This window comes from Molothrus ater, chromosome 8, assembly GCF_012460135.2.
Source record: "Molothrus ater isolate BHLD 08-10-18 breed brown headed cowbird chromosome 8, BPBGC_Mater_1.1, whole genome shotgun sequence".
Taxonomy (NCBI): Eukaryota; Metazoa; Chordata; class Aves; order Passeriformes; family Icteridae; genus Molothrus; species Molothrus ater.
The window spans coordinates 18,816,089-18,957,461 of record NC_050485.2 but is presented as its reverse complement, the minus strand read 5'-3'; the positions used below and the strand labels follow the sequence as shown (position 1 = coordinate 18,957,461).

Genomic DNA, 141,373 nt, shown 5'->3' with positions numbered 1-141,373 from the left:
TATATTCCTTTGGAAAGCTTTCATGGCTGCAAATTGAGCTGACTGAACTCAGCTCAAGTGCAAAGGAAAATTGGTACGCTTTCCCTGAGGTTATAGACTACCTTAGCTTCTGTCTTGAAACCAGCTTGAAAAAAATGTGATTACATATTAACAATTTCATATGTAGTGATGAAGGCATGAACTTACATGGTACATGGAATGCAAGTGTCACATCCTGCAGGACTGCAGAAATAGTTCTTTGCACAGGCACACTGCGTGTCCTCTTCTGGGGTACAGTTCTTCACAACCTCCAACCCTAAAAACAGATCTCTTAAGTGTATTAGTCTGAAAAAGCAGGCTTCTGCCCACAGTCTTGTCCTCAGACTTGCTGCTAGCTCCACCTCTGCTAGAACTGGCGAGGCTTAGCTTTATAATACACACACACACACACACGGAGCTTTTCTAAGGAGCTGGGCTGGCGGAGCTGCCAGAGAGACCTCTGCTGGACAGGAGTGCAGAAAACTCATCACGCAGTGCAGCTCCAAAACTCATCACACAGTGCAATTCTCGCCAGAAGAGGACTCATTCAGCACAGCCAAATCCCAACTTCTTTTCCCCATTTAGTATTGTAAACTTCTGAGTTTCCAGAAGGAAACTCAGAAGATCACACAGCCAATCTCCCTACTTGATAATGGAGATAGGTTCTTTGCACTCCCTGACAGACAAAAAGTTTTACCTTTTCTTGAAGACCTCCAATGATGGGGAATTCCACTGTCTCTTTTTTGCCTAACATATCCATGGTAAGTATTCCTCTTAAGAATCAAAACAAATTATTAATTTTCTCCTATCCTCAGTTTATATGATAATGCTATCTCCATCCATGAAAATATACCTCTGCATTAAAAATTACTGTATCTACCTACTATGAAAGCTATTTTCATAGGCATATAAAAACAGAACTAATTTTTGAGTTACTACATTCAGTGCCCTGCTGTAATTTGAAAATACTTGATATTTCAAAATTTGATGAAGCTCTACTGTGAAATCAGTGCTGAAGTAACTCATGAAATTAGTGGAAATGAATGATCATAAGAATGGTCCACATGGAACTTCAGTGGTAATTTTCCTCTTGCCTATTGTCAGTCTACTGACTTCTCTTGAACTACATTGCTGTCCACAGAATATTGTGATTAGCCATCCCATTACCCTTTTTCCTCCCTTCAGTTTTAATAATTGAACATGTTTCACTCTGAATTGTTTCACTCTTACCAATTTCATCACCCACACAAAAATGCTTACTATAGCAGAAAATGAGAGGAAAGTTTTCTATCCATATTGAGGTCCTAAAGGAAGGAGAGGGCACTAAAGATTGATATTCCAACAGGTGATCTGAGTACAACCATATTGGAGTTGAGAACTGTCTGTCCATTCACTAAACTTGATTTTGGGTACGAGGAATGAAGAACTGTCATTCCCTAAATCCAAGCAGAGCAGATCTACAGGACACCTGGTGGAACTGGTAGGAGATGAGTTTAATGGAATTTTTAAAAGAAAATCTGTGATGGGTATTTATGCAACGGGTAGTGAATTTCTGCTGTAACCCAGCAGGTTCATGAAAAAAGGGCTCATAAATAGACACTGAAATGACTAGGTAGGGACAGATCTTCCAATGTCCTTTCCCTCAGCTGTGGATGCTGATAGCCTGCAGGGCCCAGACCACAGAAAGCAGACAGGTTGGTTTGTGTTATCTCTAACCAGCCCCTCCTGCCTCCACTGCTGAATGCAGAGCCCTGGATGGGTGGGCCCCTGCTCTGCCCCAGGAGGGCTGGCCTTACAGCCTGACACACTGTCCCAAACTGCATCCTGAGTGTCTTGCAAAAGACAACAATCAGCTTTAAATAACATTATCCATTATGTGAAAGGCTATTAAAAAATCATTACTTTTTACACCCCTCCTTTAAACAGAGGGTGAAGAAGAGGGAGAACTTGACTCCCTTCCTTGACTCTAACCAGTTTGTACAGTGTCAGCTTAGCAAGGACTTTGGCAGATATTTGGAGAAATAATGGACCAACTATTTGTCTTCCTGCTTTGTGCTTGATGAAAGGGAGCTGCAGGATAAACTTACTACTTTCTCACAAATTCATTCATGTCCTACCACTAAAAGTTTTGACTCTGAGTGCTAACCACGACTAGGTATTGTGGAGACTTCTCAGTGAAATCCTGTGTAAAAGAGGAGTCATTGCTACAGTTGCTATTTCTATAGACATACCAAAGTTGCTGTCACACAATTTGCATCTAAAACACTTGTCTAAGTCATTGGGGTGATTCATGAATTCCTTTCCTTTCTGACATGGAGCACAGTGTTTGGTAACATCTGTCGGGCAGGAGACATTTTTAACAAAACCTGTAGAGACAGAAAACCAACAATTTAGAGGGCAACCATCAGCTCTAAGCCTAACATCAGAATTTCATTTTTAATCCCTAATACTTTTGATTCCAAATATGGAATGTATATTCTTTGTGCATGTGTAGATGCACTCCAGGAATGTAGTATACATAACTTTTGATTATCCCCACTCTTCCTCCAATTTAATACTGAAGGAGAACACACTAAACAAAACTGTACATGAAAAATTGGAAAACCCACAAATGTATGGAATCTTCTAGACAAAAGCATGTGTTTTCACTTTTTCAACCTTTTTCAAATATGCATATGTTAATTCTTGGCTCTTTTGTAACAAGCAAACTATGAGAGAACTGGGCTCTGTAGTGAGAAGTTATTGGTGCATTGAGCTCAAGAACTATCTTTGAAGTGGCTAATGTCCTGTAGCAAAACAAAGATACAGCTGGAACGAAGCACTGCATCCAGGAAACCACCTCATGCCACTTCAGTATCCCAGCACAAAGCAATGTGCATGCTGTGGTGTCCCCTGTTAATGACTTCTCAACACATATCATACTCACCACTTCTACATTTCTTGCAACACTGAGAATCTGAACTGTATTCATCCTCCTTGCAGTTAACTTCCCTCCTGGAAATGATCCTCCTATTGGATGTTATTAGAGCTTCAGTATCATTTTTGCAATGTGTTTCAATAACTAGGAGAGCCACCTAGGAGAGAACAGAAAATTAGACCAAAAAAATGTTTAGGACTGTGCAATAAAACTGTGTGTTTTAGTACTAGAAGAGTCACATTAATAGTGTTACTCTATAACTAAACATATTAAAATTCACTCCTTTATTAAAACTGTTCATTACTTTAGATTTAATAGAGAATGAGGGTCCATATTAAAGCCATGAACCCTACCACTACGCTCTCCTTTCAAATTAATTTACAACAGATCCATTTCTTTGAATTTTTTGCACTGTCAATTTGCACTGTAAATTGCATAGTGCTGGGAGCTTTTTGTTTGCTTGTTTTTATTTCTGTCATTAGGCAGTAGAGGTTTATAGTGGCCCCTGCCCTGCCTCTTCTCATGATAATAATAAAAGACTGTGGCCCAGAGGCCAAACCATGGTTTTTATATTATTTTGGAAGAATGATAAGGATAAATCTGGTATAGTTTGCCTTCTTCTCAGCAACATTTTCTGGGGAATTCTATATTTACTGTGCATACACTAAATATGAGATGTCTATATAATGGAGCTATGGATGCTGACCACAATTTCAGTTAGATGCTGAAAACTCTTTATGTTAAATTACCAAAAAAACATTTTGGATATCAAACTGGCCTGTCAAGTGAAGGAAGTGTTATCTGTTGCTAACTAATGATGTAACCAATAAGACCATTGCCTTCTACAGGTAGCCATTTCTTGTCATCCTCTAGTCTATTCACAAGTGAGAAGGTGAAAAGAATTTTATTTCCTTAGCACCTGTCTATTTATAATATATATAATATTAGTTACTGGACATAATTAAGAAGGCCTTTCTTTGCATCTGGAGGTACAAAGCTCCAGCAGCTGAAACAGCATAATTAGCACTGGAGAAACTCTGAGTAGGGATGCTCAGCCCATCACTTCCCCTGTTTGGTGCTCTCTCTTCCTTTGCTGCCAAAGCTTTCAGGGTGCTCTCCTCTGAATCCTAGTGTAACGATGTTAAAAAATTAGTCTCCACAGAAGCTTTCAAGGGGATGTGTCAAATTAGTGTGATTTGCTTTCCTTTTTTCTAGGAGAGCTACCTCACTAAACACTGGATTAGAAAGTCCAATTAAAAAATAATCACTGAAATATAGTCAGAGATGTATGACCGGTCTGGTTTGGTTTTTCCTAAAGCAGTATGAAGGAAATGTTGAGAGAGTCATGCAGAAAATAGAATATAATCAAAGAAGGAAACATATTTCTAAATTACTAATACCAGTAAAACCTTGCTTATTTTACCAAATGCCTGCAAACATGATGTGTGCAGAGATGTGTTCCCTCACACCAACAAAGCTCTCTGCCTCTTGTTTATGCTTTTGTACCAATGGGCTATGCTGGTATGAGGAGCTACAGAAGCAGAACATTTTCTGCTGGATGCCCTCTGCTCCTGCTCACGGAGATGAACTTCCTGGTACACTTACAAGAAGTGGGGGTGACTTCTCAGAATTTGACACTTAAGCAGCACCAAGCACCTACATTGGCTCTACTTGCAGGGATGTCTTACAACATCTTCCTGTGGAAGGAATAATGATAAAGCTGTGAAGACTTTTTTTCAAAGCAACGCCCTAATTTTTTCAAACATTTTTCCTCCTGGATTTGCACCCTCATAAAAGCAATCCATTTGCTATTTACAAATTTTGGGGTGTCTCATAGGAAAAAAAAAAAAAAAACAGAAAAGAATCAATAGTCATTTAGCTTCCTGTGCACACCTTAGTTGCTTTTTCTGTAGTCACTGAGCAGTAAACACTAATATCAGAAAGGAAGCAGTGTAGGGGCTTTTAGACAGGCAGGGATGATAGGTGCTTTTTTATGACATGTACACTCAAGCAGGGGTTGTATGTTTTCAGCCCAGAATGAGTCACAGAGACTCTCTTTTAACTTTCTCAACCTAAAAAAAAGTAGTTTTGGTATCTAAACTGAAGACTTAGATTGCACTAAGCAGTCAAAGGGAATAAGATCAATCAGCTGGGGACATCTACCCTTAGCAGAACCCATAAAAATATGAGCCCAGATTTTCTGGTTTTGCTGCATTTGCATTGCCCAGAAAACTAAAAGAGTTTTCTACCTGCTCCCTCTCCTTCATTCCAACAGAGCCCTCCAAAATGCTTTCAGGTATTTGCTAAGGACACTTTTATGAAACCTGTTTTCATCTGCGTTTGTAGGGCACAGTGACAAGAACTTTCATTTCTTTGAATACTTGTGTCAGTTTGGGATTCTCAGGCCTCCAGTTCTTCCTCTGTCAAAGTATTCTTCATGATATCTCAATCTATTTCAACAGAAAAACTTCTGCAAGACACAGTTTATAGGTATGTAATCTCAGCTTTGAAAGTGTGTGAACTTGTAATTTGCATACAGGACTTTTTAAAACTTTACAATGTCAACGCTGAGAAAAAAAAATCTCTGTTTTCTCCTGTTATCTTTATAATACATTTTATTTTTAGCAAGCCCCTTCTTCCATTTCTCATCTATAAATGCTGATGGATGAGTAGACAGATGGTTACAGTATGTGGCCTTTTTTTCCACTCCACATTTGTTACATGGACCAAGGTGCATGAGCTCATCAGGGGCTTTCTAAGTGTTAAAAAAGGAGGAGGAGCAGGGATTTTTCTTGCTTTTTTTTGCCTCGTGGAAGTTAAGTTGCCAGAACTAACTTTATTTTAATATGCTTTTCTCTGTAATTAATCTCCCTTGTATTAACTCTGTCAGGCTGGCCTTTTCAAAGAGTAATTTCACTCAAAGAGTAATCTTAAGAGGATACTCCACTCTATTTTTTTCACTATGACGAGAAATTTCTTCTTCCAAAACCTCGAGTATCATTTTTCCTCCAAGTCTTTTTTTTCTCCCACCTAGGCTGAATCTCAGATAGTACCAAAATAACCTCTAAAAATAGTATTTCACAATCTAAAATCTTTTATGAAAAGAACAAAAATAATCCAGTTCCATTTTTTAAAGCCCAACAATGGGAGTTGCTATTTCCCCACATCTAGAAGCACCCTGAGCTTCTTAAATTCCAAGGGAAATGCATGTGTTTAGTGCCTGTGAGAGCAAACAGCCTCAGACTGTTCAGCACCTTAAAACACTCACTGTTCAAATTCAATCCACTACCTTTTCACATCTCAGCTGACTCACATGCAAACTGAAACATACTGGGGCTGGGGGTTGTATGATTGGTTATTTTGTTGGGTTTTGCTTTTCAGAAGTACTGTACTACTAAGCACCTACTAGTAAATACTACAGTAGTAAGTGTAGTAACTGCTACACTATTTGGAGAGTTGGGAGAGATATTGACAGCTCTCACCTCACTTTGTTGAAGCTAAGCATGAATTAGAGTTGTTAGATAGAAATCTAGCAACTCTCACCCTTTTCCTTTTCTAACACAAAATGGTTTTCTTACGATTTTCTCTTTGTTCAGTGAGTTACTGCAGAGATGAAGGTGGTTCCTGTGGAAACATGCACAGACATGTTTCCAGAACTGGGGCCCTTACACTTTTCACTTGAGTCTTGGGTCATCCCACCATTTTATGGCTGTTTATGCATGTACATGTAAATGTGTGTATTAGTTTTCCATGATATGAGGAAGAAAGGCCAATGCAGTAATGCAGGAACCTTGTTTTCAAAGGTACATCTTCTGAGCTTCTAGAAAAGTGCCTGCTCTGTAGTCATAGCATAATTACAAAATATTTACATAACAGTTCACTCTCTGGCCTATTCCTGTGGAGGGCTGTCTTGAGGTGATTTTATGGTGGTCCTTCATTCCTGCATGGCCAGGAGAGGTTGAAGATGAAGCAGGAGGCTGGGCTGGGGCCTGGGAAGGCCGGGTGCGGGCTCGGTTCAGCTCTCTCTCTCTGGTGTGCCTTGGGCTGTGACTCGGACTGTCAGCTCACTGCCTTTGCTCCATCTGTATCCCTGCTTGCTCAGGAAAGAAGCTCTTTTTTGTCTTTCCCCACCTTTTCCCCTGGACTTCAGCAGAAATCATTCAGTGGTTTCTTTTTGGTTTTTTTTTCTTTCCACGTGATCTGTTTCGGCTTGCAGTCCAGGGAGCCTACGGGGGTGGTGGGAAAGACCCAGGCCAGCAAATAAAGGACACTAAAACCCACCAGTTTCACCTGCTGTGAGGAGCAGACCAACACCAGGTGCTCTACAGGTTCCTATCTACTTTTTGCCTGAGCTGCTGCGTGGATTTTTTTTTCTTCCCTTTCTTGAGACAAAGGGAGCAGCCACCATCCTTGCCCCCCCTGGCCATGGGGCTGGGTTGGGAGTATAAGGTTCAATTTCTTTTTTCTGTCTTGTGGGTATCTTGCTTTGTTAATAAACAGGGTTTATTTTCACTTGCACCCACTAGTATTCATTTCTCTCATTGGCAAAAAGGGATTATTGGAGCCCTTCTCTTTAGAGGAAACATTAATTCCAGAGCATTTTTTCCTAAAATCTGTCTCTGAACTGATACAAATGTGTCTCTCAGTCATATGTAATTCTGTAGCTTTTTCTACATGGAGAATTCAGATGTTTTCTAACTTCATAGACCATGGCTATTTTTGCATGACTACCCTAAATCTTCTTTTACTTGAGTGCAGCATGGGTTCCTTGCAAAATTGAGGTCTCATTCAACAATGTTTTCATGTTCTGGTTTAACCAAATAACATGCTAAACTCTGACCATGTTTATTATTTTAGAAGTAGTGAAACAACACGCTAATTAAAACAAAAACCTTTTTAAAAATAGAGATTATGTAGGAATGCTACAGTCTTTCTAAGGTATACTGAAATTTGGAAACAACTGGAAAACAAGAGAAAATATATATATATTCTCTGGAGCAGTGTTATAAATGAAAATATTTTTAATCTTAAGATATATATTCTGAATTGTTCTAACATACTGAGCTACCCTGACATTTCTGCCACGAACTGCCTGCTCCTGTACAGGAAAAGGTAATACACACTTCTGTCAGCAGATGAGAATCCTCCTTTGTATTTAATTATGCTTTGATGATTTGTGCAGGGGTATGGATAGAACTCTCTGAAATAATTTAAGTATTTTACTGCCTGTTATGCAGTTGGTCAGATCACAATTTGATTTGTTTATACATTAAGACTAGATTTTAACCTGACAAATCACAAAACAAGCTGTGTTTGTTACCAATAAAACCACATTGCGAAGATACTTCGGTCAGCTGCAGTGAGATGTCTCTGGAACAGGAGAATTGGGCTGGGGAAGCAATGTGTCTGCAGGCACACTTGCAGGTGGCTGTGCTGTCCAGCAGGGCTCACTGCCACCCGCCTCATCCCCCTGGCATCCCTGGGCTTGGGGCTGCCTCGGGGCCGCCCTGCCAGGGCAGCCACTCACCCTGCACCTGCCCAGGTGTGCGGCCCTGGAGCTCCCTGCCGCGGCAGCAACGCACCCGGAGCAGCGGAGACCCTGCGCTGGCACTGACACACACTGCCACACTTCCTTCCTTTCCTGCTGCCGGCGGCCGTTCGGAATGGATCTTTGTCAAGGTAGCTTTAGTGATGAGAGTGAGACAGAAGCTCTCAGAAGCCGCCGGGACTCACTGTGTGCACAGGCATGGCGAAAGGGAAGGCCCCGCCCTACTGTTCCCGGTAAATGCTGACGCCAGGCTTGGACCATTCCTCTGGCTTCTCCTGGGCCACTATCATAGAGGTTCAAACTCCTCCTCCACAGGTATTTGCTTTTATGTTGCTTTCCCTGCTCGCTGGTAGGGATCGGCTGAGGTGCAGCGCAGGTCGGCTCCCGCCGAGCCCGGTTTTAGCCCGGGCACGTCCCGCACCTCCCCGTGCTGGCGGAGCGGGGACTCTGCCCCTGCCTGGCCCGCGGCTCCAGCCACTATGGGTGCCTGTGACCAGCGCCAGCTGTGCCTGGGTGCCCCTACCTACAGCCACCTGCATCCATCTCCCCTTCTCTTCCGTCCGCTGGACACAACACGCACTTCACTGAGCACCCTTCAGAAGTGCCTGAACTTGAAAGTGAGTTTTTTCCACTTAAAACATCGCCTAACGAACTGACTGAAATGTCGGTAACAAGTTTGCCACGGCCGGTGGCGAGCAGCAGCCGGGCAGCGCTCCCCGCCCGGCGGCGCCGCGCTCCTCGTCCCCAGCCGGCCCCGCCGCCCCGGCCGGCGCTGTCCCGCCGCCCGCCCGCTGCCGCCCCGCTCGGGCGGACACTTACGAGGAGCAGGGCGAGGAGCCTCTGGGCCACGCCGCCGCCGTCCCGCATCGTCCCCATGCCGCCGCTGCCCGGCGCCCTCCAACGGGAAGTGGCCCGTCCCTGCGGGACAGCCCGCGCCCTGCCCGCCGCTCCTCCCATGTTGGCAAGCACGGCACGGCACGGCCCGCCCCCGGCCCGGCACGGCTCGGCACGGAGCGGGGGGCCGGGCTGGGCCGGCCGTGGGGCAGGGCAGCCCGGCCGCGGTGCTCCGGCCCCGGGCAGCGGCTCCGGCCGCCGGGCGAGCCGCGGACACCGGCGGGACAGCCCCGAGGAGAGAGGGCTCGGAGCTCCCGCTCGGGTGTCCCGGGCACCGCGGGGACCGCGGGTGCTTGGCCGGGGACACCCACTCGGCAGCTCGGGGGTGCCAGGCACGGCCCCGAGGTCACCGAGCCAACAGCCTTAGTGCTGGGAATGAGACATTCGATTTCTGTGCTACAGGTGCTGGGCGGAGCTATTGCCTCCCTACCAGGGCAGAAACACTGCTTTTCAATACTGCCAAGGACGGGCGGTCCCGTATGGGTAGAATGGAGCAGATGCTCAGGCTAAACTCACTGCAGCAGGCAGTACTGCCCTTTGCTGTCTTATTGAAAGGGTTGCTCAAGCCTGTGACTTCTATTTTCTACCTATTTCCAGTCAGTTCTTGTGTTTTTCCTGCAAGCTTTCAGAGGTTTGAAATGCTGGTAGTCTGGCCTCCTTTGTAGAGTTAGAAATGACGTGATGGAGTCAGTTATCGATATGTGTTTTCATCTTTCAGGTTTTGACATGATTCGATTGCCTTGGGAGGACCATGGTTGCAATCGAGCTGGCATTTTCATTTTAAACACCATTTTTCAGTGGTTTATGACTCAGATTTTCAAAAACTCTTCAGCTTTTCTGCTGATATGGCTCTTAGCTGCAATACATAACATGGACAAAAAAATAGCTACTGTTTTAAATACTTCAGGCTTTTAAACCACTTCCGGATAAACCAAAAGTACTGCTGACACACTTTTAGAGATGCCTTTGGAGTACCCTTGAACAATCTACTTTTTGCCTTCCCAGTGGCAGTATGGAATGTAAGGAAGGAGAGGCATGTCTCTTGGGTGCAGTGCCTGGGTTACACGTCTCTGGTTCCTACTGGGCAAACCCAAAGCAGCGTGTCTGTGAGGCTGCTAATTTTAGTGGAAATTTGCGTGCGGGTAGGGGTGGAGTAGGGACTGCAAGCAATGTTGCCCAGATCCGGATGGTTGCTGCAGCAGAAAGCTTGGTAGAATTGTTTCCAGATCCATCGCTCGAGGGGATTGTGTTTTGTCCTAAAATCAAAACCTTATGTGGCCGGGCCCTCAGCAGGCATTGCTCAGGGTTCAGTGGCACCTCGGTGTGCCTCTTGCACTATTTGCCCGATACCTTCCTCTGATGTCACTCTAGTCTGTGGGGTGCATGTGGTTTGCACTCCTCCCTGCCCCCAGGGTGTGATGACTGTGAGCATGTAGCTTTGCGGTGAGCTGTTTTTCTCTTAGGTAGGGAGCTTTGAGAGATGTTTGAGAAGCCACCAGATTCATGTCAAAAAAACAGTGCCTGCGTGTGATGTGAAGTCGTACCTTATGTAGTTAATAACTGTAATTGTGGAGAGTTTTTATATATATAATAAAGAAAGAGAAATGTGTTTGGAGGACTTTTTTGTTGTTTGATGAGAGGACAAAGGACTCTGCACGATTTAATGTGAATCAAGCAAAAGCTGTTTATTGTGCTTCTAAACATTGTTTATATTTACTTCTTACCTTAGCCTACCCGCATTATTTAATTGGTAGCTCTGCTTTGTCCATGCATCTCTTGATTGGTAGCTCTGCTTTGTCCATGAGGCAAGCGCACATCTTTTCCTTAATCTAATTGGTAGATGCTGTGTCATTTTACTCGAGTTGACACCCCTGTGTTTGTTCAACAACTTTTCTGCTTCTTCTTTCTTCTTGCAACATCCACAAAGATGATGTTGTTCTTTAGTTCCAGAAGGTTAGGCTGGTTCATTTAGTATATGTCCATTGTCCTGCAAATATGACCCTACAGTTTGACTATTCTGACTGTGAGAATAGTCAAACAAATAGTTGGTATCAGTGAGGACTATAAGGCCCGTGTTTTCATCTTTGCTCTGTTCCTTGTGTTGTAGCAGCTTCTTTTCAGCTGGTGAAAGTGGAACTATTGACTCTTTTCTTTACTCATCTAGAGCTTAATTCTTGTGCCAGCAGCGGCCTGCCAAGCAGTACAGGCTCTGCAGTTTGCCAGCAGATGGCCTTGTGACTTGCCTAATGTGGGAACAGGGTCAGGCTGGGGCAGGATGCAACTTGAGGAACACACACTTTTTAGCTCCTTTGCAATTCCAGCTTTAAAAATGTAAGGTTCTGGAATAAAAGTGATTTTTTTTTTTTTTTTACTGTGATGATTTGATTTGTGTGTGGGTGTGCATTGTGTTTCTTTTTTCCCCTTGTACTTGTTGTCCTATGTCACATGTACACTGCTCATAGGAAATTCTGCTCTGAGCAAAACCACCCAGGGAATAATTTTGGACACACATGGTGACAGTATTCTTGCATTTGTTGTTTCTGAGTTGGAATCATTATTCACACCTTAACTGGCATCAGATCTTTTCTTCCCTCTCCAGAAAGCTGCTGCACCTAAAGAAGCAAGCTGATTCTGTTGATGTGTTATGATATTGTGGATTGCTAAGTTTTTGAGAAGGCTAACTTAGCTAGTTGCTCCAGGTGAAGAAAAATTTGTCAAGGTGCAATAAAACATAATTGAGGACCCCGAGCCCTGTGCATTATATTTTTCTCACCTCAGAATATTGAATCCATATTTATATTCCAGAGGGAAAATAATGGGGGAGGAAGAGTAAGATCTGACTTGCTTTCTACTACATTTTTCTCTGATAAATTATTAGAGATTTTTAATTTTAATTTTTTAAGAAAATATTTAGTTTAGATTTGTTTTGGCATATTTGTAATCTTTAGCAGTTCTTTTGTACTAAGATTGGGCAATTAGATTAACTGTGTAGTATAACTTAACCAAAGTAGTTCCATCAAACTTAAATTCTCCTTTGACCTAAAATACACATTAGAAGACCATTGTTGGTTTGTTTTTTAGTTTGTTTGTTTCAGTTTCTGTCTTTTGTTTTCTTTTGCTTTCCTGTTTTGCCTCTCTCCTCCCTCATGTATGTTCAAGAACAGCCAACCTTTGTTGGCTGTTCATGCCAACTTTTGGCTTTTTGTTCAAGTACTATAGTGAGTGATCCATTACTCATGCAGTTCGATGGTATCTCCTTCATCTTCGATTCAAACCTCTTCAGTGATGTGACTCATGTCACAAGCATCAGCTAACACTATTGGGAAATCATTAGACTGGTATCAGTCTTTAAGTAATTAGCTCTTGCCCAGTAGTTTTATGATGCTTGCATTGTTTTCCAGATCCTCTGTGAAACATTGGAACAGTGACCTTGCTGCACCCTTTGCCTTATGGCCTCAAAGACCAGAGAAGATCTGTAACCACTGTAAATATGGCTATTTGTTGCAGTGTGGTGTGGCCAGATTCTGACACCCTTTGTTCATAAACCACTCTGAACCACTACTTCCAAGGCCCTGGGTTTGTGGTGCAGTGAAAGGTTCTTTGTCAGGTGATGTGGTAGTGAAATGCTTTGTTGGCCCTCACACCCTGTTCTGTGTGTGGAGAAGCTGACATGACAGCACAGAAGAGGGAAAGCAGGGTGTGACCAGAGAGGTTTATGAAGACCCTGTGGGGTTTTTTCATAAGGGTGCTGCCTGGTGTTGCATCAAATCTCAGATCAGGGTGTTCTGGCATGCAGTGTACTTCTTTTAGAAGTAACAGTGATCTGATATACCTGCCTGTGGAGCCATAGATGCTACTGTTTATCTGAAAAAACCCCACACTAGCAAGAAAACAGAATGGAAACAAAACCCCAGCCTGGAACAAAACAGAGTGGAAACCGAAACTCACAGCAAGTGACTTGTGTCCTCTAGCAGTTCTCCTCTGGAGAAGGAGATAAAGGAGAACTGGCCATAAACCCTGTCATTCTTAAAGAAAATTGAAACAGATATGTGTCCTTTTTCTCATAATTTAACTTCCCGACACTACCCTGGGTCCATGCTTTTGTTCAACAGACCCAGTTTGATGACGTCAATGCATTCTTCACAGCAGGAAAAAAAAAAAAAAGCATTTTCAAACAAACTGAGCATTTCCTTAGACTGGAAAAGCAAATTGGCTGGATGCCTGGTGGCTCCTACAGCCAATCACCATAACCTTACCATAAATGTAGATGTGTTTCTGTCTTAGGGTTGATTATTGACTTTATTTTAGACATGGGACCATCCTGTCCCAGTCCTCTGTGTGTGCACTGTACGAGGGAATGCTGAGATTCTAAATGCTGCATTATTTACCAAATATTTTGCACATTACATGGACTGACATAAAATTTGACTTTGTGACTTGATAGATTGTAAATGCATCAGTTTTAATTGTTTTGCAGAGCTCTGTATCCATCCAGATCTTGCAGCAGGCAGCTTTGTTTCAGAGGCTGGTTGGGGATATTTTCTCTTTTTTTTTCAAGCAAATTTGTCTTAGTGGTTTTTAGAAGATGCTATTACTAAGATTAAGCTTTATACTTTCAAAGCTTGGTGTACAGCAAATGCTGTCAAATGCATAACAGATCAACTGTAAAGGTTTTGGAGATAATGTGCTAGGGATGTTAAATGTTCTTCACAGGTGAGTGAGGAAGTGTTCAAACCTTTTCCCTTCAGGTACTGCCTGGACAGAGCACTGCTGATTTAATGTGTGGGTTTCTTCCATTTGTGAGATAAACCCAGGGCTGAATCCTTGTTCTAAGGATGAAAGAGGAAAGAAATCTATAGAGAAATGTCTGGAGTTAAAAGGTAAATATGAATAAAAGGAGATCTTTAGTTCTGCTTTTGACCTTTAATCAGAAGATGGCCTTAACAGGTGCACCAGATGGCTTAATTTCCCATGTTGAGTAAGTGATGCTCAGAGACACCCTTCAAGGATGTTTTCCTTACAATTTTAAAGAAAACAAATTTTAGTAAATGTGGTAGTGAGGAGGAGAAGCTAAAGGAAACATTTTAAAGGATTGTAGCATGCTGTAGTTTCTGATATTGTAAGAAATATTACAAGTTTGGAATTCAATTCCACTGTTTTGCTTTGCTCTGTCATGCTTCTCTTTCTGGGGCACCATCTGACAAGTGAGACTAGCAGGCTTAGATAAAAGCAGTGTCTTGTGGCTGAGACTCCAAACGCTCTTGTTTTGGTTTCTTTTGATATCACTTAACCTTTGAAATTCTTTGGGGGTGGGGAAGACACCAGAGTGATGTGAAAAGCCTTATCCCTCCCACTAACCTCTGATGCAGCTTGGCATCCGCTGTGACATCAGAGCCAGAGCAGCATGCAGTGACCTTAGTCTGGGTGTTTGTCTCCTGGGCATGGCTGTGTGCTTCTCAGCAGGACTTGTGCTTCAGGTAAAGCTGCTGTGCAATAGCTAAATCCTGGTAGAGAGGGGCTGTTGTGGTAGGAAAAAAGCTGGAGGTCGGGGGGTTATCCCTGCCTCTACCAGCTCCCCCACTTGTACCACACATTTGCACAAACAGAAGAGAGCCTGGCTAGCTGCTGAAGCTACAGGAGTGAGTCATATTTTCTCTATTCAGCTGCACAGCCCACTGCATATTAAGGTTTTGTGAACTGTAGCAGATGGATTGAGTATGTAGTACAGGCTGATTTATATTTCTGTCAGAATGCAGTGGATTGTTTTCTGTTGGTGGTTCTCATCAGCAATTAAATGCTGTGCTTAAATAGCTGTGCATCTCTAAGGGTGGTCATAACCAGAAGGAATGCCATGGTGTTAGCTGTCTGAAGCAGTCTGTTCAATTCCCAGATAAGACATCAGTGCTGTTTTTCAGCTGAATAATTTCTCAAATACTTGGAGGCCAGTATTTTGAAAGAGGCATCCTTTCCACACTGCACAGTAGCTGTCTCTCCTGCTGTCAGCCAGCTCAGATGCAGGAATGGGGTGAGGGACTCTGCAGAGGGATGGGCAGCAGAACATGCATTTCTGGTTCCCTGGGATGGGCAGCAGAGCCTAGTGGCAGTGCAGGCCATGGCTCTTAAAGACACAGGATTCCCATAAGTCTCTCCCAGCTTGGGGATTCTCAGAAACCTTCCTGCCTGGAGGCAGCCAGCTGAGAGGAGAGCAGCTCCTCAGTTTCATGTGAGAAATGAAGAGGAATGCACATGCCTTTGCTATTAGTGTAGGGAAATGGTCTTATCTTCTGGAAGTAGAGGTTTTGGACAAAATTCTCATCTTTCATTTATTCACTTCAGAGAGTCATGATTTTTTAGTGGTTTTTTTTTTTTTTTGAGATCAATGGTAATTTTGATATTGCCTTGATTGAAGCTAAGATTTCACTACCTGTGCATAAAGCATATGTAAAGATCTGTTGTATCAATACCTGGGGATTTGCCTTTCATGGGGAGGCAGGGCTGGCCACCAGCCCCTTCCCCATCCACTCTCTGGAGGAGCAGCATGGTCTGTCCTGCACGGGCCACATGGCAGAGCCTGGAGTGCAGTGAAAGGCTGTTGGTACATGGAGTTTATTCCTTGTCCTCACAGCTTCTGCCCCACTGTTCCTGACTGACCTGGTACAAACCCCACCTGGTTTTCTCTTCAGGGGGCCCACCTGAAAAACAGGATCTGACAAAAAAAAGATACTAAAGTATAATAAGTTATTAAAATCAAGGTGATAGGGAAGGTTTAGCCCTCATGAAAACAGCTTGTATTGTATGCAGAGAAAAAGAACACAGATGTTAGCCCTTTTTCCCAAGTGTGGTTGTCCCCTGTTCCTTCCAGCCCCTTTTCCTGAGAAGGCCTCACACATTTGCAGTGCGAGTGGTGCTCAGTCTCTAATGCAATAAAATGCTATAGCAACCCTGTTTTATTTAAATGCAATTCAGAAAGGGGGATGTATTTGTGCTGAAGATCTGCTAATTGCATCATTTTCTCCTGGTATTAAACAATGTGTCCATGCTGTGTAGTGCAGAGTAATCAGCGTGCAGGGAAATGATTTATTTTATATTGAAGAGGTCTGAGCTTTTGACCTTGTAAATGAATTCCCAGAGACAGCTAAATACAATGCAGTGAGTAACAGGCTTTAATTAGGAAGCTGGAAGAGTTGTACATAGTTCTGGTATCCTGATGTGGAAACTATCCAGGCATTTTCAGGATGCTTGTACAGCAGTGTTTTGCAGCAGTGAAAGGAGTTACTATGCCTTCAACAAGTTGCTAGCAAGGAACTGAAAGAAGGGAAACTTGGGAAGTACTTACAGGACTGACAGCATGGTAGAAACTATAATTCCGAGACTTATCTTTTTTTTAGTGATGTTACTGGCTTGCAAGAAGAACAGAAATGGATCAAAAAGCAGTTGAGTTTGCAGAAATCTCCCACTGGCAGGCTAGACCTGAGTCCTGATAGTTTGCATTCCCCTTGAGACCAGTGGTACAATAATTGGCCCTGAAATGGGCTGGAATGAGGAAAAGCTTTAGAGAATTCTGAGTTTTTCCATGTTTCAGGAGGATGGTTATGTTTGTTTCAGAATTATGTATCTAAGTCTTAAAAGGAGAAAGGAACACAATTTTGTTCTTTGGCCTAAAAGGGAATTTGAGCAAGTAGTTAAACCTGGGCATGTAAAGCACATTTAGTGGAAGAGGAAAAGTAAACCCTAAGTTTGATTGGAAAATGTTTTTACACTTTCAGAAAACCAAATTATTGAACAAAAGTAGCACATTATCTGTACTTTTCCATAGTTCTTATGGTTGCCTGTAAGAAAGAGGAAGAAAGAGCAGCCTTTTGTAACTTAGATGCATCTGCACAGCAAGGACCAAAAGCCTGCCTGCTTCAGTTTTCTTGTGAGGCTTTAGCATCCTTTGGGGAGCAGTTTATTAATGGAATATTCTAGAGCATGAGACACAGCTGTGTGCTAAGTGACCAACCATCGCCAGCTGTCTGTCTCCTGGGGCACCACACTTTGTAACAGGAGGGTGTCCCAGGGCCAAGCAGCAGCCAGGATGAGTGCAGGAAGGTGTGACAGGGCAGGTTGGCACTGCACATGGGCCACAGGAGAGCACCAGTGAAGTCCTGTCCTTCCTGCAAGCTGCACTGGGTCAGGCACCACATTCCTGGGTGTGTTTTCATCAGCCAAAATGACATTCAGCAAAAGTGCCATGGGAGCATGGGGTGGGAATCCTTCTGCACAGGTCACAATGCAAAGAGCCTTCTCCTATTATAAATTCTCTACTTATTCTATAATATTCTCCTATTATAAATAATTCTCCTATTATAAACAGGATTCTGTTGGAGAGAACTCTGTTTTATCTTAGATCTGTAGTGTAGGTTGTACCAAGTTATCAAAATACATACATGCTCACACAGATTTTATCTGTGACTTTTTTCTGTAACCTATGTTATTGTTCAGATCACTGATAAAGGCATTAAAGTGTACAGCCAGTGCTGGGTCCCACAGAATTCCTCCCCCTCAGCAGTGTTTCCCTGCACTGTTGTCCTGTAAGGCTTCAGAGGCAGCTCTCATGCTATTCTGTATATGTTGGATCTGCAGTTGTTTTGTTTTTTTAATGTTTTAGGATGTAAAGGGGTTTAAAGGGCTTTTACAACTATGTTTATAATATTCCTCAAAAAAAACTTACAAGTCATTTTTATACAGCCTCATTCTCAATGTTTATTATATTTTCGCCTTTTATTTTTGTTGTTTGAATTCTGTATTGGCAGCTGTGATAGGTTGACTTTGAGTTGTGTGTTCATCTGGCATGTTTGTAATTAACTACTTCTTGTCATTACATGCCTGAAATTTTTGTTAAACTGCCTTTCTTCCTGGGGAAAACCCCACAAGCATTTTTAAGGGCTAATGAAAGTAAGTGTTGATTTTTCTGGAGGCACTTTGGCCTATTTGTAACACCTGTGTGGATGCAGGCTATTCCTGCCTGCTGCAAGGTCCATGCCCAACTTTATTGATGGCTCTTTTAACGTCCTCTTGCCGTGGAGTTGAAATCAAAAAAAGCCCCAAACAGTTTTTGCAAACTTTCAAATTGACTTCTGACTTCTTTTTTTCTGATACAGAAAATGCACATGTATTCAATATGACTGCATTTGCTACATTACTTTTTACTTTTTGCATATAACAGCACACACTTTCATATAATGGTATGCCAATTCCAAAAGTAAGTTTCTTTTTTATCCTTTTTATTAAAAATATGTGTTCACTTTAGTCACAAAGGTGATAGAATTCCCCTTGTATATTTTGTACATTCTTTGGTTTATTGCCACTTAACGCTCATTCCTTCACTGTTATTTAGTGGTTCCTGTGAAGTTAAAAAAAAAAAAAGTTCAGCTGTGCTCTCAGCTGTTTGTAGGTTGTGCTGAGTGACTCATACAGAAGACAAGGAAGTTGCAGTGTGGCCAACATCTCCTTGTCCTGCCCAGCACTGACACCTAAACTCCAAACGCTCTAAACTCAGTGCCAGGAGCAAGAGATGGAGACCAGGGCTGGGCCTTTGGGAGAGGCTGGTTCTGCCTTGGTGACATTTGTGGTGAGTGACTCCACAGTTTGCCATCATCTAGAGCCAAAAAGTGAAACTCTAGCACTACAGCAAATGATGAAATGTGCCAGTGAAAGCACTGGCCTTGTTGAGTCTGGGAAGTGTTGTGGAGCAAGGGCCCCCGTGCCCTCCCTGTCCCACGCACAGGCTGCGTAGGCCTGACTTCCCTGGAAGTACAGCGCTTGTTTGCCGCAGCGGCGGGGTGGGAAGATGTAACTTACGTTTTGACAAGTTTGGATAGCTTGTCGCTGCAGAGGTTCTAATCATCATGGGGAATGTGGCTTTGAGAGATGTTCCAATGTAACATTATTGTGAGGCCTTACCAGCAGTGTAATTTTGGGCAGTTGTGTCAGTTCGAGCTGTGACCCAGCTACTGAGGGGCTGCTGAGAGTTTGCACACCGTGGGTCACAGCTCTGCCCTGGCAGTGGCCTGAGGGCTGACCCAGCATCTCTGCTGGATTTGCAGCTCTTGGTAGACACTGTGTTCCTTTGACTATCTTTCTGATTTATTTGTTGCTTTCCTTGTAACATTAGGGATGTCTACACCAGTTGGATTGTGAGCTATGGGAGGTGCCTTGCAGACAAAATGCAGAGTTTATTTCTACCAAAAAAAAAAATCGTGAAGGGCATTCAAAACTATGTATTTAAACTAGTCAAATTTATGGAGGGAAAATTTGAAATATATCTGCATCTATTGATCTATTATGCATGAGGATATGGGTACATATGCCTGTCTCAAGAAATCCTTCTATATGCCCGTCTCAAGAAATCCTTCTGCTTTACATAAGGAAGGAGACAGGATATAGGAAGTGTAGGTGTCCCATTTCTTTCCAAGCATCTGGTATCAGGAAATCTCACACACAGGATACTGAGCTATATGGATATCAGCCTGACCCAGCAGGACTTGTGCTGGTGTGCTGTTTATTTATCTAAGAAGGATGATGGGGGAGACATTATCTCATTTTTACTCTGAACATCTTCCTTTGATTTTGAATGAAGGATAATTTTACCACATTACCAGAGGAAGATACCTTGTTAAGAAGATGAAGGAAGGTTGTGAATTAACATTCTTTATCAGCCTACTTAAGAGGCCCAGATGGCAAACACGATCTCCTTTAGCTCTTGAAGAGTACAAGCAAAACTATTTTCCATATTTTGAGGGTTGAAAACTGCCATACTTGAAAATGATTAGAACACTTTTGTCTTAGTTTTTAGAGAGGGACCAGTGCAGGAGCCAGAGAAAGCTAATCTATGGGTCTGACATTTTATGGTTAATCTGACACTTTACAGATGCTTACTGAGTGACAGCTGCAATGAATCAGGTTATTAGAGTGACTTTCTGCTCCCTAAAGCTTATTTATTCCTGTCTTTCTCAAAATAGGGGGTGGGGATGTGTAAAGCCTATCAATGAGATAGAGGAGAGGGCCTGAAGCCAGACAAACCAAAACATTTAGAGATTCTGCTAATGTTACGAAGATGAAAGGAATCCCCAAATAAAAGGGAGCCAGAGACATATTTAGCAGAGCCTCATTCCTAAACAGCCAATTGGATGGAGGCAGGAAGGTCTCCACACACATCTCAGAAGTTGTTTTCCCTTATAAAGTAAAGCAAAGAGATTACTTTATTCACATTCTTCTATAGACTGGGAGAAGCCTGCAGCTTCTGTCCTCCTTTACCAAAAAAGTATGGCATCTACCCACTGGTGCTGGGCCTCTGAGCTGGCACTCTTGGGGCCAGCTGGAGCCCATTTCCTAGGCATGGGTGGATCTACAGCCCCTGCTGCCATGGAGTGCCAGGCACACTTTGTGTCCAATCCACAGTTACTGAAAAGAAGGAGCTTAAGGAAGGTGTAGCTAAATTTCCACTGATACATGGAAGGATGCTGGAAGTCAATAGGAGAGTATCCAATGTGCACTGGAGCATTGCTGGGATCTCTATTAAGAGATCAGGGGAAAAGATACTGAAGAGAGGGGCAAAATTAATTTTTCCTCTTCTTTTTCTTTCTGTGATTGTACTCCAGACATACTCTTGTGATGCAGACTGCAAAAGGGTTTAGCATGGAAGACCTGAGAAGTTCTCAGGGGAGTTAAATAAAAACCATAGGTTTTGGCTATGGATATAAAGAAAGAAGAGGAACCTTGGGGTATGGACACAACAGGCAAATTTTGCTGTGCAGTTTCTGTGCAAATGAGTGGGATAAGGACTGAAAGGCAGAAGAAGCTGGTGTTGGAAGTGGCCTCCAGAGGGAAAGCTAAACTACTTTCAGGAATAGTGTTTTGTTCTTTTCCTTGAAAAACAAACAAAAAACCCAAATTCCATATATATAGCTATATTTCAGATGGGCTCTTATTTGCCCATAGCTGCAGAGGAGGGTTCAGAGGTTTGATCCCCAGCATCTAGGCTTGATTCTCAGACTTTTTCTATGCAATTCTTTTTAGGTTCTCATTCATGTCTCATGCCAAGTTCATTCTTCCCTCTCCCCTTGCCCCTCTGGCAATGACCTAAGTTACTGAGAAGAAAGGTGTAAGCTACTAATGCCATTTTTTTCACACGAGCTTTTATGTATAGAAATATTTTTGTGATCATAACTTCAGCATGGAGCCACCAAAAAGAAAAGAAATTCTTTTATTCTATAATGTCCCTGGAGCTGGACTGACCTAATTTCCTTGTATAGTTCACCTGTTTGCCTTCCTTCCTTCCTGCCCTGGCATTTTCCATAGTGTCCCACTGCAGAGACAAGCTGCCTGCTGAGCACTGCTCTTCATTGTGCTCTGGAGCTGTGGCTGGGCAGCACCTCTGCATTTTTCCTCTGCTGTTGCTGTGTATTCATCCCTACTGCTCAGTCAGCCTCTGGGCTTACTTTTCCTTGCAGCCTGCCTATGCCTGCCTCTAACAAATATCCTTCACAGGGCAGCTCCTTCCAAAGAACTGGTGTTCGCTCTGTATCCCCATATCAACACCTGCCTGCTCTGAGTGAGACTCTGTATCTTTCAGCTGTATCTCTTTCATGATCATCCTGAAATCCCCTGTGCCCAGGGCAGGGAAGGTGATGTGTGATCCCCACCCAAATAACCATTCCTGAAAGCAGCCAAGGGGCTGCTGCTGCCACTACTGCCATGAGCAGTAATTGTGGTGTGCACCAGGATAAGGTGACAGCAATCATGGTGAAGCTTAACAGAGGTCCAGTCTCTGGCATCAGCGTGGCCACTGTCTCCTTTATGTTCTCAAAGGTAGAAAACTGTTGCCTGTATTTCTAGCTGTGCCAAGGAGCAGTGTGGATGATGTACCAGCTCTGCTGAAGGGTTGTTTACTTGGCTCTGCAGTCTCACTTGTGCTGCACCTGCCTTAAGTTTTTTTGGGATTGTGAACTTCTGCTCAGTAAGGCAGAAATTTAGGATTCTTTTGAATCTTTGTCCTAGTCTAGGTATTCAAGGATGATGTTTCTGAAAACCTTGGAGTGTGCTTCTTCTGATCTAGAAGGTAATTGATGTTTGTGTTGAAATCAGACATGATACCGCATTGAAGGGTTCTGCTGTATGAAATTCCCCTTCCCCTTGAACAAGGTTCCCTGATCTGATACCATATGTTCTATATGAGGTATGCAAGTTTTCTCAGCTATGTTGTTGAGTGTTGTTTAAAAACTAAGAATTTGGTTTTGGCTGTCCTTTGGATGCCAGTTGGAGATATGCAAAAAAGGGCCTGTTTAGAGCCTCAGTTTTGAGTTGCTTACCTCAATGGGTATTTTAATTTTCTTTCTCTTTTTCTTTCCCTTTTTCTTTCCACTTTTCTTTCCCTTTTTCTTCTCCTTTTTCTTTTTATTCCCCTTTTTCTTTTTCTTCCTTTTTTTTTTTTAAGTATCTCTGTATTTTGCCCTGATTATGGAAGGGAAATAACAAATAGCTTTTGCATGGCTCACGTTCCAGCACTTGTTAGCTTCTGTTTCTGACTCTCCAAAGCAGTTACATTCCTTAGAAGTTCCTTTCCTTAAAAGTTAAATTCCTTTTGGTGTTCAATCCATAATTCTGCCTATTTACTATCTCTGCTAGTAGTTTATTCCTCACATTTTCACATCAGAAAAACTTTCACTGTGGTTTTCTGGGAGGTCTTCTTGCATGAAAGCTACTCAGGCAGCAAGCACTCCATAACAAAGGCACGGAGCCTCTCCCTGTTGTAACAAGACTTGCAAAGCAAGGATCTCACTTGGGTTATCACATCTCTCTTGGCTTGTGTGCCTGGAGATCTTTTGAATTTGCAAGGTTTAGTATTGGAATTAAGAGATGCTGTTTCCTGTCTGTTGTACAAACTTAATGACAAAATGTTGTCGGCTGTGAAAGGGCTGCTTCACCAGAATTAATCTGTCCACAGAACAGTTGGCTACAGCTGTAGAAATCCAGGCCTGTGCTGAAAATAACTTCTGCAGTGAGAACTGTTCCTTTGTTTGCTAAAAGTGAGTTCAGTGAAAAAGATAGCTGGGGTTATAAAATTCAACAACTTAATTATGAACAATTTGGGATGTGAGTTTCTCACAGTCCAGATTTGTGGGCATCAGTGGAGCAGCTCTAGGGCAAATTTGGCCTGAAGAGCCTAGAGCTGGAAAATAAGCTTTCAAAGAAACAGAATGGATTCTAACCTATCACAGACCAGAGAGGATCATAACAATCTTTTAACTGAACATTTTCACAACCTTCAAGGACTTCTCTGTGAAACTTGTACAACAGCTGATACTTTTTTAACTACCCTTAAGCCTGTGGGCAATATTCATTATACAAGCAAAATTATAAGCTTTTAAAGAGACTTTGTAGAAAAATTGAGCAGCTGTTTAGCTGGTCAAAAATATTTATTCATTGTTTTTATCAAAATCTTCAGTGACAGCAAGGTCCTTGTTTAAAAAGACTTTTCCTGTTATAAATGACTGCTCTTCTGATTTCTCATTCTGCTTCTTGGATGTTACTGTGGAATCCTGGACCTCTCTTTTTGAACACATGATCCTCCTGCCAGAGGATGTCTACTGTGGGCACACTCTCTCTGGATTTTAGCAACTCTCCTGAAGTTTAAAAGTGTTTATCTTACACAGCTGAAAGTCTCCTCCTGTTTCATGAGCTCTACACTGGAATGCAGTGGAAGAGACCCAGGGCCTGTGGCCACCCAGATTAGAGTTTTTTGTATTAAGGTCCCTATATGGTTTTGTTAGAGACTTCAGCTCTGTCTCTGTCTGTCTCTGCTCCTTGTTTGGGAGGCTAGTGGGAGGAGAAGAGCTGAAGGGGCTATAAAACCTCTGGGGTTTCAGATACAGAGTGTACCACCCTAGAGCAGCCATCCTCAGCCAAGCGCTGTCAGGGTAAGTGGCACAGAACCAATGGCGTGATTTACAGGTTGCTGGAGGATTTCAATTAAATAATGTCAAGTGGAAGCTGTTCAGGAGGATGTACTGCTGTGCTGTAATTTGCTTTAAAGACTTACTAGAATCAAGTTGATAAAATGCTTGCAGTATCTATACTGAGTTTTCTTTATTTTATATTCTGAAAGGAAAAGTTCTGCCCTAATAATTTTACTGCTTCTACCATCACTTCAGCAACTGTATAAAGAAATGGTTTGTGTAATGCCACTGCTGGAATTGCAGATATACTCTGCTTTAAATGAACCCGTGTGACATTGGGGTGTTAGGTTGGGACAGAGTTCCTGATGGGGTGTGTAGTTGTGTTTCTTAGCAGATTTGCTTCAGTGCTTTAAATCAAGTGTGAGGTGAAAGAGTGTTTCGTGGAATGTGACTGCAGGAAGAGCTGGAAGTATGCAAACCAGCAGTGTCTAATAGGATAAATTGAGGATGCATGTGTATTCATCCTTGTCTCTATGCATATGAAACTACTGTTCTGTAAAATGCCAAACATTCATTAACAAACAGGCTACACGCAGCACTTGTGGAGCTGGGGTTCTCTTTATAATTTATTGTGGAGTTTGGGGAGGTGATTGATTATATTTGCATGTAAAACGGGGAGAAGAAAGAGGCTAAAGACTGTTTACTTGGGAGAAAAATTTCCTTTCTTCCACAGCACTCAGTGACATTTGCTGCTCTAAGATCTTGCTACTGCCTGCCATGACAGTCCTGAGCTGTAACTCATTGGTTGGTAGCAGAGCCCTCTGTCTGATTTTTCAACTTTTTGTGCTTTATTACTAAATATGGTTTTCATTTAGAGTCCACTAAGCTCAGAAATGTAGCCTCTCCTGCCCCCTTCTTCCCCTCCCCCATGTGATTTTTGGCATTGCATGAGCTGCATTGGTTTGAGCAACCCCCCTGACCTCAAACGCTGTTCCAAAAACAGACGGCTGAAAAGCATATTTCCTAATTAGGAAATGGTTTGTCCAAACCAGGCTGTTCATTCATGTTAGATAACAGTTGTACTCCATTCAGTAATCTTTTAATATAAAGAGCCTAAGGAGTTTAATAAATGAAAAAATTGTGACTTACTTTCCTTCCACAGTTATAATGATAAAATATCTGGAATACAAAGTTAGGATTTCCCTGTCCTTGTCTTTTCCTGGGAGCTCTGCCCACACAGCTTGCAGGAGCAGGGCTGCAGCCATGTCTCGTGGCTGCCTGGCTGGGGAGAGACAGAGGATCTCAAATGAAGCATTTGGGAGAACTGCCTGTGCCTGTTCCATCCATTGTAGAGGCTAAACAGATTGTGGCCTCCCTTGCTCATTGGCCATGGCTCTTGCTGACCCCATTCTTATTTCTGCCTGCACTTCCAGTATTCCTGCAGCAGAAGGTTTTGGAGCCTGCATGTGGAGCCAGCTGGTCCGTGGATGACAGCTGTCTCCCTTAGCTGTTAACACACTGCAATTTGTTGAACTCTGTGTGGAAGCCCAGGCTTGGAGTGGGCCAAGTGATTCCCTACCACGCTATAAATTGTGAGCAAATAGTTCTTCTTGAGTCCTGGTATTCAGTGCTTGTTTCTGTAATTGACTTCAATACAAAGCCTTCAAAGCATTTTTATTACCCATATTATCTTCCTGTTGCCAGAGGAGGAAAACAGTTTCTTTTTACTGAGCCAAGGAGCCAACATAAATTGATCTGTCACTCTACAAATGTAGTTTATTAGCTGCTTTGAAATGATGATAGAGCAGACGTATGGCCTGTTTTTAAAACACATACTGTCTCTGACTTAATTTTAAAGGTGGGTTTATTTTTCTGACTGATTAGGGGAGAACTCAAAAAGACGTGCTCCTTTTTTTCTCTTTTTTATTTGGAAATTTTCTACCTTTTTAAAAGGTTAAATGTAAACTTAATTGGCCATCTTCACCAGCAGATTAATATCTGCATCAGGAAAACACCCCTGGTACATGCACAGCATTTAATATAGCTAGATTTTGGGAAGCCCAAGACTAGAATGGGAAGTTGAAGTGCTCTTACCTTTTAACAGCTATCCACATGTGTCAGGATTTTGTCAGGGTGATAGAAAAGCAGGAGAAGTTGTGTTGAATTCAATGCAAATGAATCTTTGTTTTTGCAGCTGTCAGTCCAGTGTTCTCTTTCATCTCCCTCCCCCAGCCGTGGATTTCTGAGACCAAATTTAGATAAACATTTGCTGCTCCCTGATCTCTCTGCCTGTGCTGCAGGGCTGGAAGTCTCCTCTGGAATTCCCTGGGTAATCTCTAGCGCACCCAGACATGGTTGATAGCTCTCATGCTTTCCAGAAGGAAGCCCATTCCCTCCCACAGCCCTGCAGTCCTTGTGATTCCCAGCCTGGGGCCATTCCCCTCCTTGCAGGTTCTGGTGGCCAGGGTGGCTCTGCTATCTGAGTGTGATTTGGGTATTGATTTAATTCTTCCCTGCTGTTTTCACAGGGTGGTTTTCTGTCTGGAAGGCCAGCAGGCACTGCTGTAGAAGATGTGTGAGGAAGAGGACAGCACTGCCCTTGTTTGTGACAATGGGTCAGGGCTCTGTAAAGCCGGCTTCGCTGGAGATGATGCTCCAAGAGCAGTTTTCCCGTCCATTGTGGGTCGTCCCAGGCACCAGGTGATGAACTACTTTGGTTGTTCCTTATTGGGCTTGTAGAAGGCTTTGCTGCCCTGTCCCCAGCTCTTCAGCCAGGACCATCTGTGTCTGGGGCTAGGCCAGCCTGGAGTCATCTGTGTAACACAGTATTTCCAGGCAAAAATGAGTCCGGCAGCGCACTCCCCTGAATCAAGGGAGGTCTCATGCCTTGTAAAGGAATCCTTTTAAAATTTTTCACTCCCTTCTATGCCATCTTTTCCCTGCCCCTTAATTTTGAATCACCCAGAGGACTTTGTGAATAAAACTCAGTTAAAGAAGCCCAACCCAAAATCCAAACAAGCCCAACACAGGAAGATCTGGAAATTCTGACTGCTCTTAAAGCTGATAATAGGTAATGTGTGGAAGACTAAAGGAGGAAGCAGAAGTTTTCAGTTAGCTTTCTCCTAACCTTTCTGACTTTATTCATTAGGCTGTACCAGAAATGGGTGCCTGTCTAGGATTTCCTTAGCTTCAAGGTTTACATTTGAGTATATGATGCACTCCACTATATTTTAATAGTTTGCAGAACATATTTATTATCTGAGCTGTTAATTATAGAGAGTTTATGAGACAGATCACCATAAGCATGAGTTAATGAGACAGATCACCATAAGCATGAGTTAGAGCAGCTTGTCTAGGTCACAACAAACTAATCCAAGTAATTAACAGATCCACCTAATTGCTTCTATGTCATCCAAGGCCCTGGTGGAAAGAGGCAAGCTCTTTGCAAGCTGAAGACTTTATATAACCAGCAAATTAATTTTAAATTCTCCAGGATTGGAGAAATACCTGCCTTTCAATACAGAAACTAGGACTGAAGGCCAAAGTGATGCCTCTGGGAATTACCATAATTTGAAAAGTGCATTCAAATGCCATCATCTGTAGCTAGTGTAAATGATAATAATTGCTCAAAACCAAGCCATATAGTTACAGTGGAAACAAATACAGATTTCTAGAACTTTCTTTCCTGATCATTTATGATGGGTCATCCCATTAAAAATTGCAAAGCTGTTAAAAACAGGATACCTGTTTTTAAGACATGGATTTAGGTTTGGATCCAAGGTTTGGATTCTCTAATGACTAAGTTCTGATAGGAGCATTAGGCACTTAAAGGATCCTAATATATTCTGTTTTTCTTTAATTATTTCTGATTTTAACATAGAGTCTAGTGTATATCCAGAGTAGTTTCCATCTTCTGGTCCTTTAATAATTTCTACAGGATCTATGAAAATATCTGTAAAGAAGTCCATACAGTAGATTTAAATTGTCCATCCCTAATTACAGTATTATGGCATTCAAATAGAGGATTAAAAAATGTTGAAACTGAAGTTTTGGGAAATGTAAATTGTGTATCACTCGATCTTGACCCTTAGATGGCACAATATCACTTTCTGCTTTTACTCCACTTTATTATCATTTAGCAGACTGTTCATCCCTAAATAATAACAAACATAAAACAACTCAGTTTTCCCACTTTATCTTGATGCATTTAATGTTGTACTTGTTCTGTTTACTCAACTGTAGTGGAAATATGAACTCCAGAGATTTAACAACGAAACATTTAATACTGGCAATTTAAGAGCAACACATAATACTCCATTTGTTAGTATTAGTAAGCTATGTTGTAACTAGTATAACTGGCAACTGGATTTGTTTCACAGCTAATGTTCTGTCTACTTTATGACACTTTTCTCTGAGAGACTGACACAATTTGTATTATTTTATAGGGTGTGATGGTTGGTATGGGTCAAAAAGACAGCTACGTGGGTGATGAGGCTCAAAGCAAGAGAGGAATCCTGACCCTGAAATACCCCATAGAGCACGGCATCATTACAAACTGGGACGACATGGAGAAGGTATTTCAGCTTTGAAAAGTCAATGTGTACTACTGGTAAACAGAACTATTCGAACCAAATATTTGCAGAATATCCACTAAATTTTAGATGAAAGTGTCATGCTACCCAGTATGGCTCAAGAGAAACTTGTTATTTGGAATGGTCTGGACATCCCAACACACTGTAAGTGTGTGGAGTCACCGAGAACCTAATGACTCTCAGTATTGAAGAAATTGCTTGAAAGCAAAATCTCTTAGATGCCAAACATATCAACCAGTACTTAATGACCACCAGCTTGAAAACAAGCTTAGGAAAGACTTTTTGGCCTTCAGATTGAAATCTCTGGTTGTTTTACTTCTTATCAGTGTATTAACCTCCTCACTGCCTCATTTGGCCTCAGATTTTTACAACTTGTAGGAACAAGTTGTGTGGAGGTGATAAACACAAGTCTACTTTCAACCTCACAAACCATTTATCTTCATTTCTTTTCTTGACTTTTTGGGCTGGCCTGTACAAACCAAAAGAGGAAACTGTCATGAGACCCATTATCCATTGAACTCTGTGTATGTTCTCTGAGTTGTTCTGGAACTGTTTCCCTTTCAGTCATTATTGAAATAGCATTGCTGGAACAAAGTGAGTTCTGTTCTGTCTTTTCTGTTGTAAGAGTACTGTATTCATTTTCCTTAGGTGTCCCCAAAGTAAGTCATATATTACTGGTAGCACTACCTGAGGATGGTGCTTTTCTTTCTACAGTTGTTCAGGTAGTCTCTGTGGAGGCAGTAAGAACAGCTGCATGAGAAACATCACCAGCCTATATCTACAGCTGTAAGCAGAGTGCTGGAGCTCAGTACCTGTCTGGAAGTGACGCTGAGCTGCTGACTGATGGTGTTTCTTTCCCTTGGCTTCTCTCACTATCCTCAGATCTGGCATCATTCTTTCTATAATGAGCTCCGGGTTGCACCTGAGGAGCACCCGACTCTGCTGACTGAAGCACCCCTGAATCCCAAAGCCAACCGTGAGAAAATGACACAGGTGAGCCACACTAAAGCTATGTCATAGTCCAATCTTTCTATTCAACAGGATGTGAATGCCATCCTTCCAGTTAGTCATGCTGTCCAGCAGTCTGTCTCTCTCGGTTATGGAAGATGGAAAGCACACAGTGACCACCTGTCATATTTACATATTATTACATATAATTTAGAAAATCACTGTATTCACGTTGAATGTGAGCACTCCAGTCTGTCCGAACTTTGTCATCTTAATCTGTTTTTATGTCCAGGCCTATTACAAAATTATCTTTAATATGTGCACGTGGCTATATTAATATGATAAAAATACAAGCCAAATACAGGGACATACCTTATAGGACAAATATTTTTGGATTTAGATTTTGTATTTTCCTTTCTTGCTTTTACCAAGCAAAGAGAAATATCAAAATCTTGCATTCTGCCTCTTTTTCAGTAAATTGCTTCAACTAAGCTAAACCCTCTAGTGTTACAACAATCATTTTAATTGCATTTCAGATTATGTTCGAGACATTCAACGTGCCAGCCATGTATGTAGCTATTCAAGCCGTTCTGTCCCTCTATGCCTCTGGACGTACCACAGGTAAGCCTCAGGGGAACGTGGCACAGGTGTTTGCAATGGTTCCGTGGGGATGATGGGGATGAACCGTGTGTGTTACCGTCCCAAAGGGATCGTGCTTGACTCTGGGGACGGCGTCACCCACAACGTGCCGATCTACGAGGGCTACGCGCTGCCACACGCCATCATGCGCCTGGACCTGGCTGGCCGCGACCTGACCGACTACCTCATGAAAATCCTGACGGAGCGCGGCTACTCCTTCGTCACCACTGGTAAGGGCACGCCAAAGCAGAGCCTCGTTCATGGGCCTCAGAAGCACTATCAGTGGTTCTGCAGTTGAATAGGCATGGGAGGGTCTCCAACATGAAAGCCCCTTGAAAGGCTAGCAGAGGATTTGTTCAAAATATGGGGAGGGTGTTGGAGGGTGAAAGGGAACAAGCAGTCAACATGTCTGGGTCCTTCCTGCATGCCATTTTAAAGATTGAATCCTCTTTACAGCGGAGCGTGAAATTGTCCGTGACATCAAGGAAAAGCTCTGTTACGTGGCCCTGGACTTTGAAAATGAGATGGCCACTGCTGCATCTTCCTCGTCTCTGGAAAAAAGCTACGAGCTTCCTGATGGCCAGGTGATCACCATTGGGAATGAACGCTTTCGGTGCCCAGAGACTCTCTTCCAGCCGTCTTTCATTGGTGGGTTCAGTGACTGTTCTGCCTTGGTAACCTGCACAGAAATACCAAGTCCCTATTTCCTTTTGCTTGTGCTCCATTACTAACTCACCCAGACCTATACATGTGTCCTGACACCTATTATAAAACAATCTTTCAGAACAGGTCTATTAATGTGGTGGGAAGAACTTCACGTTAAACAATTAGCCAAAATGCTTTCCCAAAATAAACCCACAATGTTTATTCCTGCCTTCGGGCATTGGGCCTGTGCCATTTTGCATCTTTGAATGTTCTTGCCAGGAGTGGGAAGAAGTGGGAGGGGCATGAAGGCAGCAAGACCTACTTTTATTTTTCCAAAAGACTGCTCCAAATCCTGAATCCATGGTTCATTGCCTTTTCAGAGCAAAGTCAAGATGATGCCATGCTAATCAACATCCATGAAGGCAGATTTGCAACTAGGTCACACAGAAATCCAGTGTCAGTTCTGCCAATAGGCAGGATTTCAACTCAGAGATAAAGCAGTTGCATGCCTAGAGGTATTAGGACATATTTTGACTGTTCTGTCTCTGAGTTGACTTAATTTGAAAAGAAAAAAAAAAGGGAAAAAAAAGAGAACAAATTATTCCAAGACCATATAAGGAATTCTTAGACAATTGAGATTGCCTGCAGAAGCCTAGTGGAAACTTTGCTATTCCACACCCCCAACTTTCTTTTTAAGGAGGACTTGTGTGTAAGGGGGAGAGGAGGGCTGTACATGAAGGAACTCTTAAGCAAATAATTTAGGCAACTGCAAAATGACTTTCCAGATTTCCAAAGCTCTGAGACTGATGTCTTCCAAAGAGTCACTAAACAGCACATCAGCTCTGCATTAACAATGTTAAGTCTCTGTATGGAGTTGCTTCCTCAGTGTTCTTCTGTACCTTCCCCAGGCATGGAGTCTGCTGGCATTCATGAAACCACTTACAACAGCATCATGAAATGTGACATAGACATCAGAAAGGATCTTTATGCCAACAATGTGCTGTCTGGAGGCACCACAATGTACCCGGGTATTGCAGACAGGATGCAGAAGGAAATAACTGCCCTGGCTCCTAGCACCATGAAGATCAAGGTATGTATGGTGCAATCATTTGTAGATTATATGAGATGGCATTTACAAAGTCCTCAAAGATCTAATGAAACATGCAACACCTTACAAAGTGAGTGCTTTTAACACATTCTGAATCACATCTGGATTACCTAGCAAGTAATCACCAACTGGTAACTTTGGTGCTAGAAAAAGAGAGCTTTCTCTCATTTCCTTGTTCATGTTGATTTCAGTCAAATGTCCTAATGTGGCCAAAGAACAGCATGAACCCAGGAATATAAATGTTCCTCTGGGGCTGTATGTGAGCTTCTTCAGCCCTTCTAGTCCGATGGATGTGGGAGAGACGAAATGCTGATTTTGTCTTTGGCTTACAAGTTTGAAAGAGACCCTGACAAACTAATCTTTGTTCTGCTGCTTCAAGTCTTCTGTTCTTTGCTTTACAAACATTTTATCAGCTATACCAAAAGGAATGCTCCATAGGTCATTGATTTTTTTCAAGCCCACCTAGACTGTCATTATGTTTCCAGAGCAATTCTCTCCCCTTTTCTCATATATACTCAGGAGTACATGAGTGCACCAGGGACAGGGGTCACTGAGGGTTGAGTCAGGCAGGGAATTTGAGGGTATAGATTTATATAAAAAATTCTAAACTTTCCTGCTTGCAGCAATGGATAGCACTAGCACATAGGTGCAGTGTTTTTTTCATATCACAGATCACTGCTTTAGTATTTTTGTATAAAAATGTATTTTATTCACAGTAGACAGTCATCCTTAATGTTTTATTTCTTAAACAGATCATTGCTCCTCCTGAACGCAAGTACTCGGTCTGGATTGGAGGCTCTATCCTTGCTTCCCTCTCTACTTTCCAGCAGATGTGGATCAGCAAACAGGAGTATGATGAAGCTGGCCCATCCATTGTTCACCGCAAATGCTTTTAAATTGCTTTTTCTTTATATGTCTCCTTAGTGTGAATGTATTCAGGGAAGTACATTCTTATAATTTCATTCCATAAATCCTTCATCGTAATTAATCTAATTAATTGGATACTGTGTATTTCTTAAAATAAATTTTAAATATACTATGAAATTGCTGCTCCTATTTAAAACAAAAACAAAAGCCATGCCATGAGTGTGTGGAGATGCCATTACAGCTGGCTTGAAGCTCCATCTTGTGACATGAATTTATTATTACACTCCACTGGGCTTAACAGAAATGGTGGTACCTTTAGCTCAATGATGCCAATGCCAGAAGATGCTCACCTGTCAGGCTGCATGTTCTCATAGTTTAGCCTCAGAAAACATTTTAATCTGCAGACAGAACCAGCCATGGTTCTTACAAAGTTCTAGGCAGTACCAAAGGAGCACGAATATCATGTTCATTATCATGGGCACACTGCTTTGCATCTGCTCTATCCAGAAATACTATCTATCCACATCACTTCTTACTACACAGCTGTCATGCTGGAAAAGCTAATTTCTTACAGTTCAGGGCCCAGGGGTGTATGATATGTACCACATAAGTACATATGTACCATATGTACCACAACAATCCTGTGTTTTTTCAAAGAAATAAAACCTGTTCCTTTGGGAGCATATCTAAACACTAATAGTAGGTCAAACATAGGACTTTTCTATTGTATGCCCTCAGGATGAGTGCAGCCTATTATTTTTATTTTGTGATTTCTAGCAAGATCTAAAGGGTAATTAAGCTGGCTTAATATACTTTCTTTTCAGAACTTTTTTTTAAAGGGGGGAGTAATGTGTTCAAAGCAGCTAAAATAATTTTGACAATTTTCTTTTTCTGTGATTTTTCTGATTCCATTTATAATCTTAAACACATCAGCTAGAAGTATATGCTTAGAAGCTGAAGCCTATATATATACTGTCTTAGAAGTATATATATATGAATAAAGAATTCACTGAGACAGACCTGGAAAAGGTCACTTCTAAGGAACTTGCTGCAATCTGTGTTCATTAGAGTTCAGGATAAAGGATGCTATTTGTTTTTGTTAACCTATTTTCCTCTCTCAACTCAATAGTTTACCTCACTTGCCTGTTACTTGTTACCTTTCAAACTGTAAGCTCTTTGCAACAGCACCTGTTATTTACCATGTCTTCATAACCCCAGGGTTTCAGATCTTGTCCAGCTTCTGACTGTTAGCACGTTGCAAACCTCTTTGTACTAACCTTATTATTTAAAGTATAGGTCATCTAGATTCTTGGAACAGTTACTAAATAAACTCTTGTAAAAGCAAATAACTTTGTATGGCTCTTTCTTCTAACTCTGTCTAGATCTTTTTATCTAACTCTAGATAGATTGAGGAAATCCTTTTCAGGATAAGACGTGTCTTTCAGTTTAAAGTCTCTACTGGCAGGTTGCTAGGGAAGACACATTTCTCCAGGAGACTCTGATGCATCCCTACTATCCCAAAATGGTGAGGATCAGCTCTCAGGTAAAGGATTTGGATATTTCTAAGTATCTTCTGCTTAATAGCTGAAACTTGGGCTATAGCAGTTGGACAGGAGAAAAAGATGAAAAAAAAATCACCTAAACTGATTGATTTGCCTCTACTACATATAAAAAGCCAACCACTACCTAATTCTCAGTAGTCAATTAATGCAAAAAAGTGACAAAAGAAACATTACTTATTTCAACACAGTTACTGTAGTTTGAAGTTCATTTTATTGTTTTGTTTTATGGGTGAGACTTGTTTACAGATTCAGGGTTAATGCCACTGAACTCCATCTTGACAGAGCAACAAAATAACTCCAAAACAGGCTAGAGCAATAAATATCAAACCATTCAATCTAAAATGTATAAATATAAAAGTAATTTCTGAAAATGTAGGAAAAAACAGGAATTCATTTTTCTCTTTTGGCCTTTTGTAGAGTGCATTGGTGTGGTTCATCCGTATCACCTCAGATCCAGCACGATTATCTTTATGTCTTTCCCAACCACATGGGTACATGGCTGCAGAGGAAGTCAACACATTACTCTCAGAAATCTCAGTAAAATACCTAGTAACTTCATCCATGAACTACATGTGTAAAAGACCACTGAAAAGAACCTACCTGGAACACAAAATCTTAACATTTTTCAGAGCTGGACTACCTTCTCATTATCCCTACACTTAATGATGAAAGAACAGAACAAAACAAAAATCTCTGACCTCTCCTTTTGAGGCCTAATGCTGACATTCAGAGAGCCTGACAACACAGTAATTTCCAATGTCTCTCAGCATGACTTCTCTGTATTGGGTAATTTTATTTTAATCTATAGGAGACGCTTCTGTATTTGAAGTGAACCTCATTGAAAAAAACCAAACACTTAATTATTCAAAGGTAAAGGCTCTTATCAGAAATGCCAGTGTTAGCTGGAAGACAGTTCTGGCTGACTGTACTGTTCAGCCACACACACACCATTATTCTACTGAAACATCAAAAGATACACCAGTTACAGAGAAATGCTCAGAGAAGCCAGGGCAAACTTTTAGCAATGAAGGAAATAGGACTTAACCTACTTACAGCTGCACTTTAAAGCAGCTGGGATGTTTTGCTGGGGCACCAAAATTGGAGAGATGAACTGATTCATTGCTTAAAAACCGAAGAGCTCAAGAGTAACTCCCGTTTGAAAATATGAGTTTTGCTCCTTCTGAAAGCAGGTAAAAGTGGTGACTGATAGTAACTAACCACCATCTGAATGGCAGCTTGTAACACTCACCTCATGGCTGCTTAAGTAGTCTCCTGATGTCTACCTTGGTCAGTGAACTAAGGGTAATGAATTAGTAAAACGGGGAAAATTATTAAGAAATCTAATCTCAAGTTTCTGTTTGCAGCAGAGCCATGGTCAAGAGTTTTGAATAGTAAAAACTGTGTTGAATTATATACTTACATTAAATAACCTAGGGTCCTTTGTATGTGGATGGAATCCCTTCTTTCTACAAGCAGAAACTTCTAGCATGCCAGCATTAGTCAGTCTGAAGATGCCAGTGCTGAAAAGCAGAACATGAAACTCCTGTTACACACTGCTCTCATAGTACACATCCAAGGTTTCACACACAAATTGCTTTGCTTAGAAGAAGGACAACAGGAAGGTGCTTGGTGACCTTCAATACACAGGAGCCCTGGCTGAGCTGGGTTTTTAAAGGTATTTTAAATCAAGGGGAGTTGTGCTCCTGTAAAGGAAGAGATGATGAGGGGAAGGGGACAAAAAGGATCCCAGTACTGGTGCTGTTCCTGTTAGGCAGGTTAGGCCACTGAGGGATAAGGCTGGTTCACACAGGAACAGATGCAAACCAGAAACTTGCATGTTCTGGATTGCACTTCACCCAGGGCAACTTAAAAGATGACAGCTGTGTAAATGTACTAGTAGGAGCACATCCTCCCCACTCTTTTAGGTAATCACACAAAGCATTAGAAAATGCACTGCTGCAAGTCCTTAAGTATTGAATAAAACGTTACAATGCCATCCTTCTGCAAAGAGAACCTATTACCCACAGGGCAGCACCTGACCATATAAATATTACAGGTTAGAGTTGGTTACAGGGTATCAGCATCAACTGTGAGAGAGACTTTAAGAGCAGAAATTTGGAAAGGTATGCAAGCATGCTCAGGGTTAGAAATGCTGGTGCTTGTGCCCTTGCTTCTCAGTCTGTATTCACAGCTATGCCACCTGAAGGGCCCATTTAGGAAGTCAGGCAACCAGGACAGGATTCACATCTACTGAGGCAGAAGGCCAGCAGGAAAGGCTGAAGAAATGCACACTACACACCAAAGGAGAATCACAAATTTGTTGAAGCTGGAAGGAACTTCTGAAGACTGTCTGGTCCAGTCCCCCTGCTCTGGCAGAATCACCTTGAGCAGGCTGCTAGGACCACGTCCAGTCATGTTTTGCATATCTCCAAGGATGCAGACTTCATGACATCTCTGGGAAACCTGTTCTATTACAAGCCTTCACATTAATATTTGCACTATTCTAGTTTGTTTCCAGATACATAGTTTGTAATTCATTAAATTCAAAAATAAATCCTTATTATCAAAAAAGGGAATTTTACCCTTCTGCTTTGTAAACTGCAATTTTCACATCATTCTAGAGAAATAAGCCTAACTTCCCTCCACACTCTTAAGTAGACAGAATGAAGACAGATCTGTGGTAGGGCATTGGCTATGAGTACTCCAGAAGAATAGCTCCTGTAATTATTACTTTGTTGAGCAGAATATATAAAAAATAAAATTTAAAACCTGCGTCTGTGGAGGGAAGAGGAGAGAAACAATGCTGTGCATAGAGACTGACTGAAATGCAAGTCTAGGCTACTTACAGTAAACAAAGTCACAGCAAAATGTTCATGCCCTTCATCTGAGTTGGCATGTACCCTTTGCATTTGATCAGATTTTATGACAAGAAGCACGGAAAAATACCAAAATATTACTTAAAAATCTGAACTTACTCATTATGCTTTGGTGAACAAACAATTGCAATGGCCTCTGGCAACATTAGCTGATAAGAACAATGAGTATGGAGATCAACACTGGATAAGAATGCAGTTTGTGTTGGATGTGTCTACAAAAAAGAAAGGGAAAACTCAACATCATGAAATATTTCTTACAGATCAAGGTCAACATACATTTAAGAAGGAAAAATAATTTGTTACAAGTGAAAGATCAGTAATTCCCCAGGCTGGTTTCTAAAGCTCTTTTTAGCCCAGGGTCTATATTGTTCTACAGTGTTCAACATGGAGAAAAGAAGGCTTTTCATGATGAGTTTCATGGAGGCATGTTCACAATCAGATATACAAGCAATTTTCTGATCATGGGGAGGAAAAGGTGGAATGAAGAAGCATAAGACAAACAGAAATGACTTAATTGTGTAAAATCCCTAAGAGAAAAGTTAATATTAAGTTTAAACAACACAGTACTCCCCTCCATGACTTTTGAATATGGCATTAGAAAGTAATAAAATACCCCTAAATCAACATTTTAAAAAAGTTGCACCAGCAAAAGTAGGCCCATTGTGTCAACAGGATGCCTCAATTGTATTAAGGAGTTCTCTGTGGAGAACATGAGTGCTTATTTACATCACTGCAATTTGTATTCAGTAAGCAAATTTGTATTACTCCAGTTGTTTCTTTTTTTTTTTTACATAGTATGTAGAGCCAATATAAGAAAACCAGAATCTATGAGTCATACATACATGGATCCAACCCAAAGTGAGGAGATCATACTGATCCTGAATACCAAATAATTCTTCCACATTCTCCATGTCACAGTAGTCTGGTCCTGCAGTTTGCTTTGGCACTATTACATGTGTAATAGTAAATTCATTATGAGTCTGCAAAACAAACATTGACTTAGGGTGGAACAGACTGCCTAAGGAATAAATGCTGAATCAAAATCTGAAAGATGTCAGCTAACAAAACAGTACAGCTCCACTGATTCCAGTGCAGCTCTACCAACACACTATACCTAAAAATATGCCTTAGCATTTTATCATAAAAGCATACAGGGTAGTATTAGTCACAAGACAAGGCTGTTGTATTGAACTGCTCTCAGTGATCAGTGTGAAAAGACTGTCCTTTAAAATAATTAAAAAGACATAAAAGAGCTTTGAGAAAACTATCATGATTTTCTGTGAAAAAAGACTAATACTGCTGTTCTTTCCCTTCATGCAGTTCAAATACACTTGGGGTCACCTAAAATTCTTCATGTCAGCATCAGCCATGCCATCTTTCCCTGCTCTCAAAGGACATTAAGTGTAATCTAGGTCAAAGCAAAAAAAAACAGCCTGAAAATCAAACGTTCTACAGCTTGATGATGGGATTTCTGTTTTGTTGTGCCATTATTCATTTGATGACTCCAGTGGATTCTGGCAGTCTTTATATTTCATTGTCCTGTAACTAAACCTCACTTACCTTAGATGAATGCCAGAGAAAGTACTCGAAAAAGGCTGTACTGTACAGCATGCTGAAAAACTTGCTAGGCTTTACAACAATAGCAGCATACTTTGAGCAGATGTTTCCCCAGTAAAGCAAGCCCACAGTGCTGAAATGACCATTCAGGTTACAATATGAAGTTCATTACATGGAAGGCTAGCCATTTATATCTGCTTTTGCTCTGAAATCAATACATCACAGGATATTACAGCACTATCAAGTATGTCTTCCCCATAAAAATATGAGGCTTAAACTGTACCAGTTTTCCACAGAGAATTCCACATGTCTCTATTCCTCTTACTGTATTTGCCTCTGCCAGCAGCAGAAATTTGTGACAGAGATCCCTGGGCAAAATGACACCTCTGAGTGCTTCGGCCAATTGAGCTAACCAAGAATTAAAAAAAAAAAAAAGAAAAAAAAAAAGAAAAAAAAGAGAGAGAGAGAAAGAAGAGAGAGATAAAAAGGCATTTACAGCTAGCAGCTAACACAATGAAGATCCCCAAAATAAAGAAATACACACAGTATATTATAGTATATTATAGTATATTACTACAAGTGGAAGAATTATACTTACCACATCATAGACTTCTAATGAGAACAAATCTACAGGACAAGTACTTCATCTAAATTGAAGGCACCAACCCACAAGATACACTCTCTAGCCTGTCCCTGAGGTGACAGTCAGCTGGGACCATCTCCCAGGCCAGGGCTTTCCAGTGGAAACCACTGCAGGTTCTGTTTCTGTTCCCTTGAAGCCCATGGAAAGATTCAGACTTCATTTCTCAGGAATATTAAATCTCAATCTCTGTATCCATCCATTGTTACTCAACTGGAAAACATGAAACTGTGCAACTCTCCCTCTTAAAATGAAGCAACTATAAGGAACTGCTGTGTTTGCACAAACCTGTTCACGGTTATTTCAGTATGGGCATCCTCACAGTGAAAAAAGACATATGTAGGTAGACAAAATAAAATAGGGAAAAAAGAAATGCCTGCACTTACTCTGAACAGCACCTAGAGTAGCTGCTGGCTTTAAGACCCGTTCCACGGGCGGCGAATGTCCAGCGCAGCCAGAGGTGCCGCGCCTCTCCTTTTTCTCCAGCAGCGCTGCAGATAAGGAGCTGTTCTCTGGTACAGAAACACAAGACAGCATACTTCCATCTATCTGCTCAGACATAACCACACTCTCTTTGATTTTCTGATCTCGAGCTAGCTCTTGCTTCTTAAGTTGATCCTCAAAGAACTGAAACTGTTCTGATTCGAGCTGCTGCTGCCGCATGTGTGCGACTCGTTTCTTCTCTGCCTCTATTAGCTTTTGGTGCTCCAGTTTCTTCAGAAATTCAGTTTTACATTTGTTCTGAAACATACACAACATAGTGACATTCTCAGAACACCAAAAATGCTAGGGAAAATGGAAGGAAAGGAGCAATCTAACAGTTCAATAAAACCATAAAATCCTGTCATTAAAAAGGAACTCTTTTGGAACCTGGTTACTGAACTGGAAAATACAACTATATCCCCAAAGGTAGGATGGAAAACAGAGCATTGATGGATGGAACAAAAAATATGCTTCTCGGATGCTTTTTCCAAGTCAAGGGTTTAAGATATAGATTCTGTTTTCAGTGGCTTCAATCTCAATTCAAAGTAGAGCACATTTGGAGCCAAGGAATCTTTTCCACTTACTGACATGAGTATCAATTTCATTCTCTTTATAAGGCAGAATCAGAGTATACCAAAAACCTAATTGGATCTTTGTAGACACTTATTAAGTAAATATAGCAGCACATGTACTTCCTAGCACACATTTGCATTACTTATTTTTAAATGACCAGCTGATTCTCAAGAAGAAATGAAATGTCATTCCTAAGCAGCTCAGGAAATTATTAGGTTTTTCTAAAACTGGCATTTTAGTGCTTAATTTTCAAGTTTTATATGAAAAATATTCATGTCAACATTTAATAATCATATAAAACTTACTTTGTGTTGCATGTATTCTTGATATTCTAAGTTATATTTTTTTAAAAGATCTCTTTTCAGTTCGTCTGTCCGTGGGAATGCAACCTCCTTCAATTTCTTTGAGGTGGGATGGGGAAAAAGATAAATAAGTTTACTTTTCACTTTTTAAAAGAGCCACCTGGAAAACAAACTCAGCTGTAACACAGATTTTTTTAAAAAATACAAACCAGAAAATAACCTGCTCTCCTCACAGGAAAAAAAAAAAAGGCAAAAGAGAAAATACACACTATATCATCAGTTTATGAAACTTCTATAGTACATTGTTTTCAATAAATCTATTGATTTATATTAGTGAAACATGTGACATGGCTGCTTCTTATCTCAAGGAAAGATTAGTCCTTTTAGTAGGAGTGTGTTATCTCTGTTTTGTTTAATAGGAGTGTGATGACTAATGTTTTTGTTGTAGGCATAATTCTTACAAAAATGCTAAGACCAGCTTAGAGAGTTTCAGGTAGGATCATTGCATTTTTCTCTGGAGCTTCCCAGTCAGAAATACATCTGAATATGCCCATTTCCAAGTGGGGAAAAAAAAGGTTTTTTTGAAGAGGTAGTTATACCTGTAGCTTTCTGTCACAGACCTGGCAAAACAACATCTCTTACAAAACAGAACCAATTCCCAATGCTTTCTACTTATTCGAAGGCTACTACAAAATAATTCAGAGGCAAGGGAGGAAAAGCGACCATGTACTTAATCCTGCTGAGTGCCACAGGAGAAAGCAATGTTAGATGCCCTTTCTCAGTAGGGATGTGCTCCTAGTGGACCACAGTCAGAACTTCGGCATGGATGGTTTTGGTTTTGAGTAAAACATTCAGTTTAACAGTAGAGAAAGCAAGCAAACATGGGGGCATAGAGCAAGAGACACTCATGGTCCTACTAGCAACTCTCACTGGGCAGTTCCAGCTGTTTTAAGTTCAGTATAAGGCTATACTTAAAATTTATTTAGGATTTATTTTCTAGAGGGGAAAAAAACAAAAATAAAACTATTTTGTATGGAAGTGGAGGGAAAAAAACTGGTAAAAATGAAGTAAATACATATATGGTAGTAAAGAAAAAAATATACTCTACTTATTTAGCAGAGTAAGCAAATACTGCACAGGCATCAGTAATGCCACACATTTCTCCTTCTGTTTGCAATAGTCAGTTTGGACCATTATCCATTCACATATTGGGACCAGAATCAAGCTAAGTACTGTTAACATATGCATTTTTAATATGCAAACTTTCAAAAATAGATGTACCTGGGCTCCCAACAACCTACCAACTTATTCAGACCATTCTCATTCACATTTTAGATCAATAATTTAATTTCCAAAATAAAAGATGTATGAGTAGTGGAGAAACGTATTAGAAATTGAAGCTGTGATGGCTGCTATGGGTGCTCTGGAGAAAAAGAAGCTATGGCCTATATGGGCTGGGAAAAATGAAGAGGCTCTGAGTAAAACATTTCATAAATACCAGGGAACCATAACCCTACCTTAATAATATCTTGTTTTTCTGGTACTGCACATTGGTGATAGTCTCGGTGACTGGGCAGCTTTTCTACAAACAACCTAGAAAATTAAACATGCATGTGTTTAGTCAGAAGAATATCCATAATAGCTTGCATGCTGGCAGAAAAATCAGTTTCACATAACTGTTAAACACTGAATTCCAGATGACTTGGACCAGGATTCTACACATGTGTTTATATTAACACATTATGGTATGGACCTGTATGGGACACACAGAATAAGGACAGGAGATTATTTTCCACATCTGATATATATCAGTTTCCATTAGTACTGGGTTAGGTTAAAAAAAAGGGCTAACTAGCAGCCAGCATCTAAAAATATCCCTCAAACCACCCTCCACTCTAGTCAGTGCTAGTAAATCTTATTTCTACTCTCTTTATCTGTTCTTAGCCAAAATGCTGACTCTCCAATGGAAGACAAGAATGAAACACTGTCACTAAAGCAGGTAATTTTTCCAGATCAAGCTGCACAGATAAATTATGGCAACACTCAGCTGCAAGGAGTTTGTAATGCACAGCTGCTATCATTCTTTTAGCAATTTGCACAATATTCACCTCCAGACCCTCTTTTTATAGAGACAGATGCATTTGAAAAGAAAACAGGTGGGCTAAGAGAGGTTTGGTCTAGTTTTCAGAGTATGAGGAAAATAAGGAGGGAGAAAGGATGTTTCCTTTACAACAATTTTAAAATATGCACATTAAAAAAGCCCCAAACCTTTCTGAAGTAATAAAACAAACCAATCAATTCTACAGCAAAACTAGCTAGGTTAAAAGTTTAAATCTGCCAGTGATATATTTTTCAGCTGTCTATTTTGAGAGTTGTAATGAAAGCTGGCTAGATTTGCTCTTTTGTGGTAAGGAGAATAATCATGCACATACACTGTAGATTTTGCATTTATTCCTATAAGAAACAATAAATTATATTTAATCCTTTTGGGGGAAAAAAGTAAAATGAAAGCAAGAAAACACTTTTCTCATGCTTTTTTAATTATTGTGCAATACTACCATCCTTAAGATCAGCAGATGCTCATAGGACATAACTACTAATGGCTTAGAAATCTTATTTAAACATTGCTTTTAAAGTCAAAAATTGTATTTAACCAATATCATGACATATAAAGAATAATCTGGGGGCAACAGTGCTCCTGGTATGGCCTGGCAGAGTAAACTCAAACCTCTGTCTGTTAGGTTAAATCATGCCTGCAGTTCACACATGGATAGGACAACCACATGAAGAGGTGGCAGGAAGTTTTAACAAAGCCCACGCTCAGTGCAAAATATCTCCAGAGAACAGAGCTGCTCTGCAAGAACACCCTAAACAAACTTCTCCTTGTCTAAAGGGTCTCCTAGTGGACCACAGTCAGAACTGTGGTGTAAAGGGGTTCTCAGGGCAGCTCTCCATTTCAGTTTGCTCAGAATTATCAGCTGTGATGGCTGATGATCTGCTTTCTTACGTGATGAACTTGTTGTAGAAGACGAAGGCGTTCTCCAGGTTGCCCTCCTCCATGTACACAGCGGCCATGCGCTCCATCTCCACCCCCGAGCGGAAGTAGCGCCGCGGGGTGATGTCCTCGTTGATGCTGATGTTGCTGCCCAGCTTGCTCAGGGCACGCACTCTCTCCTCGGGGCTCACTGAGATGTCTGTGTGGTCAGGAATAGCCACCAGCTTTCTCTGAAAATGAACAGTCTTGTTAGATAAGAGTATATTCCGTTCCACTTTCAGCAAGTGGTCTCAGTCAAGAAGCTCAAGGGAAATATTCAGCTAGTATTTTTCTGAAAATAGGCATTGGTTACTCCACCTCTAGCCACAGTTGAAACATTATAACATATTCTCAATCACAAGTAATTGTGATCAAAAAGAAAAGCGATTTTATTCCCTCCAAAAACAACAACAACAACAAAAAAGGGAAAAAATTAGGAAAATACCTGTGGAAAAAAAAAATTAAGTAAATTACTGTAGAAATTACCAAAGGCAGTATAAAGTGTGTCCTCTTTAAAAGCTCCCACACATGAATTCTACAAGGTTCTGTCTTAAGTTACTGAAATAATCTGATGGATGTCCTGAACACTCAGACTCCTATTACATGATGTATAGCATTTGACTGCTAGAAATAGTTCAGGAAACAAAGAGCAATAAGTTCCTCTGGTGAGTCAACAGTTCACTTCAAATCTTCATTTCCAGTTTTAAATGAGGCTGTTAAAGACTAAGAAGTTCAAACTAATTACTGAAGAAGAACCATAGCTGCCTATGTCATTACCTTCCTGGTAATTAATAAATAAACAAATGGCTACTGTAAGTTGTTTCCCTCTTTGATGAATTTTTTTACTCTTTCTATTTAAAATGCTCATTTCAACTTCTTAAAAATCTGGTTGCTGACACCCCATAAATCACACATACAGAAATATAATAAATTCCAACAAAACTTTCAGGCAGCATGCAGGAAAAGATCCATGGAGCTGAGAGCCACCACTGCTAAATTGCTCTCTTGAAATTTATTCTAATGGAAAGAAAAGTTGCTCAGCCACTGAAACATTTTTCTGTAATACATACCAAGGAGCTGACAGTGAATGATTGCTCCATGTTGTTGTCTGCCTGTAAACCAAGGAGATTGCTCTTTTCCTCCAAAGTCTCCATCTGACTGAAAGGCCAGTACCAATCCTGAGCTCAGTATTTGCCACCAGATGCCTCAGGGTTTAATAGACCAAGGGAAGCTGGAATATAGATATGCTGATTGTGGTTGTGTGCTGGAAAAAATAAGTCATTCAGATTAGAAATACATTCAAATGTCAAGTAACTTTGCATGCCAGCACCCACTCATTACTTTGGTGGCACAGTACTTATACATTTAATAATAATTTAAAACTTACCAGGTGTCTAGAATTTAAATTGGGAATGCATAAGGGCTTACAGTGCAGTTGTGAACTAGTTGACCTGTACTAAGGTTATTTCAGCAGATTTGAACACAATAAATAATTTTACAATTTTTATAGCAACTTAAAACACCTCTAACTTTCAAGTATTAAGTGAAAAACACAGAAGTTTGAGGACTTAGAATCTATGCTTCCTTGAGCATATGTTTACAAACATATTTATAAAAAGTATGAATCTGATATCTTAATTTTCTGCTAAGACTATGAGAAATAAAACTTTATACACAAATTTGTATCAGTATTATAAAGCAGAAAAATATTTCAAACACCATGTGTTCCACCTGCACAGCTTGCTGGTTTCAACACTCAAAATACAATCAACTCTGATGAGCCAACTAATAAAAATTCCTCCTTGCAAAGTTTTGAACAAGTAAAGAGATAAAATGTAGATGTTGTGGTCACCAAAAAAACAACCCAAAACGAAACTAAACCAAAACAAGGAAATCCAACTCTGAGAGAGGAATGAAATACTCAAATTACACAGGAAATGTGAAAATTAAGTTCCTAATGTGTTTTTTCACTTGTGTGCTCAGTCTAAACAGATTTGATCCTGCATGTCATAGGCTCTTCATAGATTGCAATAAACATGCTAATGCTTTTGTAAAAGCATAGAGTGGGTTCAGCAAAGATATTTTCTCAGCACACCTCTCTCTAGAGAGAGGCCAGAGGACTCTGCATTGAAGAAAACAGCCCAAATGTGTTTTTAGATAGCTGTATTTCTCAAGTATTGATTTTTGTGTTTGTCTCTTCCTCGTTTTTCTTCCAAAAAGCAATACTATCTATTAGATCAGTCCTTAATTTTAACCATTAGTGCCATTCATTTTCAAGAAGTTTTGCTAATTAAGGTATTCAAACTGCTTGCATAATTTGTAACCAAAAAAAAATAAGCAAGGCTTATACATCTGAGAAAACAATCTTTGTTGTGGTTGCAGTGCTAATTAAAATGGTTCTCTAAACCATTTAATTTTACGGAGATGGAGCTCTCGTGTAAATGATCACCTTGGCAGGAGAGCCTGTTCACAAACTGCAGAAAGGCCCCATGGGACAGTGATAAGGAAATATTTCTGCTTTAGCCTACTCCAAGAAACTTTCTGCTTTAGGGCTTGTTCCACCTGAAGCCCTTCTTCACTGAAGCCCTGTAGATGTGGAAGCTGTAAAAGGAGAGAGCGAAAAGCTTGGCCAGTGCACAGTTTGTGTCAGACTTCTGGCCCTGCAGCCCAGATTCTAAGCAGAAATAAAACCTTCAATGTAAGACTCTGCATGCAAATGCTTTGTGGAACTCAGGAACAAAAACCAAAAACCAAACCAACCAACCAAACAAAAAAGGACTTAAAAAGCATATATTTTACAGATATTTATCCATTCACTTATCCATCACTTGTGACTTTTAAATTTTATTTCCCCTAGAAGCATCTGGGACAGCTAAAATACCTGAATGGAGGAATGGATTTGGTCTAAAGCATGCATCCAAGTATAACAAACTGCAAAATGTCCTAGTCACTCATGTATATAAAAATCATTCAAAAGTAAAGGTGCAGAAATGTATTTCTTTCCAATTTCTTATTTCATTTAGCAGCTTCTGGCAAGAAAGCTTTTCTGTAGCAGTTTTTCATTCTGCTTCCAAGGCTTTCTCCCTTAACAGTCCTTCTGCAAAGCCTAGAGAGGAAATGGACATTAAGGACAATGCTCATGAGGTGCTTCCCACTGAAGACATGGAATATGGATCAAATGCTTCTTTCAGCTGTTACCACTCCTTGGAGACCTTTCAGTCCAGCTGGTAGGCAAGTGCAAAAAAGTTATTGCAAGTGGCAAACACAGGAGCCACTAATTAGGGGTTTGGGCGCTTTTTTGGTGCCAGTACTCCCAAAGAGGTCTTTATTAAAGAAGCTTATGGTATTCCACCACCAAAATCTCTCTGGAAATGCCACAGGAAGACATCATGAAACCCTTTACTTGCAAATATTTCTCAACTTAACTGGCTCTAAGAGTATTAAAATTATAAACATAATTCAATATTTTTTAAAGTGTAATACCAGGTATTTTAAACAAGAGACATCTGGCAATAGCAGAAAGTCACACTTCCTCAAAATTGTGTCAGAGCCTGGAAAGGATGAAGAAGCTCTGCAACAGACATAAGACATGTCACAGTGCAAGAGCCTAGCAGAAGAATGCCTGCAAATAAAAGAAGAAACTGACTTTTTAAATTTAGTTTCAGGAACACGCTAAAAACGAGACACTGTAAATAAAGAAGAAATACTAAGATGAATTTGTATCCCTTTTACAAAAATATTATATAAGATTCAAATACATTCACTATTAGTGGCAGTGTAACTTAAGAAAAAAGAACTCCTATAAAGATTGTGGACTGACTTAGATTGTGGACTGACTTATGAGTGCACTCCAGTAAATTATCATTAACATGTGGACGCACTGGCAGAATTATGAATGATTAAAAGCTGAGAGTTAAGCTTCACTGAAACCACCACCAGAGGCACGTGTGCCAGGTGCCTGGAATGCCTCTGTGCATAATGCTCCTCATGCACAGCTTCACAGTCACCTTCAGCTGCTCCAAGGGCACGGCACTGCCAGGGGCTCCCCTCACCCTCACCATCCTTCCTTCTGCTCTCACTTTGCTGCCTCCACCCATTTCAAGGCAAGCTGTAGCTGATCCAAATTAAAACTAAATGGACTTTTACTTCATTCTCCAAATCATGGTTCTGCCAGCAAAGGAGCAGGCAGAACCGTGAAGCCAGCAAAGCAGAGAGGTTTGTCACTTTCTGAGGCAGTGCTGTCCTAGATTGGTATGAGCTGGCTTTGGAAGGGCACCCTAAGAGTTTGTATAGTTCCTACAAAAATTGCCCAGGTCTGGCAAGTGACTCTGTTTTCCAGAAATATATTTCACTTTACAAGAGTAAAGATAAATTCAAATACCAAATCTCTCTGTATAGCTGTAACTAATTATACTCAAACATACAAAATGCTTATGCTAATACAGTGAACTACACTCCAACCTCAACCACAGGGGATAAATACCAATGCTAGCTTGGAGCTGTCTTAGTCTATTATACTCTAAAGTGCTCAAAACTCCAAGAGTGAAGATGCATTTTTCTACTTCACTATTTCAGGCATTCCAGTTAACTTAGATGGACTTAGGTAATGTTTGCTTGAGGAGAAATGCCAGGACATTTAGCATTCAAATTAAGGTTTTTTTCTAATTATGAGTTTTCTGATAGTCATTACCAGATAACAAGAATAATCTAACATCTATCCAATGGTTAAGAAATTTTTCTTGATTTCATTGGAAATAGCACTTTTCATCAAATCCCATTTCCTCCTCAAAAAGCATTTGTTTTCCCATATGTCCCATCTTATTATTGTATGCATTATTCCTTGACAAATTCAGGTTTATTAAATCAAAGCCATTCAGCTGCAAGAAAACAGAGCAAACTGAGAAAAACAGCATTTTAAATGGCATTGAAAGTGATTCCTTCTGTTCAGGCTAACAAGCATGGTACCAAGCAGCAGGGAAATGAAAAGCAGAAAGAGCAATTTTAAATGAAAGTACACGCCAAGAGTAGTACATGAAGACAGAATAAGCATAGCAAGTACCTCAGGAGCAGGCTCATGAGACAGAGGTGGTGTGAGAAGACCTGGGGAATGCATGCACAAACGAACCCTTCCGAGAGCTGCAATATCCCAGTTCACCACCAATTCCCCAAGCCCTCACAGTTTGCTGCATGCTGGCACATCAGGCAGCTGCCAGGCGGGCTGGAGCTGGCCAAGAGAGCCCGACAGGCCCGGGCCCTGCTGGCTTTCGCTGTGACACACGCGTGGGGTGGCGGTGAGAGGTGACACACGCGGCTGCACAGCTGCGCTGCTGCCGGAGCTGCACGGGTGGGGTTTGCAAGGCCTGCAGAGCAGCCAGGGCACAGCCTGGCACAAGGAGTGTGTCTCTGCCTTGCTGGGACAGACCCCGAAATGTCCTTCCCTGACAGAACCTGGCTCTGGGAGGTGACTGTCCCCACCAAGGCAGGGACGCCAAGCAGGACCATGCTCTGCCCAAGGATGCCCACAGGGACTGTGGCACCCCAGTGGGAGCTGTGCTGCTCCAGCTCTCCACAGAGGACACAAAGACAAGCTCAGGGCATCAGGAACTCCCAGAAACTGACTGTAGAGTCCTAGCATTGAATTTCAGCTCCTTGGTGTCATCTGGAGGCTGCTTTCCCCTCTTCAGTTCTTCAGAAGAGGTTGAACAGGCAATGTTGCTCGTTCTTGAGAGGTTACGAGAAATGCTGAATGTCCTTTTGGATTTTTAAACAAGTAACCGAGTAACTTCCATAAATATTATTAAAATATATATAATTTTCCTTTTGTAACATTAGCTACTTTCAAACATTTGAAACTTGAAAGTTTGAAAGAGTTTCCTCTTTGTAACACGTTTTTAAATTTCAAGGGAATTAATGATAACACGGACTGCACTGCTGCCAGCAACATTTATCAATATTCTGATTATTTGTCTTACAAAAAAAATTTCGTTAAAGAGATCACTGACAAAATGTTCCAAAGTACTTTCTTCAGTCAAAGATTACGTTAAAAACAATCTATGCAATAATATATTCTCTGAATATTTTTAAAGGTGGATTATTCCAGAAATACTCATCATTTTGTTTGATATTTTTGTGGAATGCAAAGCCTAGATGAGGTTCCCACCAAAATCATTCACTTCACTCCAGTGGGATCAGGATTCTTAAAGTATATCTGGAAATATTTGCTAATATAGAAGCTGAAATGTAGTATTGTTCTACTTTTTGAATCTACTCTTGAGAGAGCTGTTCTGCAGCCATCCCGTGGCAAGAAAAAGCTTACTTTAATATTGCCATGAGAAGTTAGCACAATCATACTTCATGTTACTATACTAGGAAGTGTGATGATTACAGAATCCTAGAATAAAGATGCATGTCAAACCATAAGGAGGTCAGTCCTCATTAAAATAGCCAAATTAGCAAGTGCAAATAACACCTTTCAATTACCCATAATGGAACGAAGTTGTCTCAGCAAACTTTAAACAGGTCACACCAGCAATTGCCAGATGAAAGTAAAGGACCATTTCATGCCAGTAAGTCACCCACGAAGTAGATACTTAAAATTCTGTACTTGGAAGTGGATACTCAAGTGAATTTGGTGAAAAACAGATTAGAAATACAGGCACCTATCTCATTCAGCTCATTTTGAAATTCCAGGCCATGTATTGGCACAGCACATGATTATTTATATACACACACTTAGGTTTGATATATAAATATGCTAAATACCAGCCTAAATAGCAAACTGCCTTCTGTTGGTTCTCTCCAAAAAGAAACAGCATATTCATCTGTCAACATGCTTTTTGTAACAAGCATTCATCATCACAGCAAGTGATTCAGCTGGTATAGTAAGCAGTCTCTTCTGGGAAAAAAACCCAACAAAGCACTGAATGTCACAGCAAGATGATTCTCTTGTGCAGAGGAAATACCCAATCCACAAAACTCAACAGAATGGCCTTTCATTAAAGGAGTCACTGCGAGGAGCCAGTTCCTGAAAACCCTGTGCCTTTCAATGGAGAAGTTGCTCTTTATAGCTACTACTAAGCTGAGCTCTAGAAAAGCCCATCTCAGTAACAGCTCATAGTTCGACAGTGCTCCTTAGCTCCACAGCTCCATTTAAACTCCAGTTCCCAGACCACCTCCCAAGCTCCATTAACTGCCAGGAGCAGCTGCTGAGCTATACAACCATCTCTCCTAGAAGCAGGTCAAGAACATTTCCTCTTTCTCACTGGAGAAGGACCATGCCTCCCATGTCCCAGCACACTGCCTAGAGCTCCTCTGTGTCAGTGGAGGATTGACAGTAGCACCTTCACCTGCTTGGGCACTGAGAGGGAGAAATCACGGGCAGGGAAGATCCTCCATGCACAGGTCTGCCAAACCCAAGCCTTATATGCTTAGGCCACTCAGTGCTGTACCTTGCATCACAAAACTGAGCTTTATTTTCATCTAAAAAAAGAATAGGTGACACAAGGATCTGTTTTCCCACTTCAAAATGAAGTTTGAGTTAATTCCCTGAAGACTGTTATAGTTGTTTTGCAAATATTTGGACTACTGCAATTAGTCAGTGTAGTTTCTTGAATATCATTGACTACCTGTTTTCTAAGGACAGCATTCCTCTTGGCACAGATACAAACATTACTGCATCAAGAAGCTATGGTAATAAAATTAGATTGGTAATGGTTCTGGTAAGACTCCGATAAACCACTACAATATGCAGATAATGTCCAACATGGCACGGGCAAGAACCTGACTTCTGCTCCCTACAGAGAAGCTACAGGCTTCTCTCTCCTATTGCTTCACAGCACAGAGGAGACCTCTGTCTAGAAACTATTTTCTCATTCATTTTTATGCAGGCTGTTTTGAAATCAACAATTAGTATGGTTGTGCTACTACAACATAACTCTATGCATTTGAGCTGCACGTATAGATGACAGCTTGCTTCCAGATTTATTAACAAGCTCTGTCTATAATGATACTAGTGACTTTTAGGAGAATGTCCTCAAAAATGGACTGGAAATATTAAACATTCAAACATGCATTCATGAAATGACAGTTCTTGCTCTTGTGGATTCTCGTGTTAAAACAAAACACAATCCCTCCTCCCCCCTCCTTTCTTTAGTGACATCATTCAGTTTTAGCAAAAAAACATTTTTAACATAATGGATAAATATCAACCATGATAGAATGTCTTGGATTACAAGCAAAATCTTTCTTAGGCAGTCAGTGAAATACTACTTATGCAACACAGAACAGCATCTTTCCAGTGACCCACTAAAAGGATGTTCTAGACATGATGTAGAAAAACAGTGCCATTTCCTTCCTTTGGGAAATCCACAACAATCCCCCAAGAAAATTGCACCAGGGCACAGTAACCTAGAAGAGGACAGAAGTACAAGAAAGAGCTGGGTTTATACAATTTGTTCTTTGATGATTCAACCGAAATACTGAAAAAAGGAGATACTTGCAACCCATTACATCAGTGATAAAACTAACTTCCACCATGAAGACAAGAAGCTGTGTTGCTAAGGGAAACAAATGAGAGGTTAAAATCAGCACAGAGGCCTGCAACTTCATAGACTTCTGAAAAACAAAGAAAGCAGGATTCCTTGCAAAGCCTTAGGTTTCACAGATTTTTTTCTATCTGTATCCCTATTTCTCTCAGGAACAGGGTCCCACTAGGCTAGAGGGGTTAAGAATCTTCTTGTTCTTCCTATGAAAAGCAATGATTTTTTCTGGCAAAATATATCCTACCTCAATTTAGAACACTTGAGACTCCAGCATCTAACAAGGACACTTGTTGATTGAGTGAGTAACTGGCTGCAACAATCAATTTCTGTTTCTATCAGATGACAAGTTCTTATGCTGTCTTACTTTCTATAGCTCAAAATATAGGGGACAAAATAAAAGTTAGCCAAATTTATTTGATATTTCTGACATACAAATTCACAGTTTATTTGAAGCCTATTAAAGTACCTATAAAGAATGAAGCTTGTTTTTTTGGCCTCATATCTAGAAAAAAATAATTGGAGGCATTAGTTCAAAGGATTCTGATTGTTTTGTACACAAATGGTTAAGTAAGGAAAAGCAAGAAGTGGATAGTGAGATTACCTACAGGATGAAGTGTGATCAATCAATATGAACAACTACCATTTTATCTGGCATGATTCTGTTGTACAATGTTTATATTAAAATAACATAGTTGATTTCATAAGGAAATCTTTGACCTTCTGCCCTATTCCACATGATTCAGGATGTAACATGCTATGAGCAAAAAACGACCCAGGAAAAACAAGAGGAATATCTGGTTCTATGAGAAGAATTCTGTGAGCGTTAGACTGCTTGTTCTACTTGGATAGTTACAGTATTTCATTTCTCTTACTCAAGTTTCTAAGATTGACAGTGTTAAGCACATGTTTTATAGCAGCACTGGCTGTAACACAGTCAGCTCACAGGACTGTTTGACAGTCAGCTGAATGATCCAGAATATCAAAGCTGAGCACGATGATTTCTGGTTAACATTTTGTACCCCTGCAGGCCAACAGCTTCATCCCAGTGCAGCTACCCACAGTCTACCTTTGAGCCTTTCAAATTATCTGCTTTTCCCCTCAGGATGAGCCCATTGATCTTTGCAGCCTATACAAGCTCCTTTTTCTACCAACATCAAGCTTTAGATGTCTCTGAAGGCTTTTTGACAGCAGTGCAGAGATGCTAACGGGTCAGAGATGCTAAAAGATGCTCCTACGCTGATTGTGTGGAGAGCCCACAGCTTCCATAACGCAATTCCGTGTGTTGTGAGCTGAATGTGACTCATCCAGAGCTGCCAGTAGGAAGTGGTAGGCAGAGGGTTGTGTCTGAGGAGCTGCCTGACTCACAGCACTTCTGAGAGGCATCAGCACCTGGGCAAGATTGACAAGGCTGGCTTTTTATAATAGGAATTTCTTTGCAACAACAGTACTAAGCCACTGCACAAGGATTGTTCAGGAACTGCACAAGCAAGATAATTTTCTTTCATGGATTGATACTTCTATTTATAATGGAAAGCATGACCAGAAAATGTTTCCTGGCATGACAATCTAAATGTTCTAATTTTATTAAAATTGTATAGACAACGACTTCCTTTACATGGCAGCAGACTAATTTTCAGAACAAAAATTGAAGTGTAACATTCGGTGCAGAAACAAAATTTCAGGAGTCTGATAAAACCAGAAAAAACATTATTCATACATGTCCAGCAAACAGAGACCAAAAACTTAGTTTTATATGGTATTTGTTCAGTGCCTTCATGCACAAGTCACCTTCCATTCCCTCAGCAGCTGAAGAATTTAAAACATCCCTCACCTTGAGCTATACTGTTCCTGATCCTAGTGATTAACTTCCAGGAAAAGCCTTAAGGCCTAACCTTCAGCAGGTTTAATGCACATAAAGAAAACCACACAAGAAATGCTTTCACAGTGTCTGCAGAGCAATATCAAGTAATACAAATGACTGCAGGATTGATCAAAACAATTTTTAAACATAATGCTACAAAATACCTCCCTGCACTTACAGCCATTTAAAATTCTGCACGCACACACCCACACAAGGACCCCCAACTATGGAATTGCTACCTACAGAATTATATAGAATTTGGGATGAATGCTTCCTGCATTCCTACAGTATCCTGTGATCTATAAAACTCCAGACTTGTAAACACTGGCCTTTGGTTTAGTTATCCAAACATTTAGCACTTAGACATGCAATATACCAGCTGCAATGCATTTAGTACATGAGAAAACTCATCTGTTTCAGAGTAAATTGCCTGACCAGCACCCACAACAACAAACCTGGGCTCCATTCTCCTGGGAATATTCAATGAAGTTCTGCATCTATATCCTATTCTCTAGGACTTGCTTGTCTAAGGCAATTCATCGATACATGCTAACTACAGTTTTGGATAGTAATCCACTTAAGCCTGCAATGAGGAGAAACCTCACTTCTGTGCAGATAGAACTTTCTCCAAACTGGTCTTCACCTGGGGAATGAATGTCCTGGGAAGTACAGCGTCTCCAAGATCTCATAATCTCACTACTTCCCATTGTCAGTAGAAGGTGGGGGGTTTCCTGCCCATGACTTCTCAGAGCATTCAGAACCACGTGCATATTAAACACAAATAATTCCAGATCAAGAGGAATTCCCCCAGAAGAGACTTTTTGGCATCTTCCTGAAACTGGCAGCATGTGCAAGAGCGAGATACATTCCTCAGTGCACTTCAGAAGGACACCTGAGATCCTACAGAGGTCACAAGGAAGCAGGTACAAAACCAAGTACATGAACAGAAAAAGCTCATCACAGAGTTACAGATGCTCGGCAACCACAATTTCTACTGGTTTAGATTCTTTCACTTTCTGTTCCAATGACCATCTTTCACATATATACGGAAATAATTTAAAGCCAGAACACTGTTATCGGTTTGATTTGCCTCTAGCACACGGCCACATTCCGGACTCCCCCCACACCGCCACCAGCCCGTTGCGAGACGCAGCGGAGTCAGCAGGATCGGCCGGCCGGGCTCGCTGCCCGCCGCCCCCCGCACAGCCCCGGCGCCCCGCGCTGCCCCCGCCGCTCCCGCTCCCGCCGGGGCCGCTCCCCGCTCCCGCCGGGGTTCCGCCCTGCCCTGGAGGGAGGAGGGCCGTCCCGAGAGGCCTCCGCGACTCCGCACCTGACACCGGGGCGGAGACGGGGCGCTGGCCGGGCCGAGGAGCGGATGGAGCGGGTACCGGCCCCGCTGCCGCGGCCCCGGAAGGGGTCCCGGCCCTTGTCGCTGTGCCCGCAGGGGCCGCTGGCGCAGGCAGCGGGATGGACGGAGGCGGAGGCAGCGCCTCGCCGCTCCGCTCCCGCAGCGGGCAGGGCGGTGCTGCTTACCGGCTCTCGCATCCGCGCTGGCGGCGGCTGCCGCGGACAAAGCGCGGGCCGGGGGGAGGCAGGAGCGCCGGGGCGGCCTGGGCCTCGTCCTGCTTCTCTCTCTCTTCTTCCTCCTCCGCCTCGCCTCGCCTCGCCGCGGGCGCCCTGCGCGGGAGCGGCCCCGGGCGGGCGGGCAGGTGGCGGCGGGGACCGAGCGCCCTGCGCCGCCGCAGCCGGGCCGTGGCACCGTGCGGGGCGAAGGGAGGAGCCTGCGCCGCGCCGGCCGAGCGAGCTGTGCCGCTCCGCGCTGCGGGGTCCGGCCGGCACAGCCCCGCCGCCGCTGCTGCTGCTGCTGCTGCTGCTGCCGCGGGGGCGAGGGCAGCGGGAGGGCCGCGCGTGGGCGGGGGCAGAGGGCGCTGGGGGCAGCACGGTCCGTGCGCACCTGGGGTGCGTCCCCTCCGCATTCCCCACGGTACCGGGGCCAGCCCGGCCGTCATTGAGTCAGTCTTTATCTGCTTGGGTACCGGAGGGTATGCACACCTCACCTGGGCACTCCTGAACTTTGGGAAGGGCTAACTCGGGGGAAACAGTGTTAGCAGCGTTGCGGAGGAAGCTGTGGGTAAGGAGGAAAAGGACGAAAGCTAACTGTAGGTGTGGTTGTCAGTGTGAGGCTGCTGTACCTGGGAAGAGGCAGCCTGGACAGGAGGCCCTTCCTCCTCTGAAGCACAGGAGGTAGGCTGGGTTTCTGAGGAGGCAGGGCAGAGCTGTGGGCTGGCCTAGATCTCTGCTGCTCTCTGAATGTTCAGCCAATGCAGCAGTTAGTCAAGCCGGGATAAGTTTGGATGACCTTTATGTTGTCTTTTTGCTGAACTTGCTCGGCAGGTATTGATCATATTGATGCCTTTCCTGGACCCCAAACCTGAACATGGAAGTCTAGACATGGTCTAAGATACTTGTATTTAGCTCATCCTGCACCCCCAAACACAGTAATGTATTTTTCCCTCCCTGCTTTCATTGTGTGTGAGGCTGTTCTGGTTGCTTGGCTTCCCAGCCTTGAGGTACCACTCTTGGTGCTGGTGGCTGTGGAGTGACACCACAGGTCTTGGTCCTGGCTTTAAGAACAGGAGGGACTGATTTGGCCAAGCAACAAAAATCCAGTGTGTTCAAACACCTACCTTGTTATCTTGGATTTGGCTGAGAGAGTTATGAAATAGAGGCTCCAGTTTGTGCCATGGAGGGTTTTCAGTGGACTGTTGAGTTAAAGGATCTTGTCTGGATAGCTAATGGTTTTCCAAGGGGAAGTGTAAAGAATGGCTATTCCTGTTGTCCAGACCCTGTGCATTCCAGGACTGCATTTCTGATGGATGGCAATAAGAAGATAAAGTTTGGTTGCAGGAAACTTTGGTAAATTGAGAGCCTATCAATGTGCTTGGAAATATTCTTCTGTTAGAAAAACTGGCAATCTTTTCTAAAACTCAGTTATGTCAGAGGTGAAATTAGGCTGAACATTAGCCTGATTTAGGTGTTCAGTATTCAAGACACTGCACATGGTGCTCTTTCCCAAGAACTGTTGGTCACTGACCTGAATGTTTCCCTGTAACCTCTTGCAGGGTGTGTCTTTGGCTGGTTCTTCTTCTACAGCATGGGAAGGTGCTCTAGAGAAGATTGAACTTGATGTCCTGCGGCAGCCCTTGGTGGCTGCTTCCAGGATGAGCAAACTTAATTTCAGACCAGTGTCCACACAACCAGGTTTTGAGGAACTGCTAGATCCACCTTCCTTCACCTCCCTGAAAGGGCAGTGTGTCCCCACTGCTTTCTTCAGCTGGGCAGAGCCATGTGCTCTGGTTCATGGAGAATCAGTTCTAGTTCATGGTTAGCCCTGACTCTGCAGCAGGGAGAAGGCACCACTGGTGAGGATGGAAGGAGTTCAGTGCTGTGATTCTGGTTTTTCCGTCCCTTCCATTGTACATTTTGTGCAGAGTCTCACTGTCAGGCTCATCCAGTGCACCGTGTCTGAATGCTGGGTGGTGCTGCAGAAGTGTGAATGAGAGCAGAGCTGAAGGGCTTTGCTGCCAGATCCTCCACAGAGGCCCTTTCCTCCTCTTTGCCTGAGCTGGAGTTGTGGATCCTGCTCCCCCTCCCTTCAGAGCTGAGCCCGTGTCTGTGCGGGGTGCAGTGTTTGCTGTGCCAGTGCTGGCTCTGCCCTGCTGCTTTATGGGGGTGGGCCAGGTGTGCTGTGAGTTCCCTGGGACAGCCAGGACACTGGGATTTATAAATGTTGTGGTGTGGGTGAGAGTAGCCACTGCAAATGTCCCCAGGAGTTGAGAACTCAGTTCCCAGTGGTACCACAGGTTGCTAGAGGAGGTGTGTCGTTTGCATATGTTTGCATGAAGGTGGCCTTTGCATGTGTTTTCTATATTATGAGAGACAAACATGTTTTGTTTATATTGCTCTCTATCTCCCAGATTATTATCAAATGGGTTTCACTTTCCACAAGTCTTGACTGAGGAATCTGGGCTTATGCCCCCACCCAGAAACACCCACAGTGCCTGAGCTCTCCTGGCTTGCCCTGTAATGATGAACCCTTTGATGTGATCTGTACCCCCTGGAATAGTCTCATAGGCAAGCACTGACATGGTGAGATGAGGACCTAGAAGAACTTCAACTTGTTTACTGATGGTGGCAGTAATATTTATTGGGATGGATGCAGTTGTCTTTTTTGTACGGTTTGCTGCTATTCCCAGGTTATGAGCATGAAGACAGTGTGCTCTTTGTAGTAAGAGGGGTAACAAACCATTAGTTAGTGTGAGGGTAAGAGGGTATCTGCATCTGTCCAACAGTCAGGTGCTTTTTCTCTGACATACATGTTATGGTGTTGGATTTCTTGTATTTGGGCCAGTATAGCCAACTCCTGTTTGCTTAGATGCTAGGGTAGTTTTACAAGTGAAAACCTTTTGGGTCTTCCTTGCTGCTGTTGGTATTGTGAGGAGAGGAAGACAGGTGAAACACTATCAGGATGACAGATGATTCAACTTCAGCAAAGTTCAGTAAACAGAGAAATTACCTCCCATTTTGGGTTTTCAGGGGAAATCACCTTTGTCTCAAGTGAAATATGTAGTGCAGATCAACAAGGAAACAGAAAATGACATCTTTGCAAAATCAGTCATAAAAAACCTGAAATCTTCCAAAGTAAGTGATCCCTGAAGTGTTCTATGTAATATATTTATAATTTCAGTGGTCATTCACATGTACCTCAGCTTCTTCTGCAATCACCAAAATAGTGTAATGCCAAAGGAATCAGTGTAAAAATATTGCAAACCAATTGTCAGTAGTTTGTAAACCTCTATATCTATCCCAATAATCAACTGCTAAATAGAAATATCTGGAGTTTCTACTGCATGAATTAAATCCTTCTGTAGCACTCTAAGCATATTTTTTTAATAATTCAATGATTTTCAGATACATTTTCTCAGCTGCATCAAGGCCCCAGAGGAAATCAAGATGTCCCCATGCAGGAAAATGCTCATGGTAAATGAGATTAGTGATCCGAGGAAGAAGCCTTGCCATGTCTGTTGGATCTGCCAATTTGTCCTGTCCACCACTCCAAACAGCAGTTGGTACCTTTATCTCCTCTATCTTGTACTCAGGAGGAGCAGTCTGTAAGACAGGGAGGAGACCTGAGTGAATGCTGCTGTATCAAAGTTGTGTTTAGAGAAAGGTTTCTGTGCAAGCACCTCTCTTTGTCTTTTGCTTCTGCACTGCCTACAGTAAAACCATAAGGATGAAGGTCACCCTCTTACTGCTCATTACCCTAACCCCATTCCCTGCCTTGCTTGTCATCACAGAAGTTAAAGAAACAGAAGATTAAAATGGAGATTGTCTGAGATCTGAACCAAAAGCCTTAGTGCAGGATGGTTATTTGTCAGTGAGGGACCATGCACAAGATGTTTTGAAACTTACTCTTATGGAAGGACAGTTCAGTTATCTTTCTTCTTGACTGCTTTTTGGGACATTTCCTAACCTTCCACAATACTGGGAGTAAAACATTGCCCATTTCAAAGTTTAAACATCAGGTATTTAAAGACTGTATGTGTGTATGCAAGGTGTCTGAGAAGGAAGGTGTCCTTGGGATCTTTATCCACTTGCAAAATAATGTGCCACCCATGAAATAACCTGCCCTGACTCACAAAGCACTCTACAAGTCAACTGATCTGATCAAACCTCAAAAAATAATCAGATGAGTTATAAATGTTGCAAGAGGAGCAGAGCATTTTCAGGTGTTGACTACACAGTAAATAAAGCTCCTACACACCAAATTTTGCCTGTTTCCTTTTTCCCATACAGGATACTTCTCCTCAGAAGTCTCCACTGTGCCATAATGAACCACCCCTTAAGTTTAATTTTTACAGCAAGTAGCCTCTGAAAACCAAGGTATGCATTTCCACTTCTTTTTTTTTTTTCCCTTTTCATCCCCATTTTTGTGTTTAACTGAAATGCAGACTTTGAGGATTTTTGGGGAAGAGCTCTGTACTTATCCAGTCTAGGACCTGGACTCCTGGCCTTTTGGGAATGGCAGGTAAAGTGATATGTTCTTGGACACATCCCTGCATCAGTAGGGGAGGCTGCAAGAATCTGTATGTGCCGTGTTTGTGAATAGACTCTGACAATTATGACTATTAGATTCAGATGAAGCTTTACCTAAGACCACCCTTCCCTTCTTTTTGTATCATTCAAGGTGCTAATATATGAATTTTTGTATTCTTAGTTATGCCAGGACCCAAGGATGAGTTCTCAGAAAAATGAATTGCCTTACCTGGTTGTATTTCTTCATGTTTTCCTTACAGCCATAGTCATAAGCTTGAAATTGGTCTGCATATTTTATCTGTTAATATTGTAACAAGGACAGATAAAATGAAAATGTTAAGAGACAGAGTGCAGGAGTTTTTTTCTTGCATATGATTGAACTCAAGTCTCAGGCAGTAGACAGGATTCCAGGGATACTGAGGAGGGATTGTGGGATAAGTGGTTTCACCACCTTTCCCCTTGCTAACATTTTCTCCTGATCTTCAGCCACCACCCCCTGTTATGTTTAGTTATTAGAGCCTTGCTGCCCTATTTAATTGGCTCTTTAGTTAGCTAATGTAGCTCTTTGTGATGCAGGACCGTGTCAGGGCTCTCACTAGCCTGGGATACCTCCTCAAAATCCTCAACTTTTTGTGCCTGCTTGGTCTGCTCTGGTCTGCTCACAGTAGTGGCAATGATATCAGAGGCTCTGAACTGCATGCAAGCATATTGGGAGCTGAGTGTGATTACTTTAGCACTAAACTCTTGTTTTCTGTGATTTGTCTAAAAGGAATATCAAAATAATAAAGGGTTAACCTGTCTTACTGATAATGTGTGTGCATTTTTTTAATCTAAACCTCTAAGTAACTGAGGATATGATAGAAATCTGCTAGCTCATCTCCATATTCTGGCTCTGGATGCTGGGTTTCTGTTCTGGATACCAGGAATTTTAGGCAGGGGATGTGCAGCAGCACATATGTATTTAAGGGCTGCTGTAAGTGGCACAGTTCCCTTAGGGTTCACCTAAGTTCACAGTTCCCATAGGGTGGTGTGTTTCTGAGCCAATGCCATCTTGCCCTGGTCTGATTTGGAGCCTAGGCAGAGCAATCTTAGGTCTGAAAGTGGCATGAGGTATCAGCAGAAGAGGCAGTTCCCCATTTTGCCATTGTGCCAGCAGAAGCATTTGTGCAGTAAACTGGCTTTTGGAGGTAATCAGGGCTGCAATTAACCCTCTGGGAGATGAGCTTTAACCTAAATCCCTTATTTGTCTGGTTCATCCCTGACTGTAAAGTTCTCACTTATCCCACCTGCCAAGTGCCTAGACTGTGCTTGTATTCACTTCTGCAGCTTTCTGCACACATGTCCATAAATAAGGATGAAGGCTGGAAGCCATTAGAGTCAAGAGAGGTGTGATGTGCCCTGGGGAAATCTCAGAGCCTGGTGTCAAAGGGGAAATTGGGGGAATGATCTGGCGAGCCATGGGGAACAGGGCTCCCTCTGTGACAGGTGAGAAGATGTGATGGGCAGATTTCCAGATCTGTCACCTCTGGATTGCCCTGTTGGCTGCCAGTTGCATAAAAAGCCATGCTAAGGTGTTTATGTGTCAGCACAGTTATACCTGGTGCCAGTGAATAACATTCTGTACCGATGTTCCAGCTGGGTAATGTCCCGAGTATGAATCTGTTCGACTCTGCAGACAAAGCAGAAGTGTTGTGAAGGCAGAGATCCAGTGCTGTGACAGAATAAAGCTGTGAAGACCCTGAGGCACAAACTGCTACATACCCCATTTTTATAGGATATTCTTCAGATATAAAAATGGAAGTTGAGGAAAGATTCACAAATACACTAGTTTACAGTAGGAATGAGTACATGGGATTTTATATCTTTGGGATAATCTTTTCAACATTCTCAACATAGAGAAAACATAATTTGAGAAGCGTGTATGGCCTTTGTTTTCCCAGTTTGTGTGATTTGTATAATGCTTTTAAATAGGGCTGTGCATAATCAGTAGAGAAAGATTCTCTACAGTTCTCTTGGCTATAATGAAGCTGTGTGTGTGAGAGCTTTTTATGGGTACACTTGTTAAATAGTCTGAGAGATGAAAGGTGACTGGAGAACAGACATGTGAAAGGTCTGTAAGAACAAGAGGTAGCAGCCAGAGTAAAGCAATGCAATCTTTCTGCTGGGAGAACTGTGGAGAAAGAGCTTTGAGTTTTGGCTGGAAATGTTTCAATGTGTAGCAAGCAAAAAGAAACCATCTCTTATGTTCAGAGGAGTCAGATGTCTTGTTGTTTAGGAGGGAAAATACATTAATTGTGCAAAAAGAGAAAAAGATCTTTGTCCAGTTGCCCTTCAAAGCTTCAGATTTATTTGTATGAAGCTTTTCTGGGAGGTGCTTACCGTGTTCATGTTTTGTATCATGCCCCCGACCAGGTAGCAGAAGATGTTGCCACAAACTTTCCCCAGACATGCACAGAACTGTGTTACAGGTCCTTTCATCAGCTCATTGTATTGAAGAGCTCCTTTGCAGCCAAGTAGTAACTGAGGGCAGGAAAAGGGCAAAACTTTACTTAGCTGTTGCAAGATTATCTCATGCAGTAAACTCCCTCTTCAAGTCGCTCTCTCTCCTTTAATGGCCTTGCCTCTTCACGAGAGGCAAGATTGCTGAAACTGCTTGCCATCCCACTATCCTTTACAGTGTTCTTCCCAAGGGCAGAGCACATGTTCCTCCTTCTCCTTGACACAAATGCTGGAGGTCACTATCCATCTGATTTTAGTGTCCTCATCTCAGTGAGAAAGGAAGTTGGCTGCACTGATGGCTGCAGAATATAGGAAGTCCCTTTTTGCCCTAATACCTTCTCCTGGCAGGTGCAAACTGTACTGTGAGTACCACTCCTAAGTAAAGAGGGATCAGACAAATGAGACAAATGGGAAGGGTGTAGAGCTGAATGCTCTATAGTCACATCATGGGTGTAGCATGGACAGAAATAGGATGTGCTTCTGTGGTTTCACATAAAGTATAGCACACATGATTTCCACATTCCCAGCAAATTCTATTAAGTTGACACCTTCTGGTGTTTAAGTTTAAATTATCACTTTAAAAGTAAATACTTTACAAGCATAAATGTTCTGCATGTCTGAAAAAATTAAGATGTGAAATATTTTACTTGTGGTTTTTATTAGTCCTTAAGGCTAGATTTAGTAGACTATATTAGATTTCTTTTGTTCTGGTTTTTGAAAGTTTTCTTCAGAAATATTTGACTTAAATAAACAATGGTGAAAGTTTGCCTGTTACCTTAAAGAAATTGCAAAAGCCACACCATGTGAAACCTTGCAGTTTAGCTCTTTGGAAAGTCTGAAGTCTGATACACTGAATTCAATTCTAACTGAGCACCACTTAAAAGTTTAGGTTGAGTGAGTCCAGTAGAGACAAAGCAGACAATTAAGTCTTTCTCTTTAGAAGGAGAAATTCCTTACCCTGATCAGTGGCTGGGGAAGCAGTGCAATTGTTACCAGAGGACTGGTAGAATGTGTGATGGTGGTCACTGGTGCCAAAGCAAAGAATGCTTTAATCTTCTGAGGCATATCAGGATAAGTAGAAAGTGCTATGAAGCCTGCAAGCTCAGAAAAAAAGTCAAATTGATGAAGAGATGTCCACAGACCAAATAAATAAAAAAGCAGTAGGCAGCAAAGGAATGAGACTAGGTTAGCGTCCCATTGGCTGTTTTCCATTTCTGTGCTGCAGACCTAAGGAGAATGTTTGATTCTTGCTTAAAACCTTTATTTGGAAGATAAAGTTCATTCTAAGGATACAAGCTCATTAGAGCATGTCCTCATATTGCTTTTGTCAGAACTGATAATTTTGTGTTAGGGCCAGTTTTGGTTGAAAAGTTATATTAATTAGATTTTTGAAATTCAAATTCTCTCTGAAGTTCCCTGAATTCAAAATAAAGAGTTTCTCAGTTTGCAGTCTCTAAAAGACTGTACATGTGTATGCTGCCATTCAGCAATACAAAATCTATCTGAAGATTAAGAATAAATCTTCTCCTTGTAATTAAGCACATACTTGCATGACAGTGAATTCACACATAAAGGAGGAGTATAAGGGAAGACACTAAAGCTAAAAAAGGTTTGTTCCATCCTGTTTTCTGAATGTGTTTAAATTTCCTCACTGATGGATTTGATTGGCTGACATAATTATCTCAAGACAAAGAAGGTGGTGATTTTGTCTGAACTATTAATTCTGTGAAAAGACTCTTAGAATGTGCATATGGGAAGAAAGGAAAATGATTTTCTAATAATGCCACTTCCCCCCATATTCTCCTCTGTTTCTGAGTTTGTTTTTGTAAAAGGACAATGGTACACTGTGACATAAACCCCAGAGTCTCACAGACCTTATCTATAAATCATAAACACCAACACTGACTGTTCTAACATTACCTGCAGCTGACCCTTCCGAGTGACCAATATAGTAAACATCCTTCTGTCCAGTTTTATTCATGATGAAGTTCAGCTCTGCTGGAATATCATATTTACCTATCTCATCGAAGCTGTGGGGAGAAACACAAAAATCTGGCAGACAATTTGACTATCACAGTGTTGTCAGTTTTGTTACTGACTGTGAGTTTTGTTCATTGCACCGAGCAGGAGCCACTGGAGGAGGAGGTTGCACACATCCTGTGTCTGCATCCTTGCCTGAGCTGGGGAAGTGGGCAGAGGGGTGCAGCTGTGCAGCCTGGCTGCCTGCTGCCCTGGGCTCTGTGTGCATGAGGTGCCAGCTTCACCTGACAGCTGCAGCCCGTGGGGAACTGAATTTAATCAGGGCTTTCACCTGCATGGGTTACGAGAAATATTTTTCTCTCAGATAACATCAGTTGTGGTAGATCAGATTTCTAGGCTGAGCTGAGCAGTCTCCTATCCTTTCTGCACTTGGAACATGGTGTCTGGTGAGAGACGTCAAGGTGACAGATGCCTCCCAATTTTGGAAGCCTTTTCCCACAGAAACCAGCAAAGGTGACCTGAGTACTTCCAGCTTTGCTTCTGTGTGTGCTGATTCCAGAAGAGCCAATTCAGCTCATGCAGCCAATTCCTTCTTATGACCTCCCTGATATGCCCAGGAGTGGCTGCATCTGTGGAAAAGAGTTTGTCTGGTCTCCTTAAATGTTGCACGTCCCACTTGAAGTCAGACTATATGAAAACATGTCATGTTTTCATATAATTTAGAAGGGAATTTTTTTCATCTAGCCAGAAGGGGAAAGGTTGTGCATTCTAATACCAACTGCCTAATCTTGCTACTTCCCTGATAGTTGCTTTCTTCAGAAATTCTTTCTCCAAAGAGTACCTGAACTGCCAGAACTCTTTCTGGCAGGGCTTAAGGGTCTTATGTTTTAAAGACCAGGTGTCTCCTCTGCTGTTTCCCAACCAGACATCATAGCCAGCATCTGCAAGGATGAAGCCCAAGCTGTTGTTGGGCAGGTTGGCAATCCAGTGAATAGAATCTGATAAAAAACCATGATGTAGCAAGACTGCAGGCTTCTTTCCTACAACAGAAGAGATTTTCTTAAGCTGAAATAGTAATAGGTAATGTGTACTTAAATGTGGGGTTCAGATTTTGGTTTTGCAGGAGTGCTTTAGCCAATATACAGAATTCAGGCCCCATTCTAGGCTGAATGACTCGGTACCCTTGCTGAGATGGAAAGGTATGGAACTTTGCATTTGCAAAGGGGAAGGATGGGGAATCCATGTGAGAGTTGGCTCTCAGACTGTCCTTATATCCTATATGTCATACCTGTATTGTGGCTGTTCCTTCCAGAAGGAATTCTGAAAACACCAAGAATGTATCCATCCTCGGTTGGAACTTCATATTCCTCGCTGGGGAATCCATGATATCTGATAATTTCACTCTGTGGGAAGCCAGAGGAGAGTTTGTTATCATGTGTTTACAGTGAAGATATTGGTATAAGAACTGTTTGGAGACTGCTTCTGCCCAGGAATGTGAAGCTAGCCAAGAACATGCCAGGGAGATAAATGTGATAGCATGTTGCTAGCCTTTCTCTACTGCTCTGTGTTGTACTCGTAGGGAGGGACAGGGATTCCTGCAGGAAAGCAAACCCCAGGTCTCTCTTTTTTGTGGATGATCCTAAAGCTGCCATGCTGTAGTCATGGAGGCTGGAGGATGCAAACAGCAGCGAGAGTAGTTGGGGTTGGTTTCTGTAAAGTGGTTTGTGTATTCTACTTAATGCCTAATATCACTCAAATGGTAGTAATTGCTGTATCTGTGGCACTCAAGCACTACACAGATTTATAAGAGTAGCAGGATGTGGTAAAGTCTTCATCAGACCTGTTTGATGGTAGTTATCTGGAATTTGATTCCCTATTATGGGGCAATGTGAGCGACTAACCTTTTGGGAGATAGTTTATCCTGTTTTGCAAGGGTGACACATCTGTATTATGATATTCTGCCTTGGAATATGGTCAAACCACTCAAATAATGTCCTATTTTGCAAGCTATCAGTGGTAGGCTGAGAAAGAGCATCATGTATTCCTGTTGGTGTTGAATTATGCTAAAACAGGTCTGACACATCAACCCCAAATTAGCATCCTGATAATGAGACAAAGATCTGGCAAAGATAAACTGCTAAGCCAACGTGCAGGCATAAGGTTGGTAATCAATCACTTTATACTTTCATTGCCCAGTCCACTTTCATATGGTTAAGTTCTCCTAATATAAACACTTCTTGGAGTGTGTATGAAGATTTCTCCTTTGGGTTGGGATGCCCCTTAAAGTTACTCCTAGAGGCTGAGCAAAAGAGATTTTGCCCACAGATGTTGGTATGGGTGAGGGTTACATCAATCTCTACTTTAATAATTGCTTCTTTTTGCTAGCTTTAATACAATTGCTTTTATATGATTGCTTTGATATAATGCACTGAGCTACATTACCCTATACCAGTAGTTTTAGCTACTCTTCTGTATAGTAAAAAATTCTGATTAGGGTATTTTTGTCTAATAATTGATTATAATAAATCATTATTTTTTATATAAATATATCTGGTTTGCCATGGTTAGTCCTACAGGACAAAGCTGTAGAATGGTTCAATCACACTTTTATAATTCCTTAGGCTTCAGCAGTGAGAGTCAGAGGCTGAGACAGGATTCAGCTGCACCCAAGCTCCTCTTTGAGAAGGAGTTTAGAAATCAAGGGGGTCCCTTCAGCACCTCATGGCTCAACAGAAGGGACTCTCTAATGAACTTTGTCTGAAGCTGCCACTCTCCCCACAACAAGGTTGTACCTTTCCAGAGAGTAAATATGCAGCTGTATCTGTATCTGATCCACAGTGAATCCTTTCTTGCCGAAGTGTGGTTAAGCAAGCCATGGAAGGTGGATCTCTTATTTCAGACTCACAGCACCACCTATTACACTGCTGCCACAGTGAGGAAATCTTTGATTTACAGCAAGGGTTTTTGTTTTGAGAATCTGTTATTTGAAGAAGGGATACAAGCACCCTTTCCACTGTACTAGGCAAAGAGGTTGTTACAGAAGGGCAGGCCTTCAGACTAGAAGCCAGCCTTTGTTTCCACTGCAAGGAATTCTCTCAAGCTCAGGCTGTTTGGATAGGAGCATCGACATTTCCTCTTGGTCTGTGGTGCTGGAGGGACCCCTTTGAAGGGAACTTTAGCCCCCTGATAGGCACTGTTAGTCAGTGGTAGTGCTAGTGGTAGAGATGCTTTAGAAAGAAAGGAAAGAAGGTGACCCAACTTACAACATTTATGAAGCATTCCGGATTGGAATGTTTGTTGGAAAGGAAAGAAGGTGTCCCAACTTACAACATTCATGAAGCATTCCGGGTTGGAATGTTTGTTGGAAAGGAAAGAAGGTGTCCCAACTTACAACATTCATGAAGCATTCCGGGTTGGAATGTTTGTTGGAAAGGAAAGAAGGTGACCCAACTTACAACATTCATGAAGCATTCTGGGTTGCGGCGCTTGCAGCGGCTTGTGTCAACACCTGCAGTGGAGGCTGCTGTGAATCCTGCTGAAAAGGCAATTCCCTGGGAGCAGAGCAGCACGAGGAGGCACCACATCTTGGGGCTGTGTGGAAGAGCACGTTGCTCTTTGTTCCTTAGGAAGAGAGCGGTGTGGAATTCCACAGGAGGACCCAAGAGCAGAGTCTCCTGAATGTTGCCCAAGGTCTGTTCCCCAGGGACTGACAGACTAAGTACCTGTGTAAAGGAAGGATTGTCTACAGTTTTCCTTTTTAATATGGATTACAAATGAGTCAAAGGCTCCAGGATGAGAAGGAACCAACCTGGGGTCCTGTGTTTATATGACATTGATGCTAGTTTGTGATGAGTACCTTCCTTTCTCTCTACATATGGTCTTTTCTGTTGAAAATCTGTCTTTCTTGGAGAAAAGGCTGAATCTTCCTGGATTTTAGGCATTGTCTGGTGCTCACAATAATGCTTGTCTGAGCAGAAATCATAGTGCTCTCTGTGTAGTTAAGCCCTGCTTTTTGATTGTAGCCACCTTTGTAATTAGCATGGATGGAACAGGTCATAAACCCAGAGTGTTTTATCTGAACCACCATGGGGAAGATCATTAAGGTTTTGGGGTTTGGAAAGGACAGGTAAAATTTATTTGTTTCCTCTGAATTTCTTTAGGAGGGAGGGAGGGAGTGAGTGTGTTGTCAATTATCTTCATTTTTCATTAAATCTATCATATCCCTTGAGTGACTACAACATTTGGATTAGCCAGAATTGGAATATTATAGATAGATGATAGATATACTATAAAAGTCATATGTCATTATATATTATTAGAATATATATAAGTGTAATATTATATTTTTTATATTGAAATCAAACTCATTGTGGTCTATCCACTTTGTAGGAGAACACTCCAATTCTTCTGTCAATACAACAGAAATCCTCCTACCTGTGTGCTCTGGAAGCACAGTTTCAGAGTATATATTCCACTGCTTTCTGCTATTTTATTTAGTTAAAACAAAAGTAAAAAACACATTCCTCTTTTTCTGCATTGTTTGGGAAAAACTGGAAAAGTTCAGCATAAGTCACAGTTTGTACTAAAGATGAATCTATACAGTAGCTAAATTATTACCTTTTTTATGGTGTGCAAATTTCTCTGTACTGTTCTGAATATGAAAGCTTTGTAAATCAGACATAATGCACCAATCAACTCCAAGGCTTGGCACACAGCTGTCTCATTAATTTCAATGGCCAAGTCATAGGGGCTTTGAACAATAATCTAGTCTTTTTATGCAACAAAACAATGCCAAAGAGTGACATTTACCATGGCAAACTGGAAATAACTGAAATCTATTAAAAAGGAAAAAAAGGTAGAGGAAGATGCCTGAAAGATACATTCAAAAATGCCATTTCTGAAGGTTTCTTGTATTAATAAAAACAAACCTTAAACCTTCTAGAAATTCATCAGTGTACTCTTGAGAGAGTCATATGGCTTTCACATACAGTATAAATGGGACAGAAAGACACCAGGCTAGCAGGTGTCAGAATCTCTGTGTTAACTTATGGGGAAAACCCAAATGCTTCTGCAGCTATAAGATTTATTTAATTTATGTACATGCTTTCAATGGTGAGACTTCCATGCATCCACAGTGACATCCTTAGGGGGAAAAAAATAAGGAGAAGAAAATGAAACCATCAGTTACTCCTTTTTCCCATTTGCATGGGCCAAAGGCCTTTTCCTCTCCCCCTCTGGCACACCTGCCCTTTGATGCGCAGCAGTCAGGAAGGATGGCAGGCTGGCTGCTCTGAGAACCAGCTGCACAGAACCAGGACAGCACATCTGCATGGAGACAGGCAAGGGAGAAAGAGAGCCTGGATGCATGTAAAAAAACCTACCTGTGGTTTGGCTCCTGTGCTTGCCCCTCCTGCTGCTGTTCCTGGTCAGTCTCCTGCTGATTCACTGCCAGAAGCTTGTGCCAATAAAAGGAGCAGCAGGAGTTCTGTGTGAGATCTGCATGCATAGGAGAGCATGTTTAGGTGCTGCTTGTTTGGCAGTATTTAAGGAGTGGAGTTTTTCTATGATAAATAGCACCGTTGCATGAATTCTGAAAGACCAAATTGCACCATGGATCTGGTGAGGTAAAGAGGCATCTAACCTGTTATTAGAATACTTATGAGGAACTTGGTTATTCTTGTTCCCTAAGGCTGTGGCAGATCTTTATCTGTACTGCTACCTGTCTTACTAAGTGCTGTAACTACTATATTTTTGGATAAAAAGGAGGAAGGATCCATCTTTCTCAAAACTTTCTAGCTGTGACTATGATCTCTGCTGCTGAGGGTAGAACAAAAGCTGTTTTGGTCACTGGTTCCACACCAGATGCTTGTTTTCTGAATTGCTGATTGCTTGGGACAATCCTTCTTTGTTAGATAATCTTAGAATAAAACCAGAAGTGATTTGAAAGGTGTGAGCCCCACGACATACAAAGAAGAGTTTGCTCTGAATTACCTAGCTTCTGTAGGGATTCTCAGGAACTGAATTAAGTTTGAAAACGTTGTTTAAACTTTGAGTCAAGAGAGGGTGCTAACACTAATTCTTACTATTTCCAAGCCACCTCCATAACTCTGTGAACACAATATATTAGAGACCCCTGCTTAACCACTGAATTAATTGAAGTCAGCCTGGGGGGCTTGATCCTCACTGAAACTGGCCTGGCTTCTTGATGCTGCAAATTCTTTGAAACGTGGGTGCTAATGATATGCTGTCTTGCCTAGGAAAATGAATGGAGTAAGTACTTCTTAGTAAACACAACCTACCTGAGAGTCACCACAGAAACAATTCTGCTTGTAAGTAATCACCAAAAGTTGATGTCTCAATGAAAAGCATCACAGGTCAGCAGGTCTGATACACCCACTTAGAAGAAATATAGAAGACTTTGTTCTATTCCCGATTACAACATCCTACATTTTTTGTTTTATAGAATTGCCAGCTGGGAATGATCTGCAACATTTTACCTATATCACCTTGTGGTGGCATATAGGATGGATGATATATTTTCTGATATTGTTGATGGGAACCAAGTGAAGAGCAAAAGATATGTTAGCCCATCTGAAAAGGGAAAAGAGAAGGAAAGTAATGCATATAAACAGAGAATAAACCCCACAAAGCCTAGAAACAGAAACTTCCCAGGATGGGCTGCCCTTACATAGAGAACCAGGGAAGCTGAGACAGTAAGTATTCTGTTTTAAAATGCTGTGTCAAAACTGAGGTCCAGGTGGTCAGGCCTGGAGCTGGACTTAGCATGAGCTCAGTATAGTGTTACAAAATACAGGCTCTGGTCCGTGCCATGGAGGGGTTTCTTTGTGTTTGTTGGGTCTGTTGAGTCAGTCCTGTCCAGCAGCAGAGGTGCAAGGGACCTTGCAAGGATGTTGTACAAGTGGTTAACAGTCTTCTGAGGTGTCAGGGTCCCTCTTGTGCAGACACTGGCCATTCCAGGACTGCATTTCTCAGGAATGTGCATTTGGGAGGACTGCTCTGCACACATGACTCCAACAAGCCACAGGCTGCTTTCCTGAGTGTAACGTGGCTCATGGGATTTGTGGCAATACAAATTCTAGTGCTTGGAATTTAAAGAGACAAATGATCTTCTGTGACTTTTATTGAATAATGCTGTTCTTAAGCTATCGATATCTAGTTTAAAAAAATTAGTTTACCTTATTAGTGCCCTGGTGAAGGCTCTTATGAAAAATATTTACTTCCCTTCTGGCTCACATAAAACTTTTGAAGTATTGTTGAATTCTGTCAGGAAGTAAGAATCATGTTTCCTTCACAGACTGGATAGGGGACAGTTTGCCTATGCACTATCTTGGCACCCTTTGGAGAAAAAAACCCTTATTCATATTAAAAAAAAAAAAGTTTTTCAGGATTCTAATCTTCATTTACAAGTATGGCAAAAAGCACTGAAGCAACAGGTTAGTCAGAAGTGAACCTGTGACCATATACATTTGCATGAGTTTCATATCTCATTATAGTTGGGGTGCTTGACTGTTCTTCAGCTGAAGCTCTGACCAAAGTAGTCACTTCAGTGCTTTTCAAGAAGACCTGGGATGTGATGCTGGATTAAAATGGTAATTTACTCTCTCTTGGGAAAAGTAAGTGTTGCCTGAAGCTATTGCTCTGCTTTGGAGAGGATGGGCTTTTTGCTTTTTTTCTTTTTTTCTTTTTTTTTTTCTGTTGGTTCTGTTGGTTTTCTGTTTATTTGTTGGGTTTTTTCTAATACTTTTTCAGATTACCATACTTTTATTTATTTTTGTTAGGAAGAGATTAATTAAACTGCTAAGTTGTTTTATGTACCATCTTAGTGATGATTCAATATTTCTTTCAACAGGTTGTAGTTTATAAATTCCAACAAGCTGGTCAGTAGATGCAGGAGGATGTGAATATCTTAGGATCTTGATGTGAAGAAGATCTTAATGAAATACTGGTGAGGAAGCCCTTTTCACCTTGAGGTGTTACTCACTCTTCCATGTCCTTAGTCCAACGTGATATTTACCACTTGCTTGAAGGCCAGGCTGTTGTGAGGATCCCAGTGAGCCTGTCACAGGTAGGTGTTGTGTCTGTGTCTGTCACCTGCCAGCCTAACTTTCTTCTGATAAACAGCTACTGACTGGGCTAGAACTGGTGCCAGCAAAAGAACACTACAGCCAGCAATGTTGTACTACTTTAATGAGACAAGGCTGGAGATAGAATAAGAAATTTGATATGGTCCTCCACCTCACTGAGAATAAATATGAAAATTATTTGGAAATAGAAGTTCTCAAATGTAAGGCAGAGGGCTTGGATTTAAGATGCATACTTACATGAATATGTTTTAAAACTTTAAAAAAAGTTTGTTTGAAATATATGAAATGTGATTTAAACTATAAAAGGAAAAGGCATTTTTGAGGTGAATGAAGAAATTTGAAATACACATGCCTTGCTCAAAAAGACTGAGTGTAGTACAGAAATGCCATCAGCATCTTATCCTCGGGGCCATCAGCAATAATTCTCTCCCAGTTAGCATATAAAATTATCAGGGTAGACGTGAATCATATTCAGTGGTTGGGCTGGGCTAGAAAGAGAAGATGGAGCCAATGTGATGAAAGCGGCTGGCCTGTTTAATTAAAGAGTGAGAGGCTAATTAGTGGGAGTTCTCATTAAAGGCGTGGGATTTAGGTGCTTCCCTTTTCCTGACAGGCATTTGAGGTGTTCTTGCAGAAGGTTTGGAAAGTATTTTAGTCAAGAGCAGCTTGGGTGGCAAACTAAGTACAATTCTTCTTTATTTTAAGTTTTATATTTCATGCTCTTTATTTTTTTCACTCCTCCATTTCTTTACTTGTGAAACTTCCTTCCCTTCTCTCTCCCTCCTCTCCTCAACCTGTTTTGCTACTTTCCTTTTTAGGTAACTGGAGGATGTTATTGCAGAAATGACAAAGGAAAATGCTTCTGTGTTGTAACTTGTTCCATCAGTCTCCCGTAGGCTGCTGTTCTCACATTTACCTTCCTGGGTTGGGTTTCTGAAGACAATAGTTTTATGCTACTAAGTAGAAAGCACTGAGAGGAAACACAGCTTAAGAAAAAGTGATACTTTCACGTTAACTATTAACCAGATTCAAACAAGCTCGAGCACATTTCAAGTGAGGGTAACTTGTTGGGCTGTTGAACAAGAAGGAACTCCAGAGTGAAGAATAGGCATGGGGATACTCTATTCAGAGGTACGTGACCATTTTCTGCAGTTACTGACGCTGTTCAAGGTATGGATATTCACTGGGCTTGGTTTGTTCCCTTCGCAGCCTCCCATACTCAGGCTTATAGCAATCTGGAAGGTTTTTCCCTTTGGAAATGTTTTCCTTTGTCTATTACAAGCTGTCAGTAGTATTGTTCATAGAAGCAAAAAAAAAAATGCCACTAACCGGCATAATTATCGTGGTTTCACAAAGTATGTGTTCAACATTTTCTGTTGTTCTGTGTTGAGATCAGAACAATTCTGAACATGGTGCAAGTGACAAACAGCTTTGCAAAAAGCAGACAGCTCCTTGGCTTACACTGAATACAGATAATAAAGTTAATGACTAAGAAAACCTTTCACGCCCCCCATATTGTTTTAGGAAGGTAATTATTTTTTACCTTATCTTTATGGGTTTGTCCCCAAACTACAGTTCATTTAATATTTTCCTGTACTTTAGAATAAATTCTACCTAAACATATTCTGTTCTAAATTTCCCATTTGTACATGTGGGGACAAATGAAGAATTTGGTCCTTTGTGACTGTGAAAAGAGTGCGTCGCACTGTGTTTGTTTTTCTGGAGGTAGCATTACATGGCTGTTGGTTTTAAAGGTTACATTTCTATGCTGAAAGCCACCCTTTTATTTTCAAAAAGCTATTCAGTGAAATCAGGCATCTTCTCCTCTTTCAGTATTACAAGGAACTTGAATCTGTGCATTCATAGGGTGATCAGCTGAAAGGACTGTAGCTTTTTCTGAAAGGATTTCTTGCGTCTCTCCAGATCTGCTACTCTGGGATAGTATTGCAGTGGAAATCAGTGTTGCCTAGCTTAATTACACAGGTTTTTAAAGAATGTTTAAATGCAGTCCATGTTTCTCATGCTTATTAGTTGATATTTTCATATAAATTCATTTTCTCTCTTTAAACATTTTGAGAAACAGTTTTCCGCGTAAATTATGGTTCATATGGTAAATTATGTAAATTATACAGGATAGAAAGCTAGGGAACTGAAAATAAAGAATTGTAGGTTGCCTTTTCTGAGAAGCAGAACTTACTTAGATATTAGTGTATTCCTTGGCATCCTAAACATAATTTAGACTTTCCTGTTAGGTTCACAGCATGCTGTTTGTATAATTTTAGTGCAAAAGGAAGAGACTATGGATTGGTTCAGAATATTTTGACATTGCAAAATGTTTTCCTTTTTTCTAAACAATTGCAAAGACTTGATGTAATTTAGGCAATCCCCTGGAGTTCTAAAGGAGGAAGCAATCACATATGAAATTGCTCTCCAAGTTGCAAGACAGGCTTTACCTTCACCTCCTCTCTATTGGTTGAATGCTTTGTCCTTCATACTGTGCCTTTAACCTTTGCTTGTGTGGCAGAACTTGCTAAGTAGCTGGAGGTTTATCACTAAGCTCATCAAAGCTGAGCAGAGGGTGATGCAAGAAACTCTGAAAACACCAGACAGGTTCAGATGTGGTGGTTCATCTGGATCTGGGTAGACTACTAGGATCTAGCATCAATCATGTTCCACAATTGATTTTAAAAAAATTAAAAAATTGGTTCTATAACTTCCCTTTCTGATAGTGAAAGTGTTATTGCTTTTCTTGCAACACTTTTTTGGTGATCTTGTACTGAGTGCTCTCAGGCATGAAAACCCTGGCCCATCCTGTGAGTATTTCTCACCTTCCCTGAAGCCTTTTATACTGGACAAATAAATTCAGGTCTAAAGGGCTTGCAGAAGAAGGAGTATTGGAGAAAGAGAGATTTTAAACACTCAATTATTGGCATATCTAATCTTCAAACTATACTTTCCATTCTCCAGTGTCTGCCACTGCTCTTTTTTTTTCAGCTGGGCAGACTGTGCTCTAGTTTATGATTAGCCCTGATGGGCTGGGAAAAGGCACCTCTGGAGAGGGTTAAAGGAATGTTTGGGGTTGTGATTCTGGTTTTTCCATCCCTTCCATTGTACATTTTGTGCAGAGTCTCACTGTCAGGCTCATCCAGTGCACCGTGTCTGAATGCTGGGTGGTGCTGCAGAAGTGTGAATGAGAGCAGAGCTGAAGGGCTTTGCTGCCAGATCCTCCACAGAGGCCCTTTCCTCCTCTTTGCCTGAGCTGGAGTTGTGGATCCTGCTCCCCCTCCCTTCAGAGCTGAGCCCGTGTCTGTGCGGGGTGCAGTGTTTGCTGTGCCAGTGCTGGCTCTGCCCTGCTGCTTTATGGGGGTGGGCCAGGTGAGCTGTGAGTTCCCTGGGACAGCCAGGACACTGGGATTTATAAATGTTGTGGTGTGGGCAAGAGAAGCCACTTTGTGTCTTGGACTGCAAACCACTCCTCCAGAAGTTGAGAACTCAGTTCACTTGTGCTTTCTTCAGAATTTGTTGTTATGTTCTCTTCTCACACGTCCCTAAAGGAGACTCCACAGACATGATCACAAGACAGGAACTTTGGATTCTTTGGGTATAGCTTGCTCCTGGCACATGAAGCTCAGGTATTCTGAGAACTATCCCATAGGTTTATTTCTCTCTTGTGTACGATGAGTGGATAACAATAACATAGCAACAGTAATAACCATAAACAAATTTGAAACTGGCTGTATCACTACTGAGGCAATCTTCTAACACCGTAGAAAACAGAGTGAGATTTTCCAGTCCCTTATCCTCCAGGATAAGTTAAAACCGTCTTAAGCACAGTTAGTCCTCCTTTAGATAGGGTTGCCAGAGTGACAACCCACAAAAGTGAGAGGTGGAAAAGAGTTTTGTGGCTGAGGTTTCACAACCACAGAAATCCTGGTACATGCTCAAGCCCCAGCCTGGGGCCAGGCAGGTTTTGTGTCCAATCTGTTGCTACTGGAAGCTTGTTTTGTTACTTGACTCTGCTTATGAATACAAATCTGTTTCTAATTTTCATGCTAAATTTCTTGGTCAGATGTATTATCTTTTTTATCATGTTCCTTGAAATTAATTGGTCTTTTTTAATACTGACCCTTTATTTTGGAGCACCAAAGACGGTGATGTATCTCCCTAACCCAGCTAAGCAAATCAACCTTGCTTCAGACTCTTCATATTCCTCAGTTGTAGAGATGTTTCATGCTCCTGCCATGGTCTGATCTCATTTTAGGACACAAATGACAAGAACTCTACACACCATCCCAGTAAAGTGTCTTCTATAACACCTCTTTCTGTGAGAGACACTATCTAATATAGCATTTGCCTTTCTTGGACAAGTAGCTGATTGTCACCTATTTGTATTTTTTCTTATCTTTATACTTTCCTAACACATTTTTTTCTGAATCCTTATTGTTATTGATATCAATATAATGAATTTATAGTTGTTGGTAGTGCTTTGTCCCTTTACTTAAATATTCTGCTACTATGTTTGCTTTTCAAGCCATGGAAAGGACAATTTGAGAGATATATTACAAGTTTGGTCTGTGAGACTTTTCACCTTTCTTTGACTGAAAGGTATTTTCAAGAATACAAACCAGCAGAATGGGCCTCAAAAATCCCATACAAATGGGAAAAAAGTTTGTGTTTCCTTGTTGTCTTTTTTTTTTTTTAATATGAATGGAACATGTTAATGCAGACAGTATAATTTTTACAAAGTACCCCCATTCCGGGGGAATAATAATGATTCAAAATGCATCTTTACTTTACGTCATACTTTAAATACATCACACTTTAAATACATCAGTTTCCCAGGTATTAGTTCCTGGAATGGATGAGAACTGCTTCCTTGCATTCTCTGTGCCCTGGATGTTTTCTGGGAGCAGCTGGTTTCAGTAGGTGAAGGAGCACCTGTGACTCATGTGTGCTGGGCTCTGTGCATGATTTCACCCCAAATAATGTGGTCTCTTAGGGAGTGGTCTGTGTGCCATCATTGTTCATGGCTCTAGAACTGAGTTCAGCAGAAGTGGAAGGTTTAGAAAAAGATCCCATGGATCAATGAGAGCATCAGTCAGAAATGCCTTGGGTTCAACCACCCAGCAAGCACAAGTCTTGGAGGCAGTACAGAAAGAAAAGCAAAAAAACCATATCCTTGAGCTGCTGAATGAGCAAAACCAGCTTAGGAAGGAGCAAATTTGTATGGTAAATGACTGGGATTTGAACAGATGTTCAACCAAAGAGCAAATCTCTTGCACCTTTAAATAAGCAAAGCAATATCTAAGAAAAGAGTAGTAGGGAAATCAGAGGTGCAGACAGATTCCACAGGATCTTCTCTCTCCTGGACATGAAGATAGAGTACTAGACACCAACATGACAGAGAGCAGGGTTCTAGAGAAAACTGATCTTTTAGATGGCACCTGTGTGCAAATCACACCAAAAGGGGTTTGAAAGAGGCTTTTCTCTCCAAAATCATTAAAGCAGTTCTGGTTTTGGTTCAATGCAAAGTCCCAAATTGTATATGTATGCTTCTATACAAATACAGACAGATGTGCAAGTTTAAAATATGGCATGTGTTCTTTGTAGATTTTTGACTCATATAATAAAAACAAAACAAGAAGTGGTGCAAGGTCTGGTAAGCATGTAAATACTTTCTTTGGAAACAAATCACTTCTCTTATGCAGCTGTCCAGAAAACTAAGCAGTAATTATGCTGGAGATAAACCTGTTTTCTAAATCAAAGTTTGGCTGAAAATGTGTAAATAAGATAATATTTTTAAGGCAGGAAGGTGTAGGAGTAGAGGGGAGGACAGAGAGAAGGGAACAATCTGGAGGAGTGAGGAAAGAGCTCAGAGATCAGGACTAGATCTTTTTCATATAGAATATTTAGGATGTGAAAAAAAGGAGACTGAAGAGGAAAAATTACAGCTAATATTTAAAGAAAATGTCTGTTTTGGAAAATGTTGGGTAAAATCTTCAGTACCAAAGAAAAGAAAGACTTATTCTGTTTTTGTCTGGAGAATTCAAATGCTACCAGGCTGCCTCACCTCTAAATGTTAGTTTCTGCCTGTATTAGGCTGTTAGAAACCTGCAGTACTCCTGCCCTTCTCAGCTTCTCCTTAGTCTGAATTCTTGCTACTGGAGAGGGAAGGAATTGCAGTTTAGGTCAAGGATGTGTAGAAATATTGAGTGAAAAGCTGACCAGAAAGCAGTTCTCAAAAAAAAAAGGCCAAGCAGGGTCTGACCGTGGGCATGCACTGGCATGGTTTTTTTTTTTTAGGTATTTCAAGGTCTAGAAAAGAAACATTGGTGGGGCTTGGTTTTTCAACTCTCACCTGAAGTGTGGTTCTCTTCTGGGAATGGATGAGTCAGGAGTGGCTCATTCTGCTCAGCCAGAGGTAAAGCCTGAGGTGAACTCAGGCACAGGGGCTTGTCCCTGCTTGCTGCTTACAGTGACCAACTCCCGCCAGAATGGAAGCTGGTTTGGGGGGTTTTTTGCTAATGGCTGCAAATAAACAGGACTTATTTCCTGGATTATAGAAATAGCATCCAAAATGGACAGAAAATCCATTCCACTGTGCAAAGGCTGTGACTTTGGGGCTGGGAGCTGTGTAGAGCTGCAGGAGCATCTCCTACCACCATCTTCTGGAAGGCACCAAGAACTACAGCCTCTGTCAAGTGTTTTGGGGTGTGTGAGGAGTCAGCCAGAACGGCAAGTATGGATGTCTTAGTGAAGCACGTGCTGATGAATATTATCTTCTCACTTCAGCCCATCTGCCAGGCAGCTTATAACAACGATTTCAACAAAGTTCATCTCCTGTTGGAGAGCAACAGCAATTATTTGAATGTCCAGGACAGCTTCCTTGGAGACACCCCCTAATTTGTGCATGTAGACAAGGAAACAACAGGATAGTTAACTATCTTCTTAGGAAACATGCTGATGTCAACCTCAGAAATAAGGTAAGTGGCCACTGACTCTCCTGTGTGGGACTGTTCTTTCAGATTCTGAGAGTGCCAGTGGGGACACTGGAAAGCACAGACAAACCTCAAGTTTGTTTCCTACTGAGGATATGTGGAGAAACAGGTGGAACTAAAAGTTTTCTCTGCTTTTTTTTGGAGTCCTGTGTCCAGCTCCATTTTGACAACCAGTAACAAATTTAACACTGTAGCACAAAACTTTGCAGACTGCCCTTTAGTTGCTTTGGTATTCAGTATTCAAAGATTTTTTAAAGCTCTGTTCTCAATGGGAGTCTGTAGTGGTCTTTGCTGCTTTCCTGTTTTTCCCTGATGTCCCAAAAGCGATGTCCTAAGGTCTCACATATCCTTGCTTCAGTAGCCAGCACCTCCATAAGAAAGGGGGCTGTGGTGATTCCTCCTGCTGATTTACCTTGCTGTGTGGCAGCAACAGCCACATACCCACTCTATCCTTTGCATTTCTGTAGCCAGGTCCAAGTTTACCAACACACACATGGAATCCTTTGGATCCCACATCCTCCTTGCATGTGTAGTCCAATTTCCATGTCCCTCTATGTGCTAAATGTGCTTCTACTTGAATGAAGCAAGATGCATGTGTCTATTTCTGCTTGAAAATCACAGGAGATTTCCTATTAGACAGTCTAAAAGAACGCTTGTGGAATTTAAAATGGTCTACTCTAGTCAATATTAATCAAAGTGGGTTCACTGAATCTGGTACTAATCAGAGTTGCTTTGTGTTTAGAAGGACTGCACTTGCCTGCACTATGCTGTGAGGAAACGGTTCACCTTCCTTGACTATGTGCTCATCATAATCCTCATGCCAGTTATGCTTATTGGGTACCTTCTCATGGTGAGTCTGGATGGAAGCAAGAATGACCCTCTACCTTTCCCTTGCCATTTTTCCTGGCAGTGTTTCAGGCCAGGAACCTCTCCAGAATATGGGCTGCTTTCTTAAAGCAAGACTGAGTGTGTTCAACAGAAGGAATTTTGCTTTGACAGTAACTGGTGAAGGAACAGATTTTATTACTGCATCAGTCTGACATTCCCAGAGACCATGCCTCTTTTCTGGGAAAAAACCCCATGGTACTTAGCACAAATATATTTAAGGCTATATGCAGATTAACTGTTTCACTGTGTTACTCTTTCCCTCGCACCAAACAGGTCTCAAAGACAAAACAGAATGAACACCTGGTCAAGATGTTGCTTAGAGCTGGAGTCGATGTGAATGCTACAGACTCTGTAAGTGGCTTTATACAAATGCAAATGTGGCTCACAGGAAGGAAACAATACTAAAAACAGACTACAGAACCTTCTAGCAGCATAGCTGGAGTAGGAGCATCAGGGACTGAACTGACTAATGTATCAGGAGGATTCAATGTTTCTGCTTGACACTCAGGCAACAGATTTATAGTGTATACAGAAATAATTCCCCACTGATCAACTAATCCTCCCTTTCTGAATAATGCCCTCATAAGAGCATGCAGACAAGCTGGGCTCAGGTACTTATGTATTAAATACCCCTGTATTCTAGTAAAGATTCTAGTAATAATCTGTAAAGATTCTAGTGATATAAGCATCTGAGTTTACCAGCATTTATTTTGAACTGGAACAGAGTTGTGGGCTATAGGGCAAGACCCTGTGTCTTAGTCTTCAGAGTGTGCTGATCTATGTATCCATGCTGATCTATGTATCCATGTATCTATGTCTATACAGAGCTGTGTATCCACCATCCTACTTGGGTGAGGTAAAGAGCTCCTCTTCTCTAAGGTGGAAAAGGAGAAACACTAATTTTATCAGCAATGAAATTCTAAAACACTGAAGTGCAAGCAAACATTATTGTTTAAGATGTAGTTTCTGAGGTCAAGCTCATGTGATCCTCTGAAGTTACTGGTTTCCTGCTAATGCATCAAGCCTGTTTTAGCAGCTGTATCCCAGGGAAGGAATTAATTTTTTTGATCCTGTTTTTCTCATGGTTATGTGTTTTTTTAACCTTGTAGTGTATTGTGACAGGAAATGGTATATATGTTTTGCATCCAGCTGTTAGGAGGAATCTGATAGCCTACAGGTAGTCCTACTTACCTAAGCTCTACTAAAGAAGTAATAGAAATAAAATTAATTTGCTTCCATTTCCCTTCAGTCTGGCAGCACAGCCCTTCACTATGCTTGTGAAATGAAAAACCAGGCAGTCATTCCTTTACTGCTTGAAGCTCATGCAGACACTTCTGTAAAGAATCAGGTAAGAAGGTGAAGTTGATAAATGTATTTGCTTATCATGGTGGTCAGCCAGTAGGTACATTGTAGGCCTTAGCTGGTGCACAGCAGTTTAAAGAAAAGGGTGCACATCTTCCTGGCAGCCAATTTGTTTCCTGTTTTCTTCTTAGCTCAGAGCTACTTTATAGTTGTTCCTAAGATGTAGGCTGCAGGGCAAGGATAGAAGTCTTCCTAGGTAGTTTTTGTGCTGTTGAGCACCCTTCTTCTGGGAGGCTAAGTCAATCTGCTTCTGTCACCAGAACAGCTCAAGTGTTGCCCAAATCAGTATTGACCTGGGAGTATCTGCACTACTGAGTTAAGGTGAGCAGTGTATTACCTATGTTGCTCTTGAAATCAAATCTTAGCTGGGCTCCATACATCTGGATATTACTCCCAGGGAACAGTGGAAAGGCTTTCCCTGCTGTAGGGGAGGTCTCTATTCCTTTCTTCAGCCAGAGCAGTATAGGCCCAGCATGTCCTGAAACCTTTATTTTAGAGCAGAAGTGACAGGAGACCTTACACAGGTTAGGTAATCCTTACACAAAGTTAGGAAATCCTTTGTATGTGACCCATATCTGTCATATTGCAATGTATTTCATGTGTTTCTTTCAGGATGGGGAGACTCCCTTAGATATAGCAAGAAGATTACAGTTCCACAACATTGAAAGCATGATAAGAAAAGATTCTTAGCCATCAAGGACTCTCAAACATGCAGAAAATTACCTCATCTGACAACCCATCTTTCACAACAGCAGAAGTGCTGCAGAGGATGGGGGCTGATACTTAATGAAGACTCGGTCCATATCCACCCATTCCTTGCTGCAGACTTGGACAATTTTGTGTGAGATTTATGAGTACCCCAAGGCCGTGAAGTTCATTTTATTTTACTAAGCCATGAATTACTACAATAGTGTTCAAAATATTGTCCTTTCCATCTGCTTCATCAGTTTTATTACTTGACTTCTGCAGACTGTGGATTTTGAAAGCTAGCTATAAAATATCTGGAAGCCTAAACATTGCACATGATGGTTGGCAGCCAATGCAAAAATAAAATATCCTTTAGAGTGTGTGCTCCTTGTTCCATAGGGAAACTAAACAATATGCTACAGCAGTTATAAAAGGTCTGGTACCCTTCTTCTTAGTATTTATCTTCCTACAATGGGAGGGGCTGGGAAAACAGATCTCTCAGTTGAGCCCTTCCTCCTTCCATCCTTCCTAGAATTTTCACACACCTTAATTCTCCCTGTGTTGCTACAATGGTAGGACTTAGGTTTCATCTGAGAAACAGCAAAAAGAGATTCAATGCCTTGCTGGATTAAGAAAGAAAGTCAATTCCCAGATCACTTTAATGCATTAAGAAATAGTAAAGAAAATATGTTTGGCTCAGTAGAGAAACAGGTCTCTTGACTACCTTTCCAATATAAACAGCATACTAAAGAAAAAAAAAGAGTCAATAAATGAAATGCTGTTGATGGAAACCAGATGTATCATTCCCATGGGACTAGGCAGGATAGCCTGCTGTACAGAGTGGTGCAGGCAGCAGGGGATAATACCAATCATAATAATAATATATCCACGAGTCTTCTCTTGCATAAGTGAAGGCAGAAGAAAACCTGCAGTAATAAGCAATGTATTAAAGTGGTCCAGTGCTTTGTGATTTAATAATGCAGCAATAAAGGGGAAGCTCCTTTCATACACTGCTGTGTTGTGCCTCCTTGGTCTAATGGATCTTTATTTTTGTTGACAATTTTGGCCTTTTGCTATAAGCTGTCAGAAGTGCAGTACATTGCTAAGGGGTGCCACAGCAGGTGTGTGGACAAGCTAGTGTACTTTTCCTGTGTTGCAAAGGCAGATACATTTTCAGTGTAATTATTGTATTGGATGTCAACTCCAACTACAAGGGGTCTTGGCTGGACAAGATGAGCTTGAGGCTGCATCCAGAAACACTCCATGAAATAAAGCTCCTGTTGGAGCCCGTAATAATGAACATTTTGTGCGCAGTCTGGGGACAGACACTCCAGAGCAGCTTGTAGGTGAGAAGAGGGGAGGCACTTGCATGGATTGTGAAGACACCATCACTTAGGGCTGATGGCTGGGAGGGGAAAACATCCAACTGCTTTGCCATGTTTCAGGAACTGCTTGAATGAAGAATGGCCCAGACACAGAGCTGTGTAAAACTGAATGCTGAGACAGGCTGGCAACAGCTTCACTGCCAGTGTGAAAATAATTCATAGGGTGGAAGCTGTATTGCCTGGAGTGCACCTTGCTGGATGAGTCTACATCTCATTCCACAGCTGCTATCTGTGGTCTTTGAAACTGTGAGGGGCTCAGGGTGTGCGAACAAACATTTACGTGATTTGTAGGCATGGGGGGGCAGAGGAATACTTCAGTAAATTTTTTTGAGGTTGGATTCCTTGATATTTTTTAGTCATCTATTATCTGCTCAGTTCCTTGTGCTTGAAGATCTCTTGGCATTAAAGGGTAATTTGAGGAGGGAAAACAAAAAAGACAGGTTCTCTGTCAAGAGGATCAATAATTTAATTTAAACAAAATTGTTCATTTCAATGAAGAAATGATCAAATCACACTTTTGGGTCTCCCTTGGAAGACAAAAATTGGGAATGAGGATGCCTCAATTGGGTAAATAAGATCTATCTGAAAAAAACCCAGAATTTGGGCTTAGGAAAATTAGTCTTGTAGAAATAAAAACTTTTGAAATTTAGTGATCCCTGCAATATGTACTCCAATATATTCATGTTGTCAGCTTTCATTCTTATATACCTTGGACTTCTCAGGAAAACAGCAGTCACAGTAACACCATGGGAAAGCTCAAATTATGAGGAAAGCAAGAAATAAATAAGAACAAATAAATACCTATAGAAGTATCCATTATGTGTGCCTGTGGAATTACCTGTTCCCCAGATACCACCCTTATTGCCAAATAGAAATTTTGGAGGTTATTATAATCAACACTCTGCTCATGGTTTCAAAAATATTTTCTTAATAATTCAATGATTTTCAGATACATTTTCTCAGTTGCATCAAGGCCCCAGATGAAATCAAGATGTCCCCATGCAGGAAAATGCTCATGGTAAATGAGATTAGTGATCCGAGGAAGAAGCCTTGCCATGTCTGTTGGGTCTGCAAACGTGTCCTGTCCACCACTCCAAACAGCAGTTGGTGTCTTTATCTCCTCTATCTTGTACTCAGGAGGAGCAGTCTGTAAGACAGGGAGGAGACCTGAGTGAATGCTGCTGTATCAAAGTTGTGTTTAGAGAAAGGTTTCTGTGCAAGCACCTCTCTTTGTCTTTTGCTTCTGCACTGCCTACAGTAAAACCATAAGGATGAAGGTCACCTTTTTATTGCTCATTGCCCTAACCCCATTCCCTGTCTATGGAATGACCCATTCTATTCCTCTTCTCCCTATAAAGCATGGCTAAGGGTTGTCCTGCAGTTTGGTCCTGCTTGTGCTCTTCAGAGGTGTGGGCATGGAGAGAAGTGTCAGTACTCATCAGTCAAAGACTCTGGAGATTTTTCCTGTGCTTATTCAGGGTGAGGTGATCTATAAGATTTTTGGGGTGCACAGAGTGTGACTTCTGGTCTTAGTTTTCATGCTTGGAACTGAACTGGAAAGGAAATAATTTGGTCATTTATTATTTCCCCCTAGAAAATTTCTGAGTGTGCAAGATAGAAGTGACTGATTGTAGCTCTGGAGCCTTTCTGTTTGTGAAAATCAGCATTTTGGTACAGCACTGGATAGTGCAAGTCAAATGTGCTGGTTAATAGTGAGATTGTTGCCAGTCCACTGGAGAGGTCACTGTGATATCTGTTTCCTCTCTTAAATGAAAGGCAGGTGTCGCAGACATCTTTTTGTGAAAATCTTTTCTTTAGATTTTTTCTCTTCTGAGAAGCTGAGGCCTCAGAAACAGAATGCAAACAACGGTTATCTGCTGCTGTGGAATGCAACAGGTGGATCCCTGATTGGTCTCCTGTAGATGTTTAGATTTACTACCAGTCACAGCAGAGCTAGCTCTCTCTCTGTCCGAGCCACAGATCTTTGTTATTCATTCTTTTCTTTTCTATTCTTAGCTAGCCTTCTGAGAGATGAAACCTTTCCTTCAATTTCTTTTTAGTATAGTTATAATGTAATATATATATCATAAAATAATAAATCAAGCCTTCTGAACATAGAGTCAACATTCTCGCCTCTTGCCTCATCCAAGAACCCCTGTGAACACTGTCACAGGCAGGCTTTGAGGATTTTTGAGCAAGTGAAGAGCTCTGTACTCACCCAGTCCTAGGACTTGGGTGTGGTTCTTATTCATTTTTGGAATGACATGTGAGTTGACATGTCATTGAGCATATCCCAGCATCAGTAGGGGAGACAAAATAAACTTCTGTTAATTGTCTGTAAAGGTCTATCTCTGCCTTGTTTGTGAATAAATTTTTACACTTGTGTGTGATTCAGCTGAAACATTATCTGAGACCACTCTCCCCCTTGTTAATACTCACAGGTGCTAAAATTTGAAATTTTCTATTACTAGTTTTACCAACACTCAAGGGTAAGTTCTGAGGGAGTCCATTTTGCCTTACCTGGTTGTATTTCTTCATGTTTTCCTTTGAACCATAGTCATAAGCTTGAAACCGGTCTGTATGTGCTAGCTGTTAAAAGGACAAAATAAAAGGCATGAGAGGTGAAGGAGTAGAGTGCAGGAGGCATATTCCTGCCTGTGAGTTAGGTCAAGGCTCAGATAGTGGACTGTTTTATTCCCACACTTCCCTCTGGTTGCAGGCTTCCAGGATGCTGAGGATAGATCACAGGGTAAGTGGCATCCTTGCCTTTTCCCTTGCTAACTTTCTGTCCAGATCCTTATCTTCCACCCTCAGTAAGTTTTGTTACTTAAAATTTTGGTTTGCTACCTTAGATAACTAAAGTTGCAGTCACTGTTTGTCATGCAGAATTGGGGCCAGTTTTCACATGGAAAGAGAACCTGAATGTCTATAATGTGTCAGGGCCATTACAAGTCTTGTGTAATATGCCTTGCAGGGCTGGTGAGTGAATACCTGGAGTTATTTGTTTGTTTTGGTAATTTCATTTTTTGCACAAACATGACAAGCAATTTCACTTGTGAGTGTTCTGTAATAAAGGGTGAGAGAAACCCGGTTTAGAAAACCTTTGCTTCCAGGATTTAAGTAGCTGAGTATGTGCTAAAAATCTGCCTGATGCATTGTCTTTGCTGTTGTATCTTCCTGTATCTGTGTTTGCTTTGCATCCACTTGATTTTGTTTGAGGTTGGCAAAATAAACCACAGAGTCACTAGCTGCTCATGGTTTGTGTCCATTTCCTGGCTAGCTGTATCCTGTGGGACTGACTGTTGGGAATCTTTGTCTTCAGGAGCACATCTATATTCCAGACCATATTAAATGTGCAGGTGCTCATGGCAGTAGGTGAGAAGGTATGATGGTCAGTTTCCCAAATCCAAAGCCTCTGGATTTCCCTGTAGGCTGTCAGTTGCATAAAAAGCAGTAGTGGGAGGTTGTTTACATGTCAGTGCACAATTGTACCTGTCGCCAGTGAAAAATGTTGTGTACCGATGTCCCAGCTGGGGAATGTCCTACGTACATATCTACTCGACTCTGGAGAGAAAGCAGACACTTTATAAAGACAGAGATCCAGTGCTGTGAAGAAAGTGAGTTTCTATTAAAGAAGTCAGTTTCTATTACAAAACATTTTTCATAGTTCTGTTAGGGAAATGTCCCAGTTCCATCTCCCTGGATTCTTCTTCAGCTGTGTTATCTTGCTCTGAGAACCACGTTAGTGACTTAAGCAAGGCAGGAAATATCCTTCATGGTTTAGCTCTGCCATTCAAAAGCTGCAATTGATTTTGCATTGAGCCTTTGAGTCTAACTGCTTTCCCATATGTGCTTTTAAAAAGGATTATAGACAAAAGAATGAGCCCAGTTGTTTCAGACACTGCAGTAATAAATGTTATACAGGCCAGCTTCTGCATACTTTGGCCACTGTAAAGGGGATTGGCCCCACAGCATCCATACATTGGCAAGCAGAGGGAAAACTCTGCTGTCTCTCCTGTCCCCTCTGACTGATGCACAAGTGTTTGTGAGTCCCACTGTAGGTGTGCTGCACTCCTCAGCACAGTGGAAGGGCTTTCTGTAGCTCTGCTCCTTGTGGATGGAGCTGTCGGGCCCAGTTCTAAGGTCAACAAAACCAGGAAAATGTCCCTTACAGTAGTTCTTTGGGACCAAGTTTTGGTGCAAATAGTCCAAAAAATTGGGAAGAAGAATAGGTTTTCTCCTGTCTTTTAGCTATTTCAGTGTTCAGAGGACCCCAGTGTCTATATGCTAAAGAAAGAAACTGTCAACTGTATTGGCAAGAAGTCTGACCCATCACTCTTTGTCTCTTTTTAAAGATCATCTGTGTGTGACAAAAATCTGGTTGGCTTAGCCCCAAAGAGGGTACATCCTGACGTATGCAATATAGCTCCACCTGAACTCAGCTCTTTCTCTCTGCCACTGGAATGTGCCTAGCTGTTGGTCCCACCCATCACCAGCCCTATCCATCCACTGCTGACAGTCCTGGCATTCCCTCAGTCTGCTGAGAGCTACATTGTGATCAATGTACATTTACATGCATGACAGAAACCAGACAAGGATACAGTGCACAAATGCAACTGCCACAATCCCTTCAGTTTTGCTCTGAGTAGGTGTTCTTGCACATACTTACCGTGTTGATATTTTTTACACTGCCTCCAGCTATGTAACAGAGAACATGGGCACAAAACTTATCCAGGCTTGTACAGAGCTGTGTCACAGGTCCTTTCAGAAACTCGATCTGGTGGGCAGCTCCTTTGCAGCCAAATATTAACTGAGGGAAAGGAAAAGTGCAACGCCTTTTTTTCTTGTTACAGAAGAATTTTATGCAGAAAATTGTTGCTAATAATTGTTGCCTAGCCTTCATAGTGCAGTATTCAAAGAGTGCTGGAACAGCTTACCCTCACAGTAACCCCTTAAAACACCCTCTTCACCATGGCACATCATTTATTCTTCCTCCTTCATATTACTATCAGCAATCCTCAAGCAAGCTGTCCTTCCATTTCTAGTGGGCTGACCCTAATTCCTACTCATTTTTGTAAGTCCTACAGATTGTCATGTCTGTCACTGCAGTTCCGGTTTAACTCCTCCTGCATGAGGCCAGCAAAATTTTAGTTAAACAGAAGGAATCCTAGAACAGGACAGAATTTCACAAGTCTCCTACTTCATTGGGAGCTGCTGATACAAGCTCTATATCCTAACTATTTTCACCACAGGGTTTGGGAATGGTTTTTTCAAGAGCACTCAATTCATCCCCAGCTCAGTGTCAGCATTGTCACTAGTTTGGGAGCACTTGACCTCAGGCTGAGGCAACCCTGTGAAGATCAGTCAGGCATTGGACCTCTTCGAAGGAAAACGTGACATACCCTGAGCAGTGGTTCAGGAAGATTTATTATCTTAATCAGAGGGCTTGTAGCATGTGTGCATGCAGTTACTGGGCCCAGAGCAAAGAACACTTTCACCCGTTTAGCCAGCTCAGGGTACATATAGAATGCTATGAAGCCTGCAAACACAGAAGAGACAGCCTGGGTTAGTGAAGATATCCTCCATAGACAAATTAAATACATGAACAGTAGATAGAAAACAAGACATCATAGCAGATTTGCAGCCCAGTCTGTTGTTGTGTTTGTGCTGCATGTTTTACTTAAGGAAAGTGTTGAACTGAAATCCTGAAACTAATTTTATTTGGGAGGCAAAGTTAATTTTAAGGTTTAAAGCATGTCTGGGCGTTATCTTTATCAGAACTCTTTTTGTAGGCAACATGTCAGTGAGGTTTTGAAGATATCATAAATTCCCTCTAAAGTTCATGAAACTGTCATTAAAAAAGAGTTTTTCAAATTAGAGTCTCTAAAGATCTATGCATGTTTATACTTTCATGAAACTATAGAATAATTAACTGAATACTGGGAGCTTTGAGTATTTTCAACTGTGCTTGCATCACAGGCAGATGAAGAAAGCCTAGATGCCTGGTTTGTTTGCCATGGGGGTCCTTAAATACTCTTATGAGAAGCAGGAAAAAGAAAAGGTCCGAATTTGTGACAATATATGATTTTTCCATACTTCCTTCTCTTTTTTTCTGGGTTGTTTACACTAATAACTGGCAGTGGCTCCTTTCTAATCAATGTCTATTTGTGGATCTTACACATAAACCATACCCATCAAGAACTTTCAACTGATGCTAAGAAAAAGTTAGTTGCATTTAGAGGCCATGAAATGAATAATGACAAAGGCTGGACCTAAGAGAAAATAAACTATTAATGTTTCTACTTTCCTGATTTTTGTTCTCTGACACTATGTTTTTAAACAGCAAAGTGGTCAGTTATAGCCTGTCATTAAGTACAACTTAAATTGTAAGATTGAAACTAAGTCATGACTTAGTGATGTTAGGTTTTTTCCTTGCCTTCAAGCAATTTAATTTAAATAAATTTATTCATATAAATTATGTATTATATGGGCTGTTTTATCTTTTCAGTTTTTCCATCCTGTTCACAAGAACAGCATGCCCAGGGCAGTGGTCACAGCACCATTTCTGCCAGAGTTCAAGAAGTGTTTGAACAATGCTCTTAGGCACATGGTGTGAATGTTGGGGCTGGCCTGGGCAGGGCCAGGAGTTGGACTTCAGTGATCCTATGTCCCTTCCAGCTCAAGATATTCTATGATTCTAATTGTCTGCCTTAATACAAAACATCTTCATGTAAATTCCTGTTGCTGAGAAAAATACCCTATAGCAGTACAAGAAGTACCCAGTAAATGACTGTTATTATGTCTGTAATTATTTAAAAAGTTGAACTATCACTGCATCTTCTATTAAGTTTATTTGCTTCTTAAGGGTAACCAAAGCTGATTTTAGAAAAGTTTTGCATATTTTCCAAATCTCAACACAGAAAAATCTCTATATTTTTCTAACTCTCTACAAACAAGAAAAGCAACAGAATTAGTGGGGAGAGTCATCTACTGATCAAATAGGAAAACAAATGGTTGTCAATAATTCTCCTGACATTACCTACAGTTGACCCTTCCGAGTGACCAATATAGTAAACATCCTTCTGTCCAGTTTTATTCATGATGAAGTTCAGCTCTGCTGGAATATCATATTTACCCATTTCATCGAAGCTGTGGGGAGAAACACAAAAATCTGGCAGACAATTTGACTATCACAGTGTTGTCAGTTTTGTTACTGACTGTGAGTTTTGTTCATTGCACCGAGCAGGAGCCACTGGAGGAGGAGGTTGCACACATCCTGTGTCTGCATCCTTGCCTGAGCTGGGGAAGTGGGCAGAGGGGTGCAGCTGTGCAGCCTGGCTGCCTGCTGCCCTGGGCTCTGTGTGCATGAGGTGCCAGCTTCACCTGACAGCTGCAGCCCTTGGGGAACTGAATTTAATCAGGGCTTTCACCTGCATAAGTTACAAAACATATTTCCCTCTTGGCTGAATTCAGCTGTGAGATCAGATTTCTAGACAAGGCTGCTCAGCATGCTCCAGATGAGGTTCTTGTTCTCCCTCTCACAGTACAGTCTCCCTTTTCCTCAGGATCCCATTTCATTTCCCAGTCTCTGAAATCTCTTCCCCAGCCAATGCTCCCAACTCTGGGGAGTAGTGAGCATCCATCTTTGTCTGGTTCTTTGCTCTCCTGGGTTGCTGTAGATCCTGATCTGATGCTGGTTTAGGTAAAGGCCATTGGGCTGAAGCTATCTAGTCCCCTTCGAGTTTCTATGTTGAGTCTTTGTCTCTCAACTGAGTACCTGAACTGCCAGAACTCCTTCTGGCAGGGCTTAAGGGTCTTGTGTTTTAAAGACCAGGTGTTCCCTCTGCTGTTTCCCAACCAGACATCATAGCCAGCATCTGCAAGCACGAAGCCCAAGCTGTTGCTGGGCAGGTTGGAAATCCAATGAGTAGCATCTCCTAGAAAAGCATGTTGCAGGAACACTGCAGGCCTTTGCCCTGAAAAAGATTAAAAAATACTTTTATTGGAACAGCAATTAATGTGTATTTAATATTGGAGTGCAGAGTTCAGTTTGTGAGAGGTTTCCATCTTCTAGAAGCTCCCAGGAGAACTATACATAGATATTGGTTTGAGGAACCTGAAGGATTTTTTCTGTGCAAGCAGGAACCTATTAATGACATTTCATAACCTTTTTACAACAGGCGTGGCAAATAATGAATTTACTGAGGATGCTTCTCCTATTTCCTCTTGCACTGGAAAGGCAGCTTACAGCCCCTATGCTGAAACCATCTACCCAAAGGTGAAAATTGCTCGAGGCACAACAGTGTATGAAAGAGAAAGAAAAATTACTCCAAAGAAGGATTAATTAATCCAGGCAGCAGACAAAGAACGTAATGTTACAACTTACTTTATAAGCTTTTTTGACCAATCACACAAAGCAAAAGCATATTGACAGTAGTTTTATCTAATTACTATAAGCACAAGTACCTTTGGTTAAAACTATGCTTGCTTATTTTGAATACAATACTTGCTTGTAAGCCTTAAAACAGAATACACAGAGCTCCATTATTAAGCTTAGAACTTCCTAATATCTTGCTAGATAAACTTTTCTGCAGCTTAGGGAGTTATTCTAGACAAGCGTTAATACACAGACCATTGTTCTATTTGTCCTTACTTTTCTACTTCTTTTATAATTTTTCTGCTGACCTATCTCATGGCTACTGCTTAGCTCTAATCACAGTTCTGCTGTCTCTGATGCCTGCCTTTTGAAGCTTTCCCAAAACCCTCTGATTTTATGGATTCCCACAAGTAGCCACTGAGCAGGGAGAGGCCCCTGATCTAACTTGGCTAGCCTTATTTTGAGAGTCAGGCTGGTCCAAATTACCTCCAAAGAGATGCAGTTAGGGGAAGGCATCCAAATAAATCATTCTATAATACTAACAAGGACTAATAATCAAGGTAACAGTACCCAGAGTACCTCAAATTCCAGCTAGGAATTTTTATTCAATTCAGAAAATGTGATGAAACGGATGAAATGCATTTGCTTTTCACTGACAACCTGATTTCTTTCCTCCTTCCTTAAGAGTATCTCTGTCCTTCAGAAGCCTGGGAATTATTCATATGCCTAACCTCAGAGGCTCTGTTGTCAGGCTACTATTTTATATGTGTATGATTTACACTGTTAAGGCAAAACCTCCCCAAAACCTGTTTACCGACCTACTGGCCAGATCATTTGAAGGGAAAAAACCTCCAACACTTGGATGTAACAAAATTATTAGGGAAGTCTGAAATAAGGACAGAGACACTGAATGTGTGGACTTCAGATGGATTCAGGATTTAAGTCACACTTCTGACTAGGTGCCCTTGTGGAGATGGAAAGGCATGGAACACGCCATTGCACATGAAAAGGGGAAAGATGGGGAATCCGTGTAAGAGTTGGCTCCTCTCAGACCTTCCATGTGTCTGTAACTGTCACACCTGTATTTCGGGCATTCCTCCCAGCAGGAATTCTGTAAACACCAAGAATGTATCCATCCTCTGTTGTAACTTCATATTCCTCGCTGGGGTATCCATGATACCTGATAATTTCACTCTGTGGAAAGCCAGAGGAGAGTTTGTTAATTTGCCAGTTGTCCTGTTCTAGAGCCTAACTAAAATGAGAAGTGCAGATGTGGGATGTGCTCTGATGGTAGTGCAAGGCCCCAGCCAAGAGACCATGGCTGAGAATAAACATTACAGATCTTGTTAAAAGATGAAGCAAAGTCCTCTTCAGACCCGTTTTAGATGGTGGTTGTCTGGTATTTAGCCCTCTGATACAGGACAAAGCAGAACTGTGCTGAGTGACCAGCTCCCTCCTGAGAAGTAGTTTGTCATGTTATGCAAAGTTTATACAATTGTACCTTTCTACAGATTAAATATGCAGTTATGTCTGTATAAGACAATGTCAATGGCTGTGGGGATGGTCCATAACAAATCCCTATTTGGAAAATTGTGGTTTGGCAAGTCATACAGGCAAAGCAAACAAGGGTGGAGATCTTGTCAAAGGAACTAATGGGACCACCTACACCTAAATTTGCATGCACTCTGAGGAAATCTTTGGTGACTCAGGGCAAGGCATCTTTGATTAGTTTGCATTGAGAGAATCTGAAGAAGGGGTTCAACCTCCCTTACCACTGTTCTGAGCAAACACTTTGTTATGGAAGGGTAACACTTTGCTTCACTTGAGGTTAGAAACCAGCCTTTGCCTTCACTGCAAAGGATTTTTTCTCTGTGGCAGCCTGGATTGTTTGGATAGGAAAAACAAGGTTTCTTCCAGGCTAGTGCTGGAAGGTTCCTTGTTCTCTTGCCAGGTTTGCATTCCTCCTGTTCTGCAGTAGCCTGAAATACCAACATGTGTTGAGAAAGCTGACTGCAAACAGGTATCATGAGCCATGACACAGCTCCACATTTATCATATATCTGTTGGGCTTCGCCCTAAATGCAGGCAGCAAAGTCTGTTGTTCAGTTTAGTATGGACTGGAGCAGTAGTCAGTGCTCTGTCCACAACCAGGGCTGAGTCTGGCCACTGGGACCAAAATTACATGGTGTGATCTCCAGTGCCCCTCAGGAGGTTCTGGAGAGTTGCCCAGCCTTGGAAGCAAAGGTAGCAGGCAGCAGTCCCCACTGCAGTGCTGCGTGTCTGTCCTCGTGCAGTGAGGCACATCTGTCCCTGGCACGTTCAGAGCCAGCCCTCATGGTGGGAGGGACCCTAAGGCAGTGGCTTTGGAAACAGCAGGCTGGGAAAACAGGAGATGCAGAAGGGGCTCTTCTTAGCTTTCCTGACAAGGAGTGTTAGTTATGCAACTGGAAGAGAAGCTTTAGAAAAGGAAAGAAGGTGACCCAACTTACAACATTCATGAAGCATTCCGGGTTGCGACTCTTCTTGCAGCGGCTTGTGTCAACACCTGCAGTGGAGGCTGCTGTGAATCCTGCTGAAAAGGCAATTCCCTGGGAGCAGAGCAGCACGAGGAGGCACCACATCTTGGGGCTGTGTGGAAGAGCACATGCAGGGATGCTTGTGTTAGGAAGAGAGTGGTGTGGAATGCCACAAGAGGACCCAAGAGCAGAGTCTCCTGAAGGTTGCCTGAGAACTGTTCCCCAGGGACTGCCTGAGTAAGAACCTGTGTGGGGATGGGCTGTCTTAAACTCACCCTGTGTAACAGGTAGGGTTGAAGAACAGGAGTGGGAAGCACCTGGGCATACCATGCAAGAATATGCCTGAGCACTCTTCAGATTACAAGAGAACTGGGCTTGGCAGCCAGGACCAGCTCTTGGCACGAGCCTAGCAGAAGCTTGACAAAGAAGCACGATCACCTGAGATGATTGTCACCCAGCTTGTCCACCTTTATCTGCTTCCACCCTTCTGCCAGCAGGAGAGGTGAAGGGAGCAGAAAGCACTGTTTGTTTCCTGTCTCCTCAGGAATGAGGTGAAAGAGGTTCAGGATAGGCTCTCTTTAAGCTTGCCCTCTCTTCTTCTGGGACTGAATGCTATTCTTGTGTCTGTCAGTGGTGTGCTGGGGGGAGGGACCAGATAATGAGGCTCCTGAAGGGGTCAGGAATAATTCAGGCACTCTGTGAAGAGATTTAGTGGATGTTGGGCAACATGCTTGCATGTTCAGTGCCAGTTTGTGCTTTCCTCATAGGGTGATGTGCCCCGGAACATAATCAGTTCCTCTGAGAATATAGAGCAAACAAGGTGACCATGTGTGGCTCCCCAAAATCGCCATGAGTCAGTTCCTAGTCAGCCTTACCTTCTGGCCACTGGGCAAGCAGCTGTCAGGAGAGAGCAATAGATCCTGGGACTGCCTTTGTCCTACCAAAGGCATGTCTCCAATACCTCTTAAAAATGGTTGTCTATAGTGCAAATCTTGTATTGGTTATGGGGAAGTAAGACCTTGCCCTTTCTTGGGATGATGCATGGTTCCAGATCAGCATTTCTGGATAGAAATTGCAGAGTGCAGTTGATCTAGTACCAGTTTATGCTAACTCCATGTAAAATAGATATGCTGCCAGGTTTTAGTCTTATTTCTAGAATCCAGATCAATGAGTGCAGGAACACTGGTCTCTCTGAGCTTCCCAGACATTTAGCACAAAAAAGATTGGTCCAGGAAGCTCAGTACTGTGCTTACATATTCAGGAAAAGCCACATCATACATCATACATCAGATTTTTGTTTTATGTTGTGCTTTAATGTGTGAGGAGAGAATGATGCCTCTGAAGAGAAGAATAGTAATCATTCTACATGTGTATAAAGACCATAAAGATCAGGCAAGAGACCTAAATATTCAATAGTAGAATCCATGGAACTTAATGCAGTGTAAGTCTCACTTCAGCTCATTGCAGCACCTTGTAAGAATGCCTCACAGGAGTGGCTGGGGACACCACTGCTCTTGCAGGCTGGGCTTCCTCAGAAGAAGAGGACACGTTTCTATGACCATGGTGTGTTTGTGTTCACCATCCTGTCCATCCTTTAATGGACTTTTGATGCAATTGTTAAATATCTGCCAAGTCCAGCACTGAGACACAAGCCTGCGCAGTGATGGGAGTTGCAGCAGCTCCTGAGGACAGACTGTCAGGGAAGGACAGGGAACTCCAGGGGGTTCAGCCTTGCTGGGGGAAGGCAGGCAAAGGCAGCTGGGGTTATGCTCAGCAGCAGCCAGCAAGAGAGAGATTGTCAGCGTTTCAGAGTCCATGTAACTTCACAGTAGCCATAGCGTACATGGTTTGTGAGTGAATTTCATGAGACCTTCCTGTCTTACAGTTTTTGTTAGGAAGTTAAGCAGGCTCAGGAGACAAGTCTTTTGGGAACCAGGCATTAGACATGGAGAATGCAATTTTTAATGATGAACAGAGGTTCTCATGTAGCCACATGTTTCTTGAGTCTGCTTCTAGCATAAGACATCTGTTATGACAAGATATGCTGCTCTGTGAAGTTTATTTGTACTCAGGAATGTTCAATATCAAGATCAAGAGAAAATAAGGAAGTATTCCCCATCAAGTAGTGGGGAAGAACAGAATTTGTGGGATGACAGAGAGATAAACAAGGAAAACATGTTTTGACTTTTAGTGATCTTCAATTCGGCCTTTAAATTTGACTGAAGAAATTTAAAGAAGTCAAACCTCATGAGTCATCAAGCTGTTGAAATGAGGTAGCATTTGGAAACACCCAGAACTTTAAATCTGGCATAAAAACACACTTCATTAAATTCCCTTTGTATATCAAATACTTCTTAATTTTTTTTGTCAAAACAGGAAGCCTCACAACTACATACTCAGGCAGTGCAACACTCTGTTTTGCTTTCTGCTATTTTACTCTGTTATAATGGGAGCAAAATATGCCTGCCTCTCCCTGCAGGCATATTTTGGGAATCTCAATTTGGCAAAAAAAATTTCTGCTAATATCTCAACTTGTTTTCACATCACTACCAATATTAATTGAGGCAATGCAAAGGCTTAATTATTCCTCTTGTTAAGGTAAATGCTCCCCAATGCACTCTGTGATCACCTGGCTCGTCTGGCATGGCTTATGGACTTCCAGGTATTCACCCTTTACTCAGATGCAGGGGGCCAAGTAGCATCAGCCTTGGCAGGCCACTGCTCCCTTAAAGTCTAGGAATAAAGACAGGAGACACAAACAGCTGTTTTAATCTAGTGAGATCAAGTCATAAGTAACTACTGAGCATGGTAAACTATCATAAAAGAATATGCTTAGTTGGAAAAAAGATCAGAGAGATAAATGCCCTAGAAAGTTCCTCTACATACTTTTAAGATTTACTGAAGCTAAGATGCAAGCCATTCTGAAATTTGTCCTTTTATCCTTGTGCCTTAAGCAGTCTAAAGTTTACTTCATAGAGCTGTAAGGCATAGGCAAACCAACCAGAAGAGCAACTGTGACTAAACATGCATGAGAATTTGCTGCCTTACTCACTAATAAAATGTACACCCGCATTATACAGAAGGAACAGGAGGTCCAGATTACACATTGTTGCAATTCATTTGCACATTCATTCCCTTGTTCTCAGAGAAAAGAAAACAAGTAGGAAAAAATTAAATAGTTTCTCTTTTTCTCCTTTTTGTGCAGGTCAATTTTTTTGTCTTCTAGTTTAAGCAGAGAAGCACTTCAGTGCATCGCAGCAGACTTACAAATGAGAGGAAAAACTCTGCTTACTTTTACAACCAACTGCACAAAAGCGAGGCAGCACATCATGGAGACAGGAAACAGAAAGAGTCCACGAGCATGTATGAACAAGTAACTTACCTCTGCTTTGACTGCCTTGCTTCTGCCTTCTGCCACGGACCCTGGTCTGTCTCCACCAGCAGACTGATTCACTGGCAGAAACCTGCGCCGATAAAAGGAAGTCAAAACAAAATGAGCTCTTCAGGGAAGCAGCTGTGAGTGTCATGAGTTGGCAGCAGGCATTGCAGAGCGTGTTTAAGTGCTGATTTGGCAGTATTTCAGAAGTGGGGAAATCTTTGTGATGAAAAAGATGATCTGGTTTAATTCACCACCCCAAAATGCACCATGGAGCAGGAGAGTGTAGAGACTACCTATAAATCAGTGGTTAGAATGTTTAGCTGGGACCTGGGTGTTGCAGTTCACTGGGGCTGTGGCAGACCTTGATCTGTACTGTTGCCCAACTGAGGGGCTGCTTCAAATGTAATCTTTTAAGATGAAAAGAAGTGTTCAGCTTTTCTCAACACAGTGTCTCAAGAACACCATCTCTGCTATTGCTTTTCATTTGGTTTATGTTAACTTTAACATTGCAGACTGACCTAAATCTGTTTTCCAGTGAGCAGTCCAACTAATGAAGCCCACCTTATTCTGCATTAATTACACTCCAGTGCCAAAGAAGGTTTGAACACATGTAACCTTTTTCCCAGTGAGAGAACAAACAAGGGTTCTTGTTTATCCTAAGCCACTTTCATCACCTCTGAAAACACGGTATCTGAGATCTTTGCTTAACGGCTCAATTAGCTGTAGCCAGCCTGAGGGCTCAGTCCTCACTGAGATTGGCTGATGACCATGGGCAGAAGGACTTGTTCCGTGTCCTTGGGCAGCTGGGCTACAAACTGAGTACAGTCCTCCTAGATGAGGATCAACCTGTTCAGCCAATTAACTCACAAGTGTCTTCAGGAGAACTTGAGTTTCATCATGGACTGATGAGCATTTAGAAGAGCACCAGATAAGAGGAATGTGTTCTTGGCAACACCATTGCATAGTATGATGCCTTTGAGTACTGGGGGAAGGAAATGAGTGAAACAACATGATGCCAGCACAGTAGCAGCTCTCCTTTACATACAAAGTAAAGAACATTGTTCGAGATAGTGGGAAAGGTAGTTTGATAATTTCTCAGTGAAAAGCACTATAACTTGACTTCTCTGATATCTGTGACATTAACTACCATCAAACCATAAATTGATCACTCAGAAGGACTTCTGCGACATGATGTCTCATCCCTTCTCATGTCCCAAGGTGGGATCAACAGTCCCCATGATGTGTCTAATGCTGTTTGCTCAACCTGCTTTTCCTGCTTTTCTAGAAAATTCAGCTCTCTGCCTCCTCTATGGTGTCCCAGGTTGCAAGATAGCCATACAATTGCAAACTCCTTTCAAGGTGACTTTATGGAATGCTCTGTCACTCTCAGGTATGATGCTATTGCATTTAGCATGGAAAGGACTGAAAAGCAGGTCTCATGTCGTCATACATTTTCCCTACAAGCAGTGAGTTAGTTGAAAGATTGACTCTCTGAAGGGCATTTGTCTCCAGGAATTTGTATCTGATGGAAGGAATGTCCTTTTCTGGATGGGCACTGTTTTGTTTGGATCAAGCTCTGGTTACATTTGTGAAACAGAAGGAAACAGGAGAGCCTTCAGCAGTGGGCTCAGGAGATGAAAAAGGCCTGTTGTTTCTCTTGGAAGGGAAAGGTGCAGAAGTGGTAACAGCCATGGTTAATTTGTTTGGCCAATGAACCATTACTCAGAGTGAGACATTGGTCCTTTGGTCTTACAGTGTCACCAGTGAACTGTCCCAGTGCAACAGCTGCACTGTGCTGGCTAGGATCCCAGACTTGGCCCATATTAGCATTTCATTGAAAAGGAGAATGAGGGTGTCAGGCTGAAAGGAAACCCCTAAATGCACTGTGCTCCCTTCCACAGTAGAGCTAATGGAACTTTGTTTTGGAGGAATGGTGACCTATAATGCTGTAATCTAATAACCACAGAGGTTACCCTCTAACTGAGTAGTTTTGTGCAGTAACTACTTATTTGAAACAAAATTGGTAGAGTCATAATTACCTCAGGAAATTAATAGGATGAATAATTCTTTAGCACTGCCTTGAAAGCAGTTCTTTCCAGTAGTGGTCAAAGTGCTCTAAATTTACACGGAATGAAGATAATGAATTCTTTCTAACAATGTTCAGTTACTTCTCATTTTAGTGTCTAAACTCCAAAGAGGCTGCTCAGAGCCTTGACAAAGGTTAGACCATCTCAGCTTATGTGAAACAGCAGGAGGTGTGAGGTTTCTGCTGGTGTAACTTGGAAATAAATGGTCCCATGGAAGTGCTGCCATTGCCAAAATGATTAAGATTGAATCAGCAAGGATTTCTCTTTTTCAGGGTGGGTCTTGAAGCCAAGTTTCCCAGCTTCCAGCTGCATGTTTGAACCATGATCCTAGCTACTATTTTCTGTTTGTCTACCTTGTGTCCCTTCCTCATGAAAACAGGGAGTATTCCTGTTTCAAACAAAGACAAACCACCTTCTTTTCAGGAGTGAGGTGATTTTTTTTTTTTAATGAACTCACTTTTTTGTTTAAAAATAAAATTATACAATACCACAACTATTAGAATAAGATTTTGATTACACTATGCCTTTAAATAACTGCCAGCCCAATAAACTGAGCAATAATCTGAAGAATGGAAAACATCTAGAAATCACAGAATGTATCCAGAGAAAGGAAGTGCTTTCATTACTGTTACAGTCTAGAGAGGAGAGTAGGCTGGAAGCAAACCCTGTCTTCTGTTAGCAAAGTATAGTTATTGCAGAATTGAAGATGTATCATTTGAAAAAGTATTACAGATCCACAAAGTTGCTAGAAAACATGAGGTGCACTATCAAGATGCAAAAGGCATTGGAGTGACATGTAGTGTGCAGGAGGAACCCTTTCCCTGACTCCAGATGCAACAGAAGGGAGGTTTTGTACCTAGTGAATCTAAGTTCTGTTGAACGAGTCAGGCTTCTGGCTGTGGGTTAAGGATATTTCTGCATCAGGTCAATAATTTCATTGTACACATGTAAAGGTGCATCCAATCCCCAGATGAAATCCAGGTGTGCCCATTCAGGAATCTTCTTGTGATAGCTAAGCTTCTTGATTTTGGACAATAAAATGGCTGCATCCTTGGGATCTGCGAGCAGGTCTCGTCCCCCAGTCCATACTGCAGTTGGTACAGTCATCTTTTCTATGTTGTAGAGAGGAGGAATAGTCTGGAAAACAGTACAGGAATGAGTGTCCAGGAGAGCACAGCAACTTTAAACCTTCATTTGGGGCTTTCTTCTGTCACTGCTCAAAGTAGAGGTGTCTAAATCAAAGAGGAAGGAAGTTCTCTTGTTTGCCTTTTCTATCTGTGCTCACAGGGATTACCCAACTGATTTTACAGCCAAAAGTAAAACACCTCCTGAGCTGACAAAGAGTTATTGTTGGGTCTTTGCCTTCTCAAATGGGAATCTTAGGGCAGGAACCTGAAACTAGGCAGAGATGTCAGGATATCTCTGGGTAAACCTCCTCCATCATGGTCCTTTTGAAGTACTGTTCAGTCCCAGGAGACAGGGGCTAGAGAGAAAATACAATATGTGACCAGGATGAAAAGGATCATAGAATGGCTTCTGTAGGAGGAGAGGGAAAGCAGCTTAGGACTCCCGTGTTTGGAAAAGAGACGCCAGAGCAAGGGCAGGAGACAGGTTTATACAACCACAAATGGTATGAAGAAAGAGCACTGTAAGTAATTATCCCAAACACAAAACCTAGAAGGCATCCCGTGACTTTCCAGGAGCAAGCAAATTCAAAGCAAACCAAAGGAAGCTGTGTTTCATGCAATTCATCATTAAAACATGAAACTTGTAATGACAGGCTGCTGTGGAGACCTACAGGCTAGGAGGGTCAAGGATGGGATTAGATTGTTGAATGGAAAAGGTGCTCCTCAGGGTCTGCTTGAGGACAAAGTCCTTTTGTCTCTGGCTACCAGAATCCAGGGGTGCTTGTTAGTCTTCCAGTTTTCTTATTGCTAATGTTGTCATCTGTTTCAGTTACACAGTACGCAAGATGTTTTTGTTATTTTCTGTGTACTCTTCTTTTTCAAAATGGTTTTCTATTTTTTCTGCCCTTACTTCCTCTTATTTGTATTGATCATTTCATTGGAAAGTTTTTCTCTTCTTCTCTGTCTCTTTCTTTTAAAATGTTTTAAATGTATTATTGCCACTAGTGCTTGCATGCTTTCTCTGTTGACTTCCAAACTGAAAAGCAATAATAATTTCATTTATTTATGTTCTGAAAATGTGTCTCCTACTACGTCCTTGCTCTCTTCCTGTGTGTTTCTGTGCTGTCCAAGGTTGCTTCAACAAGACATACCTGTTGGTATTTTTCCATGTTCTTCTTTGAACTGCCCCAGTCATAAGCTTGGAACTTCCCTGAGCGGGCCTCCTAAGAGGATGAACAAGAGAAGGGTAGTTATAAAGCCATCATTTGGGAAGTTTGTGTGTTCTTTCTCTGATGAGCCTCTGGCTCCAATCTAAAGTCCCAACAGAAGTTCTTCTAAGAGCTATGAAAGAGCCGATAGTAAATTCATTAGAGGTGTCAAAATGTGAAAAGAGTCAGATGTTTTTGTCATAATGAAAGAAATTCACATCTTCTGCAGAGAGACCCAAGGATGTCCTTGCAGGCAATTTGTTCAAGTTTGTAAAACTGCTGCTAACAGCTGCTGTCAGCAAGTTCATCTCAGTGCTACTGCCTTGTCCTATTCTTACAGTCATGTTGCCAACACTCAGCTCTGTGAGTGGTTCCATCTTATGTTTTTCTCTTCCCACTCTATTTTGAATACAGAAATTACTGGTTTTAGTTCTTCCCCTTCTTGGCTTCACCTACAACATGAGTTGCTCTTACTCTGAGAGACACCTTCACCAGAATCTTAGTATTGAAATTCTCTTGGCTCCTTTAGTTGTAATAACAGTAAGGACTACGAGGACTTAGGAGTATTACTTCTGCATGTTTATGCTTGTATTCTGTGGTTAGATGCTGAATTACATCTGAATCAATTTGCAGAACTCCCCCCACTCTGCTTTTGTAACCCTTTTTCTTTACAGAAGAAGGTCTAGGTCGTGGTTACAAAAGCAATTTATTCAAACCTACTATCTAATGGAATCTCACAGCCTAAAGTATAATGTTATTTTGAGTAAGTGCCTGTGCAGATGTCGCTCAGACATATCTGTGTGTTTGCTTTGCTGAAAAGGGCACAAACACTCCTGCAAATTCTGTGTGCTCACAGTTGCTTCCAGTGCCACTCCAGAGCCCATGGTGCTGCCAGCAAACCTTGGATGCTCAGAGTGTGAGCCCAAAGACAGAAAGGCAGCTCCCATCAGCACTGCTGCTGGAGAGGTACTATGGCAGTACCTTGTAGGTAAGGGATATAAGCAGTCTACTAAATAAAGTATTTATTATTTATGGTTCTACTGCTGTCCAGACACTGACAGCCTTGAAAGCGAAAGAAACTACAAGGTTTTAATAGTAAAATGTGACAATTTATGTGGCAGCCTAAATCCTGCTCATTTCTTGACACCACATTGGAAACATGACTAATTTAAGGTAAACTCCCTACAAACTGTGGACATCATTCATAAAAGGTACCAGATACACAATAAGAAGAGTGATGTGTACACCTGCACACACAGCTTCCAGCCTACATATTTTCACTCAAATGCAGCACTTCATTGTTGGCTTCAAATGTACCTGTATCACACAGGGCATTTCCATCCTGCTGGCAAAAGAAGGAGCAATGAAAAATAGTGTTCTGAACTGAATTTTCAGTTTCAATTCACAAGTTGCATGTCTTCCCAAGAAGTTGGCAGTGGCTTCACAGCTGGCTCTTACCTCTCTACTCATCTCAAGGTGAGTACCTATCTTATCTTTCAGGGGATTGCTCAGACCTGACTCACTCCAGTGGACTATGTTCATACCTGACTCCAGTGGACTATGTTCTGCACAGAAGTTCCAGCAGAGGTTTGGGCAATATACACGTTGATTCGGTTCTGAAAGAGAACATTCAGTGATCATTCTCTTCTTCCCTTCTATGCAGAGGTACATCAAAAGATATGCTACAGCAGTGTCATGTATCATCAATTAAACCAACAGAAATTGGAGTGGCATGATTGGAGACTCGCTCAGATTTACTTCACATGTGGCAGTATGTCACATTAGGAGTAGCATGGAAAGAGCAATCCCTAACCAGAGCATTTTCGAGGATGACTAAGAATCTAAAAGAATCTACAGGTGAGAAGGAATGAATAGAAAGCCAGCAATTTAGACCCCAATCTATATGGGTTTTTTCAGAATTCTGTATCAAATTCTGTGTGAGAGAGGAGAGAGGATCACTGTTGGATGAACAGCAAAGGGAAATGCAATTTCCTGATGAATGCACAAATATTTGAAATAATACACACCCGTAGTACTGCAGGGGTTTCTTAGCAAGCTGCTGTGGGATCCTTCCTCAGTGAGCACTTTCTGAGACATTTTTTGAAAAATGCAGGAGCAAAATTTTGACTCCCAGATGATCTGACCTATAGCTGAACATAGCATGAGGTGCCCAGGTACATCCTAATACTCTCCTACCCTGATGACCCAAGGCTTGGAGAACAAGGACAAGGAGGAATATGTGTGTTCCTTTCTGTGTTGCAAAGTGAAAACATGAAGCTTGGTAGACTTCTAATTTCTTCTTTTTCAGTGTGCCAGCATGTGAAATATCTCTGATGAGACCAGTAGCCACAGTATGGACCAGGATATGGTGCCCTGGGTGAGGTCTGTCAGAAGGCAGATTGCAGAATTCTGGGGGGCTCTGAGCAGCTGTCAACTGCAGAACTGGTGCCAAATGCTCTTCTGAGGGCAGTGGTTCCCTGCTAGAGAAGGGCAATCAGCAGATACTGCTGTCCAGTAGTGGGGACTATTCCTTGCACTGTGATACTAACAGAAATTCAGGATTCACACTACAGGATAGAAGGTGAATTTGAGGAGCATAAGCTTAAACTCCCAGAAGAGCTGATAAAAGTTATACATACCACATCAATGTTTTTCAGGTTACAGCCACCCAGATTGAAGAAGACACTTCTACAAAGCCTGGCAAAAGCTTGGTAGCTGCAGACAGGGGCTATTATCTTTGTTAGACACTCAGTCTGGGGAAGGAATTCTCTGTTGCCAAGCATACCCTGTGAAATACAAGGGTCACAATAATTTGGGAATTTACACAGTTCTCCATCAATTTCAGTGGTTCTTACTCGCCTTTTCTCCACTTGTCAGATGATGTTCCCACAAACAAGTGAGAAATTACTTGGTTTTCCATTGCATCAGCCTGCTTGGGCATTACTCAATCTGGGTTACACCACTTTTAATGAAGAGATACCTTAAATTAAGTCCAATTCATAGTTTAAACTTTTATATCAGTGGCTTTGCCTGAAGGAATCTTGGAAACCTTTAAGGATCTGCATCTTTGTACCTCTCTGGGTGACCTGTCCCTGTGCTGCACTGTTGCCTTGGACTGAAAGCTTTTCTTATTGCCCTGTCTGAACTCTCACCACAAGGTAAACCTGCCCACATGCAAACAAGTCAACTTCACAAAGCCCCATACTTTCTATTTATCCATTTTAAGAGCTGAACAAACAAGTATATGGTTAAACAGTGGAAACCAAGACATCACACACCCTGAGCATTTTCTCAGGAAGGTAGAGGAGTTTTGTTGCTGGGCCTTTAGCGTACTTAATAGCAGTGACAGGTGCCAATGCAAAGAAGAGTTTGATTTTTTGAGCCAGCTCTGGCATGGTTGAAAACGCAATGAAAGCTGGAGAAAAAAAAAAAAAAGAAGTTAAACCCCCATATTTTTGCAATAGACTGTTTTCAGTATTAATATATATTCTGCACTTTCAATTTTTAAGTAACCTTGTTAGCTGTTCAGAGACTGTGGTCCAAACTAGATTTGTATTAAATCCCTCCTTTCCATAAGTTACCAGCTTGTAGACTTTTTCCCCTGTTCAGAGAAATTTCTTTCTATATTTTGCAGCTTTCTTCCAGACTTGATTAAAAATGGATGTACATTTCTGATGTACATTCATGTATTTCTTATACTATTGTGAGGAAAAGTCATTTTTCTTCCAGTCAATCTAATTTTGTATTTTCTTTTTTCATGCCTACCTCTGGTCCAAACTGGCCAACTTCTTTTTCTGTACTCTCATCTTCCTGTTTTTTTTATTTTGGTGAACTGACCAGCTGCTGTTGGGCATACCATTGCATCTTGGATAGAAACAATTTGCATGGCACATGCACAACATTTTCCAGATTAATTATTAGTTGACAGATTTCCAGCAGCAGTGCATTTGATCCATTATGCTTCATTATCTTTATAATAAATTTTAAGTGCCTACATGTTGAAAATTGCTTATTCTAACACAGTAGTTCACAACTACAAAGAGTTAATGAAAACTTCAAGTACATTCAGTAGCTCAGTATCTTAAATCACATTTTAGTCCTGTTTTCTGGAAGAATTCCTCTCTTGTGTGTAACTTACCAATGGTAGTACCTTGTGAATAGCCAATATAGTACAACTTTTCCTGTCCCGTTTTCTCCAAAATGAAATTTATTGCTGCTGGAAGATCAAACTTTGCCATCTCATCAAAACTGCAGTCAGGAGATTTAAAGAGAGGCATACATAAATTAAAACCCAGACATTAAATTAAATTCACATTTTTATTAATAGCTTGTCAGCAAAGAAACAATCTGACTGATTTAATGAATCATTCAATTGTTCCAAGTTCTTTGTTTTTCTGGCACTGGATATGGAAGATACTACTCTAGATTTTTTTGGGGTTATTGTATTACACGGACTAGTGTTTCTAAGTAGCTGCTAAAACTGGCTCCAGGGCTGAGGAATGGCTTGAAGATGGCCTAGGCAGGTTCCTCTGAGTGGTTCTGCTGCTGTGCCTCTAGTTTGAGGAACCTGATCAAGCAGTAAATAAAGTTGTCTCCATTACTATTACAGTTCACATGCTTTTATAGGGGCACCTCAGCAAAAGCAGATATAAAGAATGCTTGTTAAAACGTAGCATATGTAAACCCCTGATTTAACCATCTGAAATAAATATGGAAGGATGGGCAATGGATATACCCTTCAGTGGTTCTGTCTACCTGAAAGCCCAGAATTCATCTTGATCAATGGAATACTTCTGGTGTTTTCTTGACCAGCGATTCCCTCTGCTATTTCCCATCCAAACATCAAATCCAGCATCAGCTAGCAGGAAGCCCAAGCTGTTGTTGGGCAAGTTTGTGACCCAGTTACGAGCATCTCCCAATAATCCATGCTGGAGAAACACAACAGGTCTTGAAGCTGAAAAATAAAACAAAACCAAAACAGTTTATAATTGTTTTTATCTTTTCATTTCCTGGTTGTTCAGAGACATTATTGTCTCATATTCAATACTGGGATTTTTTCCTGAATCAACAAATCATAAGAACAAAGCCCTTCTTTCTATAAGAGACAACTTCTAAGCTTCTGAAAGAATTGATGGAAAGATCTGCCTGACAGCACAGCAAACTAACTTGGCACCCTCTGGTCATTGTTTGTACAGTCAGACACATCAGCTTGAGATTCTCAACACTGATAGGGAGATGAAGGTGTGGCGTTGTTTTCAGAGATTTCCTTTACCCAAAATATGAATCAGACACTGATACTAACCAGGTGTAAGCAAAAGCAAAGCAAAATTAGAAGCTGGAAAAGCTTTTGCAAAACAGGTTGATTAGGCAACCTTTATCCTATTTTTAATTTTTTAAATGTTTTACTCATCAACTCTTACTAGGAAGCATATGCTTAATACTGTGGTGGATTTTTATTATAAATAGGTGCTTGACATTAATTCTATTGATCTTGCTGGTTGTTCAGGGCAGCCAGAACTCTACTAAAATTTCACTCATATATACAAGCTTTGGTGGATGTTTTAAAAATATGAGTTGTCTGTTTTGAGAATATGCCTTATTTACACTGGTGTTGTGTCATATTAAATAACTGTACCTGGGCTTCCTTGATTCTGAGTACCATAAGGGATTCTGTTAATGGTAATGGTATAACCATCTTCTGTCATCACTTCATACTCCTCACTGGGGTACCCTTTGTAAGTAATGAGCTCATTCTAGGAGAGAAGGTACAAATGCATTTGTTTGTATTTCAAGTCCATTTCATATATTTTAAGACAGTCACAATGAAGGAATGTTAGAAAACAGGTACAGCTGGGGATTTAACCTACATACATTAAGCATCTGAATGTATGTAATCCTAAAGCAACAACAAATTTCCTTTTTTCTTTATATTATATCTAGGGCTTTACTACCTGGTTAAAATATGTCATATAAAACCTGTATTACACTCCTGCCATTCAATCATCACAAGCCCTTGCATTCTGGTGATATAAGAATCACTATAAGCTCATAGCAGGACTTTATGAGCTGAGATGAGGTATGTGGCTGTGTGGGTGCAATGCTTCTGATTTCAGCCTGGGACCAGCTTATTTAAACTACATTCAGAGGAATCCAAACAGCTTCACAACTGTGGTTTGCTGAACAGCATAGATGCAGTGAGCACTGCTGAAAAGCTGACTACATTATGGAAAAAAAAAGATCAGGCATTTGCCCAGTTGCAAGGGAAACTAGCACAGCCCATCTTAAGCTCTGAAGTAAATATTACTTTTGACCTGTAACATTCCATCTGTTTTGTTACAAAAGAGTATTGGTTTTTATAACTTGTACTCAGAGAATTACTCCATGTGTTTTGCCATGCAGGACAGAACCTCCAAGATTTTAACAAACAATGAAAGTCCTACACAAGCTTTCTTGGCAAGAGGTGTTTTTCTGAAAAGCTGGCCATTTCTGGTCTCTGCTGGTCACCACTAGTTGTTTACAGACTTCATTGCTGATGAAATGCTGACATTCCAGATAGTCATTCTTTCAGATAGGCAGGCAGTGCCAGCAATAGCAAGCTGGTAATTGATATTTAAAAGGAAAACAGGTCTGGAGATTTACTATTTGCTTTAATTTCTACCAGAGAAAAGATGGGCTGTAACACATGCAGGCAGAAGAGAATAGAAGAGAAAGCAGTAGTAGATACAGTGACTAGAGAGGATAGGTTAAATAAAGGCAACTTATCTACTCTGTTATTTCTAACACTTAGAAACCTCTCTGCTGTTAGTCATGCATACCATCCATCCTCAGGTCACTCCATCAACCAACTTACAATACTCATAAAGGCTTCAGGATCCATAGCTCTCTTCATTCTTCTTAGTTCTTCTGAATAAGTAACTCTCTGAAACAAATATATCACAGCAACAAACAGCCATATCTTCTCCCTGCAAAATCCAATATATTAATCTGTCAGAAGTCCTCCTCTGCACTTGCATCCAGACAAGTTCTGTATTTTTCTGATGAGGAAAGTGCTGTCTAATAATGAATGGAGCCAGTCTGGTAGTCCCTACTTGTTAATTAAATGGAACAAAGCTGACTTCAAACACCTGTCTGAGGGCGTTGTGCAGCAACCTGGACTCTCTGCTAAGGTTTGGGTGGGGATGCTGCTCTTGATCAAGGCAAAAGTATCAATGAATACAAGAAAAGGAGCAAAGCTTCTGGAGAAATGAACTTCACTCAATTTGAATTTCACTGCATTTGATCTGTAGGTGAATTTGGAAACATTTCTGGTTACCTCTGTGAAACTGAGTTATTGGGTAACTCGTAAGTAAATTAGTCATTGTCAAAGTGAAGATTACAAAGTGGAGATAACCAAGTTGTTGGATAGTTAGTGAAAAAATTAAAAATAATTTCAAATTAAAAAAATATTTATCATTTAAGTAAAAACTTAGGAACCTAAATAAAGCAGTTCTTTATATTATCAAAATTTATACAAATCTGCTTGATGACAAAATGCATCCACTCCATAGGATGAGGAGGGATAGAGGAAAACAACACTTTGCTAAATGTAATGCTAGGTAGAGACTGAGTGCACGGACCAGGATCCAGTTTTGTTAAGCAAGAAAGGAACAAAAAACCCCTGGGAGGTGGCTGTCCTGCTTAGAGTCCTTCACTGTCTGTGAAGACCTACATACTCTTGGCTCAAAGAAAATGCAGTGTTTGTATTAGCATCTTCTCTACACTGTATAACTCCCCAGAGGCCACACCTACACTTCTGTAGTCCCAGTGACAGATCTTTCAGTCAGACTGATTCAGCCAAATATCTATTGCATTTATTGTTCTCCTATTCAAGAAGACTTTTAAATTATTTCCCCCCCACATAATATGAATAGCATGTTTTTTTCTCCTCACAGAACCACAATTTATACACTAACTTCCTAGCACTGCATTCTGGTACAATCTGTGTGTTGAAAATGCGTAGCTCCTTTTGTAGAAAAGGGATATTTAGAGACCTTTGTTTTACTGAGCTAACACCCTTTCTTTTGGTTTAAAGTCACCACTTTCTGATTGTCTCACTTGCCATCTTCCCATACCTCTTCAGCTACCCCGGAGCTACCTAAATTCAGGCTAGGTGAGCCAGGCCTGAATCTCTTTAGTCACAAGGAATCTTGTGAGAAAATGCCATACTTTCACCTACCTACAAGCAAAACAACACGAAATACATTTATTCCCAAATAGTAAAGCAACTCCTCAAGCTCAGGTTTCATACCATCTTTTGCTGCTCCCATGAAGCTTCACCAGTTTTGGATCATAAAGAAATCAAAGCATTACTGACCTTGTGCCCAAAGTCATGTGTTTGGCTGAGCAGCTGCTGCTGCAGAAGAATGAAAACTCAATTCCTGCCTGTTTGGAAGCGGTGCTGGCAGTGAAAGGATGGTCATGCACTGTTTTCTCCCCCAGTCATGCAGCAACTTGACAATAAGCCTCTGTTTCTTTCCCACTACTCATTCCTTCTACTATCACTTCAGCTTTTCCCTGATGCAGAATCAGAGAGGGGTGACTCCTTTTATTCTCAAACCTCATGCTTTTCAGCTCCTTAGCCACCACAGCTATAACAAGGCTCTCCTACTATCACAGATTGCTGGATTTTTAAGGAGAATACCAGCCTCTGTAGAGTGGCAGACCAGGAGCAGGAATTTTGAAAACAAATATATTCATAGATATACCTTATCATACGAAATGAAATTGTCAATAGACATGCAACAATTTTCTCTTTTACTAACAACCTACCAATTCCAGCTTCTCATGTCAGCTGGAAAGGAAGGAAGGAACTCTGATACCTCAACAGATGTTACTGCACATATTTTTCTTTTATTTTTTAATGCTTTGGTTACTGCTCCATAATTTTACACTGTTGCTGGAGTGGTTTCAGGAGACTTTCCTCCATTAATATTTCACCTCTTAAATGGGCATAGAATTGAATGGATATTCCATAAATTAATAGTTATGAAACTAGAAGGCTTTTCTGTAATCTGAATGGACGCAGAAAACATTGCTGAGATGGGCACACATGTGTCAGTGGTCTCAAGCATACTCTGAGTGGGCCCAGAATGGTTCAGCAGTGGAAATTAGGTAGGCCTGAATGGAGAGTCCAGACATGTCTTTTTTAAGGCATTCAGGACAGTGACCTTTTAAAGTCTCTTCTTTTTTGTGGAGGACAAGCCCTGTGCAGCCGTGTTGCACCATGAGTGGTGACCTCCCTACAACAATACAAGCTTTGCAGAAGTATGAGTGAGAATATTTTTTTTTTCCACTTGTGTACCCTGGTATAAAGCTGGTGGGTTTTTCATTCTGCATGTTCCAAGTATTTTTAAATTTTGAAACTTATTATTCTTTCTTGTTCAGTTGCCAATTTTTATTCATCCAAATATTCTTTCTGTCTCACAAATAATGTTCATCCACATAGAACAGATCAGCTTAAACACTGAGATGAACATTGACCGAGGTTTTGAGCAGGATTTGATATTTCTATTATAGCTTGCATGCTCTCTTCTTGCAGTACTACTTGTGGTTAGGATCAGAAATATTCAATATATCCTCAGAAGTTATTTTCTTTAGTATTTACAGATCAGAAAGAAATATGAAAGAAAATCTCAGAAGACCCATTCCTACAAAACTTGTTTTCAGGCTTTCAAAGAGAAATAGAAACATCTGAGTTCAGTTTCTGGCAGCGAATAAGGAGAGGAAATGATTTTCAAAGAGCTGGTTTAGAACATGGAGTGTTTTCAAATATTGATTCTACACACAGGAATCAGGGATGTTTTTGAATCTTCTCATTATTTCCTCTATATACTCCAAGTTCTTTCATCTTTCCTGTAACAAAAGCAGGTTTCTGCCTTTCTAAAGTCTCAGTGTCTTTTGAAGCTCGACAAGAATTTCATGAGTGAGCTGTTTAAATGTGTACTTGCCTTTGAGTACCTCATGCTATTCTGTGTCATTCAGTTGTGCTATTAACTCACTGTGAACAAAGCCAGCTTCATTCTTTAGTGCAAAACAATGCTCCAGTAACAAAAAACTCACTAAAACATTGCATACACCTGCCATAATACCATAAATAGCAAATGACTGGATAAAGTAATTGCAGGCAGTGTGTGTTCAGAGTGAGTGTTTGAGATGGTCAAAGAAGGTGAACTAGGGTTAGTCTTGGGCTGAGTTTTTTAAAACCAGACATGCACACTCTGTTGTAAATTATCAGGTTTCAGGGGAAGTTACTCATACTATAATCAGGTATGGAATTCATGGAAATGCTTAAAGGTTGAGATGTTGCTGTCAGAGTTGTGGCTGCATCTTCACAAGTGTGGTCATATGTAATGAACTTAACTGGTCAGTCTAGGTGCCTTTATATAAATTGTTCACTACATGCTCAGTTTATGAAGCCTCAAATCTTTCCAGTGCTTTTTGTGGATAAAACCCCCACCAATGTACAGAATACAATCCCTAGCGTTTTTGTGTTTTCTGCAAACTCTTTGCTCTTCCCATTCCCTCCTGCTGCAGGAATTGGACCTGGCTCTGGAAATTACTTAGGAATGGAAGATATTTTTATACAGCTGAATATAGCAGTTCATCATGGATCAAATATGTCCTTTTGGCTTCTTCATGTAGCTAGTGAACGTAGTTATCAGAAATGTTTGGCTATTTTAAGTATGTTAAGGAGGGCCTTTAAGGGGAGGTATGCTCTATTGAGAGACAGACTTGTTTTTGTGTAAGCTGCCATCCAGGAGTCTCCAAGGGAACCCATAGCAGCAAAACCAGAAGGATCCCCTTGTGCACTGATATGGCTTTAAAAACATTTCATGTCATAATGGTGTAAACAGTTGCTTCCTGAGAGTGAGAAAAACATTGAGAACTAAGCACAGGGTCTAACAGTGTGCTCTCCACTGAATCCCTGGGATAATACCTGGTTCCCACAGCATACAACTGCCCTCAGCCACCCATCCCATGCTGCTGCCTCAGCTGGAGTGCTGCTGGCCCCCAGCACAGGCACATTTTGGGGGTGAAGGCAGACCCTCCCTATTCAGCAATGGACCCTCCACCTCCAAACAGCAAAGGAACTGCTCTCAGGGGAGTCCCTACACACAGACAGAACTGCAGAAGCATGAAGCACTAATAACAACAGACACTGCATGGGTGAGAGAGTCTTCTCAGCTCTGTCAGGCCTGCAAAAATATTTCTGGTGGTCATCATTAAGGTCAATGGACTTGCCTGTGATTAATAGTACTGGGCTGAGTGGCACAGTATTTGTAAGTTATGGGTAGCTCTGCACTGGCACTTGGATATTTATGAATCTTGCCTGTGACAAAGGTAAGCTAAGAAGTGTCAAATGAAGGGCTCATGAGGGACAGAGAGGGCTGCATGCCTGGCTGTGCTGCTCACACTGCTGATGCCTTGTCTGGAAATGTCCCAGGCAGCATTGCCCTCCTGCTCAAGTGCCAGTCCCCTATAGAAGGGGCAGCTTCCACATGAAAAGCTCTGCACTAGCCTGTCTGTTAAGTTATCCAAGGGAGATACAGCTTGTGATAAGAGCAATTATTTCCACAATGCTTTCTGGCTGATGATGAAGTTTGTGAAATGTCTGCAAGCCAGGACTTCTTCACCTCTGAGGGCGGATGAAGTCTGTGTTGCAATTTATGAGCTTTGTATTGTTAAAATTATTTTGCCTCACAATCTGCACAATAATTTTGTTTTAATCCTTCTGCTAATTTTGTAGCAATGTATAGAGCAGTATCTTTTCACTCCCACAGTCACCAGACATCAATGCTATCAACTATAATTAGAGAAGAAAGGAATTTACACATCTGCCGACAGATGTGGAAAGCTGAAAATTACATATGCTTTATTTCTCTTGTACTTGTTGCTAAATGAAAGTCTTGGGAGTGCGAATTGAGATCCTCTGGCAGAAAAACTGGGACCAGTAGGAGCTCAGGAGTGCAGCAGGAGTGCAGGCCTTGCTCTCAGTGTGCAGCAGTCTCCTGGTGAGCATGATAAGCCCAGACTGAAGAAGTCTCTGGTCACCTTCGTGCTGCTATCAGCAGGACCTACCCAGCTATTTATAGAGGTGAAAGGGACTGTGGGCAGAGGGGCTTTGGTTTTTCTTAATCCTAAGAATTAAAGTAAGGGGTCTGCTCTGGGAAAGAAGGAAGGTGCTAGGGAGGTTAGAGACAGCACCACTAAACCTCTGTCCTCCATTCAAACTGGGATTTTTGCATACCTGTAACTGGGTTGAGTGGGGGCTGAGTTAGCAGCATCCCAGAGTGGGCTGTCTCTCTTCCCATGAACACCTTTCTCTTTGCCTTCTTTCTGGTGGAAAATTCTCACCAAATATGAATTCCATTACTAACCATCTCCATCATGGTTTGTTCATTGTTTTCATGCATTAAAACCAACTTCCCCCTAACTTCACACAGAATCACACATAATCACTAGGTTGGAAGAGACCTTCAAGGTCATCGAGTCCCATCCATACCCTAACACTTCAACTAAACCATGGCACCCAGTGCCACATCCAGTCATTTCTTAAACACATCCAGGGATGGTGGCTCCACCACCTCCCCAGGCAGGCCATTCCAGAACTTTATCACACTTTCAGTTAAAAACTTTTTCCTAACATTCAACCTATATTTCCCTTGGCACAGCTTGAGACTGTGTCCTCTTGTTCTGTCAATGTTTGCCTGGAGAAAGAGACCAACCCCCAGCTGACTACAACCACCTTTCAGGGAGTTCTAGAGAACATTCAGGTCACCCCCGAGCCTCGTTTTCTCCAGGCTAAACACCCCCAGCTCCCTCAGTGGTTCCTCTCAGGGTTTGTGTTCCCAGCCCCTCTCCAGCCTCATTCCTTTCTCTGGATGCACTCCAGCATCTCAATGTCCTTCCCAAACTGAGGGGCCAGAGCTGGACACAGCACTCAAGGTGTGGCCTCAGCAGTGCCAAGTGCAGGGGAAGGGTGACCTCCCTGCTCCTGCTGGCCACACTGTTCCTGATACAGGCCACCAGGCCACCTTCTTGGCCACCGGGGCACACTGCTGGCAACTTCTGCTATGGCGGCAGGTAAGACAGTCACAGACCTGTGTCTTTCCAAATTATAAAGCACTTATTTTATCACTTGCACCTTTAGACATATTAGGAATTTCTTTTGAAACAGCAAAGGCTTTGCTGACTCACAGATCATTTATCTTTAAAAAGTAAAGACATAGTTACTAATACAAACTAATGGTTTGTTCTGAGCATCGGCATTAATTTTCCCACATGAAATAATCTACTGTAAACAGTGAAAAATGAAATATACAGTAATTATAAAATTAAGATGATTACTTTGTACTTAGGACACAGAATATTATGATCTTTTGTAAGAGAAAAGGAACATGATCAAAGTATATTAACCTTAGCTATAGAAATGCACTTTAAATAGCAAAGCTGCTCATCAGATATAGTCTGTGTTTTCAATGGAAGCTTTCCCTTATAAGGACAAAATTTGCCTGCTGGTCCCAAAGTGATACTTTCCAAACCAAATGAAGAACCTACATGTTCTATTTTACTTATGTCAACAAAATGTTTCATACTCTTGCTACGTGAAGGAAGTTAACTTCTGAAATGTTAGTGCCAACACACAGTTCCACAACATTGCACAGAGGAACAAATGAAACTTATGGACCTCTTTCAAGCTCTGCTCCACTGAATGTTGCATTAGACACCAAAAGTTTTCATCAAACAAGGAAGTATTCTTTCATTAAGACAAACAATATCAGACAAGAGCATAATTCTTACCATCCCAAAATAAATCCATGTCTTTTTGATGATCAGGATGACCTCTTTGCTTTGGAAGCATTTTGTGAAGGGTCTTGAGGCAGGAAGATCCCATTGCAGAGGGGTCTCATGGCTATTTCACTCCCCTGGAGCAGATAGCAGCGGCCATCTGAAAAGCAGTCCATTCCCAAGGTCTGTGTAAGAGGACACTCTGCCCCTCTTTGCTAGTGGGACTGTCAATCTGCAGAGGAGAGACTCCAATATTAGAGGAGAACAGGTCTGGAAAGCTGGTAATTTGTATTTTCCTTTTGAAAACCAGCAGGACAACTACTCAGGTCTTCACCTGTCCAAAAAGTTGTGGTGCTGTGATCCTCAGGCTGATTGAGCAGGCAGCAGCGCTACAGAGCAGCACACAGGGGTACCAGCTGAGAGCTGGCTCTGGCAGTGCTCAATTTTCGGCTCTGTACCCCTTGCACTGTGCCCTGTCCCTCAGCTGGCAGGGCTGGGCTGACATCTCCCTGCTGCAGCCGTGCCCAGCCGAATCAGTCAGCACTGGTTGTATCCACAGTCTTGCTCAGGACATCCTGACGTCTTGAAATAAGTGTCTGGTGTCCGTGTCTAACAACTGGGACATTGGGCCCCTCATCACTGTTATTCGATCTTCTCAAGTAGTTCTGATCTCCAGGGCTTTTGCTTCCTTCCTGTGCTTCAGCTGGCACCTCCAATTAGGAGGATTTTGTGCATGAACTGTCCCTGCTACTTGTCTGAACAGCTTCCAAGCTGCAATCTTGTTCATCTGGATAAATATTCTAATAAGTATATGAAAATTGTGTCTGAAATCCTTCCCTTTGTGCCCGAAGGGATGTCAGGCTTTTTTTCATATAAATTATAAATAATGTCCTAATTATAAATTGTACTGAAAGAGACTTTAGAGAATGGATTACTGGAGATAAAAATGTCACCATTTTTTGCCTTGAGAAAAAGAAAATATCTGGAAGAAATATTTAAGCAAAATTTTAACAGGCAGGTAAATTCTTACAGTTAGCAATGCTGTAAAAAATTTAATTTGATCCTGTCAGAATTCTTCTTTAATAAATTATTATATTATAAATTATTCTTTAATAAATTATTCCCTTAGCACTAGATGAGGCCACCCTGGTTTCCTGTCAGTTTGCACCCTACAGTTGATTGCAGGGGCCAGTCAAATATTTAGGGTACCTCTTGCTCTTCTTCCTCTTCTAATTTCCTAATCATGCTGCATTCTTTACTGGTCAGAACACTTGCAATCTTTCTCTTCTGGTATGTCAACTTTTTGTTATCAAACAACAAAGCCTTAATTATTTTGTGGAGGACTATGCTGAAAACCAGGGAACACGCAGACAAACACAGAGGCAGCATAATCTGCTGAACATTGTTCCCTTAGGAAGGCAGCTGAACCATCCTCCCTTAAGCCTTTGAATAAAATCACTGTATGTTTCTATACTTCTGCTAGATTGCTCATCTTCATGTTTTGAAAATGGATTGTGCCATTGCAAAACAGAATTATTTTTTAGACTAATATAATTTTCAAATAATGAAGACATGCACAAGTACTTTTAATAAATGAGTTATTCTGATATTTTGGAACTGCTGCAATCAGACTCACCCTTAAACTTATGGGCAACGTGCAGTGCCAAATTTGTATGTGATGCATATATTGGATACATGTCTTTTTAGTTTCATAAGAAGGCATTTGATTCCACAGAAGGCATTGGATTAGGAGGCACCCTAAAGTTAGTGCCACTGTTTTCTGCATGGCTGTGCATGGCTCACTTTTAACAAGGGAGGAACTGAAATTAGACCAGTTCAGAGAAAATGGGATTCACCCAAAAATGGATGGGCGTTCCCAGTCTCCAAGGATCTTGGCATGTATGTGGAAAGAATCATTACCATTTTGTGTACTATCAATTCTCACCTGGCACGTTCAGCACCCTGGAGTTTGTCCCAGATTGTGCAGAAGCGAACCACATCTCCATACCAAGTTCTAGCAAGGAACATTGAGGAGGGCCTTTGGGATGATCTGTGGAAGGAGACAGCCTTGCCTTCCCCACTGCAGGACTGCTAAAATCAGCAGATTTTCCACATGATGCCTTCCCCACGCACGATGCTGCCACTGGCGCCAGGGAGGGGTAGCAGCATGAGGGGCAGGTCATCTCTGAGATGGCTTCTGTGACCACTGCTCTATAATTTTCACTTGGGACTGCAGAGAATTACAGCCTCAGACTTTATTTATTAGAAAATGAAATCACAGCCAGGGCTAGATAATTGCTTAGGGCAAACTGACTTCTCTACGTGGTACACCAGCCGTCAGCTAGCAGTGGGTAAAACTGTAAATACAGGGTGTATATGCACACAGGGTATGCTCACGCAATCCTCTGCTCACAATGGCTACTTCTTCCCTCACATGGCAATTCATTTCACAGGGAATTTTGGGGAAAATGTTTTTTTTTGCAGAATCACAGAATTTCAGGCTCTAATCTCTCTGCTTTTTTCCTTTTTCTTTAAACCTTGGTCACCGGGGAACTGTGGGACACTGGACAAAGAGTGGGGAGTAGCAAAATAAAGGGTTACTCAACACACCAGTAATCAAATCTTGGATCCATCAGCAAGAAGCAACCAATGGGCTTTAGTGCCATTTCAGATGCCTTTGGGAACCTTGCCTGCCTCTGGGATTTGACTCAGGCTTTGTATGTAGTCATTTTGGCTGAACCAGTTTCTTGGTCAATCATGTCTGGACTATGTTTAATCTTAATCTGCTAAAGATTGTTTTATTTACAAAACTATAAGTAAATAATGAAGACTGGATTTTCAGATAGACCTCACTTGGTTTATGCAAAGCAACAGCTGTATTTTCAGGTGTAGAAGAAATTTTCTATTTGTGATGACTGATGGGCACAAGTTGTTTAAAATCCTGAACATCTGTGGTCTGCAAAATTTACACTGTATGTAGATGAACATTATAGGGGGAAAAAGGATGAAAGAAGTGGTCATTTATGAGAGGAATTCTAAGCATTTTCCCTTTCCCAGGTGATGCAGACTAGTCAGTTCTGTGCATTCAAAGCTACAAACAAAGTCTCCAGGATCAGCAGGTGCTCCCAGTTTTCAGGATTTTTCTCTGTCACAGAGCCATCTCTTTGAATAGGAACTCAGCGTCTGATATCCCCACATGACCCCAGCAGTAGCAATCTTTATGGAAATGCCAACAAACCTTTCAATAAAATCTTACTAAATTCATTACTTTATAACATCATTATAATTTCAATTGTGGCTTTTCATAGCTGTGACAAGCCTGGGAATTATTAGCAGGATTGTATCCAGTTTGATATTATCCTTGGGCTTCAGAATACTTGATAGATAATCTCCCAGTTTTTATCCAGTCCTTTGATGTTGTGCAGGTTAGAGAGTTTTGGTTTGTCTGTTTGTTTGTTTTTCCTATTACTGATATATTTGGTTTTGGTATTCAGTCTAGTGGTGAGGCTACTTTACACCATTATGACTTTTCTAGCCATGGTATATTTTCTAATGTGCAACAGACATTGGCTTGCAGAGATCTGTCCAACACAGAGAGTGTGTATAACCATGCTGCAGAGGTTAGCTCTGTTAGCATGTGAACTCCAGAGGATTTCCTGCCTTTGAAACATCAAATGCACCATGCATCAGCTACCCAGTGTGCACACTATTTCTGCCTGAGAAATCACAGTCAGAAATGGTGCCACTGCACCTAATTGGAGACAATCACCCTGATATTCCCATCAAAGCAATGTGGATTTACCAAAGTGACACAGAATGAAATAGCAGGCTCTTATTATGAAATGCACATTGTCTTGTTTATTAGTTATAGATAGGGCTGTTCATCTGAGACGAATCTGGTTTGCTAAACACAACCATAGCATGGAAAGGTGTGGTATCTCCTGCATGAGCTGAGGCAAAGCTGGTTAGCTGCAGGTGGCGGTGCTACGAGGACGAGCCATTCCCACACACACCCTGGTGTGCCATGGCTCACTGTCCCATGCAGTGACCTCCCTGTGCAGGGGGAGGTGATGCATCCTGTCCTGCTGCTCCTGCCACAAAACCACACAGCGATGCTACAACAGCAGAGCCTTGCACAGTGCTCAAGCCATCTCAGAATTAAGAAGCTGGTGGAAGAGTTATACAAGGCAACTAATCCTCATGTATCTGTTTGCTTATGTTTGCTACATATTTGTGGTTTTTGAGTCTGCCTTCCTGTCTTTGAGGGGGAAAGAGACACTCCTAATATATGTAGCAATTTCAGTTCCAAATTCAACTATATGTTGTCATACTTCTGCTCAGGAAGAAAGAAAAAAAAAGAGATCTTCATTTGCCCTCTCATGCTTTTCATATGCATCCATTTATGAGTGATTCATCCAGGGCAGAGTAAGTTTATAGACTTGTGAACTCAGATCTAAAACATGATTAAAGAGATCAAACGGAATATAAACCACAGTATAGTAAAACAGAAATTCCCCTTGGCTTCTGTTCTTCTTAGCAGTTGTTCTGCACAGGTATTGAGCCATGTACACACCTACTCAGCTTCACAAGAAAGCTTTTCCTAGATGTCAAACTTTTTCTTTAAAAGGATAGAAAAGAGAGCAAAATGCTATTAATAAATTTACCTTTCATCTTAGTAACTCCAGCATGAAAATAATTGTAAAACAGATTAATGTTTTCAGAAATATTATTTAACTTGTAGTTTCTAATTATTGTTAAGTGAAAGCTCTGTAAAACTTGATTAACAATTCTTGCTGATTTTCTACTTAGATTAGCTTTGACGGAATTCCATTCAACTTGTAATTTTGACTATGCTTGCCTGAGATGTAGAATCTTTTTAATAAAAAAAAAGCCCATCTGAATGGCTGATCTGGATGCCAGCAACATGTGGGTTACAGTCTTACAAAAAAGGTTTGAGACATTGCTCAACTTGATTTTTCTTACACTTTGTTTTGAATTTTATTTAGACTTAGTTGGTTGTAGGGCAGTTTTTTGAATAATTTCTTTTTCCATAAAAGTATTGAGTAACAAAGCTCAGCTTGTGCATGGCAGTTCTGTGCAGTGCAGAGTGGCTGCATGAGCATTTCAAAGATGACACAAGAGTTTTCACAGCTATAAGCAAGTGACAAGAAAGAAGAGAGTCTGTCCAGAGTGGTACACAGGACATTGTTTTGGGGCAGAACCAGCAGAGTGGCTGCAATAGCATTTCCATGGCAATGTAATACCATGTGGTATTTTTTACTTTACCTTGTCTGGTAGCTGGTCTCACATGAGCTGTCATGGTGCCCTGTCTAGATACACAGTATCGATGGAGCAATTCATACCTGTAGCATGGTTTCAGGACGAGTAGCACTGAAATTAACTGGTTTGGGGCATTCTTAATTGTAGCTTTGGGACATAAAGCAAAAATATTTTGCCATTTTGTGCCAGTTTTTCCACGATTGAAAGTGCTATGTAAGTGGAAAACAAAAAGAATTTTGATTTAGAAGGAATCAGCTTGAATAAGGAAATGTTTGTGTCTGTGATTACTGGTTGGAAGTGAAGAAAACATGAAACAATAAGCTTGATAAAATGATTATAGCAGAAATGCAGTATTTTAGTACTGGATAAGAGCCAGGAAAAGTAATGATAAAAGCAGAGCCTTTTCCATTTCCAAACCAGTCAGCAAGAATTTGTTTGCAATTTCCTTCTCAGGGCACTTCCATGAGATATGTTGAGTAAGATTGTGATATTTTTTACATTGTCACAGCATGTAGTCCCAATGTGAAAACACATAACATGTCTCTGCTGGAGAAGACACTGAATTGCCATTTCTGCAGCTGATGATTTCTTCTGAGCTTGCAGATGCTTGCATGAGAAACAGATGCTGAGATGGAATAATAATTAATTAGAAAATAATAAGATGAAGTTAACTTTCCTGCCTGGGCCTGGGTTTTTGAGGGAAAGGTGCTGGCTAAAGGGTGGAATTTCCTTCTTAAGTCCAATCTCTCAAGAACTGTTCAGATCAAGCTTCCTTGCCACGCTGCTGCAAAGTTATATACACAGGAAAGGGCTGGGGACTGTTTCCTCAACAGGCACAAAAGTAAAGAAGTTCTAAAGAACCCAGAGCAAGTCTCCCCACCTTGAAAGGGAGAAATGGAGTGCTACTATATCAAATTCAAAAGTCCTACCATTATACCAAACTCCCCCAGAGAATTTTACTTGAATGTGTCTTAGAGAGAAGACAGTGTAGAAAAGCTTCTTCCTCTCAATTTTGTGCACAATAAAACCTTTTTGTGTTCTTCTGCCTTCTCATGCTATTGAAGGAAGTAATGCAGTCTAGCAAAAACATAACTGAAAAAAAACCCCAAATTGCTTTTTTTATTGCACAAATGATTTTTATGTGTTGGTTTTTTGGTTTTTTTTACATACTGCATCAGCAGGCAGTTGGAAGAGTTGGAAGGTGAGGTTTGCCAAAAAAAACCTGGAAAAACATAAGGAGTTAGCTAGGGGTGCTGTATAGTCTCTCTTTTCTGGGCACATTCCCTGTGTCTGCTTCCTTCTTTCCTTCTAGGCACAATTTGGAAGATGTGAGCTCCCTCTGCAGTGTTGAAAGCCTCATCCAAAACTGCAGCTGCAAGCGGGTATCTCCAGGGAGTGTGGAGCCAGCAGGGGGCTGGGGGCTGACGAGCAAAGTTGGGCACCTGGCGAGTACCAAACACAGCCACTCTTACAGAGGGGCTTTGGAGAGGGAGGGACAGGAAGGAACTGTGCAATCATGTCACAGTGCATGCAACTTTGTTTAGCATGACTTGATCAAGACAGTATTTCCTTTTAAATAGTGCTCTGGAGGGGAAACGTTTGGGATGAAGAGGTGGCTGGGCAGAAAGAAGAGATGAGAGTGGGATAGGGATTAGTGCTAAGATGCTGTTCACCTTCCTCCTGAGCTGTAGGAAGTCCAGGATGTGCTGAGGAGGAGCTCCCAATAAATATTACTCTTCCTTTTTTTGTTTTCTTTCCTTTTTATTTACTTCTTTTTTCCTATCAGACATATGGATTCCCTCTTTAGTCTGTGATCCAAAGACCTGTGTTTGTTCCTGGTGTTTGCCTAGAGCTTCAAAACAAGATTCAATAAAGTCACATGCTGAGTAAATAATTGCCTAGAATTATAATCCAAGAGGTCCCTCAAACATTCATTAGGATATAACCTATGCAGTCATTTCATTAGTGGTATGTCAGCTGATGGTGGCTGGAATTCATATTCCTGCTTTTGCATCATGCCAAGCAGACAAGGGAGCTGACAGCTCCGAGCAATCCCAGCTCCGAGCAATCCCAGGCAGGTTTGGGATCTAGTTTCAGTTTCTGTAACTTCCCTCACAGCACAAAATGCAGGAGGCCAGCCAGAACAGAAACTGCATTTCGGTCGCAGCACACAGGAGAATCTCCTGGCTGGGACAGGAGAAGGTGCATGGCTGAAAGTGGTAGGGCTGCAGGTGTGTTAGTGGAGACAGGTCCTCTCCTGCATGTGGATATGACTCAATACTGAATTAGAAGCCACCAACGCCACTGATGCTGATACTGATGTTTGCTGATGTGAGTGCTGCAGTTACAGGCTCAAGCAGGGCATTTTTGATTTTAATGACTGACACTGCAGAAACGAACACTTTTCTCTCCAAGTGTGCTTTATTTTCCTGACACTGCTCTTGTTTGGGTAAAACATTAATTTCCATCTTTCAAATATGGAGTAGTGCTCAGACAAACGAGGGACCAGAGTCCCAGTGGGGATTTGGGGAATAAGGAGGGTGACCATCCGAGCCCCTGGTGTGAGGTGGGAGCACCGTGGTGGGGCAGGGAGTGTGCCTGTCTCCAGGGCCCTGCAACAACTGCTCGTGCATCGGAAGAAGAGAGGAATTGTAAGTGAAGCTTGCACTGAAATCTGGTATTTCTGCTTATAAAACTTAAAATGGAGTAACTGCTTGCAACATACCAGTTCATTGTGTTTTGATGGGTGCTGTCAAGTAGCATTGTAGAGTCTTTCCACTTCACCTGTAAAGCAGGCAAACTTTTCCTGATGCAGGGGAATCTTTGGTGGAAATTTTGAAGGAAACAATTTCTGCCAGGATTACCTCACAGAGTTTTACCTTACACATGTATTTCTTTTGGATGATTCATCTCATTTCCTTTCAGTATGCGAATCCATAGGAGTTTATAGCTTTATGCACTCTAACTCAATGGATTAATCTCAATGGACCAGCCAAGTAATGAATTTTTGCAACGCAGGCAAAAATTACACAGCAGAGTTCATGTAGTGGTGTGTGGACTTACAGTTGAGGCAGCTCATATTCAGATATAGTGCACTGCAAAGTTAATAGCATCAAGTTCTCCCTCTTTTTCTTTCCCTGCAATTACCATGCATATATGAGAGCTTTTCTCATACAGACCCCCCACAGCCCTCTACATCATCTCTGGTGCTTTCAGTAGCCCCTGGGATGGCTCTCACAGCTAGATGTAGGGAGTGGGGCCAACAGAGAAGTGCACACTTGAGTGAATAATCTCTGAGGCCTCTGCAAAGTCATCTGACACCCCCTGAGGCCGAACATTTCCTCTGCACTGGGTTTTAAAGAAAGCCTGAGGCTTTGTTTCTCTAAGCAGTTGAGCTGCTCTAACAGCCTGCTGACTCTGAAAGAGATTCTTTTATCCCCCATCCCCTTAATTTGTGGCTGGCCCTCCCTGAACTTATTTGGCTCATTACCCAAGAAGATAGCCACCTGCTTTCTTTTTCCTAATTATTGTTCCTCTGGGCTAACAGGTCTGTACACTGATGGAGCTGGAAGGTGGCACCAGGGGTGGGATGGGTGGTGAGGAGCAGAGAGGGGATGTACAAATGGACTGCTTGGCAGGGAGAACCTGGGAAGCAGCTCAGGTGCTGTTTGAGGTGCAGCTTATCTGTCTCTGGGGGAGCAGACACTTCCCCAGCACAAATGCAAAGTCTTCGCAGACTCCAGCGTGAGTCAGCCATGGACCTTAACTGAACAGGCAATTTAATACCACAGAAAAGACAAGAAGATTTTTTTTTCCCAGCCTTTATCTCCTGAGCCAACTAGCTGTGGGGTTGGAGGACAACCAGGCCAACACAAGAGAGCAAGCAAGAAAAGCAACCAGGTCCAATGCTGGCTCCGTGAAGCCTGAAAAAACATCTCACCTGTACCTTCCTCCATTCTTGGTTCTGAAGGGAGACCTACAACACACTTTTAAAAGATGAGCCTAAAAATGGAAACCTAATTGTGCAGACTCTAAAAACTGCAAACACATTTTAAGCACTTCACAGAAAAATGAAATTTGCTCCCTACAAACTTCCAAGTGTCAAAGGTACTGCCAGCACATTGCTTCACCTTGTGCAGCCCCACAGGTACAAATCATGGGGCTGGCTGATTGAGTAAGGGCTGAAGGATGAAATCTGTGGCAGAGCATCTGTTCCCACCCAGGCTGCCCAGAAGCTTTGCTAAGGAGAAAAGAGTCTACAGCAATACAGTCTTTCTCTAGTCAGCAGATTGCTCCATATATTGGGAGCAGTGCCTGTTCAATGAAGTTGATCTCCCTGTGTGCAATTAACTAAGCAATGTTCAAAGAAGAGCCTTGGATGATCAGCAGAAAGCTGACTTTGCAGATGAAAGTGGCTTTAATTGCAGAGCAGATGTGTGGTGAAGCTGGCGAACCAGCTCTGCCTTTTTGGGCAGAGTAGTATCCTGTTAGCATGGCTGGGTTGGGACCCTGGTTGGTGCAGGTATGTTTGCCACTAGGTTTAGAGGAAAGGAGCTTTATTTTTTATCTTCTATCCTAATGTGATGAATACACCAGGTGGAGGGTGAAGCTGTGGTTGGATCTTGGCTTGCTGCTATCAGTTGTGCAGTGTTAACTTGGCATAATTTTCTGAAGATATTTTCACCGGTGCAAATCCACCCTAAAGGCACATGTGTACGTGACTCTTCCCCAGTGCACCATGACAGGGTGGGAGGTTAATTTCTGCCGCCAGAAACAGGAGGTCTCTAATCCATATATCATGTTTAGAGCAGATTGTTACCAGCTACTATTTTAAATGTTGGTGATGCAACAATAAGGTTTTTTCTATGTCTCTTTGTAGGACTGACAAGTGTGTGTAACCCTTCATAAACTGCTCTTGTTAACAGCTTTGGTATTAAACATAGGCAGTCAAATATTGTGAGTCAGTGTCTTTCATCTTCTTCCTCATCCATATCACAAATTAGAAGTCACTTAAAAAGAGTTTATTAAAAAGTAGCACTGGTTTCTTATCTCAATTGCCTTCTGATTACACATTGACCTACTTTCCTAAATGAACATGGTAATTGCCTCTTGGAGAGCTGAGGTCTTAAATACAAGAAATAAGGTATTTACAAGAAAAACAGCCAGTTAACTGGCTTCTACCTTATAAATAGTCTAGCAGGTCCCAGAAACTTTCTCTAATTTCCATCACTTCCCCCCAGTGCTATGTGTCTGGGCTCAGAGCATTTATAGATTTTTATCCCAACAGCAGTGACAGTATGGCTTCTTGTCCCATGTCCAAGGGAACCCAGCCACCTGAGCTCTTCCCATATGTCCTCAGGTGGGAACTGAATAGGAGGGAAATGCTTGATTATGACTGAATGGTCCTCAAAAGGCAGAAATTATGCCAGGATTAAGGCAAAGTTAAGGGGTTCAGGGAAGACCTGGCATGGAAGAGAACTGGTGGGACAGTATGGTAATTTTATTATTGCCTTTGCCCTCTGGGGGCCATAATTACACACAATGGAGTTACACGCAGTCTGCTGTGCCAGTGTGGTGCTGAACCTCAGGACCTGGGCTGCCATATCATCTTCTAATTCAAGGGGGCTGTCCAAGCAGGGGACACCTGGAAGGCCTCTGCTCCTGCTTAGGTGTCCCCAAGGCTAGACATGATTTCCCTGCTGGTCTCAGAATGCCTGGGGAAGTACTAAGCAGGTGCTAATGCCAGGGGTGTTGCTTGGTCTTAGCCCACCTCAGAAATACATTTTGCATGTCTCAACCTGCTGCAGCGGGTGCAGGCACTGAGAGGGAACCTGCAGGCTGCAGGGCCTGTGCTGAATTCAGCCCAGCCCTGAGCTCTGCCATGGGCAGTGAGGCCAGAGGGACACAAGTGCCCCAGCAGAGGCTGCTCCAGGGCACAGAGGTCTCCCCCCTGCTGCCTGTGTCTGCCAGCAGGGAGGCACAGGCCGTGGCTGTGATGTCAAGAGGAGCACGGAGGGGTGTGCAGTGCTGCACAGGGAGCAGGCCATGGGAGCAGAAACCTCTCTGTGCTGGCACTACCCCAGCTGAGCTCCACCTGTCCCCTGGCTGCCACAATGCAGGGGGCCAGGGAGTGCAGGCAGCCCCTTGGAGAGGGGGTGGCACAGCTGTCACCCTGGAAGTACAGAAAGCAAAAAGGGCCACCTCTTTGGGCCCGTTGGCTGCTGGAGTATCTGCTCCAGGGTAGCAGCAGGCTGTCCTGTCCTCAGTCCTGCTGAGGGCTCAAAAGAGGCCGGCAGAGCTGAGAGGGGCGATGATGATGGGGGCATCAGGTGGGGTGAGGATGGGTGTTGTGTCTGATGTGGTCTCCTCAGCCTCACTCTCCACATCCTCCACATCCTCGCTGACAGAGGGGATGATCTGCACCACCTTCTCCTGAAAGTGCACTTGCTTGCGAGGCACTGGCACGGCTGCTGGCTGGACAGGAGTTTCTGGGGCTGAGCTGCTGTCCTTGCTGCCCTTCAGGATGCTCTTCATATGGCCCAGAAGCGAGCGGTGCTGCTCCCTCTGGGCCCCGTGGAAGGTGTAGGTCTGCTCAGTGTCACCAATGATGGTTGGGGCCTGCCTCAGTGGCTGAAGGGTCCACGTACTGACCCGCCTGGGGATGCGTGTCTTTGTGCCCTGGGCTCTTCCTCCTCTTGCTCAACAGGAAGTAGGCCAGGGCAGTGAGCACCAGCATGGACCCTGGGGACAAGAATATGTTGGCTGAGGGCTCTGGCAAGTGGGAAGGCCTTGCCAAGCAGTGCTTGGTCTGGCTAGCCCAGTGCCACCAGCCCAGCTCCCTGCACATCCCCACCCTCACCCCTTGACAGACCATGCTCCTCTTCCATCTGCACTATTCCCCACCCACGCTTCTCACCAGGGATGGTGACATGCCAGACGAGGACGGGATGCAGGAAACAAGCCACTGAGAGCAGCGTGTACCCCAGAAATTTCTGGAAGCTCCCAGGGCATCTAGCGTGCTTCCAGAAGGCCTGTGCCAGGAATTCAGGCTTGTGACTGGGGAGAGAAAGAGAGGTCCTTGTGGCATGGGGCACCAACCATATGCCGAGAAGATTTGGTCCTAACCATGACCCATCTAAACGTGGAGATCCTCAGTCTGGTTTGCCAGAAGATGGGTGTGCTTTTCAGGAAGATAAGCAAAGCCTGAACATCTCCTGTAGGGAGAAGAGCATTTGCCAGAGGCCAGCATCTCAGTGCCTCACTAATCAAGTGCCTGCTAATAGGAGTAAGGAGTTGCCTCTAAGCTGTGAGGACTTTTGAGTTTCTGCTAGAAGACAGCAGCAGTGCTCAGCCTCTGAAAAGGACATAAGGATTGTTTACGTTTTAACTTTAACTTCTGTGCTGTCTCTGGAGGGAGCTGAAGCTCGCCCTGGGGATCTGGGTCTTCCTCCTACCCTGGTACCTTGTGCCTACACATTGTGTTAAGCAGATGCTGAAGACCAGGGTTTGTTGTGCTGATGCTCAGGAAATTAGGGCACAAGCCTGGGTTAAAACACAGGTTTAAATGGCTATGCACAGGGACCCATTTACCTCCCCCCTGTCTGAGTGCACTTGCCTTGGCACTGGGGGCAGGACCTTTGGTCTGGCACTTGCAGCTCCCCCAGATCTGGTGTTGCTGTAAGGGGCAAGGTGCCTTTGGGAGGTCCCACTGTGTCTGGAGAGTAGTGGGCAGGGTCTACTCACGTGAAGCACATCTCCAGGAACAAAGTGATAAAGAAGAAGCCTTCACAGACAGTAACTGCAACCCCTGAAAAACTGAAAGGTGGAGCTGTCAGGGGAGCAGGGCTGTGTTTGAGTATGTTCTGCAGGTGGGCAGAAAGGGCACAGGGGGTCAGAATTTACTATCCAGTTCTCAACACAGTCTGTATGCTGGGGTCTGAACACCCTCTGCTTATCTGGTTTGTGGAAAACTCACAGCCCTTCTGCCCCTGGGGAATCAACTTGCAGCCAGTGCTGCCTCTGGCCTGCCTGAGTCTGCAGTAGCATTTCTTTTCCTAACAGAAATAGCTTATTTTTCTGAAAACTCAATATGGAGATCTGAAATACCCAAAGCCTTGGACACTGTCTCCTGCTGCTGTTGCAGTGTAGTCTGGTGCTACATATGGTGGTGGGGTTGACCTTGTCACCCCTGCCAGCTCTGATTTCAAGGGCAAAAATACTCACAGCAGATAGAAAGCCAGGCTTTTAAACTGTCCTTGCTGCAGAGTTTCTACGCCCACACCGACCAGCACTAGAAAGAGAAGGCAGGAAAGTTGCTGACTGCAGGGTTCATTCCCAGTTCCCTTGGGTTAGTTCCCAGCTCCCAGGATAAATGTCCCCATTTCCCCAGGGGCTAGCAAGGCAGCTTCTTCTGTGCAGGGCAGCATGTTAGGACTGCCAGCACCAGTGATTCATGCTGACACACCCACCCAGAAGAGTCAGAGCTGAGTGCTACCCTTGACATACAGCCCTGAAACCCATCCCAGCTGCACCCCTGTGATGGCAGCCTTGCCACTGTATGGGCTGGGGAAAGGTGCTCTGGGAATACCAGCTGGCCTTGGACAGCTGGGGGAGGCGAGCAGCAGTGTCCTGTGACCGTTCCTCTCTCTGCCATACTGCCACATCTCAGCTGCCACAGGCCCACTGCCCACTGCCCATCCTCCTCTGCCCAGGTCCCCCCAGTGCCTGCCAGCCCCACTCCCTTGCCCTCCCTGCTGCACCCAACATGTGGCTGCAGAGCAGGGGAGCTGTGCCAGCTGCCTTCACGAAGTGCTGTAGCCATAGCATCAGGATCCTTTGCTAGCCAAACACAAAAACATATAATGGGAGCAGGCAGATTAAAACCAGGGAATGAACGTTCTCTCAGTGCCTCAGCCAGTACAGAACACCAGGGAGTCAGTTTTAGGGGGATTAAGAGTATTAGCAAGGCTAAAATCTTCGATGGATTGGCCAATAGCTTCAGGGGATGGAAAATTTTCTTCAACATCCTTCAGTTCCCTTCACGATTATTTCTAAGATGGAGCAGAAATGTAATGCCTCACACCAGCTGCAGCAAGTTGGTTGGTACGTGCCAATTCACAGGGCACAAGTGTCAGCAGTGTGGAACTGAAGGAAGCCCAGCTTTCATAGCCAGAGCAATCTTCTGTCTGCAGTGAGCAGTCCCCACTCATCAACTGGTGCTCAGGAAGTTCACCACTGCTCCTGTTGCATGCACACTGGCCAAGGTTTGAGGTGCAGGTTGGATCCACTTCTCTGAGCTGTGGTTTGGCCCATCTGGAGAAGGGTACCAGGCTCCCACACAAGGACACAGCTCAGTGTCCATCAAGACTGCAGCGGAGGTCAATGTCAAGGGTCAGCTTTCCCACCTGGGCTGAAAGAAATTGCTCTGTGTTTTCCCTGTGTCTCCTGCAGCTGCTGGCCCCTGTCAGCCAAGGGAACTTATAGGGCCCATGTGCCACCCTTCTACACTGCCTTTCCAGCCCTGAGCAGAGCACAGGGAAATCAGCCTCATCAGAGGGCTGTGAAGCTGCAAGAGCTGCGTAATCCTACATGCAGAGTACTGTCTTTTACTATCTTGTGACTGAGGACCATTCTTTATAATCTTCCCTACATATGTGGACTTCATTCATTCCCATTCATTCATTCATTCATTCAGTCTGTGGATGAATGCAGAATTCTACAGCTTGGCTGCTAGCTCAAGCCTCTGCTCTGGATGGGGAGATTTCCTCCTTTTGCACAGCTTCTGCTTTATCCACAAAGCTGTTTGGATGAAGAATCTGCAAGAAAAAAACTGTTTCGAGGTGTTTGTTTGGACTAGTCACTGCCTTGATTTGGATCTTGTCCAAACCATGTGGCTAAAGGCACATGATTAGGAATTAAATGGTTGAAAGCATGAGAATTAAGAAATAAGTAGGAAATCTTTCCTAGATGCAAAAATCACAAGGCCTAGAATCACTGACCTAGAGATGCTGCAAACCCTGCAGCAAATCACAGGGCTGTTTGACAACTCTTTGCTAACATGCCATGAGACCAGTTAGCCATTTTCTGATACAAAGGAAGCCCTGTAGCCTCACCATTGCAGAGAGCCATTACACTCCAAGATCCTGGGGGAAGGGGAGGTTTATATTATGTGGGTAACTTGTATTTACTAGCAGCATAAAGAGCTGGGCAGGCCTTCTCAAAATCAATTAGCAAGGCTGATGCACTCTCCATTTCATAGGTTTTTTTTTCAAACAAAACCCATGGGTATTTCTTCTGCATGGTTTCCATTTCATTCAAAAGCCTCACACACCTCATCAGGCACTAAACACTGCATCAAGCTGATTTCTTACTCCATTGTAATACACAGAGGAATAAAACACAGGCACATCTCAGTCTTCACGGGCCTTTTGGGAAAGTCAGGTGATACTGGGAATGCACCAGACTTATGGAAAAGCACAGTGAGTTGTAGTGCAGCTCTCTATGCTCTGATGCTTGGCAGACAGATAACTGCAATGCTCATTTAAAGAAAAATTAAAGAAAGATGTGCAGATGCTGCAAAATGATGAAAAGAAAACATGCAGGAGAGAAAGACGATATTCCACTAACACATTTCTACATTGTAAACTACTTTCAATTTTGTTGGTTTAGCATTAGTTTTCTCATGGCAACAAGCTCATATTTTCTCTCAGGGAGGTCTCTATGAATTTCCTTGGAGTTTTAAGTGAGAATATGACCAGTGTGAGGCTCATGGGGCCCCAAATGGATGAGGATGAAGAAATTAAGTGATCTGCATTTTCTGATTAAAGCTTTGTCCCATCTCCCAGTGTTGCAGTAACATCACAACATGCACTTATCTGCTGGGAGTTTGTATAAACTCAGAGACTTAGATCTCTCTGCCTGTTATCAGTATCAGTCCTTTAAAGCACATTCCAGAGCCTCTGTCACCCTAGCTGTGTCCTTGGGAACCTGTGCACACTTCAGCTGATCTGTGTGCTTTCTACTTTGTCCCTGGTTTGAGCAAAGTGCCTCTTCATGATTTTCTGCAGCTCATAAAGGAAATATAAAGGTAGGAGGGCCTGCTGTGACATACTCTGCAGTGTCTGACTGAAATCCCTGGGGTTCTGAAACAGGAACCACAGTCATCACGTCAAGTCACCTCTCACCAGGAACCTCTGGTTCACCCCTCCAGCCTTTAGACAAATCAGACCCTTTGATCTCTGGTGTACTGATGGGGAAACTGAGGCAGAGAGCGCTGCCTGTCTTGTCCCATAACAGCTAGTCAGCAGCAGTGCCAGAGTCAACCCCTGAGCCCTCTGCTTTAGCTGATTCCCCAATTCCCATCGGGAGATGCTCCCTGTGCAATGGTGTTCCACCCTCCTGAGTGAGACACTGTTCTGACACTTGGCTCAAAACTCCTGCATTTCATCTGAAACCAAATGATTCAGGTTGTGCAAGCACTTGGGTGTGTCACCAAAGCCAGAACACCCTGGTGCAAAGCAGCCCCTGGCAGCAGGGGGGAGGATACTACTCCCTAGGTACCAGGGTGGGTGAATTTATGGTGTTTGTACTGCAGCTATAACCTGAACTGCTCTGAGCTGCTCCCCAACAGGCTGCTAGAGAGGCAGAGCAGTGCTCTTATAGTAACTATGCCATGATGGCTGGGACAAAACCTCTCCATCCTGCCTGGTACATCTCACTGTGCACACTACAAGAAGTTCCTCCTTCATCTTCACATCCCACAGAGTAGCCTGGCAGTTTTGCACAGCCATGAGTATTTTGCTTTTCAGTCTCATTCACATCTTGCCTATGCCTATGTCTGTTTTAGAAGAATACAGTTTTGTTTTCTTCATTTTTTTTTCTTTTGGCAAGCTTTAGCTTGCCCTCTGTATGTTGGCCCTTCCTTTCCGATGTCTCACTGTGCCTCCCACAGCATTTGGAAAGAACCTAGCCAGGCAACCACCACTGTCCCACCCGGGGTCCCAAAGCAAAAGCGAGCAAGTTTTCTTGTCCCCCCCCATAGGAAGGGGCCGTGGCTGCAGCTGGCTGAAGGCAGGGAGGCAGCCTGGAGGTCCCAGCTCCCACTCAGTGCCTTTTAGTGCCAAAGACAGAGAGAATCTACTCTTACCTGCTGCGGTGGAGATGCCCAGCAATCGGCAGGTGTACTCCAGGGCACTCCAAAGTGCCTTGTGCTGCATGGCGAAGGATGAAGGCTGCGGTACAGCCAGGCAGGACCTCCTGGGCTTCAGAGCCCCCACCTCAGGCGCAGCCCAGCAGCTCCCAGGAGCGGGCAGAGCCTCTCGTTCCCTGGACAGAGTGACCTTCCTGGAGGAAAGGGCAGTGCGTGCAGGGCTGGCCACCTCCACAGGGCCTCCCAGGGGAGGGTGGCCGGAGAATGAGCTGCCCCCCGGGGAAGCGGTCAGCGCTGCTTGCCGCCGCTCCCGAGGGGGCTGTGGAGCCCCGGCCCTTTCCCGCCCGCCGCCCGCTGCCTCTCGGCGGGTGATTAATGATTGCTGAGGCAGGGTGCGGCTGGGGGAGCATGGGTGCACGGCCTGCCCTGCTCCTGAGGTGGACGCTCTGGAAGCCCAAGCTGATTAAATGAATGTGAAGTCATTAGTGCTGTGCGGCTCCCGGCAGGTTAACCATTTGTGAGGATGACGATGTTTGCTCCTGGCAGGAGAGCAGCACGTTTGTGGCAAGTCATGAGGGGCACCCCAGGCCCACTGCCTCCTGCAGCTGAGGCCGTGGCTGCTGCTCACTATCCAGCTTCCAAGTAGCATGGCTTGGGAAGTGTGTGTGCTGATGTGCAACCACAGGGACAAGGTCAAATGTATTCAGAGGGGTCCCACAGACTAGAGATTTGACTTTCTTTCTTTAGGAACACCAGTGAAATGTGTTTTTGTTTTGTAGCTACCAGAAAGACATTAATTTTGATTTCTTTGAACAGCACTGGGGTCTCACAAGTGTCATAACGTATGGAATGACCTGCACAGGTACTCTGACCTCTTTGCCTTGGATTTGGTAGACAGCCTGGGAGTCCTTGGCTTGTCCCTGCAGGACACACTGGCTCAGGAGAGGGGCAGCCCTATGTATGTCTGAAGGACAAGCCAAGAAAACAGTGTCTGTTCTGGACCCCAGCCTCCCTTGTGCTTGAACAGGGTACATCTCGCTGGAGGTCACCATCGATCCCCACCTGCTGCCACTCAGGGAAAAGGTGGTGTGGGCAGAAGCATGGCAGTCCCAGCAGGAGGGTCCTGTGAGCACAGCACAGTCCCAGTGGGCAGCATGGATTCACAGGTCAGTGAGCTCACCTTGTGCTGGACAGTCACTGCAGCCCCTGCCCCTTGCAGCACTGGCTGGGAAACTGCTGTGGGCAAGGGACTGGTGAATCATGCTCAACTCACACACAGCCCTGCAGGGAGGGAGCAACCAGCTGAACCTGTCCCCCTGAGATCACTTCTCACCTGCCTGACACCACAAAGCTGAGCCTGGCCAGTATGTGTTGTACTGACTTATCCTGGGAGTAGAGATGACTTGTGCCAAGGACAAAGTGACACTTTTTCTTCCATATTCTTGGTCTGTATTTCAAACTGATATTTTTCCACAGCAGCCAAATGCCTGAGCTTATGAAATAGGTTCACGATTCCTGTAAGTAAATGCTGATACTGGTCTTTTGAATGTTCACAAGGCTGTGAATGGCAGAGATCTTGCAGCAGGCAATCCTGACAAGGTTTGGGCATAGTGCACATTTTCCATGTGAAAAATGGAAAGGCCCACAGGAGAAGGGTTACGAGAGCTTCCTGGCAGGCAATGCTGAACGGTGCAAACCCAACTCGTGTCTTTGCTTTGTGTTAGTGTCACACTTCAGGTGTTCCCATTTCCTCTTGTCCTCCTGCACCACCTCAGGTGTTTGATGGAGCTCCCTGTTTTCCCACATCTGGTGACTCAGTGGTGAGCCTTCCTTTCCAAGAGGGTGGAAATCAGAGACAGCCAAGAGGGAAGGTCACATGAAGGCTGAGGAAAAACCCAGCAGGGGTACCTGCTATGGCTGGGCATTGCCTGGGTGATCCCCATGCCTTCTAATGGTGCTTTGCTGCAGGCTCCAGGAGCACCCTCTGCCTCCAGTAATCACCAGAACAGCTTAAAGGCCCTGGTATTTACAGAACAAAGATTCACAGAATACTCAGAGTTGGAAGGGATCCACAAGGGTCACCGAGTCCAACTCTTAAGTAAATGGCCCAGATGTGGATTGAGCCCACAATCTTAGTGTTACTAGCACGATGCTCTAACCAATTGAGCAAATCTCAGGGATTCCCAGGCTGCACAGGTTGTGCAGGTTCTTTCAGGTTGTGCAAACAGTCTGGATGCTTTTTTCCTGGCTGTCATGTTCTTTTTTTAACACTGATGTCCCTTTACAAATGTGAAAAGTAGAAAAGTACTTCAAAAGCAAATAGAGGAAAGGAAGACATAAGAGTCTTTCAGAATCAGGTAGAGCCATGAGCTTAGGCATGAAGAGATGCAGAAAACAGTGCAGCCCTGAGCTATGACCACCCATCCTTCAGCAGCACCCAGCACTGCTCAAGGCAGCAAGCTGCTGCCTCCTCCCAAAGTGGGGGTCCTCTTAGCCAACATGGGCAGTGCAGCATACCGGGCTCTTACTCTGGCATTCTTATTAAACTTCACTGAGCTCTCACCCAGAAAGTACATGACTTTCTCTGAGTGCCCTTGACAGCAATGTTTCCTTTCTGGAAAGCAACATGCCTCAGGGTTTTAAATAAATGTAAATGTATGGGTGCCAGTGGTGGTGGTCATGGAGGAATAAAATCTATTTGGAAAAGGCAGATTAATACATTAACAATTTAAAACGTCCATCTCCTCCCCATGTTCCTTTGGCTACTGCACTGCCTCCATCCTCTGAGTGGGCCTATATTAGCCTTCCTGAGGGTCCTTGTCCCCCATGTGGGGAGACCCTTAGCCTGGGGCAGCATAAGGCCTTCACTCACTCTTCCTGGGTGCACTAGGTGTTTCTCTCACTCCACTGCCCAGCAGGGTAGCATGGAGGGAGCTGGTATCCTCAGACTTCATTTGTATCAACACCCATTTAGCAGCTCCTTCCCTCCATTTAGGATTTTTTGGCTAATTCTCCTACAAAGCAACCTCACATGAGCTTGATTTTTCTTGGTCGATGGGTCCCTTCTTCTTCTGTCTCAGTTGAAGTGGGGACATGATAACCCTTAATGAAGGTGTGTTTTAGTGAGGTTTTTAGGAATGAGTTTATGCAGTCAGAAGAGGACTGATGACTTCTGAGCATAGAGGGTTTAATAGCCTGTAACCAACATTGCAAAACCTATGCACCAGCACAGGCTGTTCTGGGACACGTAACAGCAGTGGTCCCCACAGCACATTAAACCACTTCTCTTGCACAGGGATTTACAGTTTGCACTCTGGCTGCCAGCCAGGATTCACATTTACAGTCTGCTTCCCATGATGTATGGGCTTATTTGAGAGGATTTTATCTCAGGGTTATGGCTTCATGGTCGTATTAGTCTGTGTCTTCATCTCTCCCTGCTCGCACTTTGCTCAAGTTAGTTTTTGGGGCATCACCACCATGGCCATTCTCTGTGACCAAGGCAGCTCCTGGATTGGCTGCCCCAGTAAGGATGTAGGGGAGCAGCACACTCCCCTCATGTTTGTCTCTGCAAAATGGTGATGCTGCAGGAGTGATGCAGATAGTGGAGATCCGATCCTGGGGCATAGGGTACCACAAACCATGCTCTGGAAGAAACCTACAGGAATATGCTTAACTTAGCTTGCCCAAAGTACAAAAACAGTTCCCAGACTGCCTTGGACAATGTTCTGGAAATTGGTTTCTGATATTTCACCTTCTCTTCTCTCCTCAGCCCTCAGCTGTAACCACCATGTCAGGTAGCCTTGCTCAGCAGCCTTGGTCCCTCTCTGAGCAGCAGCAGCTGAGGTGCTCCCACCAGAGTGTCCAGCTAAGACAGACTGACACCAAGCTCTCCCTGGCCCACCCGAGGACAGGGAGCCAGCAAGCAGCTTCCCAGAGCCTTTGCAGTGGTGCCAGGTGCTGCCTCCCTGTGCTCTCCTTCCACCAGGTCACCTGCCATGGAGGGGAAATGGACTGTCACAACAGCAGGCTGATGGCAGATGGACCCAGTCGATTGGAAGCACCAATGAACTGCAGCTGTGGGTTCACTGGCTATGAATATCTCCTTGCAGTCAGCAAGAGTTTCACTCTGCCTTGTATCCCCAGAGGTCCACTGCTTTCCAGAACAGTCTGAATGTACTGACAGCATCCTGAGGCGAGCTTGGCAGACCTCCCTCCGCTCCTGAGCCACGGAAAAACATGGCAGAGGGCTGCCTGAAGTCACAGAACCAGCAGAGCTAAAGAGAAGATCTTACACGTGCTGCCCTTTCCTTTGCTATAGCAGAGAATGATGCCCTCCGCAGTCTCCGCCCCGGGCAGCAGTGCGAGCCGTGCTGGGGATGCCCGGCAGGGGACAGCAGGACCCCACACGGCACAGACCGGCTGCTCCCCGTGCGAGGCAGGCTGCAGCCAGCCCCCTGCAAGGTGGGGATAAAAGGGCATCATTAAGTTTTACTATTTGAACAAGAAAAGCGTGATAGCCACAATATGGATCTGAAGGGGGGACTGGGGAGAGCCCAGAGCTGCAGTGAACACAAATCAACAACTGGCCTGTTTTGCTTTATACTCTGCGATCAAAGGAATCAACATGCTGCCGAGCACTCGTCTGCTCCTCCGGGAATTTCCCAGCACAGCAGGAATGCCAAGGCTCAGCAGTACTGCCCCACATCAGCCCTATCAGCCCTGCCAGCCCCAGGAGGCTTTGGTGAACATCTCCAGGGCTGCTGCAGGCTGACCCAGCAGAGAGGGTGAGATGGAGGGGCTGGTGAGGAGCCTCTGTACCCCCAGCCCCTCCTGGGGACCCTCTCCCTGCCAGCACAACTGGAGAGACGCTGCATTTATCCTGGGGACTGAGCTTTCATGCAGGCGTCCAGTGTTAATGAAACTCAGGACACACGGTGGTGTGGGGTGATGTGGGGATGATACCAGGGAAGGGGGCTGAGGTTGATACCTCCGTGGCAAAGGCAATCTTAATCAGAAAATGGATGTAGAAACCCATGTGATGCACTTGTGGAGATCTCACAGACATCTACAGCACCTCTATCACTCTGACTTGCTAGTGATTTCCACTTTCCCTGTGAAACCTGCAAACCTCCTCACCCCAGCCCCTGGCTCAGGAAAGCGACCTCCCAGAATGTCAGCATGAACTTCCCTTTTCTTACTCTTGCTCACCTGTTTGACACCAACTTTAGAGGCTTTCCAAAATGTGGACTAATACCAGTTCCCTGTGGCAGCATGTGTGAGGGGCTCCTGGCTGGCCATCCCCCAGGAGTGGGGCACAGCTCTGTACAGCTGGGATCAATCCCCATCCCAGTGCTGCTCTGTTCTCCAAGGGGTGGGCTGAGCAGTGTGTGCTTGTGTCATTTTACAGTACTTGGCAGAGAGATGTGTGATCAGGATGTATGCATACATAGGCAAGTGTCTGTATATATGTGTTGAAAACTCATGTGTTTTTCTTAAACTAAGCTGTAATAACATGAACTATCAAAATTACATTTATTTATTATGCATTTGATCTCCACTTCCCCAGCGGGGCTCCCAGAGATTGGTGTCCAGCTCCCAGAACCATGTGATTATGCAAGACTCTCCATGAAAACACATTTCTAGCTTAGCAAACTGCAGAGAAAAACTGCAGAAAGAGACTCAAAATCCAAATAAAGAAAGCTCCTAAGTTTAATCTTTGTTTCCTATTACTAATAGTATTATTTCTAATTGTCTGATTAAAATGCATGATCTTTGGGGGATTACAGTAAAGCTAAACAAGAAATGTCACAGGGAACTAGGGAGAGGGGACATCAGGAGCTGAAATTAAGGTCAAGGCAGTAATTCCAAATCTAAACCCCAAGGTAAGAAATACCTTCGGTCTCAGCACTTCTCAGCTGCCTGTGAAGTTTCTTTGCTGACAGCAGTGTGAATAGCTAGGAGGACTGAGGCTGGGAGCTGCAAAATACCATGAAGGCAGCAGAGGCCTGACAGGGACAGGGGTGCTTCCCTAGATTAACAAGGGGCAGGGGATGCCAGCCAGTGAGATGTATGAACCCTCTGTCCAGGGAGCTGCCAGGGAGCTCCGCAGGGATGTGCCTGGTGCACAGGGGGGCTGCTCCATGTTGCAGGTACAAGCCCTCTACAGTGGGACTGTCCCCACTCCACTGGGAGGCAACAGAGCCATGGAGCTGGTTGGCAGCTCCTCTGAGAGGCAGTGGGCAAGGGGAGATTCAGCCTGTTGGGGTTGTTGTGGTATGGCCAGGGCAAAGGGAGCACTGCTCAGTGCTGGCCTTGGCAGTGGGGACTTGGGGGCTTTGTCCCTCTTCCTTAGGAATCTCCTTTGTGAGACTGATTTTGGCTCTCAATGGATGAATGGAGACCTCAACTCGCATGTAAAGAGGGAAGGGAAACATGAAGGGAGTTCCTTATGTGATCTTAAGGCATGGCTTCACCCTGCACAAGTCTCTGCATGTCCTCCATGCCTGCTGCCCCTCAGTTCTTGTTCTTTCTTACAGCCAGGCTCGCTTGCTGTGAGCTGCTCCCACAGGAGCTGTGGGGAACTCCAGACCTGTTCAAAGTAGACATGTCACAAAGACCATGTTGCCCACATGTACAGAAACCCCCTACCACAAATCAGTCAGCTGCAGAACTTGGGAGAGACTCATCATGCTGAAATTGGCATCAGTGCCTCTCAATGGACTATCACTAAAAATAGATCCATCTCATTTTTTCCATATCTAGATTGAAGTCTAAATCATTCCCAAAGTCTGAGTTTGATGGAAGTCCTTTAGCAGGTGGGTGTGTTGGTTAGCATTGTCTAAGAGGCAGCTAGAAGTGATCAATAAGGCACACAGAGGCAG

At 42.5% G+C, this 141,373-nt stretch overlaps 8 protein-coding genes across 14 annotated transcripts in view; 2 read left to right on the top strand and 6 right to left on the bottom strand.

The window, feature by feature from the left end:
• The window catches only part of FAS (Fas cell surface death receptor), a 12,933-nt gene extending 3,560 nt beyond the window's left edge, over positions 1–9,373 (bottom strand). The window contains exons 1-4 of the mRNA XM_036385663.2: positions 9,303–9,373; positions 2,945–3,092; positions 2,250–2,384; positions 187–295 (exon numbers count right to left, since the gene is read on the bottom strand). Of these exons, the coding sequence (XP_036241556.2) occupies positions 187–295; positions 2,250–2,384; positions 2,945–3,092; positions 9,303–9,359 (449 nt within the window). The 5' untranslated portion in view covers positions 9,360–9,373. The remainder of the gene's footprint in view (positions 1–186; positions 296–2,249; positions 2,385–2,944; positions 3,093–9,302) is intronic.
• Positions 9,374–24,291: 14,918 nt separating this feature from the next.
• Positions 24,292–34,464, top strand: ACTA2 (actin alpha 2, smooth muscle). The gene is made up of 9 exons (XM_036385366.2): positions 24,292–24,337; positions 26,845–27,016; positions 28,762–28,890; positions 29,791–29,901; positions 30,393–30,477; positions 30,564–30,725; positions 30,952–31,143; positions 32,049–32,230; positions 33,001–34,464. Exons 2-9 carry the CDS (start codon positions 26,888–26,890, stop codon positions 33,142–33,144), a joined length of 1,134 nt encoding a protein of 377 aa, XP_036241259.1. The 5' UTR covers positions 24,292–24,337; positions 26,845–26,887; the 3' UTR covers positions 33,145–34,464.
• Positions 34,465–34,869: 405 nt separating this feature from the next.
• On the bottom strand, positions 34,870–56,277 carry STAMBPL1 (STAM binding protein like 1). 7 transcript variants are annotated; one of them, XM_036385359.2, is made up of 12 exons: positions 56,077–56,275; positions 46,592–46,743; positions 45,213–45,406; positions 44,116–44,333; positions 42,626–42,701; positions 41,112–41,207; positions 40,137–40,491; positions 39,394–39,518; positions 38,396–38,533; positions 37,653–37,765; positions 36,098–36,197; positions 34,870–35,176 (listed from the first exon to the last, which is right to left on the bottom strand). In XM_036385359.2, exons 3-12 carry the CDS (start codon positions 45,294–45,296, stop codon positions 35,120–35,122), a joined length of 1,362 nt encoding a protein of 453 aa, XP_036241252.1. In that variant the 5' UTR covers positions 45,297–45,406; positions 46,592–46,743; positions 56,077–56,275; the 3' UTR covers positions 34,870–35,119. The 7 variants fall into 7 exon arrangements, with proteins under 7 accessions (XP_036241252.1, XP_036241255.1, XP_036241254.1 ...); XM_036385362.2 differs by having other exon boundaries at positions 45,213–45,373; XM_036385361.2 differs by lacking the exon at positions 56,077–56,275 and adding an exon at positions 47,626–48,534.
• Positions 56,278–59,478: 3,201 nt separating this feature from the next.
• LOC118688217 (lysosomal acid lipase/cholesteryl ester hydrolase-like) lies at positions 59,479–68,705 on the bottom strand. The gene is made up of 9 exons (XM_036385650.2): positions 68,574–68,705; positions 66,407–66,521; positions 65,960–66,158; positions 65,059–65,168; positions 64,096–64,232; positions 63,019–63,159; positions 62,237–62,308; positions 60,869–60,937; positions 59,479–59,712 (listed from the first exon to the last, which is right to left on the bottom strand). Exons 1-9 carry the CDS (start codon positions 68,700–68,702, stop codon positions 59,479–59,481), a joined length of 1,206 nt encoding a protein of 401 aa, XP_036241543.1. The 5' UTR covers positions 68,703–68,705.
• Positions 68,706–74,333: 5,628 nt separating this feature from the next.
• Positions 74,334–83,161, top strand: ANKRD22 (ankyrin repeat domain 22). Its single transcript, XM_036385674.1, is given in 7 exon segments — positions 74,334–74,354; positions 80,016–80,121; positions 80,124–80,206; positions 80,964–81,071; positions 81,383–81,460; positions 82,359–82,457; positions 83,084–83,161. Coding segments are annotated over 7 exon segments (573 nt in total).
• Positions 83,162–85,456: 2,295 nt separating this feature from the next.
• Positions 85,457–95,544, bottom strand: LOC118688216 (lysosomal acid lipase/cholesteryl ester hydrolase-like). Its single transcript, XM_036385649.2, has 9 exons — positions 95,410–95,544; positions 94,000–94,114; positions 92,321–92,519; positions 91,583–91,692; positions 89,946–90,082; positions 89,213–89,353; positions 88,036–88,107; positions 87,064–87,132; positions 85,457–85,690 (listed from the first exon to the last, which is right to left on the bottom strand). The coding sequence occupies exons 1-9, from the start codon at positions 95,539–95,541 to the stop codon at positions 85,457–85,459; spliced, it is 1,209 nt and encodes a 402-aa protein (XP_036241542.1). The 5' UTR covers positions 95,542–95,544.
• A 6,208-nt stretch (positions 95,545–101,752) lies between these two features.
• On the bottom strand, positions 101,753–111,640 carry LOC118688235 (lipase member M-like). Its single transcript, XM_036385677.2, has 10 exons — positions 111,591–111,640; positions 110,088–110,199; positions 108,873–108,990; positions 107,993–108,191; positions 107,376–107,485; positions 106,516–106,652; positions 105,877–106,023; positions 104,782–104,853; positions 103,181–103,252; positions 101,753–102,039 (listed from the first exon to the last, which is right to left on the bottom strand). Exons 1-10 carry the CDS (start codon positions 111,605–111,607, stop codon positions 101,806–101,808), a joined length of 1,218 nt encoding a protein of 405 aa, XP_036241570.1. The 5' UTR covers positions 111,608–111,640; the 3' UTR covers positions 101,753–101,805.
• Positions 111,641–127,422: 15,782 nt separating this feature from the next.
• TMEM72 (transmembrane protein 72) lies at positions 127,423–134,760 on the bottom strand. Its single transcript, XM_036385870.1, is given in 6 exon segments — positions 127,423–128,962; positions 128,964–129,085; positions 129,261–129,400; positions 130,088–130,159; positions 130,568–130,634; positions 134,490–134,760. Coding segments are annotated over 6 exon segments (810 nt in total). The 5' UTR covers positions 134,560–134,760; the 3' UTR covers positions 127,423–128,623.
• Positions 134,761–141,373: the final 6,613 nt, after the last annotated feature.

What these genes read in the sequence shown, in the direction of transcription:
- ACTA2 (XM_036385366.2), top strand. Translation starts at nt 26,888, where the DNA reads ATGTGTGAGGAAGAGGACAGCACTGCCCTTGTTTGTGACAATGGGTCA. An exon ending in TGGGTCGTCCCAGGCACCAG is followed by an intron (nt 27,017 to 28,761) that starts GTGATGAACTAC and finishes ATTATTTTATAG; the next exon opens with GGTGTGATGGTTGGTATGGG. An exon ending in TGCCTCTGGACGTACCACAG is followed by an intron (nt 30,478 to 30,563) that starts GTAAGCCTCAGG and finishes ACCGTCCCAAAG; the next exon opens with GGATCGTGCTTGACTCTGGG.
- STAMBPL1 (XM_036385359.2), bottom strand. Translation starts at nt 45,296, where the DNA reads ATGGAGACTTTGGAGGAAAAGAGCAATCTCCTTGGTTTACAGGCAGAC. An exon ending in TTCTACAACAAGTTCATCAC is followed by an intron (nt 42,702 to 44,115) that starts GTAAGAAAGCAG and finishes TTAATTTTCTAG; the next exon opens with GTTGTTTGTAGAAAAGCTGC. An exon ending in TACTCTAGGTGCTGTTCAGA is followed by an intron (nt 39,519 to 40,136) that starts GTAAGTGCAGGC and finishes ATTCTTGGTTAG; the next exon opens with CTCAATTGGCCGAAGCACTC.
- LOC118688217 (XM_036385650.2), bottom strand. Translation starts at nt 68,702, where the DNA reads ATGTGGTGCCTCCTCGTGCTGCTCTGCTCCCAGGGAATTGCCTTTTCA. An exon ending in TTCCCCAGCCACTGATCAGG is followed by an intron (nt 63,160 to 64,095) that starts GTAAGGAATTTC and finishes TCCTGCCCTCAG; the next exon opens with TTACTACTTGGCTGCAAAGG. An exon ending in TGATACAAAACATGAACACG is followed by an intron (nt 62,309 to 63,018) that starts GTAAGCACCTCC and finishes CTTTGTCTGCAG; the next exon opens with AGTCGAACAGATTCATACTC.
- LOC118688216 (XM_036385649.2), bottom strand. Translation starts at nt 95,541, where the DNA reads ATGTGGTGCCTCCTCGTGCTGCTCTGCTCCCAGGGAATTGCCTTTTCA. An exon ending in CTCGGAAGGGTCAACTGTAG is followed by an intron (nt 90,083 to 91,582) that starts GTAATGTCAGGA and finishes CTGTGTTTGCAG; the next exon opens with GCTTCATAGCATTCTATATG. An exon ending in TTCCTGAACCACTGCTCAGG is followed by an intron (nt 89,354 to 89,945) that starts GTATGTCACGTT and finishes CCTTTCCCTCAG; the next exon opens with TTAATATTTGGCTGCAAAGG.
- LOC118688235 (XM_036385677.2), bottom strand. An exon ending in ACCTGAAAAACATTGATGTG is followed by an intron (nt 104,854 to 105,876) that starts GTATGTATAACT and finishes GTTCTCTTTCAG; the next exon opens with AACCGAATCAACGTGTATAT. An exon ending in ACATAGTCCACTGGAGTCAG is followed by an intron (nt 103,253 to 104,781) that starts GTATGAACATAG and finishes TCATCCTCTTAG; the next exon opens with GAGGCCCGCTCAGGGAAGTT.